Source organism: Pongo abelii, chromosome 1 (assembly GCF_028885655.2).
Source record: "Pongo abelii isolate AG06213 chromosome 1, NHGRI_mPonAbe1-v2.0_pri, whole genome shotgun sequence".
NCBI lineage: Eukaryota > Metazoa > Chordata > Mammalia > Primates > Hominidae > Pongo > Pongo abelii.
Window position 1 is genome coordinate 46,401,202 of NC_071985.2, and position 126,104 is coordinate 46,527,305.

The 126,104-nt window shown below is 47.3% G+C and overlaps 3 protein-coding genes across 18 annotated transcripts; 1 reads left to right on the plus strand and 2 right to left on the minus strand.

The window, feature by feature from the left end:
• Window positions 1-32,250: 32,250 nt before the first annotated feature.
• MYOG (myogenin) lies at window positions 32,251-35,178 on the plus strand. Its single transcript, XM_054522763.1, has 4 exons — window positions 32,251-32,831; window positions 32,902-32,904; window positions 33,580-33,661; window positions 34,275-35,178. Exons 1-4 carry the CDS (start codon window positions 32,286-32,288, stop codon window positions 34,394-34,396), a joined length of 753 nt encoding a protein of 250 aa, XP_054378738.1. The 5' UTR covers window positions 32,251-32,285; the 3' UTR covers window positions 34,397-35,178.
• A 4,433-nt stretch (window positions 35,179-39,611) lies between these two features.
• On the minus strand, window positions 39,612-92,110 carry PPFIA4 (PTPRF interacting protein alpha 4). 13 transcript variants are annotated; one of them, XR_008510584.2, is made up of 31 exons: window positions 91,967-92,110; window positions 79,335-79,967; window positions 75,063-75,164; window positions 74,463-74,627; window positions 74,105-74,179; window positions 73,778-73,867; window positions 73,004-73,195; window positions 72,577-72,723; window positions 72,182-72,316; window positions 70,259-70,342; window positions 69,860-69,991; window positions 69,594-69,656; window positions 68,819-68,910; window positions 66,709-66,817; window positions 64,612-64,820; window positions 62,893-63,133; window positions 62,407-62,442; window positions 62,054-62,187; window positions 61,611-61,777; window positions 59,293-59,386; window positions 58,710-58,791; window positions 58,144-58,344; window positions 57,364-57,426; window positions 56,726-56,752; window positions 54,391-54,566; window positions 50,572-50,669; window positions 49,736-49,911; window positions 46,600-46,668; window positions 42,593-42,773; window positions 42,273-42,382; window positions 41,843-42,008 (listed from the first exon to the last, which is right to left on the minus strand). XR_008510584.2 is itself a non-coding variant. In XM_054522770.2 (30 exons), exons 2-30 carry the CDS (start codon window positions 79,566-79,568, stop codon window positions 41,959-41,961), a joined length of 3,624 nt encoding a protein of 1,207 aa, XP_054378745.1. In that variant the 5' UTR covers window positions 79,569-79,967; window positions 91,967-92,109; the 3' UTR covers window positions 39,612-41,958. The 13 variants fall into 13 exon arrangements, 6 of the variants coding, with proteins under 6 accessions (XP_054378745.1, XP_054378755.1, XP_024104280.1 ...); XM_054522770.2 differs by lacking the exon at window positions 42,273-42,382 and having other exon boundaries at window positions 39,612-42,008; window positions 91,967-92,109; XR_008510586.2 differs by lacking the exon at window positions 72,182-72,316.
• Window positions 92,111-93,759: 1,649 nt separating this feature from the next.
• Window positions 93,760-111,386, minus strand: TMEM183A (transmembrane protein 183A). Of its 4 annotated transcripts, none has more exons than XM_002809583.6 (8): window positions 111,171-111,386; window positions 110,882-110,971; window positions 109,945-110,112; window positions 103,599-103,755; window positions 102,511-102,691; window positions 100,094-100,174; window positions 97,642-97,797; window positions 93,760-95,767 (listed from the first exon to the last, which is right to left on the minus strand). In XM_002809583.6, the coding sequence occupies exons 1-8, from the start codon at window positions 111,277-111,279 to the stop codon at window positions 95,582-95,584; spliced, it is 1,128 nt and encodes a 375-aa protein (XP_002809629.1). In that variant the 5' UTR covers window positions 111,280-111,386; the 3' UTR covers window positions 93,760-95,581. The 4 variants fall into 4 exon arrangements, with proteins under 4 accessions (XP_002809629.1, XP_054378785.1, XP_024104293.1 ...); XM_054522810.2 differs by having other exon boundaries at window positions 103,599-103,752; window positions 111,171-111,384; XM_024248525.3 differs by having other exon boundaries at window positions 97,642-97,789; window positions 111,171-111,384.
• Between the last annotated feature and the right edge of the window lie 14,718 nt (window positions 111,387-126,104).

The following is a 126,104-nucleotide window of genomic DNA, read 5'->3' on the forward strand; positions in this document are numbered from 1 at the left end:
CTTACTGAGCTTTTCTATTTCAATCACTATCCCTGGCCCGAGTTGGAAAGACCATCCAGGGCTTAAAATAGCTCCCGGTGCATAGAGCTCAAGAAACATTGATTGAATGTTCAATGTTCAGAATAATACACTTCAAGAGTACAAGAAGAAAGTCTCACAAGCTTTATGGTTTAGAACTCATTTAACTCTCATAGCATTGCCGGTGAAATAAGTGTAATCATTTTCCCATTTCGCAGAGGAGGAAACTGAGGCTGGGGACGGGAGGCGGGGAGGGTGGATCTGCTGAGCAGCGGGATCTAGAGCCAGAAGCAGCCGCCCAGCTCAGGGCTGTTGTCCGGGGCTCGGGGTCCCCCTGCTGGCCAAACGGAAGCCTCGGCGTGGGTGAGGAGCTGGGCAGGGCCAGACCCCAGTCCCGCAGCCTGAGTTCCCTGCCCCGCAGCGCTGGGTGCTGCGTTCCCGCGGAAGGGAGAAGAAGGAGGAGCCATAGCTGGGCTCAGGATTAGAGCGCCTGGAGGAGCACTGCGCAAGACTTCAGGTGAGATGCTTCACCCGACATCACGGGCCAGAACAGACGAAACAGGCAGCGCCTCAACTCCCCACCTGCCCGAGCCTCTCTTGAGCTCACCTGCAGAAAGGCCAAAGGGGACGGCGCCTATGAAGGCCCAGCAGACCCCCCCCCGCCCCCGCCCCTTGGAGGGAAGAGACAGATTCGCTCTCCTGACGTCCAGTCCAAAGTGCTTTGTTCCCACAGCACTGTCTCCTCCTGTTTCCAGGCAAATCTCCTAACCCAGCCCCAAGAGAACAGATCCCTCCTCTTTGGATCTTGTCGCCCAGGCTGGAGTGCAGTGGCGTGGTCTTGGCTCACTGCAACCTCCGCCTCCCGGGTTCAAGCGATTCTCCTGCCCCAACCTCCCAAGTAGCTGATATTACAGTTGCCTGCCACCACGCCCGGCTAATTTTCTATTTTTGGTAGAGACGGGGTTTCACCACGTTGGCCAGGCTGGTCTTGAACTCCTGACTTAAGGTGATCCGCCCGCCTCGGCCTCCCAAAGTGCCGGGGTTACAGGCGTGAGTCACCGCGCCCGGCCTTCCAGCTCCTTTACTTTCCACCCCACTTCATCTAGCTGCTCTCAATTCCCACAGTGAGGAGAGCTAACTTAGACCCATTCACCACGTCCAGAAGTCACCCCTTGTTGGGGGACAGCTGACCCTCAACTGGGCATAGAACCCTCTGTTATTTCAATACTCCTCAAAGGTTTTAAGTTTGGTCTCTAGTGCCAAAAAATTTAGCATGAAATCTCACTTATGTCTCTTCTTAGTGTGTGACTTTGTGCACATTACTGAACCAAGAAGCCTCCGTTTTCTCATCTGTAAAATAGAAATTATAATACTTTCCGAATGGGCTGTTGGGAGGATTCAGTGATACATTATACAATCAACAGCACTGTGCCTTGCATTACAGTGAGTGTTTGGTAAATGTTAATAATGATCATTACCTTTCCTACCCTAACACCTAACTAAAGAGAGAATGGGGTGAAGGGTACATAGGCAGGTAGTTCTGGAGAGAAAAGTGCAGAGTGCCTCATCACATGCTTGAGTCTTCTCCAACCTGGCTACCTCCTTGCGTTCCCATCCCCTATCTGCAAGGGGGTGGGTGGCAGCTGCGTCCCTCCCCTGCCCATGCCCTGACAGTGCTAAAGGGCTGGCAGAGCTGCTGCAATGGCCCAAATGCCTCAGGTTAGGGCTAGGTAGGGGACAGCTGGGGGTAAAGGAGACGTGTGAGGAGGCAGAGCAGAGGCACCCTTCTCTACCAGCATGTCCACTCACCCTGCAGCTTCCTAAGCCTTTCAGGTCGGCCAGGGACCTCTGACCTCACTCCTGTCCAGCCTGAGGGGGCTTCCCCCTCTTTTCCTCTCTTGTTCTCTGCCCTCTAGTACCTCCTCCTCCATGGCTGGACCCACCCAGTCTCCCAGCCCCCTTGCCCAACTCCCTCTCCTGCCCACATGCTGCCCAGCTGTCGCTGCCCCTGAGCTGGCACTCCGCCCACCTGCACCACTCATGAATCGCCAGCATTCACACTCTGACCCTGGAACCTCCACCTGTTCCCCTCGGTCTGAGCAGCAAGGCTGTGTGGCCCCATCTGTTGTCCTCCATCCAGGACTCAGTGCAAGGGACTACACTTCAACCCTCCCAACTTCCACCTGCCAGGAGGGGGCGGGAAGGACTGGCTGGGATGATGTCTGATTTGGGGGGCTCTTTATCTCCTGGAAGAGCAGGCCTTGTTCTCCCCTGCCCCAGGCCCACCAGCCCTGTCCCAAAAGACCAACATTACAACTGAAAAAGCAGAAAGCCCACTCTTCCCAAAGGACATTTGCATATTTAATAGCATTCTCCTATTACATTTCACTTGTTGATGGCCATCCCCTAAATCGGAAGCTGGTCAGTGCAAGATGGTAAGCAGAAAGACACAACAGTGGCAACATTTTCAATTAATGTTTCATTATACAAACAATATGTGAATGCACTTTCCTTGATAAAAAAGTGAAACCACCGTAATTCAGGCTCAAATTCCATTTGACCAGTTCCCTAAATCAAGACCCTTTCATCTAAACGCAGAGGTGACCATTGTTACCAGTTTGATGTGTATATTTCCAGGAATTTTTCTATGTATTTGCATAAGTGTGTGTGTATATGTACATTTACACACAAGTGTGTTTATATTACATATAAATAAGAGTATATATATACCCCTATACACACATTTATGTATGCAAATATATATATATTCAAAAAAATATGTAGTACTATCATGGGTTTGAGTTTTGTCGTTTTTTACATGAATTGCAAACTACAAATATTCTGCAACTAAATTCACTAAAAAAGTCTTATCAAGTCAGTACATCTAGCTCTGCAATCTCTGAATGATACATAATTCTAGCATAAACACATCGTAGTTTGTTTAGCCATTTCCCTATTGATAGGCATTTGTGTCTCATTTTCTCCCACTACAAATAAACATGTCCCTGTCACAGATTTTAGCCTTCTCCAATTCGGTCTTACCTGGTCCCACCTGGTCCTGTGTTCCTACCTCTTGTGAACAAAAAGATTTATCATTTAACTGTTTTTAAGGGCACAAATGTAACAAAAGTGTCCTTGGGAACATTTTATTACAAATTTTTAGTAATTTTTTTCTAAACCCTATGTCCCACGATGATGATTTCTGTATCCACTCAGAAGCAAACTATTGATGTAGGAAAGAGAGCTGCCGTCAAGGAGGTAGAAGGAGATACAAGAAAAAAAAGTGAAGAGAGAAAAAGGTGAAAAAAAAAGGGGAAGAGAAGGAGCAAGAAAGAGAAAGAAGAAAAAGAACATGCTTATTTATTACAGCACTCTCTGCAACAGGGAAAAACTGGAACTGTCCAACAGAAAAGAAACAGTTAAGTAAAACTTGGCATATCCATTCAATGGAATATTACTCCGCCATTAAAATAATAATTGTGAAGATTATGCAGGAGCACAGAAAATGCTTCTGATATTAAGTTACGAAGTAGACTGCAAAATTAAAACTACATTATGATGACAACTGTGCAAAATGATGTGGGCATACAGAGATGGGAAGGCAATATAGACAAATGAAACCAATCTGATTTGCTGGAGTAGCAGAATTGTGGGGGCACTATTATTTACTTACTTCCATTAATATTGCTATAATATGGTTTGTGCAATATATGATTAATGCCAAAGTGAAACAGCAATGGAAAGAAGGCAGGAAAGGAAAGTGAATAAAAGAGAAAGAGGGAAAAGGGAGGAAGGGAAGAAGAGCATGAAGGAAGGAATGAGAGGAAAGGGTTGAAGAAGGGAGATGAGAAGAAGGAGGTTGGCATCAAGCCCACGTTTGAGAGCTGAGCTGTCTTCAGCAGATCTGTCAGTCACAGTGTCGATGCAGGCTTTTCTTCCAGACCCTTTGGATCGACAACAGTTTTCACTGTTCATAGAAGATGGGATCTCCCTCCTTCTTCCCTCTTGTATTCTTTGAAGCCTGCCAAGGAGCTAGGGATACAAAGCTCAGGACTGTGCTCTTCAGGGACTGAGAATCTAGTCAGGTGGGGAGAGATGGAGGCACAGATATGTGAGCAAACTATGACAGCCAGCCCACAAATGCTCAAATAGAGATCTAATCCTCTAAAGGTGGAGGCTGTAGGGTCCCAGAAGCCTTCACAGATCAAAGGACATTTGAGCTGGGGCTCAAAGGATGGACAGGAGATTTCCAGGCAGAGAAAAGGCAGTGGCATCCTAGGTAAAAGGCACACGTGCAGAGGAACTGGGGCCTAAATACACACCCATACCATGTACACTACCATTCATATGGCTAGACACAGGGCTCAGGAAAGACAGAGACAAGAGATGATGCCTTGACTTTATCCCCAGGGCAATGAGAAGCACTGAAGGGTTTAATCAGAGCAAAGGCACACTCTGATTTGTCCTTTAGAGAGATAACCCTTGAGACAATGAGGAAAGTGAGTGGGAATAGGGCAAAGTGGAGAGAGGGAACATCAGTTAGGAAGTTACTGTAAGAGTTCTGTTGAGAAGAGTAGGACCCTATGTTGGGCAGTCAATGGGGTGAGGGGAGAAGGATAATTCAAGAAATTCTTAGGTAGAAACGACAGAACTTCATTCATTCATTCAGCCAATGTCTTTTGAGGGCCTGCTATGGAATTGGGTATTCAGAGATCAAAGAGAGTCTGTGTCCTAACAGGGAAGACAGAGGGTTACAGATCAATGTGAAAAGAGCTATGATTGAGATAAGCCAGTGGGGCTGCGGCCGTGAGACCAGGAGTTGATGGGCTGTGGGAAGGGAGGAAGGTCTCATATGACTTCTAAGTTTCTGCCTTCCATGGTGAGTGAAGAGTGGAGCCATCCACTGAGACAGGAGGCACAGAGTAAGGCCATGTCTAGCACATGTCTAGAGGCAGGTGATAATTTTTAGTTGAGCCTCTCACTCTTCCTTTGCTCCTGACCCATTCAAAAAAGGCAAATGTAGCTTAAAGAGCTTGTTGCCTTCCCGACAGAATGAATTACATGAAAAGTACCTAGAATAGTGCCTGACACATAGTAAATGCTCAACAAATATTAACAAAGAAAACAAGAAAAATTCAGAAACATAAAGCAAGGTTCATACTTAGGAAGGTGCCTCTCTCCCTTCCTCCATGAGACCAGGGAGGAACATGCGACTCCTGGCCCTGAAAGGCAGGTCACAGGAGACTTGACAAAACGAGAACTCAACCAAAACTAAGAAGAGCTTGTTAAAAAGACAGTGTGGCTATAAACATGCAAAAACTGAGCTCACTGCTAGCAGATAGGACACCTGCAATGAGGGGAGAGATGGGGGAAGAGGGGTCTCAGCAGTTTCTTCCCATGCAAAGAGTTTGCACCATATTGTTCGTTTGAAGAGTATAAACTGTGCACATTGCAAATCACATTCATTGCATTATATCATAAAGGAAGCCACCAAAATTGTGAAGTTTTTTTTGTTGTTGTTCTCATGCTTCAACTATTGTGTTTACTGAAATTTTGGAAGATGAAGCAGAGTGTGGAGACATTGTTTATATTGATGCTGTTGGGTGGTGTAGTCATGGAAGCTTGTTAGAAATATTTACTGAACTGATTCCCCAGATGAAGGACCATGGAGAATTAAAAGGCTTTGAAGGCCCCAACTCATCAGACCTCAGGTCTTACTGATGTGACAAGACTTGTAAACACTCTAATCTTGTTTGAAACAATGTTGATGTCCGGGTTGAACTTAAGCTGCCCACATGGACAAGGCGACTGACCACTGGAACCTGCTTTCATTTCTTACTGTTTGACTATTCTGAGCACAATAAAATCACTAATCATAAAGAAATGCAGACCAGGCACGGTGGCTCATGCCTGTAATTGCAATGCTTTGCAAAGCCAGGACAGGAGGATCACTTGAGGCCAGGAGTTCAAGACCAGCCTGAGCAACATAGGCCTTGTTTCTACAAAAAAATTTAAAAATTAGCTGGGCATGGTTGTGTGTGCTTGTAGTTCCAGCTACTCGGGAGCCTGAGGCAGAAGGATTGCTTGAACTCAGGAATTCAAGGCTGCAATGAGCTACGATTGTGCCACTGCACCCCAGCCTAGGTGGCAGAGTGAGACCCTGTCTTTAAAAAAAAAAGAAAAGAAAGAAAGAAAAGAAAAGAAAGCAATGCAATGAATGCAATGCTATGTGATGGACATAAAGTCATATTTTAGGATAAATTCTCAGGTTTTGTTAAGTCTGAATCTTGCTCTAAGTTTCTGTATGCTTACCTTTTTGGGGTTCACCTCTGTGTTCCAGGTACATTCCAGGTGTTTCACATGTACTCATGCATTCAAGCCTTACAACAAACCTGCGGGATAGTTTCTGGTATTATCCCCATTTCACAAATGAGAAAACTGAGGCACAGAGAAGAGGCAACCACTTTTAAGTGGGGGAGCCTAGACTCCAAGTCTGGTAGTCTGGCTTGAGTGCTCTTAACCACTGTGTGGTTAAATAAATTTGAGAATGTATTTATAATAAATAACCAGGCTTCCTCCCTATCAGTGGGGCCTCATTTCCAGGGAACTTACTAAGCTGAAAGTGAATTATGCTCGCCAAGAAGACTCAGTTTTCCTAGAATTTTACAAAGCACTGGATAAATCCCAGAGCCCAAAGTGTCATATTGGTCAGTGGTCTAACATTGGGAATGTTTGGGTCCATTTTCTCTTTTATCATGAAGCGATTGGGATCAGCACTGAGAACCATCACAGTGATGAAAATCTGGGACGTGTATTGAGATGTACCCTCACTAAGCACACTCCATGGCGCCATTTGTTAAGTACCTGTCCTTGTGGATTTCACTGATGTTCTCAAAATTGACCCACATCTAGCACGGGCTAGTAAGAGTGCATGTTTACATAAATTGTGTTAATTCAACTGCTTTTGTACTGTTGTTAACAAACCATAAATTTGTTCAGCTAGCTTCACTAATATAGAAAACTATATTGTTTTCAAACATTACAGACTTCAGTTATGAAGTATAGTGGAGTAGTTTACTGATTAGTTCTCTAAGTAAAGACAACAACAAATATTCAGACAAAAGGTTTAAAACCTCTTTGTAAATGCATTAATAAACTGCAAAAGAATGAAAGGTAAATTCAGAAGCCTAAAATCACGAGAAGCAGGCGTCCAGAGAGGTTAAGCCTTGTACTGATGTCAGCATTTACATTGAGCTTCAATTTCCACAAACCGAGGGCTTGTCAACGGTGAGAAGTCCAATAGGGGACCACACCCCCAGCATCAACCCATAAACCTGAAACCCAAAGGCTACAATTCAGTCTAATGGTGAATTCAAAATAAATCAGTGCCCCACCTGCCTGCCTTAAACCTGACACTGAATAGAAGGGAGAAAAACAACTCCCTTGAAAATTAATAACTACCAGCTAGCCCTTATGTAGCTTTGCTGTACAAATTCACACTATCTTGCTGGTTCTAGAAACCTAAAGCCAATAATTTACTTTCTTGTGATCCAGGGCTGGCAGTTCCCTCAGCTGACTGGCTGATGCAAATGAAAGACTCTCATGGAGGAAAGGAAAATATCTTTAAGCCAGGCATCAGAGAATTCCCAGAGATATAGTTTTTTTTTTAATTTCAATTTTCAAGGTACATGTGCAGGCTCATTACAAGGGTATATTGTGTGATGCTGAAGTTTGGGCTTCTATTGATCCTATCACCCAGACAGTGAACACAGTACCCAACAGAAAAGTTTTTAGCCCTTTCCCCTCTTCCTCCCGCCCTCCTTTTGGAGTCCCTAGCATCCGTTGTTCCCGTCTTTATATAAATGTGTGCCCAAGATTTAGCTCCCACTTATAAATGAGAACATGCAGTATTTGGTTTTCTGTTCCTGAGTTAATTTGCTTAGGATAATAGCCTCCAGCTGTATCTGTGTTGCTGCAAAGGACATGATTTCATTCTTTTTCCTGACTGTAGTATTCAATGGTGTGTATGTACCATATTTTCTTTATCCAGTCTACTGTTAATGGGCACCTAGGTTGATTCCAGGTTTTTGCTATTGTGAATAGTGCTGTGATGAAATTCAAGTGCGTGTGTCTTTTTGGTACAACTGTTTATTTTCCTTTGGGAATATTCTCAGTAATGGGGTTCCTGAGTTGAACGGTAGTTTTAATTTTAGTTCTTTGAGAAATCTCCAAACTGCTTTCCACAGTGGCTGAACTAATTTACCTTCCCACCAACAGCGTATAAGCTTTCCCTTTTCTCCACAGCCTCACCAACATCATTTTGACATTTTAATAATAATTACTCTGATTGGTGTGAGGTAGTATCTCATTGTGGTTTCGACTTGCATTTATCTAACGATCAGTGATGTTGAGCTTGTTGACATACATGCTTGTTGGCTGCATGTATGTCTTCTTTTGGAAGGTGTTCATGTTTTGCCCACTTTTTAATGGGGTTATTTGGGTTTTTTTCTCGTTGATTTGTTTAAGTTCCTTATAGATTCTGGATATCAGTGCTTTGTCAGATGCATAGTTTGTGAATGTTTTCTCCCATTCTGTAGATTGTCTGTTTTCTCTGTTGATAGCTTCTTTTGCTGTGCACAAGCTTTTTAAAGTCGAATTATGTCCCACCCGTCAGTTTTTTGTTTAGCTGCAATGCTTTTGAGGACTTAGTCATATTCTTTGCCAAGGGTGATGTGCGTAAGGGCAGTTTCTAGGCTTTCTTCTAGGATATTTATAGTTTGAGGTCTTACATTTAAGTATCTAACCCATCTTGAGTTCTGTATATGGTGATACACAGGGGTCCAGTTTCATTCTTCTGCATATCGTTAGCCAGTTTTCACAGCACCTTTTATTGAAAAGGGAGTCCTTTCTCCATTGTTTCTTTTTGTTGACTTTGTCAAAGATCTATTGGTTGTAGGTTGTGCAGATTTATTTCTGGGTTCTGTATTCTGTTCCATTGGTGTATGTGGCTATTTTTGTACCAGTACCATGCTGTTTTGGTTACTTGTAGCCTTGTAGTATAGTTTGAAGTTAGGTAATTGATGCCTTTGGCTTTTTTTTTCTTTTGCTCAGGATTTTTTTTTTTTTTTTTGGCTATTCAGGCTCCTTTTTGGTTCCGTATGAATTTTAGAATAGGTTGTTCTAATTCTGTGAAAAAAAGAATTTGTAATTTGACAGGAATAGCATTGAATCTGTAGATTGCTTTGGGTGGTATGGACATTTAAATGATATTGACTCTTTCAGTCTATGGACAAGGGATGTTTTCTCATTTGTTTGTGTCATCTATGATTTCTTTCAACAGTGCTTTGTAGTTCTCCTTGTAGAAATCTTTCACTTCCTTGTTTAGACATATCCCTAGGTGCACGTGCATGGCTATTGTTGCATTCTTGATTTGGCTCTCAGCTTGAACTTTATTGGTGTATAGAAATGCTACTGATTTTGTATGTTGATTTTGTATCCTAAAAGTTTCCTGAAATTGGTTATCAGGTCTCAGAACCTTCTGGCAGAGTCCTGAGGGTTTTCTAGGTATAGTATCATATCAGCAGTAAAGAGAGAGAGTTCGACTTCCTCTCTTCCTATTTGTATGCCTTTTATTTCTTTCTCTTGCCTGATCCCTCAGGCTAGGATTTCCAGTACTATGTGGAATAGGAGTGGTGAAAGGGGGCATCCTTGACATGTTCCAGTTCGAAAAGGGAATGCTTCCAGCTTTTGCCCATTCAGTATAATGTTAGCTGTGGGTTTGGTATAGATGGCTGTTATTATTTTGAGATATGTTACTTCAATGACTACTTTGTTGAGAGTTTTTATCACGAAGGGATGCTGGATTTTATCAAAAGCTTTTTCTGCATCTATTGAGGTGATCATATGGTTTTTGTTTTTAATTTTGTTTATGTGGTGAATCGCATTTATTGATTTGCATATGTTGAGTCAACCTTGTATCCCAGGAATAAAGCCTACTTGGTTGTAGCAAATTAACTTTTTGATATACTGCTGAATTCAGTTTGCTAGTATTTTGTTGATTTGTTCATCTATATTCATCAGGAATATTGGTCTGTAGTTCTCTTTTTCGCTGTGTCTTGCCAGACTTTGGTATCAGGATGATACCGGTTTCATGGAATGAATTAGGGAGGAATCCCTCTTTCTCGATTTTTTGGAATCGTTTCAGTAGGATCGGTACCAGCTCTTCTTTATATGTCTGGTAGAATGTGGCTGTGAATCCATCAGATCCAGGGCTTTTTTTTGGCTAGTAGGTTTTTATTACTGATTCAACTTTGGAAAAGAATCCATGCTCTTAATCTTGTATTATGTTGCCTCTCATAATTAGTTAAATAAATGGAAAGAGATATCCTATTTATAGTTTGAAATACATAAAATTATAAATATGTCAATTATCTTCAAATTATAAAGATGTCAATTCTCCCCTATATTAATCTGTAGTTGCAATGCAATTTCAATCAAAATCCCAGGACGTGTTCAGGTGCAAAATCTTTCCAGATTTTGAGGTTCACTTGTAGCACAGGGGGCAAATCAGGTCACTCCTGTGCCCCATGTTGAAGTCAAGAACTGGACCACCCCTTTATTAAGCCCCTAATATATTCTGGTCACTGCACTAGAAACTGGTATACAGTGAGGAACGAGGCAGACAACGTCCCTCAAATAACTGAAATCATACAGAGTATGTCCTTTGCCTATAGAGAAACTAAGCAAAATACCAGTAACAAAAGATAACTCGAATATCACCAAATGTTTGGAAATTAAACAACATACTTCTAAATCACCTACAGAGGACAGAAGAATTCACAATGGAAATTAGACAATACTGTGAACTAAATGGTTATAAAGACCCAAGATATCAAAACATGTGAGACACAACTAAAGCAGTTCTTAGAAGGAAATTTATATTCATATTATTAGAAATAAAGCCTTAATACATACAATAGAAATGAAGCATGAAAATCAATAATCAAAGCATCCATTTCAAGAACCTATTAAAGAAGAGCAAGTTAAACCCAAAGAAATGCGAGAGAGTATAATAAAGATAAGAGCATGAATCAATGAAACAGTTGGAAAAAAAAAAAAAAACCACAGAATAAAAAAATCAACAAAGCCAAAAGTTGATTCTTTGTAAAGACTAATCAAAAACTTTTCAGAGACAAAACAGAGAAAACATATATTCCAACACAGGAGTTAAAAAAAGGACCATCACTACAAATCAGATCCTACAAATGTTAAAAATGTAATGGAACGTTACGAACAACTGCCAATACATTTGAAACTTTTCACAAAATGGAAAAATTCTTGAAATATACAAGTTACAAAAATTAACACTAAGATAAATAGAACTTATTATGTGTCCTATTTCTAATGAAGAAATTAAATCTGTAATTTTAAAATTTCCTAACTCTAGGACTACATGGATTCCCAGGTGAACTCTTCTAAGTATTTAATAAAGAACTGGGCATAAATTTTACACAAACTCTTCAAGATAATAGAAAAAGAAAAACACTCCCCAATTTGTTTAATGAGGATAGTATTTATAAATGTGGTACTAAAACCTGACAAAACTTTGTAAGAAAGGAAAATTATATATCAGTCTCCCTCATGAACGTCATTGAAAGTCTAAACATAATATTAGCTAATCAAATGCAATGATATAAAAATTATATATAAAAATGACTTGACATTTAAAAGCCAATCAATGTAATTCACCACATTTACAGAACAAAGGAAAAGAATGAATGATCTCAATAGATGCAGAAAATGTATTCGATGCTTATTTATAGTAAAATACTTTCAAAACTAGAAGTAGAAAGGAACTCCATTAATCTGATATTGTTAAAGTATTTTTAAAATAACACCAAATATTATGCTAAGTAGTAAAATATATAAAGATTTCCCCTTTGAAATCAGGAACAAGATAAGGATGTCTGCTATTATGATTTCAATTCAACATTACACTGGAGATATAGCCAGTACAATAAGGCAATACGAAATTAAAATCAATGAGAAATGTAAAACCAAAAATCTATCGTTATTAGAGAATAACATGACTGTGAATATAAAAAGTCCAAAAGAACTTATATATGTAAACTATTAAAACTTAGAAGTGCATTTACCAAGGTCATTGGATATATGGCTAATATTAAAAAGTAATTGTATCCCTATATGCTAGCAATACACAATTTTAAAATAAAAAACTTACAGAGCCTATATATATCAGCATCAAAAATCATATACCTAGGAATAAATCTGGTGAAAAATATTAAAATTCTGTACAATGAAGACTACAGGGCATTACTGAGAGATATTATAGAAAATCTAAACACATGGAGAGATACACCAAATTCATGGGTTAAAAGACTCAATATGGTGAAGATGTTAGTCCTTCCCCAAATTCTAGGAGTTTTTTTGTTTGTTGTTTGCTTGGTAGGCCTTCTGGTAGAAATTGGCAAGCTGGTTCTAAATGAAGAAGACAGTCTTGAACAAGAACAAAACAACTGGTGCAAGGGTAGATGGGAGACAATATAGTCCAGAAATGCATATATATAGTTACTTGATTTTCAATGAAGATATCATCGCATTGCAGTGGGGAAACAATCATCTTTTCAATAAATCATATGATGTCGGTTGAACATCCATATGATGGGAAAAAATAAATGTTTATTCCTCCACCTCAAACCACATAGAAAATTCAGTTCCAGGCATATGAAGACCTACATGTGAAACATAAAACAATAAAACTTCTGGGAGAAAACAGAAAAACAGTATCTGCGTGACCTTACAATGCGCAAAGATTTAACAGGAATGAAAAGCATTAACCCTAAAGTAAGAGACTGACAAACTAGACTTCATCTAAATAAAAATTTTCTGTTCACCAAAAGACACGCTTAAGAGAGTGAAAAAGCAAACCAGAGGGGAAGAAGACATTTGTAGTTACACACACACACACACACACACACCACATTACAAAAGACTACCATTGAGAATATCTGAAGAACTTCTGCAATCAATGAGAAAATGACAAATGATCCAATAGAAAAATGGGCAAACTACTTGAACAGGAATTTCACAAATGAAGAAATCTGAGTGACCAGTAAACATTTGAAAAAATGTTCAACTTCATTAGTCATCAGGAATATTTAACTTTTAACACAAGAGATACCATTTTATTACCTCCAGATAAACAATTTAAAAAATTAAGTCTGACAACACCACTATTCCTGGAAGTATAAGTTGGTGCAACCACTTTAGAAAAGAATTTTTACATTATTTAGCAACATTGAAAATGCATATACTCTGTGACTTAGCAATTTCACTTCTATATATTATATACACCCTAGAACAACTCTTCTATGTAGGAAATCAAGAGACATGAAGTAGAATACTCATTGCAGCATAGTAATTAGTACTCCCAAACTGGGGAAAAATACTTTCCATTGGTAATAAAATTGAGGAATAGTTGTGGTTTATTTGTACAATGGAATTCTGCACTACAATGAAAAGAAAATGAATTGCAAGACACACAACGCAGATGAAAGAAGTTAGTCACAAAAGAAGACGTATACTTTGACTCCATTAACAAAATATTTAAAAACATATAAAATCAAACCACATATCATTTAAGGATACAAATAAACAATCATAAATCTACAAAGAAAAGCAAGGAAATTAGAAGCATGAAATTAACAATGACTTAGCTCAGCTCAAGGAAGGAATGGGTAAGATTATTCAAAGAAAATGCTGCCAGGTTATCTTTCTTAAACCGGATTGGCAGCGATATGAATGTTGTTGGATTATTTTATACATTATAATTTGTAAATATCTCCTTCTATTTAGTAAAATTTGGTACAACAATTATAACTTTATGGATGTCAGATCATCTGGCTCAAGATGGAAAAAAACATGGCTGCCTCTGTACTAGAATTCATTAACCCAGCAGACCATCAGTCATCAGCATTGTCTGCAGGAAGCCCCTGATGACATGTTCTTCCTAAGAAGAGGGAATGTCCTGGCCATTCTGTTTATATAGTGTTATTAGTCAATTTGGACTGCCATAACAAAATATCATAGGCTAGGTGGCTTTAACAACAGAAATTTATTTTCTCACAGTTCTGGAGGCCAGAACTGAGATCAGTGTGCCAGCATGGTCCAACTGTGGTAAGGGCTTTCTTCCTGAATTGCAGATGGCTGCCTTCTCCCTGTGCACTCATCTGGCATTTTCTTGATGTATGCATGGCCCATGGGTGCAGACAGGCAGTGAGGGAAAGAGAATGCATGTGCACACAAGCTCATTAGGTCACTGATCCCATCATGAGGGCCCCACACTCATGACTTCATGTAATCCTAATTACCTCTCAAAGGCCTTATTTCCAAAGACCATCACACTGGGGGTTAGGGCTTCAGCACATGAATTTTGGGAACACAAGCATTTAGTCCCTAACATATAGCCACCCAGATTGGCTAATTATCACTTTGGCAGGTTGAGAGGGGCCGAGGTGCATAGGACTTATCAAAAGTATCTTTTCTTAGAGGGTGAGAATGACAGTGAGGAAAGAGCCCAAGGATTCTCCCCTCAACCCCCAACGAGGTTGAGGATTTGCTTGGCTTTGAAACTTCAAAGCCCCTCTGTTGTGAGTGGTGCCTGCCTCTAGTCCCCTCATGTTTTCCATGCACATTTCATCTGCCTGGCAGCTGCTGGCCCTGTCCAGCCAATGGCTCAGGAGGGAGCACACCGCTTCTGTGCAATTTCTTGAAATGTGCACTTCCTTCTAAGAGAACTGTTCCCCAGAGAGTTCCTCAACATCTGCAGTGATGGAGAGTCCACGCAAAGGCTTTGGGATGGGGGAGGCAGCACAAAGGGAAGAAGCTTTAAATTCTAAAGCAGAGAAAACAAAACTCCTGCCAGAAGCAGGGGAAGATGGGGAAGGAGGCAGGGATCTAGGAAGCTTCTGCTTTGGTCTCAGTATTGGGGTTTCATAGCACAGATGGCCAGGGTTATTTATAACTTGCAACAGGCAGAGTTGAGATCGGTGAAATGCAAGAAGCTTGGCTGAAAATGGTTGGGGCCAGGGTAGGGATTGAGATCTCCACAAGCCCTCCTAGAATGCAGGACTTTGTTTTAGGGATGGGGGTACCACCATGGAAAGGTTATGGAGCCCAAGCCCTCTCCTACAAGCTAGATGAGAAGTTTTCCAGAGAGCCACTGCTTTTAGGAATAATCATAGTCCCATTAATAATAATAAATAATAGCTAACATTTTATTAGCTGACCGGGTGCCAGGCAATAAGCTAAGTGCGTTATTATCCCCATTTCCAAAATGAGAAAACTGAGGCTTGGTGAGGGTAAGGAACCAAGCTAAGGCCTCATATCCCTAAGTAGTGAAGCTCTCTATCTGCTCTGTATGGGAAGGAGGAGAGGCCAAGGGCCTAATATCACATCTATGTCACAGCTATGTCACATCAGCCCTTTGCCACCCAACAGAGGCAAGATCACTGGAGTAGAAAATTGGGCAAGGAGCTTTGATTGGGGGGCAGTGACAGGAATCTGGAAGGATCTGGGGCTTGGCAGGCCCAGGAGAGGTCCAGAAGGGAGGCTCTGGACAACGTGTGTGTGTGTGTGTGTGTGTGTATGTACCTAAGTGATCACCTAGGTAAAGGTGGTGTGATTATATGTAGAAGATATTAAATGAATATTTCCTGGCTCTTGAAGACAAGGCAGGCAGGCTGCTAAAGTCCAATGTGGCTTACTCCATTCTGCCATCTGTCACCTTAGGCAAGGACTTCCTCCTCCCTACTTCTCAGTTTCTCCTCTTTAAAATGATGCAGTTGGCCTAAGATTCTTCCCAGTTCTGATAATTTGTGCATTTGTGATTTCACTGTGGTTAGCACATGTGGGGGAGGGGGAAGGCTGGATGTCAAAGGTCAAAGCTTGGCTATCAACCACCAAGGCTGAGAGCCGAGCCCTGGCAACGGCAGCCAGCAAGATCAAAGCAAAAGGAAAACCAGTCAGGAGGCACTGTCTGCTCCCCAAGCTCGAGCCCAGGAGCAGCATGTGCAGAGAGGGAGGCACCACAAGCACAACTGATCCTGCCAACACCCACTCCCAGGGCTCCAGGCACTGGTGCCAAGTACCCCCACCAATGGGTGGATGGAATGCTCAGAAATTCACAACTCCAGGAGCAAGGCTGTCTGTCTCAGGATAAACAAAGCCGCAGGAAACTTGATGCAGCTCACCTACTCCTCCGGCTGCAACAACCTTTTTGAAGGTCAAGTCATCCAGCCCCCGGATGCGGTCTACAGTTCTACATCCCTCTGAATTACATCCTTGTTTTTTCCCAAGGTCAAAAGGGCCAGTAATTCACCCCTGGTCATAGAGCATGCGGCTATTCACAGGATTCAGATCTCTGAATTCTCACTCTGTACCACAGAAGGGACTTGCTTCAATGACATGGACTTTATTGCTTAGTTTCACTACTCAGTGAGTGTGTAGCGAATATCCACAATGTGCACTTGCTGAGTGTCTACTGTATATACACTCTAAAGAGGAGTTGTCACCAAGGTTGTCCAAGGTCAACCTCAATGGCTATAGATCTTAACGGAGAAGACTGTCCACTGATTTTGGAGTAAGCCAGGCTGGGTTCTAATCCTGCCTTTATCTTCCAATAGCACCATAGCAAATTTCTTAACCATACGATATGATTTGGCTCTGTGTCCCCACCCAAATCTCATGTCGAATTGTAATCCCCACCTGTTGAAAGCAGAGCCTGATGGGAGGTGATTGGATCATGGGGGCAGTTTCTAAGGGGTTAACACCATCGCCCTAGTGCTCTCTCGTGATAGAGTTCCCGTGAGAGCTGGTTGGGTTTTTTGTTTTTGGTTTGTTTGTTTGTTATTTGAGATGGAGTCTCGCTCTGTTACCCAGGCTGGAGTGCAGTGGCATGATCTCGGCTCACTACAACCTCTGCCTCCCAGGTTCAAGCAATTCTCCTGCCTTAGCCTCCCGAGTAGCTGGGATTACAGGCGCCCACCACCACAGCTGGCTAATTTGTATATTTTTAGTAGAGACGGGGTTTCACCATGTTGGCCAGGCTGATCTCGAACTCCTGACCTTGTGATCCATCCACCTCGGCCTCCCGAAGTGCTGGGATTACAGGCATAAGCCACCGCGCCTGGCTGAGATCTGGTTGTTTAAAAGTGTGTGGCACTTCCCCCCACCCACCTGCCACTATGTGAAGAAGGTGCTTCCTTCTCCTTCACTTTCCGCCATAATTGTAAGTTTCCTCAGGCCTCCCAGTCATGCTTCCTGTACAGCCTGCAGAACCGTGAGTCAATTAAACCTCTTTTCTTCCTAAATTACCCAGTCTCAGGTAGTTCCTTACAGCAGTGTGAAAACAGACTAATACACCATGCCTCCCAGTCTGAAAACTGGTAATAATACCTAGCTCATAGACTCATTGTAGGGACAAAATAGTTCATGTGCCTAATGCATTTATCACAGTACCCAGTAAATAGGAAGGTCCTAAATGATGATGCAACTGTTGATGATGGCATGGTGGTGATGGTAACATTGTCCCCCTGAGGCAATCCTACTCTGGGCCCAGGTACTTCCTTGACCATCCAACCCCTACCAGGTGACATTACATGAAGAATGCAGCTGGCTCTAGGTTCAAGAATTTAAAAAAACAAACCACAAAACCGTTGCTCCTTGCCCTTGGACCAGGAAGTATGAGAGCTCACAAGCCAACAAACAAACAGCTGCTTTCAGAAATCTAGTAACAGCCAAGAAAGATGAGGCCCATGTTGTGGCCGCAGCCCTACTGAAAGAGCAGAGTAGGAGGACCCCGAATCGGGGAAGGACAGGTTCCTAAGCTCCTATCCCAGGCTGGCCCCTGACCCATCTCCCAATGCCTCTACTTCCCCACCTGTAAGCTCAGGAAAGCAAACCACAGATGAGGTGAGCCACAGCTAGAAATCTGAAGTCAGGACTTTGTCTCCACTGTGGGGGAGCCAAGATGGGCTGAGGATGTGGAACAAGTGAATCACTAAATGTCTGGCTGCATGAACTCCTTCAGTGGTGTGAGGACACAACGGTTGGCACTCTAGAAATGGAAACAGCCTGCTGATAAAAATCCTTGTGCCTGGGAAGCAAGTCCACCCAACCCTGCCCCTACCACTAGGAAGCCATCTGCTTTCAGAAACAGAAAAGCAAATGGGTCCTGACTTGGGCTGGCCCAAGCCCCCACAGAAAGGGGAATGCAGACAGGCAGTGTGGCTCAGGGAAAACACTCCAGGCACCAGGGTCTGGAGGGTGGAACACAGTGTTCCCACAGCCCGCTATGCAGGGAACGCAGCAGATGGAACTGCACTGACTCCAGGGAAACATTTGGTTCCTTGTCTCACACCAACTCACTGGAGAGGATGATAAGGAAGGCCTGAGAATAGACAAACAAAAGAGAAGGTCAGGGAAAGGCAAGGAAGCCAAGCCAGGAAGCTGAGCAGAAATTTCCTCAGATCGTTCCAGAGGCCCTGAGCAGGTGGTGACAAAATGCCAACACCGGAAGGAACTTTCTAGAACACTAAATCCAATTCCCTTATTTTATGGATCAGGAAACAGGTCCCTAGGGAAGTCAGCACCGTGCAGTGGAAAAAGACTGTAGAGTCAGGGAGATGTGAACTCCATAGCTGTGTGATTTGGTGCAAGTTTATTAACCTCTCTGATCCTCAGGTTTGTCTTTTGTAAAATGGGGACACTGTCATCTCCACAGTCATGCCGTGAGAAGGGATTGAGGTGCTCAGCACAGAGCAGAGCCTCAATAAATACTGGCTTCCAATTCTCAAAGTCACATAGGGGTTAACGGCAGAACTAGAACTAGAATCCAACGTCCGAACTTTCCACACTCCTTACTCCAGTTACAGAAAAGAGTCAAAGAAAAGACATGCCTGTGATGTGCCACTGGGGGTGGGGTAGGGAGAGGGCAATGCGATGTTAGAAGGGATTTTCTCATGACCAAAGCACGGGAATGCATTACCAAGGGTTCCATTTTGGGAGCTTATTTAAGTGTGTGCCTGAGATGGATTAAAGGCTGGGAATGAACTAAATGTCATCTTGATGACCTGTTCAGCCCACAGATGGTAGAATTCAATTTACCAGAGGCAGGGCTGGCTATGCCACTCCCTAAACTCTTCCAAAGAAAGGAAATGAATATGCATTCTTTCAATCAACTAACATTCATTGAGCACATAATATGACCTGAGAACAAGGTTTTCTTATTATCATTTTTGCCTATGAGGAAACAAAGGTCCCAAGATATTAAAGGAAGTTTCCATGTAGCTAGCAAGTGGTGGAGCCAGAATTCAATGCTATCTTAGTCTGCTCTTTGCCCAATGCCATGTTGCATCTCCTGTCTTCTGATAGACTGAAAGGGGTAAAACTGTGCTAAGGCTGAACTTCCTCTGAACAGTGTGCATGGTGTGCATAGACAGAAGGGTTCTTAGAAGAACTCCCCAGCTTGCCCCATCCTGGGGGTAGAAATAGCTCCTGGAAGCTGCCTTGGAATCTTGTTTCTGGAGCTGCTCTGGGGAGGAATCTGCCTAGGATCTCCTGGCTCCCTCACCAAGGCCAGATCTATCCACCGGACAGAGCTTCCTGGGCCCCTCCCAGAACATGTTCACTGCCCAGAGCTCCACTGCGCTTCCCATATTCACAGTCCTCTTATGAGAACTGAGAAGCAGGCAAACAAAAAAATTCAGAGCCTGACAGGCAGATGCAGTCCCTGTCTGATGGTGGAGACACAATCCCTGACCTCAGGGAGCCCCCATTCTTTAGGGGAGATGCAGCCCTACTCCGCCAGAGAGCTCCCAGGATAACAGAGTGATTGAAGAAACACTACTTATGCTCTCAGGAAGCTCCCAGTGTGTTGGAGGAGACAAGGACAAAAGGATGTAAATTAACAACAGAGCCAGGCATGGTAGCTCATCCTGTAATCCCATCACTTTGGGAGGCTGAGGTGGGAGGACTGCTTGAGCCCAGGAGTTTGAGACCAGTCTGGGCAACATAGTGTGGCTCCATCTTTACAAAAAAAAAAAAAACAAAAAAATTAGCTGGGCATGATGGCGTGCACCTGTAGTCCCAGCTACTCCAGACGCTGAGGAAGGAGGATCACATGAACCCAGGAGGCTTAGGCTGTAGTGAGCCATGACTGTACCACTGCACTCCAGCCTAAGCAACAGAGTGAGGCCCTGTTTCATAATAATAATAATAGAGCTAATGCTTATTGAGTGCCAGGCGCTTTATAAATACGAAATCATTCAATCTGTATAACAACCCTGTGAGACACATCTCATTTTTATCCTTATTAAACAGATGAAGAAATGGAGGTTGCTATGGTCTGAATGTATCCCCCAAAGTTCATGTGTTGGAAACTTAATCCCCAATGCAACAATATTGAGACGTGGGGCCTAATAAGAGGCGATTGGGTTTTGAGAGCTCTGCCTTCATGAATAGATTAATGTCATTATCTTGGGAGTGGGTTAGTTATCATGAGAGTGGGTTGTTATAAAACCAAGTTTGGCCCTCCTCTTCCTCTTGCTTTTGCCCTCTCTTGCCCTTCCACCTTTCACCAGCACAAAGGCCCGTGCAAGATCCTGGTGCTATGCTCCTGGACTTCCCAGCCTCCAGAACCATGAGCCAAATAAATTTCTGTCTGTTGTAAATTACCCAGTCTGTGGTATTCTGTTATAGCAGCATAAAGACGAAGTCAGAGGCACCAAGAGGTAAAATGACTTACATAAAATTACAAAGCTATCAAGTGATAATTCCAGGATTTAAAATCCAGGCAGTCTGGTTCAAAGATCTCTTAAATAAAAGAGAAAGATAAAGTGAGCCACTGGGCAGTTCTGGAGATTCTGGGGATCCTCTGGCTACTGGTGGACCCCAGGTGGGCCAAAAACAGTTGGTTTGGTCTGAGAAGGCTGCCTAAGGATAATAGAAGAATAGTGTTGCAGGTCTTGCAACATCTGGACCTGGATCCACATCTTTCTGGATGAGGGTCCAGAAAGCCCTGGATCACAAAGCAGGCCTCCTGAGATCAGCATGGGGGAGCCAGAAGTAAAAGCAGTGAGGATAAGACCCTTAGAGGAAGAAGGCTTTATGAGGTGTTTTGATCAAGCACCCAGGAAAAGCCAGTGACCATGCCAAGGCAAGAGCTCACTGGGGCCATAGGAAGCTCACAACAGAAGAACGAGAGTGGGGAAGAACATAAGAGAACACCCAGTGGTAGAGTTTCCATTGGGAAGGCTCTTGAGCACCAAGCCTAGGGGTGAGATTGTGGACAGGGAGTTGGCGAGAAGGCAAGCAGCATCAACAGCACATTCCCTTCACCCCTCATACCCAAGAGGGTACTCAGCACAGCTCTCTGCGGGGTGCCCATCTTGAATGCTGTAACTAGTTGCCTGTGGAATAACACACTGATCATGAGCTGGGCTTTGGCATGAGATAGATCTGGGTTTCTGCTCCTAGGTTTACAACCTACCAGCTGCCTCTCTGAGCTCTGGGGGCTCATCTGCAAAACAGTGATCATTGTAATTACCTTATGGCATTATTGTGAGGATTATGTAGCACTTAACTCAGGGCTTTATTTTCACCTAGCTTAGTAAGTAATAACCCATGGGTTATGTAGAATTTTAATTTCCAAATATTTGGGGATTTTCCAGAAGTTTCCATTATTGATTTCTAATTTAATTCCATTGTGATTGGAGCACATACCCTTTATTATCAGTATTTTAAATTTTATTGAGAATTATTTTATAGCCCAGTGTATGATCTTGGCAAATGTTTCATGTGTCCTTGAAAAAAATGAGTATTCAGTTATTGTTGAGTGGAATAGCCTACAAACGTCAAATGGTAAAATTGATAAAGTTTTCTATTTCCATAACGACTTCATCTACTTGTTCTATGAATTACTAAGAGAGGAGCATTGACATCTCTAACTAAAATTTTGGATTTTTCTATTTCTCCTTTCAGTTTTGCTTTGGGGACTTTGAAGGTCTGTTGTGAGGTATGTATAAATGAAGGATTAATATGTCTTATTGATAAACTGACCCCTTGTATCATTATGTAATGTGTCTCTTTATTCCTGGCAATATTCATTCTTCTGAAATATACTTTTTCTGATATTAATATAGGTACTCCAGGTTTCTTATGATTAGTTTTTGCATGGCATACACTTTTCCATCCTTGTACTCTAAGCTGTATCTTTATATGTCAAATTAGTTTCTTGCAGACAGCCAATAGTTGGATCTTGCTTTTAAATCCAGTCTATTTATGTTTAATGCAGCTATAGATATGGCTGAGTTTAAATCTACCATCTTGCTAATAGTTTTCAAATTGTCTCATCTTCTCTTTGTTCCTTTTCTTGCTTCTTTTCCTGTATTCTTCTAGATTAACTGAGTATTTTTAAAACATTCCAATTTATCTCTGATTAGCTATAATGGTTTTGTTTTTTAGTAATTGCTCTAGTGTTAACAATATGCATCTTTAATTTATCACAGTCTACCTTCAAATAATATTATACCACTTCTCATATAATGTGAGAAACTTACAACAGTATACTTCTAGTCCCCACCTCCCATTCTTTATCCTATTGTTGTCATACATTTTATCTCTATTTATGCTGTAAACCCCCCAACACATTAGTATTTTTGCTTTAAGTAGGCAACTATCTTTGAAAGACATTTTAAAATGAGGAGGAACAGTCTTTTTATACTTGCCATATGTTTACCACTTCTGATGCTCTTCATTCCTTTATGTACTTTACATTCCCATCTTGTATCATTTTCCTTCTGTGTAAAAAACTTCCTCTGACATTTCTTATAGTGAAGAATGGCTAGTGATGAATTCTCCCAGCATATTGTTGTCTGAAAAAGTTATTTTGCCTTCATTCTTGAAATATATTTTCTTGGTTGACAGCCTTTTCTTTTGGCACTTTAAAGATGTTGCTCCATTGTCTTCTGGCCTTCATTGTATCTGACGGGAAATCATCAGTTTTCCTATCTGTTCCTATATACATAATGTGTCTCTTTTTCTTTGGCTGCTTTAAAATTTTTTCTCTTTATCACTGGCTTTCAGCAATTTGATGATGTGCCTTGGTGTGGATTTCTTTGTGTTTATTCCTTTGGGGACTTATTGAATTATTCAGATCTGCGAGTTTACAGTTTTTATTAGATGTGGAACCTAGAACATTATTTCTTCTAGGCTTTTCTGCCATTTTCTGGAACTTCAATAACACATATGTTAGCCCACTTGATATGATATCATCCCATAAGTATGAAGCTCTTTTTGTTTTGGTATTTTTCTCTGTATTTCATTTTGGGTAGTTTCCATTGCTTTGTACTCAGATTCAACAAACCTTTTCTGCAATGTCTAATCTGCTAGTGATCTAATATTGACTGAGTGTTTGTGTCCTCCAAAATTCATATGTTGAAGCCCTAACCCCCAATGTAATGGTATTTAGAGATGGAGCCTTTGGGGGATAACTGGATGATGAGGGAGGGGTCCTGGTCTCATGGGATTAGTGTCCTTATAAGAGATACCATAGACCCTAAGATCTCTCTCTCTCTCTCTCTCTCCCTCTCTCTTTCTCTCTCTCTCTCCATCCACACACCAAAGAAAGGCCAGGTAAGTATGAGGGCATGAAGGTAGTCATCTGCAAGCCAGGAAGAGAGCCCTCACCAAAATCTGACCGTGCTGGCACCTTAATCTCAGACTTCCAGCCTCCAGAGCTGTGAGAAAATAAAAGTCTGTTGTTTAAACTACCCAGTGTTAGGTATTTTGTTATGGCAGCCTGAGCAGACTAATACATCATACTATCCAGTGAAAGTCTGATTCCTTTTTATATCTTCTAATTTTCTCTTATGTTCATGTTTTTCTTTAATCCTTGAGCATACTGAACAAATTTATAGTAGCTATTTTAATGGTCCTATCTGCTAAGTCTTTTTTTTTTTTTTTTTTTTTTTTTTTTTGGATAAGGTCTCACACTATCTGGGCTGGAGTACAGTGTCATGATCACAGCTCACCATAGGCTCAACCTCCCAGGCTCAGCCTCAGCCTTCCAAGTAGCTGGGACTACAGGCATGCACCAGCATGCCTGGCTAATTTTTTGGTATTCTTTATAGAGAACAGGTTTCACCATGTTGCCCAGGCTGGTCTCAAACTTCTGTACTCAAGTGATCTGCCCACCTTGGCCTCCCCAAATGCTGGGATTACAGGTGTGAGCCACTGTGCCCAGACCCCTATCTGCTAATTATATCATGTTCCTACCATTTTTGAGTCTATATCAATTAATTGATTTTTCTCCTGATTATGAGTCACATTTTCCCCTGCTTCTTTGCTGTCTGCTAATTTTTTATTGGATGACTCACTGTGAATTTTACACAACTGAGTGGTTAGATTTTGTTATAATCCTTTGAAAAGTATTGGACTTTGTTTTGGAAGACAGTTAAATTAATTTGATGCTTTTGAGGCTTGTTTGAAACTTTTTGAAGGCAGATCTAGAGTAGCTTTTATTACTAAGGTGTGACCCTTTTGTAATCTCAGTTAAATGCCCCGTGTCTTCAATGAGGCCTCTCACTTTGGCTGGTGGAATTGAAAAAATCTCTGGCCCTATGTGAATCTAGGAATTGTTTGGGGCTTTTTTGTTTTGTGTTGTTTTGTTTTGTTTGAGACAGGGTCTCACTCTGCCACCCAGGCTGGGGGTGCACTGGTGTGATCACGACTCACTGCTGCCTCAGACCTCTTGGGCTTGAGCAGTCCTCCTACCTCAGCCTCCAGAGTAGCTAGGACTACAGGCACACTCCGTCATGCTCACCTAATTTTTAAAAATTATTTTTTGTAGAGACAGAATCTCATCATGTTGCCCAGGCTGGTCACTAACTCCTGGACTCAAGTGATCCTCCCACCTTGGCCTCCCAAAGTGTTGAGATTACAAACATGAGCCACCATACCTGGCCTAGGAATTGTTGAGATGAAGAAGAGAGCAGGGATTGTTGGACTTGTTGAACAACTAGATGTGGAAGGATAAGAAATGAAGAGCAATTACTGGGTGGGTGGTGGCATCAGTCACCAATAAGGGGGATATTGGAATGGAGGACAGAGTGAGTGAATTCTATATCAGATAAATTTAATTTTAGGAGTCCGCATGACATGGAAGTGGAGAAGTCTACTAGCACCTTGGATATGTGACCCAGCTCAGGGAAGAGGCAGAGGCTAGAATATAGACTTGGGAGAAATTAATACATAACATAAATACATAATTTAGTACATAAAGTTAAGAGACGTTAACATTTACCAAGCATTTATACACATGGTAGTTAAACTAGGTGAAAGAACAAGATTACAAAGGGAGACTGTAAAAAAGCAGACTAAAAATTAAAAATCCTTCTTAAAGGGTGGGCAGGGGTAAAGTGCATGAAAAGAACAAAGAGAAGAGGAGAGAGGAAGCAAAGAGAGGAGGAGAAATGGTGAGAAAAGTTAGAGAAGAGCCAGGAGATGAAGGGGTCATGGAAGCTAAGAGAGCAGAGAGTTCAAGAGAAGCATGGTCAACATTGTCAAATGACACAGACCAATCACGTAAAATTAAAACTGAGAAATATCCACGCGATGGCGCCCAGTGAGGGTCTCTTTGATTTTGGGAAGACTCATTTTAGTAACTTGGGAAGGTAGAAGCCAATAAGTAGACAAGGGAATGAGAAGTGAGGAAGTGGAAAGAGTTAAGTGTAGACTCCTCTTTCTAGAAATCTGGTGACGAAGGGAAGGTTAGTTTTCGAGCCCTAGCTGAAGAGGCTCCATGGAAAAGAGAAGGATTTTTTTTTTTTTTTTTTTTTTTTTTTTTGACAGAAGAGACTTCAGCATGTTTATAGGCTCTTAGGAAAGCCCAGCAGACAGGAACAACGGAATGAAGTCCTCAGAGGAGATAAGAGTAATGGGATCAATAGCACTGGCAGAGTCTCTACAGTTAATAGGTGGCAAAGTTACTTATGATTGGTAGGGAAGACATGATTCATCACCGCACTTTAAAGATAGAAAAACGAAGCCCACAGTGAAAGGAGAATTGCCTCAAACCATACAGCCTGGGACTTAATAGAAAAGATCCACCCCCCACCCCTGGCCACATGACTTTCTATCCCAGAAGACTCCCTCTGTATCAACGTAGAGCCTTGGCCACCCCTGCAGGCTGCATTTCCTAGGAAATGTTGGATGTCTGAGTCCCAGAGAGGAGAATGTAGGGAGGGTCATAGGGCACATTCTGGGAAGGGGTGGCTCTCCGGAGAGGGACTGGGGAGGAGAGGACAGAGCTGGGAGGAAAGCAAAGGCATCTCCACCCAGGCAGCAGCTGCTTGCAAATATGTTACAACTTGTCAAACAGGCAGAAATAGATGCAGTCCAGGGAATGGAGGGGGTGGTGGCATGCTAGGGCTTCTGAACCCACAGAGAGGGCAGATTTGTGGGGTGGGAGGGAGTAGCAGGGAAGGGGACAGCCAGGGGGGCAAATCCACAAGTGAGTATGACAAATGTATGCCAAGCAGTTCTAAGTAGGTGGAAATGGGTCCAGAGAACCATCTGGTTACCTTTCAGTGAGGTTAAACCTGGGAGCCGAAGTGGAGATGGGAAAAGGACAAAATATCTCTAGAAATCTACCCTCTCTGATCCTGTGAGTCTTCAGGGCTAAACCTGGTTCAGACAAAACAGTCCTCCTACCCTGACTCCATGAGCACTTCCTCCAGATGCATATGCTAAGTCAGAAAAAAAAAAAAAAAAAAAGGCATCCCGACCAGTCAGTCCGGCATCTTGGTTTACAGATGGGGAAATTGAGAACCAGAGAGGAGACAGAACAGTGACATGCCCTGCCTTATCCAGGGCTCCCTCTTCTACTTTCCCTCCATGTCCTGATAGTATTTGTCCTAACCAGGAGCTGAAGGCCCAAAGGCCCTGTTCCCATAGGAACGTAGGATACTTGTAAGAAATCCCTGCCCGTATTTCCAAAGGCCCCACCAGAGCCAGGTCCCCCGTTCACAGTGCTGAGCCCAGTTCTGGTTATTTTTAAAACAAGCTCTCTGCTTTATCTCCACCAATCACCTCCCCTTGACCCTCACCCACTCTCCTCCAACCCAACCCCTTCCACCTCCGGGTCTGCACCTTCCCACACCCTAAAGCCAGAAATTCTTGAAGAATGATCCTGGCTCTGAGCATCAGATTCCAGGCAGGGACAGGATTTCCCAGTGGTCATTCGATGCTCAGTCCTCCATGGAAACAATGTGTGGCTTCAGAGGCCTGGTGGAGGGGGGACCCTCCCCTCCTCACATCTCAATCCTGGCATCTGCCTCCAAATCTCCCCTGTCTCAATCCCTCAGGCCTCTGCCTGGCACCTCCAGCCCACTCTCTCTCTCTCACCTCTCCTGTATCTTCTTTTCATCTCTCCAGCAGTACCTCTCCTGATGTCTCTCTCAACCATCCATTCAAACTCTCCAACCCCTCACTGTCTGCCTACTTGTGGCCCCAGGCCCACCGGGAAATATCTACTCACTTGCTGCTTACTACTTACTCTTCCTCACCTGCCAGCCTCACAGAGGGAAAGGAAGCTCTGGGATTCAGAACAGGCACCCTTCACACTTCTGACACTCATCCTCTGTAGGCTTGGGCAAGTCACTTCCCTTCTCTGGGCCTCCATTTCCCCATGTGTGGAGGAAGAAGGTGGACTAGTGGATTCTAGACTGCCTTGCAGCTCTGACATTCTGTGATTCCGTGATCTGTTCTCATCCTGCTGCCAAGCTACTGCCCCACAAATAATCAATGCTGATTTGCATGTAATTTGTATGCATCTATGTCCTATTGAAATGCACATCCTTTTGCCACCCCCCACCCCCCCACCCCCGACCTCATCCTCATCAATAATACCCAGAGACCCAGCCTAGGAAAATATATGGTGGGACCTGTTTAGAGTAGCCAGAGGCCCCCACCCTTCCAGACCCTTCTCCTTCTTGCTCCTCTATTCCCAAGCACATGAGACTCCAGAATGGAAAATTTGCTTTGATTTTAGCCAAGCACCATGGCAGCCCAGGTCAGCCCACCTGCAACATCAGCAGGGACTAGAAGATGCGGAAGGCCAGAGAGCTGTGACTGGGTGTGCAGCAGAAGGGGTAGTAAGGAGCAGGGAGCCGGTGAAGGGGATTTCTGAGCATTATGAAATCCAGCCGCTACCATGCAAATGACATCAGCCCAGCATGCAAATAGACAGAATCAAGTTGAGACAGTCAGGGTGGGGGAGCCAACAGTGTGGCCCTGGAGCCCCAGTAGGGGATAAGGGCTTCCTCTGGAGGGCGCAGGACTGCTGGAGGAGAAGGCTACAGTCAGGGCAGGGGGCCCTGTGTGCCCAAGCCAGCAGGGATGGGGATTAGGGCCGGACGCCCTGCTGTCAGGTTGGAGCTGATGGATCGCCGCTGGTGGCGGAGCACAAAGGCTGTTCTGTGCTTGGCACCAATGTGTTCCCATCCATCAGAGGGCAGCTTGTGGGGGTGGAGGGGTGTACAGGGGGAGGAGGACCAAGCCTCTATATGAGGCGTCTCCACAGCTCAGCTCTGAGAGAACAAGATGGGTACACGGCCAATCCCCCGCATCAGGGTATGGACAGGTCAAAGACACCTGGGTCACTCTATCAGCTCAGACCAAGAGGGTCTGTGCCCCACAGCGGGCTTTGACATGGTCCCCAAACCACTGTACTCAGACATACACAAACACACACAGAGACAAGGATTCACAGAAACCAGGCACACAAGGTCACCCTAACCTCCCGGCTCTGCCCTCATGTTTGGTCAGAGGCAAACATCATCCAGACCAAATGCATACCCAACGGAGCTTCTGCAGGCAAGCGCCGAGTCTACGCACTGCTCTTGCCCCAGGTCAGGTCCCAGCCAGGGAACTGACACAGAGTGGGTTCTCAGTAAATATGTGTTGAGCAGATGAAGGAGTGAATTAATAAATTCCTTCTCTGGATTATGTCAGCACTTTCTCTAGCCTGCTGTTTCTACCTTGGTTAGATGACTTTGTGTACTCATTCTCCTTACTCATCAGTGAACACACTGAAGGCAGAGAGGGCATGTCTTAGTAACCCCAGCACCTGGCACAAGGTGCTGAATGTACAGTACATGATAGAAAAAAAAAAATGGATGAATGAATAAACACACTCAGGGTGGAGCCAGGTTTTCCCTCCTCCATTCCTGCTGCTGTGGTCCCTTGCAGGGCACTCAGAAGTAGAAGAGAAGACAAAGCAAGAAAAGGGAATAACATTTACCAGGTGTATCCATGTGCCAAGTACCCTATCATTTAATACAGCCATTCCTCTATTGCTTGCATACTCGCCATCCTTTGCTAGCCTGAAACATGCACCCTCTCCCAGTCGAATCCATCCTCCTGCCTCTGAAGGGGTTGTTCAGACCTTCATCATCTCATTCCTGGATGACCATCACGCTGTTCTGTGCGGTCTCCTTGCCTCAGCTCTCAAGTCCTTCCCCGCCCAGCTGGGCCTCCTCCCCTCTGTGCAAGTTTGTCTCAAATCACCCCCTTACCTGAACCCCAAGCTCCACACAAACAGCCTACCCAACGTCCCCTTCCCCTGCTCCCCTCTCCTCATCCGAATCCTACCAGTTCTCCAAGAGCTGGCCCAGCATTCTCCCCAAGCCTTCTGCAGAGCACCAGTCTTCAGCAGTTTTGCCTTCCCAAAAATTCCCGAAACGCTTTTTGAAGAATCTACCGGTTTGCAATTGATCAAAGCCCCCATGTTTGCTGTAGAATCGACATAGCTCTCCCTTGTCTTGTAATCCAGCTTTCACATGTCAACCCATGCTCACCAACTAGATAGTAAGGTCTGGAAACCACCATAGAGCAAGCCAGCTCTGCCTCCATTTTAGAGGAAGAAGACACATTATTTAGAGGTAAGTCACACTGGATCCTGGAATAACAAAAGATGCAAATATGGGGGTTCCTATAGTGGCTTCAACATGACTTCTTTTCTCAGGGCTCATAGGACTGGAGTGTAAACTGAGGCATTTTTTTTCTTTTTTGTTTGGCAGGGGATGTGTTGGAAATAGAGACTCTTCTTCAGCCCAGCTGGTCAGGGGAAAGCAAAGTTTAGAACCCACACAGTACCTATGTTGCTACTTTTTTTTTTTTTGAGGCAGAGTCTCGCTCTGTCACCCAGACTGGAGTGCAGTGGTGTGATCTCGGCTCACTGCAACCTCCTCCTCCCGAGTTCAAGCAATTCCCTGCCTCAGCCTCCCAAGTAGCTGGGATTACAGTGCCCACCACCATGCCCGGCTAATTTTTGTATTTTTAGTAGAGACAGGGTTTCACCATCTTGGCCAGGCTGGTCTTGAACTCCTGACCTCGTGATCCACCCGCCTTGGCCTCCCAAAATGCTAGGATTACAGGCATGAGCCACCACGCCCGGCCTATGCTGCTACTTTCTATCATGCTGGTAAGGCCAAGAACAGAATTAAGACCTCACTGCTCTCCCTCAACATGCTTAGGGTTCTTTTATTGTCCAGCTATGTTCCCTCCTTCCCTCCATTTCCTGTCCCAAAAGGACATCAGAATTCTCCCGGCTCCCTGCTGTGAATAATGAGAGGAAGGAACACTGGTTCTTCACATGCCTCGCAGATCTCACGTTCCCTGTGAAGTCTCCCCTGAGTCCCCAGCAGGGTTCCCCTTCCTCTTATTGTCCTTGCCACTGGCTTGAACTTGTCAGTTTGATCTGTCATAGGATAAGGAGCAGGACATTAGTCTATGGGGGGGATAAAACCGGGAACAAAGGGTAAAAGATAGAGGGAGCAGATTGCAGCTCAAAGCTACACGTCAATGGAACGGGCTGTCTCCTGACGTGAGCAGAAGCTGAACAGTAGCCGCCTGGGAGGAGATTTGGGCATCAGGGGCTAGGTAGAAAGAGGTGATCACCGTTTGCTATCAGATGGTAAGTTCGAGGGCAGGGACACTCTCTGGGGTGTCCCTATAATCCCCAGCCCTAAGACTGAGACTTGTTCACTGCTGGTGTCTAAGGTCTGCCCACTGCATTGGAAGGAATTTGTCCTCTCAGACCCTGAGGCACCTACTGAGAGGTGACCACAGCCTGAGAGGCCTAAAGATTAAATAGTCCCTGCTCTACCTGACATTTGAGACCTGCATGATACATGTAAAACTGATGGCTCAGATAGGAAGAGGCAGAACAACCAAGCCCGGTGGCCAAGGAGAGAGGAGATTTAAACTGAGTTTGAAGGGCTCTGTTTTTTCTACTTTTTCACCCCCATCCACAGTAATGAGCCAGGAAAATTCTGGTGTTGGAAAAAGAGTTGAGGAGGTAACATAGAAGGACAGATCAATGGTCGGGAGTGAGACGGGGAGGAGACAGGGAGCTTAGTACCTCTTGACCTTGCCGCTCTAGGCTGTAAATTCTAATCTCTGCTCTGACCCCTTGGCTGCTGTATTAAAGAGGAAATTTCTCTTTACCCCTGCCAAGACCAAATAATTTCTCTTGCCTCAATTTACCCCCCAGATGAGACCTAAGAGAACAAAGCTGCTTGGGAACCCCAAAAGTGGAATCTGTTAGCTGCTCTGAGTCTTGATCCTTCTTATCCCTGGATACTGAGTGCCCATGAATGCCCAGAATCTGAAGCAGTCCCATTCTTTCTGGAGGGAAGTCTTTAAAAGAGTCTCATCGACTGATGTAGTGTGGTTAAGGTGCTGTCAGGAAGCAAGGAGATGGATAAGTTGGCTCTTAAGGCCCCTTCCAGCCTAAGCCTACCCTTCCTTGTTCCCTCCTCCCCCTATACCCACCAGCTTCTTCGGGACTGCAAAGAGAGAACAGGCAGGCCGCCCAGCTAGGAGTAATTGAAAGGAGCAGATGAGAGGGGAATGTGTCCTCCCCCAACGCCCCTGCCCCACAGGGGCTGCTGAGAGATGAAAACTAATCAAATTACACCCGACGGCCTCCCGACCCGTGCACAGGAGCCCGCCTGGGCCAGGGGCAGGCTGGCTGGGTGGGGTGGGGGCCATGGGGGAGAGAGAAGGGGAATCACATCTAATCCACTGTAAACGTCTTGATGTGCAGCAACAGCTTAGAGGGGGCTCAGGTTTCTGTGGCGTTGGCTATATTTATCTCTGGTTCCATGCCAGCGGGGAGGGTTTAAATGGCACCCAGCAGTTGGCGTGAGGGGCTGCAGGAGCTTGGGGGCTGGTGGCAGGAACAAGCCTTTTCCGACCCCATGGAGCTGTATGAGACATCCCCCTACTTCTACCAGGAACCCCGCTTCTATGATGGGGAAAACTACCTGCCTGTCCACCTCCAGGGCTTCGAACCACCAGGCTATGAGCGGACGGAGCTCACCCTGAGCCCCGAGGCCCCAGGGCCCCTCGAGGACAAGGGGCTGGGGACCCCCGAGCACTGTCCAGGCCAGTGCCTGCCGTGGGCGTGTAAGGTGTGTAAGAGGAAGTCGGTGTCTGTGGACCGGCGGCGGGCAGCCACACTGAGGGAGAAGCGCAGGCTCAAGAAGGTGAATGAGGCCTTCGAGGCCCTGAAGAGGAGCACCCTGCTCAACCCCAACCAGCGGCTGCCCAAGGTGGAGATCCTGCGCAGCGCCATCCAGTACATCGAGCGCCTCCAGGCCCTGCTCAGCTCCCTCAACCAGGAGGAGCGTGACCTCCGCTACCGGGGCGGAGGCGGGCCCCAGCCAGGGGTAAGTGGCCATCCCATCCCCCTGCCCCTGGACAGCCTCAAGACCCCAAGAGGGGCTCAGAGGGTTGGAGCAGGTGCCAGACAGGGTCGAGGGGCTGCAGGAGCCCTTCCCTGGTCAGAGCTGGGCTATCCAGCTGACCTCCTGTGTCCTGTGTTCTTTCCAGACAAGATAAAGGCAGTGGGGAGGAAGTGCAGAAGGGGTGGGGGTGGGGAACACAGGACTGAAGAAAGGATCAGGAGCAAGGCCACAGTCAGCCCGGGTGAGGGTGAGGATTAATCCCAGCGCCTGAGTCAGAGCCTAAAAGGCCAGGCCAAGTTAACCAGAGAAGACTGCTTTGCCCCCTGCCCCACCCCCATCCTGGGTGTGGCTGAGCAGAGAGAAAACCCACTCAGTCTCATTGGAACTCCAGCAGGCCTGCACAGAGCGATCTTCACTGGGCCACAAAATCTGTCTCCATCACCCTTATCGCCAGAGTCAGGAGAACCAGGGACCCCTTTAAGCTGGTGTCCTGTGAGAGCAGAACCACCACCCAGGATGGAAGCCAGGAAGGCCTGGAAGCAGGGCCTCCGGGGTGTGAGAGGAGCTAGTTACAAAGATTCTGGGGTTGGGGATGGCCTGGGCTGGAAGGCCGCAGCCTGTGGCCCACCCTCCAACCCCACCACAGGTACTTCTGCCCACTGGGACTAGGCAGAGAGAGACATCAAAGAATGGCTGTGCCCCGACCTTGGGCCTTCGCCCTGTCTTGCAGGTGCCCAGCGAATGCAGCTCTCACAGCGCCTCCTGCAGTCCAGAGTGGGGCAGTGCACTGGAGTTCAGCGCCAACCCAGGGGGTAAGTGAGGCCTGACCCTGGTAACCTTGGCTCCAATCCCTCAGTCCCTCCCTGGGCCAGGTTCTCCCCTCTTACCTTGTTCCTTGCTCCGGTCCTCTTTCCTTGGGTCTCTCCAGGGACCTGCTGACTCCAGGGCCCAAAGGGTGGGCTGGGAAGTTCTGTGTGCCCCTGCAGTCTTGACCAGCAAAGGAGTGATAGTGGCTCCTGCAGCTGATGCCTGGTGGTTGACCTTCTCCACAGAGAGGACAATGTCCCTGCCCCAGGGGTCCCTGCGAAGTGCTGAGTCAGTGCTGCAAAACTGGGCTGAGCAAAGGGCAGGTCCAGTCTCTGGGGAGCTCCATCCTGCTCCAACTTGAGTGGCTGCTTCCAAACCCTACCTACTAGGGGAGTTCAGAGAAGAGGGGCATACATACATACACACACACACACACACACACACACACACACACTCACAGAGCATGGGGAAAGGCAGGGACTAGGGAGTAGAACTCCGGAGCTTTGTCATTCATCTGTCCTGGAAAACCTCTGTCACCCCAAGGGTCCCATCCTCTATTCTGGGCCTCAAGAACCCCCACTCCTCACCCAGGTACCACCTTCCCACCTCCCCTTACAGATCATCTGCTCACGGCTGACCCTACAGATGCCCACAACCTGCACTCCCTCACCTCCATCGTGGACAGCATCACAGTGGAAGATGTGTCTGTGGCCTTCCCAGATGAAACCATGCCCAACTGAGATTGTCTTCCAAGCCAGGCATCCTTGCGAGCTCCCCAAGCTGGCCACAGATGCCACTACTTCTGTAGCAGGGGCCTCCTAAGCCAGACTGCCCTGATGCTAGGAAGCCAGCTCTGGGGTGCCATAGGCCAGACTATCCCCTTCCTCATCCATGTAAGGTTAACCCACCCCCCAGCAAGGGACTGGATGCCCTCATTCAGCTGCCTCCTTAAAGGAGAGGGCATCCCCTTTCCAGGGAGGTAAAGCAGGGGACCAGAGCGCCCCCTCGTGTATGCCTCAGCTCAGGGGGCAAACTCAGGAGCTTCCTTTTTATCATAACGCGGCCTCTAATTCCACCCCCCAAGTGAAACAGTTTGAGAGACACAGTGTCCCGACCTGGACAAGCTGTGCACATCTCCTGTTCTGGTCTCTTCCCGATGCCAGTGGCTGGGCTGGGCCTGCCCTGAATTGAGAGAGAAGAAGGGGAGAGGAACAGTCCTCTGTTCCCAAGTCCCTGGGGGGCCAAACTTTTGCAGTGAATATTGGGAACCTTCCAGTGGTTTTATGTTTTGTTTTGTTTCGTGTGTTGTTTGTAAAGCTGCCATCCGACCAAGGTCTCCTGTGCTGAAGTTGCCGGGGACAGGCAGGGAAAAGGGGTTGGGGCCTCTTGGGGGTGATTTCTTTTGTTAACTAAGCATCGTGTGGTTTTGCCATTGTTTTGTATTTTTGTTTTTTTTTTTTTTTTTTTGCTAACTTATTTGGATTTCCTTTTTTAAAAAATGAATAAAGACTGGTTGCCAGAAGAGTGTCGGTGATGATGCAGAGGGAGGGAAATGACTGACAGCCCTGCCCCTTCCCACTGAGCAGTCCAGACACACCCTAGTGGGCGGGGCTCCACAGTGCTAAGGGCCTCATCTTGCTGGTGGTCACTAGGCACTGGGGACCGCTGCTCTTTTTACCATGACGAAGGAAGTCGAGCATGTCTGGATCTCAGTCTAGGTGGAGACCAGATTCCACAGACATCCTTGTGGGACACGGAGGACAACTGGCTATGACTATACTTCACAGCCACTGCTCACAGGCTGCTGTGCTCTGTGTCATGTCCCAACAGGTCCTCTGGTTTCAGTTAACTGAGCACCTCGTAAGCCCAGTGCTCATCAGCCCACAGCCAGGGTGCAGAGCTAGAAGTTGTGGTTTCCCTTCCCTAGTCCCCACCTCTGCCCTGGTGTCACAATACCAGGAGCCCTGTAGAGAAGTGGGAGGTGAGGAAGGGGAATCAGACACTGTCATTTCCTTGCAGGCCAAATAGCATGGCCCCTCCCCATTCTCCTCTATTCCCTCCAGGCAGAAGGGGATTGTGGTTCCTGCTTGCAGCTCCCAGCATGAAGGAGATTCAGATTTAGCTTGGGGAGGGTAAAGGGTCCACAAAGAACAATCAAAGAGAAGCTGGGGTTCTCTTCATTTGGGGTGCTAATTTTCAAATATTAGCTTCCTGAGGGTAGAAGGTGGGTGGGAAATTGAGAACAGAGATTTTTGGATAGACATTACATAAGGATTAACTGGGGAGTTAACAGGAGCTAGAATTCAAATGGAACATGGACATCTACTGAAAACTTTATTAATTCCAACTGCTTGGGGCTAAGTTCATCTGATTTATTGCAAATTATAAGTTTCAGAATCATTACCGAAGCAGGGATTCAGAGCATGGTACATTCCAGCCCTACTTCTTTGGGACCCTTCACAATGAACTTAACCCAGTGTTGCCTGAGGCTCTAGCAACCACCCTGCACCCGCTCTGGGCTCAGCTGGGCCATCTCTCCCACACTCACCCTCCTGACCTTACTGCTGGAGAGGAGAGTTATCACTGTGCCCCCCAAGTTTCTTCAGAAACTCTGCCTAAGGAAAAGAATCAGAAGAAGCCTCCGGAGGCTCACAGAACTCAGGCGACGGTGCAAAAGGGAGGGCCTCCCCCACTGCCTGCTTGTCCCAAACCAGTCAAGCAGGGCTTATTGGGAATTGCAAATTGGCCTACTCTGCTCCCATTGGTGGGATTTTCTTCTTTTCAAGTTGGTATCACTGAGTTTAGTCTTTCCCCCTTGGAGGGGCTGGAGAGGAAGACCAAGGTCATTTCCATGACTCTTAGCCCTGATTCACTGCCCTGGGGAATGAGGAGGGCAACCGGGCTGGCTGCAGTGCCTTGGCTCTGGAATCTACATTCACTCCCTTATTACCCTCCGAAAATACTCAGAACACATTCTTGGAAGATCTTCTCCCTTCAAGTTCATTTCCTCTGCCTCTGGCACTTCCCACACTCCTAGGGTGGAAACAACCCTGTCACCTGCAGCTATGACCTGCCCATCCCTTGCTCTCCTTCTTACTGGGATAAGAAGGGCTGGCCAAGGAAGGCACTCAGCTCTGCTGAAGGACAGGTTCTGGGGCTGCTGGATATATTTTTTAAGTCTGCTCCTCTTCAGTTATCCTGACAATTAGACAGTGAGGGTCACGTTCAGACTGTGGAAAGAATGAACAGTCCTCAGCAATGATACTGGGTGCAATCGATCCCTACCATGGTGGAGTGTAGTCACTGTCTACTTACTTTTTCATGTCTTTAAGTGCTTAAGGGAAAAACAGTTTGCTAGAATTCCACAGGTGTGAATGGCAAACTCTGCTAAGCAGGGGGCCAGCCTCACTCGTTATTTTCACAGAATAAACAATTGTTATCGAAGCATGGGCACTTTCTTAAATTAGCAAATGCTTAATCTTCACAACAGAATTACAGAGAAGACTCCAATTAATAAATCATGAGTTGGAGTTCTTTAGGGAGATTAGCTCAAATTTGTTCTTTAGTTGGAAGCACCTATAATAAATCAAATTGGATTAATCAAATGTTGCTTAATAATGGACTTTAGGGAATCCACCACAATGAAAAGATAAATATTACTTAAAATTGGCATACCAATTGTTGGTGTGTAAATAGGAACTTCTTCGAGTACTTAGATAATTGGTGTGAATTGAACACTTACAGTACTACTTGTGGCACTCCAATAGGCACTCCTAGGGATCTAACTTCTCAGAGTAATTTATTTGGTAGACTGGAAAACCTTCTTAAGTGCTACAGGTGTAGACGGGGTGGATCAACTGGAGAGGGAGGCGGCAGAGGGATGGCGGAGGGTGAGAGGAAAAGATACCCCTCAGCTCAGGTATCTGTTTCCTGGGTAAAACGCCACCCCAACATGTTAGGTTCCTTGGGCTTCCCCGGGCTTCTGGGCCCCAGGCTGGGGCAGAAAAGCCTGAGGGTGGGCCTGGAAGACTTCAGGTTGAGCCAGAATTTTGACTAAGGAAGCTCAACCCAGTCCTGAATAGAAACTCCAATCACAGCCCCTCCACGATTCTGGCTGTGCCTCATCCCTGTCCCCCTCTGCCACAGGTCCCCACTCGGATCCGGACTCCCTGCCCCTCACTGCTTGGAGCATTCCTAGAGAGAGCAAAGGAAAGGGTTCTAGGAAAGACACCTAGATTCTTCTTTCCTACAAGTGTGGATGGAACCATGATGTCTAGTTCTCACCTCAAGCCCAGCATGTCCAAAATCAAACTCCCATTTACACATAAGTCGGCTCCGTCTATATCTCCTGTCCCAGTGGAAGGCAGCACAAGAAAGTCATAGTTTTCCTGGATCCCTTCAGTGAAGATCTCATTCCCATAGCCAGCCAGTCACCAAGGTTTGTCAATTTTACCTTTGATCCTGGAGAGGGTAGCAAGGGACCCCCAGAGGCCTGTAGGCACAGGGCCAGTACCTTCCCTCACCTCTGTTTTCTCTCCTTGGGCTGTGTCCAGGGTGCCTGGTCCCACTCCCTCCTGTCACTTGTGCCCACGAACTCTGCTGTCCTTGCTCCATCCGTGTTTGGGGCACCATCAGCCTTAAAGAGGACACAGGATGCATGGTGCACTGTGCTACACGAAGGGGAGTTCACCACTCAGGGGGGCAGGGGAAACACGGCCCCCCAAAGATTCACAGCAGCCAAAGACCACATGAGTTGTACACACAAAGGAGTCAGGGAAAGGGAGCTGGGTAGCTGGGGAAGGCTTGTTGAGGGGCAGGGGCTTGAGTTCACTTAAAAGAGAAGCTAGCAACATTTGATAAGCATTCCTTTTCATCATGCTACTCCTAATGAAAAAAAAAAAAAAAAAAAAAAAAAGATAAATACTCCTGGCACTGGGTCAGGAGTTTGAACATACATATCATAGTTAAGGACAAGGCACCGGAGTCAGGAAGGCCTAGGTTTGAGACCCACATCTGTCTCTTACCAGCTGTATTATCTTAGTCTTAAAATGTCCTGTTCTATAAAATGCTGAGAATATATCAGAGTTGTGAGGATTCATGAGTTAATATATTTAGTATGCTTAGAACAGTGTCTGGCAAACAACAGAACTCAGTAATTTTTAGCTTTTACTAATATTAATCCTTATACAACCCTCTGAGAGAAGGCTGGTGCATTTATTCATTCGAAGATATATACCTAGGGATGGAGAGAGCAACGAGACTGCCCTAAAGGAGGTAACTCGCAGCCCAGCGTGGGAGGCAATCACTGCCCAGCCTGCGCAGTGTACAGAGTGTCCAGAGAGCAGAGGTTGCTGGTTAACTAGTTCTGCTGGGGAGAGGCAGGTGATGCCTCCCCAGTGATGCTTGAAGTGGTCTTGATGGCTTAAAACTACAAAGGTAAGGACAGAAGCAGTCATGCTGCCTTCTGGTGACGGGGTTGGGTGGACACCATGTTTCTGAGTCAGGTGGACTTGAAACTGGTGGGAGGAGGAGAGGTGAAGGAGCCAAGTCATGAATAGCTTCTTAGGCCACACTGAGGAGGAACTGCCACTCTGATCTAGAGGTGCTGGGAGCTGCTGAAAGTGGGAACAGTGGAGTGATGTGACCAAGGGGCATTCAGGAGAAGGAACTCCAGGAGCAGTGGGAAAGGGTGACAGCCTGACCAGGTGAGTGAGATGAAAGAAGATATCAGGCCCCTCTCTCCTTATCTGGTCCTCTACCCACTGGGCACATGCAGCCCAAACATTAATCTATCAATCCTGTGCTTATATAAATAAATAGACAGTTATTGACTACAAGTTCTGAAAATTGTGACATTTCCTTCCAGAGTACAGCAGGCTTTACAACTGTGAAAGAAGCTGGAAATCTCAGGTGAGCTCAGAGTTAAAAAAAAAAAAAAAAAAAGACTGGAGGCCATTTGTACATTGTCTTAAAACCAGGTTGTTTATTGGTACGTACACACCCACACTCACACCCACCCACACACACCCATACACCCATTCCTGATGCACTGAGCAAATACAGTACTGAGAAGGGACCTGATGAGATACAGGAGGCTGGTGTGGAGGGCTCGGGTCACTGGTGACTCGCCAAAGAAAAAAATATATTGACTATGAGGCAAGGGATACACCAAGACAACAGCCTTCCATCACTGCACAGATTTCTCTTCTTAACACCTCCCTGCAATACTTCTCAAGGTGCTCTGAATGGACCCAGCTATCCTGGCACAGCTGCTGCCTTACGACATGGCCAACAGTGGCAGGAGTTGTAGAGGGGAGAGGCTGGGACTGAGTCTCCCTTATAGCCAGCCTATCAAGAGCACCCTGAAGGAGTCAAATGGCTGTGCATTGCCCAACTCCACCAATCTTAGGAATCTCCATCATCTTAATATCCATTACCCAGGGATGGGAGCTCTTTATCTTCATCCAACTCATTTTCTGCTCAATAATCCCTCCATCTCCACTCCCAGCAACCTGATGGCAGGGAGGCCAGGGAACACTAAGGGAGAGCAAGGGCAGGTGGCTGCCTTGCCCAAGCCTAGGGGAGAGCCCACCCCACCACACCAGTGATGGGCCTCTCCTCTACTAAAAAGGAGCAGCAGGCTGTAAGCCCTGGCACTGCCCAGGTGCCATTGCTCCTTCAGGACTGGGTGCCCTGGCCCATTATCTCACCTACAAGCCCAGCCTCTGCTCAGAACTCAAGGTGATCAGGTTGCAAAGCAGCTTCTCCAGCCACCTGTAGGATGGCACTGCACTGGCCCCTAACCAAGAAACACGTGCCAGATGCTTTTCCTTTCCTCTCACTTTGATGAAGCCCCCGGTTCCATCATCCCACCCTGAACATAAGTCTTGAACATTTTCAGGCACCTTGGTAGGATGAGGGAGTAGGTGAGGAGAGGGTATTTCTTGGGAATAATATTCCTACCAAATCAGGACCTGTATCCCTCAGCTCGGGTTCCCATCATGCTGCTGGGGAAAGCAATGAAAATGGTGGAAGCTGGGCGGATCTTAGGAATTCCGGAAGGAGGCAGTCCCTGCCCACCAAAACAGCCCTGGATGAGGGTTAGGTGATTTGGGGACAAGCAGGAGAGTGGCTGCCTTCACCAACATTGGATTTCCTGGACCTGGGACATGAATCACTATAGGAGAAGCTATTTTCTTCCTGGGAGGTCAGAGAAAGGAGGCCTTAGTCTGCCTTTTCCCCAACCTTGACTTTAGGGTCAATGTATATTCAATCCACCCATCAGGTTCATTTTTATACGGTTGGGATTACTAAAGAAGTGAGGCAGAGGAGGAGAGAAGGGGAAGGGATGCTGGAAGCAGAGCTAGCAATGCATGGTTAGATCTGTTCTGCCCCAGAGTCAAGATCCGCACAACCTCCCTTCCCCACAGCCCAGCAGGAGCTCCACCCGATGGTTGGGGCAGGGGACATTCCCACTGCCCTTTGGGCTTAAGGCTACCAGAGGCCATTGGCTCTCCCTCTGGCTAGTCTGCCTATGCCTCTTATTGGGCAGGAGCTTAGAGTTTCCCCATCCTCACCCTTGGCTCAGAGCTCAGGGATCCATTTCTCTCTGGTTCTTCCCAAACCCAAATTTGGGATTCAGCTTATGCCAGGGCCTGGAATCTCTACCTCAGTCTTCCTCCTCCCAGCCTCACCATCCTGTGGGAGCATGGGGCCTTCGGTAGCCCTTCCCAGCCCCTCCCTGACCCCAAGAGAATGGGGGCAGGAACTGCAGTCATGGTGATGGGTTGGGAGAGTAGTGATGCTGAGGATGCCAAAACCAGCGGCCAGACCATTTGGCACAGCCAGACGTGGACAGACACCCTAAGGTTGAATAGCCCAAGCAGGGCTGCGTTTGTAATGACCCTTTCGTGGAAGGATCATCCCAGCCTGTGGCCCAGGATCCTGGTCCTGGTGGAGGTTGCAGTGCAGACCAGGCTGGGTCCAGAAGAGGAAGGGTGGCTTCACATCCACCCTGGGCTGCCCTTCTCTCCTTCCCCCAGAATCCCAAGCATGGACAACCTGGATGCCTCCACAATACCAGGAAATCCCAGCCACATCCACCGGACTTACAACGGACACACGGTGGGACTCGGGGTAATGGGGTGCCGAGGGAGTGGACGAATATATTCTGAGATCCAGGGCAACCGGAAAGTCACGGACGAGACTAGGAGCCGCGGAAGGAAGGGGAACGAGCAGGAGGGGTCAGGGCCAGAGGAGCCTGTGAAACCCAGAAGAAGGAAGCCAGCCCTGGGGGCCGTGGCTAGTCCCGGAAGGCGGAGAGCATGTGTCCGTAGAGATAGTGGGAGTGAGCTGAGGGAGAGAGAGAGACAGGCATCGCACTGTGAGGCAGGTTGCAGGGCATCTGCGAGACAGGTTGTAGGATGTGTGCGACAGCGGCAACGCAGCGTGCTCCAAGCGCAAAGCGCCCCGGGCCAGACGAAGCAGGAAGGGGCAAGCCGGGCAGTGCTGGTAAGCGGGGCTGGAGCGGCAGGGCCAGGCCGGCAGTCAAGGGCAGGTGCATAGGGCCGAGGGCCAGCAGCAAGGTGCCCGCGTCCCCGGGCCTGGCCCACTTACCCCGAGCCACGGGCACACCCCCGTCAGACCCGGGGCGGGAGGATGGGGGGGTCAGCAGGAGTAGGTCCGAACCGTGGAGGTCTCCAGTCTCTGCGACCCCGCCGTCCCGGCTGGGAGAAGTCGGCAGCCGCGGGAGAACACACAGAGCGGCGGGTTAGTGCGCGCACACGCTCCCCGCGGAGCGTTAGTGCAGCTGCAGCCCAGGAGCGCGGGGCACCAGCCTCGGCCTCGCCCCTCTCCACCCGGCCCGGCCCTGGGGTGCCAGGAAGGAGCCCGCGCTCGGCTGGGCCTCGGCCATGCCCAGCCCGCCTGTTACTCACCTTCAGGCATGATCTTCTTTGGCGGGGCCGGTGGAGGCTGCAGGGGCCCCAGGGTGGACACACGGAAGCCCGCCGGGAGGGTCTCCGCCGAAGCGCTGAGCATGCCGCCACCACCGTGGTGCTCCCGCGGCCGGAAGCGCTTCCTCCAGGAGGGCGCGCGGCGGAACACCTTGTCATCCCCCTGCACCGAGGGGGACACCAGAGGCCCAAGGGCCCTGTTGGAATTGCCATCCTCACGCCCTGCCTGGAGGGGGCCAGTCGCCGCTGGTTCAAGGGGCACCACTCCCACCCCTTTGGAAAGAGGGAGTGAGGTCACTTCCCCTTTCTAGCCTTGAGTTTTTCCATCTGTACGGTGAATCGGGAAACCCTGCGACTCTGAAATTCTCTGTCTCTGGGTGGCGGATGGAAGGAGTGTGTGTGGGGGTGGGAATCTTGTTGGGTCTGCCATCCTGCAGTTGAACTGTTTCCCAGCCCACCGCAATCTTTTCAAAGTAGGCTTGGCATAACCATTCACCTTTCAAGGCACTCCTCTGCCTCAGCCCATGGGAGGTCACAGCCAGTCCCTATACACACTGTCCTGTCCTTCTGGGGCCTCCGAATGGCTGTAGTCCAGTATACCGGAAGAGTACTATGTCGGGCGGGAGTCAGACACCTGGCTTCTAATCCTGGCTCTGCCATTTTACTGGCTATGTGACCCTGTACCAGGTGAGTGACCCCTCTGAGCCTCAGTTTCCTCGTCGGTAAAATGAGAATAATAACATCTGCCCTACCTGTTTCTCAGGCTGCCTATCACTGATGGGATCAGATGAGATCACCCTGTAACAGGGATGGGTCAGGCAGACCACCAAGCAGACGCAGGCTCCTCCACAGGACATAGCAGGCAGCCCCCTGCCATCTGCCCCCCTCACCCATGCCAGCCATGTCTCCAAAACAACCATCTCTGCCACAGGGCACCCAGGGCCACAACCCTACAGGATCACCCTCTGCACGGGCCTCCCCACCCCACACTTCAGAGCCTTCATCCACCCTGCTTGGAAGCCATGCCCAATCTCCCTCCACCCCATGTTCTCAGAGCTGATGCAGGCAGAGTGGGACTAGCAGGAACAATGGACATTCACCCACCTGTTCTTGCCTCAACAACCCCTCCCAGCCCTGTCCCCCTAGTGTTTGTTGTGTGTCCCAAGTGGGTCAAATGATCCGACAAACTCTCAGCACCATGTACCTCTCAGTCACAGCACTCATCCTAGTAGCATTTTTACATATTTATGAGATTATTTCATTAATACAGTCACGCACCACATAATGTTTCAGTCAGTGATGGATGGCATATACAGTGGTGGTCTCATAAGATTATAATACTTTTACTGTCCCTTTTCTATGTTTAGATATACAAATACTTACAAATGCCAACAGTATTCAATACAGTAACAAGCTGTATAGGTTTGTAGCCTGGGAGCAACCGGCTATACCATATAGCCTAGGTGTGCGATAGGCTATACCCCCTAGGTTTGTGTAAGTACATTCTGTGATGTTCACACAGTGATCAAATTGCCTAATGATGCGTTTCTCAGAACTTATCCCCGTAGCTAAGCATCATTAAGCCATGCATGACTGTATCTCTTTCCTCCTCCCTTTCCCACCTCCTTCCTTTCTCCCTACCTCCATGCCTTTCACTTTCTCTCTCGCTCTTTCTCTCAAATTCTGTGCTCCATGGGGCAGAAACCATAACCTTTTTTGTTCCAACCAATGTATCCCCAACCTCTGAGCAGTGCCTGGGATCATATTAGGCACTCAATAAATATTCATTAAATGAATAGGTGGCAGCTGGCTCTTTATGCAGGAGTCCCATTCCTGAGTTTGTTAGGAACTTCCCTTGTCACTGCTGTCCTCCCCATGGTCCTGCTCTTACCCTAGCCCAGAGCCTCTTTTCTCTCTCCCGCCTTCCCCTTGTCTCCATTTCCACCTTCAGCCAACCCTAAGGACCTGTTTCTGCATTCCTCCCCTGTCCCCTAACAGTCAGATGTAAATCCTTCCTGCTCCCCTCCTCCTTATTTCCCTTGAGTCCTCATCTCCATGTGCAGGGAGAACTGGATACCGCCCTTAAGAGCCTTGAAGCTTGAGAAGGGACACTAAGAACCAAAGTCAGCAGAGGGTGTGGTTGCAAGAGACAACTCAAGGTTGCTGATGATGTGCTAGACAGTTGGACAGGAAGCAGTCTCCTTGGACCCCAGACCCTCCCCTCACCCCCAAATCTTACCTTATTCTCAGGACCTGGCTTCTACTGTACGCTTCCCACAAAAACCCTCCTCTCTAGCCCACACCTAGTTGAGTCCCAAAAACTCCACTGCACATATCTATGTGCACCCCAATGTCTAAACAATAACACCACCCCAATGTCTGGAGCCTGATAGGCCAGATAGCTCCACAAGCTTCCCGGAGGAAGTGGAACAAGGGGGAAAGGCTCAGAAATCAGACTCGCATCTGCTCCGGTCCTGCTCTGCCACAGCAGGTAAGTTCCCTCTTTGAGCTTCAATTTCCTCATCTGTAAGATGGGCATCATAACCTATCTCATGTGGTGATCATTACCATAAAGTGAGACATCGTCATCACTAACCACCATGCCTGGCACAATGCCTGGCACAGGGCAGGCATTCAAAGAATATTTTTGTAAGGATTGAAGGACTACATAGCTTCTAAATTAGACAGCACCACACTAATAGATATATGGGAGTCACTTCTCCAGACAGCAACAAAGAAAGCAGAGATCCTGAGTGCATGTGGAATTAGTGGGAGGGCCAATATCACAGGAGCATTGGGAAAACAGATCTGTCAGAGCTGGGACAGCTCTGGGTCGGGGGAGGGAGGAGCTGCCAGTTTAGCCTCTTTAAAGTATCTAAATGACCAAAAAAAAAAACATATATAAGTCTATTCTTTTCTCCCAAACTTCAAGGTACCTCTGTGAAGAAAACACTTCCACAAATTCTATGTATTCCTGAGAGTGCCCTGTGTCCCCCTGAGGCAGAGCAATCCTTCTACAATGGTGGATTTTCGCCCTGTTAAACCCTACTAAGAAACAGTGATCTGACTGAAGACGGAGCAGCGAAAAACACACACAATCTGGGCTTTCTTTTAATTTGTTTGGAGCCAGATCAACTAGTGCAGACCTGACAGGCAAGGGCAGTGATAAGAAAGTGAGGAGGGAGGAAGAGGAGGCAGGGGCCAAGGAGGGGCTATGACCTCAGCAAACCAGTGCAAAACAAAACAAAACAAAACAGTAGGATGCTTAGGTTGGCATCTCAAAGGGGACCATATGGCTCAGAATGCCAGGGTCTTCCCTCAACTCAAGGGGAAGGCCTGATGAAATCAAGTGCAAGGGACTGTTCCCTCAGTGACCAGGAGGGCGGAGAGAGGAAAACTTTAACTTGGTGTGAAGGTAGACCCAAGGGTGAAACTAGAGAAAGCTGGGATGGTAAAAGCCCGAGCGTGTGTTTAGCTGTGCAGACTGCACTGGTGAGCGAGAGAGCAAACCTGTCATTTAACAACCTCAGCAGGGCATCTACCTCCACACACCCACACTCCTGGAGGACAGGCTGGAATCTTACTGAGCAGGCTGGAGGTGTGCTGAGCTCAGCACTGAAGATACATGGTCTGAGAGATCAAGAAAAAGGTGTGATCCCAAAGATATGGCCTTTGGGAAAAATCTTTGATCCTATGTGGATAGGAAGGCGGGGCACAGAATTGGAAGATGCTGGAAGTACAACACATGGGCCTTCAGCTTTTGCACAGGAGTTTCACAGAGACTTCTCGACAGCCTATTACTACCCAAGACAAGTTCTTCTAGGGCTGGTCCACCTCCTCAACCCCCTGACATTATCTGCATCCCCTCTGGCTCTCCTCCCTTAGACTAGCCTTCTAACAATTAGCCCAGGGAAGGCAGAACTCATGAACTTCAATCCAACTAAGATGACCAGATCCCCAAGGCTCATAATTCATGGCCAGGTACTCACGTCATCCAGCTTCCGGTCTGTGCCCAAGGCCAACAGGTTATTGAACTCTCTTTCCATCACTTGGCGTGCCTGGAGTCCACAGAGCAGGAGAGGGAAAGGTGGGAAGGGCTATAGTTAACTACCTTTATGCCATCTTTCACCATTTTCCTAGAGTCCAAGGGCAGAGATGCAAGGCTTCAGTGCATTTAGCCCATTAGAGGCCTTTACACACCTTTCTGAAGCTGCTCCTTCAAGCAAACTCATAAGTAAAGCTGTAAGCCTAGGATTCTTTCATATACAGCAAATTAGAACAATGTAATTTCTTTTTAAAGTAGCGGCCAGGCGCAGTGGCTCACGCCTGTAATCTCAGCACTTTGGGAGGCCGAGGCAGGTAGATCACAAGGTCAGGAGGTCAAGACCATCCTGGCTAACATGGTGAAACCCCGTCTCTACTAAAAATACAAAAAAATCAGCCAGACATGGTGGCGGGTGCCTGTAGTCCCAGCTACTTGGAAGGCTGAGGCAGGAGAATTGCTTGAACCCGGGAGGCAGAGCTTGCAGTGAGCCAAAATGGCGCCACTGCGCTCCAGCCTGGGGGACAGAGCGAGACTCCATCTCAAAAAAAAAAAAAAAAAAAAAAAAGTAGCAGCCTTGGTGACATAGTGAGACCCTGTCTCAAAAAAATTTTTTTAATTAACTGGGCATGGTTGTGAATACCTACAGTCCCAGCTACCAGCTGGGCAAGAGGATAGCTTGAGCCCAGGAGTCTGAGGCTGCAGTGAGCTATGATCACACCCGCACTCCAGATCGTGCGATAGAACAAGACCCTGTCTCTAAGGGGAAAAAAAAAAAAAAAAAAAGTAGGATCATAGAATACATAAAGAGACATCACCTACTTGGAAAAAAAAAATTGTCTGAAAGGGGAAAATCGTGCCTGTCTTTCTCTTTCTGGAGGGGTAAGTAAGCATGTAAACCATGGATAACCAGAATGTGATTGATTTGGATTAAATAAATATATCTGATAAGTTTTCACATCAAAAACTTAAAATTAGGAAGCCTGCTCAGCTATGGATATTGGTTGTCCCTGGGCTGTGTGCACACAGACTCTCTCTAGGCCTCCCAGGAGATTAACTTATTCAGAGTTTTCAGAAATGCCAGAAACAGAAAAGTTTTCAAAACTGCTACCAGATATTTTTAACCTTTTTTTTTTTTTGAGTGAGACAGGGTCTCATTCTGTTGCCCAGGCTGGAGTGCAGTGGGCACAATCATGGCTCACTGCAGCCTTAAACTGCTGGGCTCAAGCAAAACTCCCGCCTCAGCCTCCCCAGTAATTGGGACTACAGTCACGCATTACCAAACCCAGTTAATTTTTTAAACTTTTTGTAGAGACTGGGTCTCACTATGTTGCCCAGGCTGGTCTTGAACTCCTGGCCTCAAGCAATCCTCCCAAGTTGACCTCCCAAAATGCTGAGCATACAGGCCTGAGCTACCACACCCAGCCATTTTTACCACTTTACATGAGGGATTCCATATTGGGTCACACACTACTTCTCCCAACAGCTAAGCTCAATGACTGGGTCAGGAAATTAAGAAAGGTAGAAAGCCATAGAGAGGTGTCCCTGCTACTATTTACAGAATTACTGCTATCCTCCAAAACTGAATGCATTAGAGATAGGAAATCAAAGAAAGAGAAAAGTCCATTTCTGGGTAGAAAATATTAGGCATAGAGTTCCATAAGGACAGTCTGTGCCAGTATTGGGAACATAACATTTTTAGAAATGATCTGAAAGGAGAAGCATAGTAAATTTCAAGTATCCAAATGACACTGCTCCTCTGGGCAGTGAAAGGTGAGGAGGATAGGTGTAAATTTCAGAAAAGCGATGTGAGTGGGCAGAAAAGTAGCAGACGAGGCTTGCCCAAAGGGGGCAAGTGGAGAGAACTGCACTTGGGGGAAAAATCCAGGCTTCTCTTGGAGAATGAAGGGATCTGTCCTATCCATTTTGACTGGTTGGGGTGGGGGGGGGGGGGGGTCACTGCAGAATGCCTACAGGACACGATGGCCCTGTGCACTGCCACCACCCCTAAAAGGCCAACACACTGCCCAGAATTACGAGACAACACAGCCCTACCCTCATTCAAGCCAAAACGTGTCTGCTCCCAGAATAGCCTGTGCAGTTCTGGTGGCTGAATTTCAAAAGAGATCTGACAGCTGCAAACAGTCCAGACGAGGGCAGCTAAAACAATCAGGGGACAGAGGCGAGTCTATATGAGGAAAGCCTAAAAGAATTAAGAACGCTCCGTCTGGAGAGACAAAGGCTTGGGCCCAGAGGCAATACAATCAGAGTTTATGAAATCATAAAAGGTGAGAACTAGTTAAATACAAATATCCTTACCAAATCTAAACTATCAGGAGGAGGTAGTTCCTTCTCCAGGGGCCTGACAGGGGCATTTTTAGGACAAATAAAATCAGGAAGTACTCTACACAACAAGCAGTACTTCTAGAATCTATTACCCACAGGAAGTTAGAAAGGCCAAAAATATAAATAGGTTCAAGAGAATTTAGATATATTCTTAGATGACAGCTCCATAAAAATGATGAAATGTAATTTCATGAGATGTTTAATCATTTGAGCTGTTGACAGAGAGCCAAAGCCCTGGTGTGGAGAGGCTCTGGGTTGTGTAATTTGGTATATTTAGCTTTTTTAAGGCTGGGGGCCCAGGAGCAGATCCCTAGGGTGGTAGACAAAGGTGATATGGGCTCTCTGGTCCCTAGTGGCCCTGGGGCTCATTCTCCTCTAAGAAAAGTCAGATCAGAGAAGCAGGATGAAAAGGAAGGCTCAGAGTCTCAGCTATGAAGTGGGGTTAGGAGGAGACAGAGGTACCCAGGGCAGGACAGGGATGTGCATTGTAAGAGCACACTGTGTGCCAGGCCCATACTAAGTGTGCTCTGTATGTGAAGGCCATGTGTTTCCATGAAGGCTTGCTCATGCACAGCGATCACTTGGAGAATTGAGGACATTGCGATCCCCTCTGGCATAGGCCCTAGAAAAGCTCCCCACCCCCCAAGATACCTAAGCCTTTGTGTATGAGGGAAAGAAAGAGAGCAAGTGAGGGAGACAGGGAGAGACTGAAGTTGACTGATTAAAAGGCTGCCCACCTGGGTGTTCTGTGTGGGGATCTGGAGGATCAGGGCCAGTGTGTTGTGGTCGAAGTTCTCGTCCAGGGCCAGCAAGGCTCCATGCACACCACTCTCATGCAGGTTTCCTGCGTAGTCCCGGAGCCCAATAGACTGGACCCAATGAACCACCTGGTCGTTGGTCCAGACTAACACATCTGGAGTGTGGGGGAAGAAAAGGGACGGAAGGAGATACTACATTTCATCAAGGGCCCTCCAAGGACAGAAGCAGAGCTCCCTAAACCCAGAGCCCCAGTCCAGCCTGCTCTTCGACCCCCACTCCATCCCTAACCTTCCATATCTTCTTTCTGTCCTCCCTGGCACCTGGGTGCCTGGGGAACCAACCCCCCACTCACTCCATCCCTGCCAGTTTACAGGACCCGGGGTCAGGCCAACAGGCTCCGAGCTTTCTCCCCAGAACCCTTGCATGGGTCATCCCCCTGCCCCAAGCTGGAATGGCCTTCTTATTCTTTCCACCTTCGAGGTCTTCTCTAAGACTTGTGTCTCCCATTCAACCCCATCCAAATCACCAAGATCCACAAGCACACCAGTCTATAACACCGTCCCGAAGGATTCATTGCATTTGTCCCGTTGGTGGCTGCTGTCTGGTATGTGGGGTCGAGGGAGGGGAATTATAGCCAACTTGACATGGACTATGTCTCCTCCATCAGACTGGGAGCTCCCTAAGGTGAGGCTGCATCTTCCTTTTCAGACTGGAAGATTCCCTGAGACACAGAATGCCTCCCCTCCACTTGGCCTAAGGCAGGGACCAGCCAAGCAGGCTGCTCCTGCATCCTCTCCAAGCCTGACGAGCTTACCCTTGATCTCGTGCTGGCTCTCCTCTCGCCTCTTCTCCAGCTCCTTCCGGTCATAATTCAGCCTCTTCAGACACATGATGCCATACTGAAGACTGGTTCTGCAGGCACACAGCCCCCGAGCCAGAGTCTCAGTGGGGCCACATTCCCACACCACCTGTCTCACGTCCAGCACCAGCCACAGCACGTCCAGACCTACTGCCTCTAGCACAAAGAGCACCCCAGCCTCCTCATGCTCCTCCTTCACCAGGGGCTTGCCTGCGACCCATCCCGAGGTTACTCCCTTTCTCTGTCTAACCCATATCCTCCCTCTCAGTCAGGGAGCAGGCCTGGGGATGGATTGATGGGAAAAAAAGTTCTTTGAATGAAACCAACATGTCCCTCTCTCTCCAGGCACTAGAATGACAAAGACCCCTATCACCTGCAAGTGGAAGGAAAAGCAAAAACAAGATACCCCTTTGTATCCCTACTTCACTCGGGGTCCTTACAATGGCCTATAAGATACTCCATGATCTGCTCCACTACCTAACACCCCCTTCAGCCACTCTCCCTCTTGCTCTCTCTGCTGCAGCCACACTGACACCCCTGCTGCTCCTCAAACACAGCAGGCTCACTGGGCCTGCAGGCCTCAGGGCCTTTGCACTGGTGGCTGCCTCTGCCTGGAACACTCCTCCCCCAGTCGGCTGTGTAGCTTACTCCTTTTGTCTCCATTAAGTCTTTGCCTAAATGTCACCTTCTCAGTCCAACTCACTAGTCACATTGTTCATCAGATTTAAAATTGCAATTATCACCATCACCACCCCTGGCCCATACTCCCAATCCCTCTCACCCTGGTCTAATTCTTTCCTAGCATGTTTTGTCTATTAACATACCATATATTTATTATTCCTTGACTGTCTCTTCCAGTTAGAATTCATAAGCTCCATGAGGGCTGGGATCTTTGTTTTGTTCACTGATCCTAAACCCCTAGCACAGAGCAGGGACTCTACAAATGTTTGATGAATTAAATGAAATAATTAATTCACACAAATTACTAAAAGTACTTAAACAGTATCAGGTGCAGAGCAAGCATTCAGTAACTAAGCCAGGCACAGAACCACAGATTCTGTGGGTCAGAAGGAACCCTGGAGGCCATCAGTCCACGCTCCCACCTAAGGCAGGAGTCACCCCTATAGCTTCCTTCAGAGTAGTCACTGAGCCTGTGCCTGAATGCCTCCAGGGGCAGCAAACTCATTACTTCTCAAGGCAGCTCATTCCATCTTGGAAGAGCTGTAGTGTTCTTCCTTCCTTGAATGCTACTTTGTCATTCAGCTTCTCTGAGTTTTTCCATCTTTAGAGAATTAGAATGGAAGGTCCCTCCCAACTCTATCTGCTTTTGACTCTTATTGAGGGCACTGCTTTGTGAGATTAAATTGTGCAGACTGCTCCCTCCTTTTCTCCCCTCACTTCTCAGCAGGAGGCTCTTCTGCCTAGAACAGAGCTCAGAGACGCCACTTCCAGGAACCCATTTCTGGCCCAAGCCACCCTTATGTTGCTCAAGCCACTGGTTTAAGCCTTGGTCCACTGTGAAGGGGCATGCGCACACACAGCTCATGACTGGAAATGCCTTCTGCCTAATTTCAATCTCACTCACTATAATTTTCAGTCCAGTTCCTTTCAAAGCTGCTGCATACCATGGCAAAAATATAAAGCCCTTAAAGTTAGGTCAACCTGGGTTTGGATGCCAGCTCTGCCCCTTCCTAGCTGAGAGGCACCCGGCAAATGTGAGATGGGGTCACACCTCTCTTGCAGGTGACAATAAATACAAGGGCTTAGCCAGCCCTTGGGAACATTACAGGCACTCAGTAGTGGCAGCACTATTAGGGTGACATTTATGACTATCGTGCATGCTTGTCCTACCAAAACAGGAGCTCTTCTAGAAGACCTGCTCAATAGAGCACCATGTCCCAAGGAAAGGAGCTCTGAGTGGGGTGTCAAGAGACAAGGATTTGAGCCCCATTCTGTAATCACCTGGCTGGGTGACCTGATGGAAATCAACCTCTGTTGAACTTGTTTTCCTTATCTGTAAAATAAGGTTTTAAAATATCCCTTTCTTGTCATAAAAATCATGATTTAAAAGAAATTTTAAAGACGTAAGAACATGCTTGTGAAATGTTACGTGGAATAAAAGCAGGTAGACACATAGTTTGGCGGTGAGATGTGAAAATGCTTTAGAAACTCTGAAGTACTCAAGATTCAGAGCTGAACCTAGAACCCCATGTTCAGGTCACAATTCTCTCCTGGGGATGGGGCAGAGGGGTTGGGGGGAGGATTTCCATAGTCCTGGCTGGGGCCAGGCTGACAGATCCTCTAGCAGCCCAGGCACATCCCGGCTTGGCGGGGGAACAGCTCATCTCTCCCCAGCCCTATCAATCACTGAGTAGGGGACAGGTGCAGCTGGGCCTGGCAGCCTCCAGGCAGAGATAAACGATTGCTTTTCAGCCCTAGCTGATTTGGGCGGGGGTGGGTGCAGAGGGGAGGATGCGGTCTTCCCTCACAAGTCAGCCCTCATGATGGGGTCAGATAGGCCAAGGGTTCCACGCCAGAAGGCTCTGTGCAGAGTAGTGCCAAGAGCACTGGACTTGAGTCAGCATACCTGGGTTCCCCTGTACTCTGCTATCACCCCTGAGTGACCTTGGGCTACTGCTCCTCCCCATGCCTTAATGTTCTCATCCTTAAAATGGGGACGCTAACAAGATCCCTTCCAGATTTAACTTTCTATAAGATTTCTGAGTTGGCGAGACCACAGGACATCCACAGAGCCCTGAGAGAACCTTGAAGAGCCCTACTCCTGGTCTTATTATCTAGTCAAGACAAAAGACTTGGCTCAAAGAGCCACCTACACGACTTGAAGCTGGATGTTAAGAAGGACGTCCTAAAAACTGCCAACTCCTAGAACCATGACCACCTACTGCATTCTCCAACACAAATGCCTGCTGGGAACAGGCAGGTAACACAAGTGAGAGAAGCAGGCTAGGGGGCTGGGAGGCCCTGGAGCAGGCCCACCCATCCTGAGTGGACTCCACTCTTCAGCTCCAGCTGGTTGCTTCCATGCTAGAATGTGTTGACAGAGCTTTCAAGTTTTCAAGAGAAGCCAGAAATCCAGAATTGTATATAAAATCTACTGTTTAAATACTGGCAGCTCAATTTGAGTGGTGAAGATTTATGTGGGCCAAACAAAAACAAGTCTGCAGGCCAAATTCTGCCCACAGGCTGCCAGTTTGGGACCTGTGCCGCAGATACTTTTGAACAGAAGATCTTTTCAGCAAAGAGGAGGAGAGGACTGGACGATATCCTATAAAAAGCGATGTGAGCTCAAAGCGGAGAGGTTCCGATCTGGGATGTCGGCATGGCAATGGCCCAGGAAGACCTTCCCCCTCAACTTGGAAAGAGACACCTAAATTGAACACCAGGTTCAGTTTGAGTCTTGTCAGAGTAAACACAGCAAATTCAGCAAGCCCAAAGACAAGCAATAAAATTCAGACCTGGGGAAAAATCTCAAAGGAGGTGAAGCTAAAGAAAAATGACTTTTTGTGTCTTTAGGACTAGACACAATGACGTAGTCATTATGAGGACAGAAACCTGGTCAATTTGAGGATCGAATCCTCAGATTACAGGATGTGACAAGGATTTGACAAGGGAGACTTTCCCAAGGGGGAGACCTGTTGCCACTCAGAACAGGCCATGGAAAGAGATGGAGGCACCTCTGTTCCTGGAGGCAGACCCTCAGAGCTAGGGGAGGCCCCCACGAGGGAGGTGGCCCTGGGTCCCAGCCGCGCTCACCGATGGAAGCTGTCCACCATCTTCAGGTGGACCCGCAGGTCCTTCTTGGTGAGGTGGTCCAGCATGCGGGCGTCCACCAGGCACTCCATGAAGTAGCTGCGGTACTGCGGGAGCCCCAGGCTGGGTAGCCATTCATTCCCAATCCACTCATGGTTCATGTCCCCATAGGCCAGCGTCTAGGGAAATGAGATGCAGGAGGCTATTACGGGGGAGGAAGGTAGAGCCAGCAGGCTGAGGCTGGTATAGCTGGTTGGGAGACACATGAATCCATCCTCCACCCATGAAGGAGGAAGGGCAGTCCAATACAATTTCAGTTTATCTTCAATAAGGGGGCTGGTAGTAGTGGGAGGTGAGGATTTTTAATGGAACTTTTTAAGATCTTGAAATGATACGGTTCCACTCACATATCAATTATCTACACTAATGAACAGAAGTAGCTATCCCGGCAGCAGCTACAGAAATCCTTCCTGTTGACTCTGGATTGCATTTGCGGTATTGTGCAGCAGACGTGCCTTCCTGACTCTCAGTGAGCCTCAAGCCCGCTGAGCCCAGGGGAGAGGCTGTGTTACAGAGGACCTGCAGCGTGGCAAAGGAAGCCTGTCTGACTCCGGGACAAGGCTGGCTTCATGGAGGAAGCAAGGAAGTTAAATGTTGGCAGAAGATTGAAAAAAATAAAGGGTGGTGGCCTGTGCCTGAACAGCCAGCAGCACTCATTCTCTAAGGCCTGAGCCTCTGCTCCGAGAACACTCCAGGTCCTTTGTTGCTTTCCCACGCACACCCTGCCGTGTGGTCCTGCAGGGCCTGTGCCATGTGGACGTGGCCTCCTGACCTGGGCGGGGTGCTCCCTGACCACCCATCTTGAGAAAGCTTTAGTTTTCACAGCAACCCTACCTCACTCTTTCCTTACCCTTACTTGATGTTTTTAGATGGAAAAAGTCTATTTTGTTCTCTTTTACAATGTAATAGCTGATACATATAAGACTATATGTAACATGCTCATTATGAAGCATATAAATGAAGTTAGCAACAGTGGACACCAACCAAGCTAAGCAGCAGAGCATCACCCACACTGTACTGTTTGCAGACTGATGCTCACTGTCACCACACATCTCCTACTGCCCCTCTAAAAGGGAACCACTATGCTGAGTTTTCTGACTATTCCTTTGGTTGTAAAAAACTGTTTTACACTTTTTACAATCATCCATGTATATTTCCCTAAACAACGTATTATTAATTTTGTTTGGTTTTGAGTTTTGGTATCAAATTCCATGCATCTTTTAGGATCTGCATTCTTCATTTCACACCCTATGGCTCGGATCCCCCCCGACCCATCACCTCTGCCAAGGGTGTTTTATGGCATAAATGATTCAGCCAGTCTCCTGCTGGTGGCGTTTTCCCTGAGCAGATATACACAGTGCTGCTCCCCGCTTCATTCTTCTTCACAGCTCGCATCACTATCCAATATTGTCCCTTTATTTGTTTACTTATTGAGACTATCTTTTTTTTTTTTTTTTTTTTTTTTTTTTTTGAGACGGAGTCTTGCTCTGTCACCCAGGCTGGAGTGCAGTGGCGTGATCTCGGCTCACTGCAAGCTCCGCCTCCCAGGTTCACGCCATTCTCCTGCCTCAGCCTCGTGAGTAGCTGGGACTATAGGTGCCCGCCACCACGCCTGGGTAATTTTTTTTTGTTGTTGTATTTTTAGTAGAGACAGGGTTTCACCATGTTAGCCAGGATGGTCTCGATCTCCTGACCTCGTGATCCGCCCGCCTCGGCCTCCCAAAGTGCTGGGATTACAGGTGTGAGCCACCGCGCCTGGCAGAGACTGTCTTTTTTATCCCTATTGACATGGTTTGTTTACTATTATTCCTTTATTTGTTTACTGCCTCCTTGAGGGCTTGCTTTCTTCACTTCTATATCCAGAGAGCCGGGAAAGGCCTAATCCTTATGTTTGCTCAATAAATGTTTGCTCATGAAATGGATGAAAGACCTTTGCTCAGTTCACCAGGGTGCCCCTGAGAGGGACAGGGAGAGGAAGAAGACTCATACTAATCTAGGTCTCATTATTCCCAGGAAAAGGGTGAGACTGAGGAGAACGGCCAGGAATGCAGGGGCTACAGCCCTCCAGGGCTCCCCACCTGCCATCCTGAGAAACCAGAACAAGCAGTTAGAGGGAACTGGGTGGGGGCAGGGGGCGCTCTGATGGGAGCAGAGAACATGTGTCCAGGGCTTTTCATATGAAGAAGGACTCAGAGATTCCTGCTGGGGAGAGAACCTACCAGAAGAACACTGTCCTGAAGTTTTGGGAGCTGGTTCTAGACAGGGGAGGGAGTCTTACCTGAGCCCAGCTGCCCTCCTCACTGTCCTAGCAGGAACGAGTGCAGCGTGTTAGGGGAAACAGGCAAAGTCAAGAAACCCATCACCTCTACCCTAGGCCCCATCAAGGAGAGGAAAAAGATGTCCCAGTATCTGGCTGGGAAAGCTCGTCAGGATGGTTAAGAGAGAACACAAGGTTGGTGTGTGCACCCATGTTTGCGTTGAGGCGGGGCAAATGTGTGTGTGGCAAAAACACACACCTCCCAGGCTTGACTGGGAGCCAGGCAAGATGCCCAGCTCTCCCAACACTCCCCATTCCTCCACCAGGGAGGAAGCACAAGGGCAGAGACTCTGTGGCTCAGGTCCACAGCAGGGCAAAGCCCCCCCTCAGCCCAACTCTCCTCCGCTGCAGCACACCAGTGGCCCAGGGCAAGCTTGTGACCTCCTGGGAAGGATCACACACATACAAACTGCTCCGCTCCCAGACTCACCCCTCTCCCGACAACCCTCCAACCTGAGAGCAGATCACACCTCAGGGATACCAACCTCACATGAGATCGATGGCAGCCCACTCTGACTGCCCACAGCCTTCCCCTCATCCTCGTGGGAGTATCAGTCCCAACCCCAGGCCCAGGGACAAAGGCCAAGGGCCAGACTCACTGTTTTAGTAGATGTTTCCAGAGTTTCCATCTCTTCATGGGTGACCCAGACATTCCCAGAAGACTGCAGGCAGAGAAGAAACCTAGCTAGTCCTGGGTGTGGGTCCCCAGGATTCCCATCAGGCTGGGAGCCCAAAGGACAAGGACAAAGCTCCCTCCCCAAGTCCTCCAATGGGCCCAGCCCACAGCTTGCACACTGTCTAGCTCTGAGCAAGTGGATAGCAGAAGCCACATCTCTGTTATCATCATATCCACAATGCTTAGCACAGCACCTGGCACATAGAAAATGCTCGATAAATGTTTCCCAGATGAATAAGAATGCATGGTGCTGATCTGGAATGGGGGCTGACCCCAATCATGGAGATGGCCAATAATGAAAGACTCCACCCCAGAGGCCCACAGAGCAGTCCGCATTCTTGTGTTAGAGGACCAAGACAATATTCACAAACGCCCCTTCACTTTGTTTCCCCCAACCTGGCAACCATATAAAACCCCAGAAAGCCCATCCTGGAAACTGCCCAGAGACCTGGAAATTTTGGCAGAGTAGGGATGGGGAGATGGAGCCCCATGGGTGGTATGTGAGAGGCAGGGAACCAAGGCTGCTGGGATCCTCCTAGAATCAACATCATATCCTCCTGAAGACCAGGGAGAGCCCTTTGTGAGGATGGGAAGGAAGGGGCAGGGCTCAATGCTGCCATCTTCCCAAAGCCCAACAGGAGACCTTGCAAACTCTGTTCCAAGGACCTCTGAAAATGTCCTGGGCAAAGGAGGGGCCACTCACGGTCCTGGAGGTGGGCGGGGCAGAGGGACTGGTCAATGACACCATCTCCTGAATGGCCAGGCGGAGCTTGAGCCGGTGCAGGGCATTGCTGATGCCGATCTCCCGCTGGATCTCTGTGTCCGACAGAGCGGACATGATGGCACCACTCTTGACGTTGGCCCGGCAGGCTGCCACGTACCAGGCAGGCATCCCCACCCAGAGCTGCAGACACCAGGCACAGGGAGGTAATTCAAGGCCTGGGCCCTACCACCAAGAGTTTGGCAACAGCAAGGGGCAAGGGCCAGGCCTCATCCACGGACTCGAATAGCAAATGCAGATCATAGGAATGTGGAGGTCATCAAATCCCTCACTCTCCCATTTTACAGATTAAAAGTAGCATCAACTCTGTCCTGCGACTGGTATGTGTGTGTATTGGGGAGGGGGAGGGGGGCTAAATGCTAGGTATGGCACATGTGCACTTGGCAGGGGAGAAACACACTGTAAAAGTTCTAGGACACCACCCCTCTGCCCACCCCAAGCATCCTTCCCTCCAGACCCCTGAGTGGACTCCCTTTGCTCAGGCTTACCTCCAACCAGGAGACCACAGTAGGACCATCCCACTGGGCAAAGGGCATTCCTTTCCTGCGGGCATCTTCAAGCAGCTGGTGTCTTATAGGAAGAGGAACAACAGACTCACTAGTTCTTCCTTCTCCCTTAACTGTTCTTGCTCCAGGGACCACTGGGCCGTGCAAGAGCTGGACACCCACAACCCTTGCTCCCCACCCTGGACTTCCTCTGCTCTGCTCTTCCTTCTTCCTCTGAAGAAATACGACAACAAGAAATGGGGCAGGAACACCTCTCCACCCCCAGAGGGCAAGGAGCTCTCTGTTTGCATGTGACCTGACATTGACTTAGAGATTTCAATCTGCCCTGCCAGAGACCCACAGGACCCAGGTCACTCTCCCATAACCCCCTTGCCTCCTTCTCCCTAGGCTCATCCTAAGAACCTCCTCCCAGCCCTGCTGTGCCCACATGGACCAGACTAGCTCAGTTCAGGAAGGACCTTGCTGGGGTCTGGGTCCCTGAGCTCAGTTTCACAGCAGCCCAGGGGAAGGGAAGTGGGTAGGGGGCTGGGCCCCACCCTGGCAGACCCTGGCCTGTGGCTCTTACTTCTTCTTTAGCCGCCGGTCCTTCTCTGCCTGGGTCCCCAGCTTGGCAGGCACCATAGGCTCCTGCATACTGAATTCGGAGTCTGTTAGCAGAACTACAAGGAAAGAGATGTGTGTGTCAGCCAACTCCTCTGCCTCTCGTCCCTTGCCTGGATCAGGGGTGGGGAACAGAAGCAGCAGGAGGCTCCTCAGCAGAGGACAACCCATGGCCTGACGGGACCATTATTCCTGGAGCTTCTGCTCAGTGACCCTGCATCCAAGCAGTCTTAGAGAATAGCATCAAGCGGGTCATCCCCAGTTCAGAGAGTCTCCCCGGAAGCCTCAGCCTTGGGGGTGTTTTCCAGCCAGATGGACCCAAGTTATCGACCCTGGAATCCTAGACAGTACCTGTCCTTCCTCCAAGCCAAGGTGAAAAGGAAACCCAGAGCCCCAAACACACGTGGGCTACAAGGCTCAGAGAGAAGGATGACCCTGGCTTGGGTCAGGGGTGGGGAAATCCACACACTGAGAGCTGTGTCTCTGGGCCTCCTTCTCTGGGTGCATTCACTTGCACAAAACCGCAAAGGGGAATATGCAGAGTTCTGTCTTCTACTAAACATCTCCTTGAATTGATGCTAGAACCCTTCAGAATTCGTGGCCAGAGGCAGAATCTTAGAATTCTTTTAAGTCCCGGTCACCCTCACACAGTGCACAGTAGGCAACAAGTGTGGGTAACCCAGAAACCAATCTGAGGTGCTGTCTCAGGTTTAGGTGCCAACGTGGGGTGGACAACATCGGAAATCATAAGGCTTCACCCAAAATGCTTCTTCCCCTGATCAAACCATTCAGCTTCCCCTGGCTGTGGCCAGCTCCACAACTCCCCTCGCCCCTGTGGACTGGGGAAGAAGGAGCTGGACCTCATTCTCTGGGCTGACACTTCCATATTCTGAGCAGAGGTGGCCATGTTCCTTCTCCCTGTTCCCAGACCACGCCTTTCCTTCACACACAGACCTCTCCCTGTCTCAGCGAATTCCTCTTTCTCCTTCCTCTTTCCCCAACCTCCTCCTCTCATGCTCTCCCTCCTCCTCCTCCTCAGCCAGCTAGCTATCTTCTGATTCATATCTCCCTGAGCTGCAGAAAGGTCTAATTATGCATTTGGGTCCAAAGGTTCCTTTATTCTAGTTGATGAGTTCCTCCCCTGCACAAAATTCATCAATGCTCCCACTGCCTCAGGGGAACTTTTAAACTAAAACAGATGCCGCAAGGCCCTTACAGCTGGCCCCAGCCTAGCTGTCCAGTCCCATCTCCCCACTCCTCCCACCCTCCTCCTTCTCAACTCTGAACATGCATAAGTACATACCAACCTCTCACACCCACAAACCTTTGCCTTTCCCAGACCACCCCCTTCCTCCACACACAGACCTCTCCCTGGCTTGGCTAATTCCTATGTGGCCTTCATACTTTAGCTCAGGTGTCGCTACCAAAGGAGGCCACCCCTGTTGTCCCCACCATTCCATAGCCGAGTTCTGAGTCCCACAAGCACCCTGGGCATATCTCTATCAATAGGTTGTTCAGGAATTGTCTCTTCTTCCTTTTCATTAGACACTGAACTCCTTGAAGGAATGAACTGTTGGTCAGCACCTGTCACTAAGACATACAGTAGTTAATAAATGTTTGTGGAACAAATGGCTGAATAGGTGACAGAAAGAAGAGGTGGAGGAACAGGAAGGAAAAGAGAAAAGAAGAAATAGAAGAGAGGGGGCAGATGAAAGCTAACATTTATCGTGTACTCACCACATGCCAAGCATGTACTAGACCTTTATACTATCACAGAGGTGATAACGATGCCACACTTGCTTAAGCTCTTCCTTGAATTTAATGTCTACAAAGCTATAATTAGGTGTTATCACATTTTGAGTCCCAGAGACCAGACGTAGCCAGAAATAAGTTCCAATCAAGAACTCACTCTTCTAAAGAAACAACCAAGAGATTTCTCCTGAAGGTCCCGAGCACAGTACATCAGAAAATCTCCAAATTGAAAGAAACCCCAGACACCCAATCTTTCGCTCAATACAGGAGACCTTTCCACAGCATGCCAAATAAAGCCATCCAGCCACTTCCTGACACTTGTAGAGGCAGAAGCTTACCCCCTCACAAGGCAGTCCACCCCACCATGAATAGCTCTAACCAAAAACTGCTTCTGCAGATCTGAGGTCACCTGCCTGGGGCTTCCCCCAACTGGTCCCTGGGACGCAGGCAGAGAAGGCCAGTCCAAGTACACCTTCCTGCTTCTGATGCCCCAAAGCCCGCCCAGACCTCCGTTAGGAAGGGGACAGAGACCATGGCCTGTGGCTCCATCCCGACTCAGCTGGATCAGCCTGCCCTTCTCCTTCTTCCCAAACAGGCGGCCAATGGACGACTTGATGCCCTTGCGCTTGGCGCCCTTGTGCAGGGAGTCCTGGCTGCTGTTGCTGCTGCTGGGGTTGCTGCCCTGATCCTCCAAGGCACTACAGGGTGACAGCCAGAAGGGGGCGGAATAAGAAGAAACATACTTAAGTGACAGAAGGAAAGATGGAAGTTAGGCCTCAGGAAGAACTTCTATTAAGTCAGAACTGGGATGGGGGGAAAGGGAGACACAGGAACTCCCTTCCCCGATGGTGTTTCAAAGAGAAGTAAGACATTCAGAAACTGGGACAGGGGAGATGCGGTCCCTGCAGAGGCAGAGGAAGGGAGGAGAGGACCCTGCGGATGGAGAGACTGGAGGTAGGGCCTGCTCCACTTACCCCTTGCCTTCCTCCTGGCTCAGGGCTGGGTGGCCAAGCTTCTCTAGCCGCAGCGTCCTGGGTGAGGAAGGAGGAGAAGTCTCACAGTTTATGGTGGCTTTATCCTCTCGGTTCTCTTCCCGAGACACTGGCGACTGAACAGACAGTGGAGCCGTCAGCGGATAGAGGGAGAGATCTCGGGCCTGCCTACCCAGCCCAGAAGAGGTGGAGGAGCGTGGAGAAATGCAGTGGGGAGGCCCTGGGTGCCTCTCTGAGTTCAGACTCAGACTCAAGGGCCCTGGGGGAGGAAGCTGAAAGGAAAGGGTGTGGGAGCAGTGAACCCGTTAGTACCTGGGCCATCAGGCAGCACTCACCAGCAACTTCCTCCTATGCTTTCTTAAGTCACTGGGCTGCAAGAGAGAAGGATGGGTAAGCTCGGACTCACCCTCTGGGTGCCCTAGAGCCAACCCCAGGGGAGCCCAGTGGTCTTAGGATGAGAAGATAGGATTCGGTGCCTCACGCAGGCCCGGAGAGAATATCACACCAGAAAAAAAAAAAAAAAAAGCTGGCCTAGAAAAACAAGCCAGGGCTTATTTCTCTGGAAGAAAGGAAGAGGTGAGGGCAGTGGGTGAGTTTCTTAAGCAGTCTGGGCTCATCCAAGGGAGAGGGCAAAGAAGATATGACCTCGGCCCTTCCCAAACCCAGAAGGACAGGTTGGTGGCCTGACATGTTGGGGTCTGCACACACCATGGGAAGAAGATGGCAGGCCCAGCTGAGAGCACGTGAGTCCTACCATCCCTTAAAACCTCCCCCGGTGCAGGGTCCAGTGATGCCAGGCCTGCTCCTCAGCTGCCTCTCACCAGGGTCATGACACCCATTCGGTCCAGGTCCTGGGCAGCACTGCGGGAGGTGAGCTTAGGTGTGGAGCGGCCGCTGAGTGGTGGGGATGCGCTGGCCAGGGACAGGGCCGTCAGAGAGGTGGGGATGGAACCACGCTTGCGCAGCTGCTTCAGGTTTAGGGCCTCCATGCTGCCGCTGGTTACACGCGTCTCAATCTCCTCCGCGCGGAGCTCCGTGGACTCCTTCTCTTCCTGAATCATCCTGGAAGGGAGGCAAAACCAGACCTCAGCACTAGCCCCAGCCAGGACCAGCAGGAGGCAGTGCGAGTCGATGCCTGCACTCGCCACCAAGGACCACATGCGGTGTACACAAGGCCTGGCAGGCAGGCTTTGTCTGTCCCACTGGAGCTTAGAAACATCTCTTTCTTGTTAGCTTGCCTACTCCCTTCGTTTAACAAAAGCAGCTGCTGGGGAAGGAGGCACTTTCGTCAGTGGAACATAAACCATCCTGAAAATCAGAATTCTTGACATACCCCTAACTACAGGGGTGGCCTTGAGTCAGGTAGTTTGCTGTCTGTGCCTCAGTTTCCCAACATATGCAATGTCTGAAGTGGGATAAGTCAGCAGTTTCCAAGTGTAGGACTTTTAAATGATGCTGACCCCTGGTGGGGTTTTCCCTGTTCCACAGAAAAATGAGAGAAATAATAAAAATGGTACACGTGTGTGCCTGGGAGGCACTCAGCAAGGAGTGCATGCACACGCGCACACACACACTCTCTCACACACACATGCTCCAGTAAAGATGCCCACTCCCTTTCACAAAGACATATTCTGAGTATGTCTTTCTTACTTCAGGAATGTTAAAATGTCCTTTCTTTTGCAAAATGATTGTGATAATAGATAGTCGTTATCATTAATGTTTTACTTTGCAAAATAAAAAGCTGGTGGTCCTATGTTTGTACCTTTCTCTGTGTGTGTGTGTGTGTGTGTGTGTGTGTGTGTGTGTGTGTGTGGGTGTGGGTGTGTGTCTTCTTTGTAACTGGTCTGTGCAATACATTGAACCACTGAACTGGATATCCTGTACAGCTTATAAAGCTCTGATACAGTCCAGCTCAGATATTGCCCTGCTGTTTGTCATTAACATTGATAAACTCATTAAAAAGGCAGGATAAAGTGAAGGTTTTCACAACGTTCCCTGTCACTGTTTCCGTTTGATGCCTCATTAGGGACAGGAGGCACGGTGCAGTGGACCAAGTTCAGACTTGAGTTTGAATCCTGGCTCTGTCACTTCTGTGTGGCTTTGGGCAAGTCACTTAACCTCCCCGAGTTTCTGTTCCCTTGTCTGTAAAACAGGGATCATGCTGCCTACCTCAGGGACTGTGGTAAGATGGACAGTGACATTTACAAAGCTCTCACCCTGAGCTGGCCTCAGTAAGCAGGATCTACACTCTTAGTGGTTATGATCAGCTGCAGGGCTGCGGGAACACAGCATGCATCCTCCTGAGCCCAGCCACATCACAAGCCCTGAGAGGGGAGGTGAAGCCTGAGAAGTCCACTGAGGCCCTGCTCCTCTCACTCCGGCACTGGGCCAGCGGGCCTGATGACCCACAGAGGGTCCCCGAACTGTGATACTCTAAGTTGCAGCTCTAAGAGTTGAGCAAACCCATATAGGATTTTTCCAACACAAAGGGCCCCCCTGCCCTTCAAGGCACTTGCCAAGCCCTCCAGCCCTGCCCTAACCTGATTTCCTCATTGATGGCATCCAGCTGCTCCTGTAGCATCATGGCTAGGGTCTGGGCATCTGAGTGGCCGCTGGGGGAGACAACGTCCGCAGAGCCCACCAGACCCCCTGGCTCATCTTCATCCACGTCGGAGATCTCAGGGTCACTGTCAAAGGCAGGGGCAGCTGCCGGGGCCAGCATCCCAGGCAGTGGAGAAGTCTCCCAGTCCTTAGCAAAGGAGGAGGGTAAAGGAGTCGTAATAAGACACCCAGATAACTGCAGAGCAGGACCCTCCCTACCTCTACCCACCAGCACTGGCATCTCCTGGGAGCTTGCTGGAAATGCAGAATCTCAGGCCACACCACCAGACCTACTGATTCAACATCTGCATTTTAACAAGACCCCTGGGTGGTTTTTTGGTTTTTGGTTTTTGGTTTGTTTGTTTTTTGAGATGGAGTCTCACTCTGTCGCCCAGGCTGGAGTGCAGTGGCGTGATCTCGGCTCACTGCAACCTCCGCCTCCCAGGTTCAAGCAATTCTCTTGCCTCAGACTCCCGAGTAGCTAGGATTACAGGCACACGCCACCACTCCCGGCTAATTTTTTGTATTTTAGTAGAGACGGGGTTTCACCATGTTGCCCAAGCTGGTAGTGAACTTCTGAGCTCAAGCAATCCACCTACCTCGGCCTCCCAAAGTGCTGGGATTATAAGCGTGAGCCACCGTGCCCGGCTGACCCCTGGGTGATTTGTTTGCACATTACAGTCTAAGAAATACTGCTCTAACTGTTAAGAAGAGAATCCAGAGAGAGACTGCTTTGGTTTGAATCTCATCTCCACCAAACACTAGTTGTGCAACCATAGGAAAATTGTTTAACCTCTCTGTGCCTCAGTTCCTTCATCTGTAAAATAGGGATGGTAAAGTACTTACCTCATAGATAGCTGTGAGGATCAAATGAGGAAAATATATGTAAAGCCCTTAGCACAGTGCCTGGCACAAAGCAAGCACTACATAAATGCTATCAGTTTCCATCCATACAAACTCAAAGGCTGACTACACCCAGAGAACAGAAAGGCCAAGCAGGCCTGACTAGACAGTCTGCAGAGTTTCAGATCATCACAGGACAGTCTGGTCAACCCTGAGAGGCGGCAGCTTCTCTGAAATCATCCTACAAACCTATCCAGCGGACAAAGGCCCAGAAGAGGGGAGGGTGGAGAACAGAAGAGTAGAGAAGGAAGGAAGGGAGCCAGGGACAGAAAGGTACTCTAACACCCATCCTCTATGACCCAAGCCCCCCAGCTCCCCCTCAGGCTCCTGCAGCCTCTCAGCTCCTGGATAGCTGCTATATTCTTATAAACAGAAAGAGTAAAGAAGTCGGGGGAGAAAGAAAAAGAGGCACCTTCAGACTGTGACTCCCCCATCAGACTGAGGGTTTCTTAAGGTCAGAATGAATCTTCCCCTGAGACTAGGAGTTCCCTCTTTCTCCATCTATATCTTCTAATACCCCAGTGCTCTAAATGATATTTAGAGGACCTGGACTCAGGACAGAGCATGACGAATAATCGCACTTTCCCAAAAGATCAAACTCGGCATTTTTCTGCCCTATATCTTTCCTCATTCTCCCCTAATCTCCCTAGGCAGACTCAGACAGCATGAACTCACAGCTGCTTCTCGGAAAACTCCAGGTGCCATCCCAAGGGCCAGTTAACCTGTCATCCCTCCCTCATCTCCCCCATGAACCACAGCTTTTGTTCCAGAAAGTTTGCCAATTCCATCTTACCCGTGAAGCCCCCCCGCTCCCCGCGCCTGACCACCAGATACACACGCCTGCACGCCCAGGCACACGCACACGCACTTCAGTGGGGCCTCAGGGACTGTTGGCTGCCTGCCAGCCCCCACCTCTTGCCCACCAGGAGGCCAAGGCAAGGCGGGGGGGGGGGGGGGGGGGGGCACAGCTGTTGCAGCTGACGATGGCCTCAACCCCAGGGCTGCAGCTGTCGTTGACACAGGGGAGGGAAGGGGAAGGATTTGCCCCACACACCAGCCGTCTGCGTAACTGGAGCCAGGCACGCGGCCGAATTGACCCCAAACTCCCTGAGGAGATCCCTCCACCCCCTCACCTTGGCAGACTCTTCCCTCAGTGCCGAGTAGCGGCGATGCATGCCTGGGGGTGCGTGTGTGGTTGTGCCCAGGGAGAACCGCACGTCTGCTGCACTGCCCATGTGCGACCTTGAGCGGTGATGGGGGAGAGAAAAGACAGGCCCTGAGGACTGAGAGCCCCAGCTCACACCCAGTGGGCCCAAAGAGTCAAGGGATCTTCAGCTCAGAGAAGAGACATCTTAGCAGGACACACAGCTGTCATAAATGTCTGAAGGGCTGCCGTGTAAGCAAGAGAGCAGACGTATGCCCTGGTGCTCCAGGGGTCAGAATGAGCCAGGGGAGAAAGTTCCAGAGAGCAGCTTTCCATCTGGCATAAGAAGGATCTTCTAATGGCAAGGGTTGGCTCATGATGCAACTGCTGGCTTTTAAAAAGTTGAGCTCCCCATCAAAGAGGTATTCGAGCAGAGGCTCTCCGGCCATCTGACACACATGGCGCAGGAGGGCTCCAGGCACTGGGAGAGATTGGAAGGGATGATGTCTAGAGGCCCTTTTCACTCTGAGGGTCTTTGTTTTTTGGTCTTCTACCCAGCACTTTTCCTCGGGTCTCCCCATAATCTGGACTGAGTCCCTGGTTAAAATTCAAGCCAGGCATACCCCTATGCCTAGGAAGCTTTAGAAGGCCCTGACACTGTCAGAAACACAAGCTAGAGAAAATACTTTGACTGTCCCAAGAGTCTATTCCAACCCTGAGATTTTAGGACCCAAGCAACAATCTCCTGGAATATCTGGAAGCCTCCCCTAGTGATACTTCTTCCCTGTGCCTTCCTACTTGGAACCCTTGAGGGAGTCCAGAGTGAAGGGACACAGTGAGCCTACAACAGACCATACGAGGTCACTGGAGGGAGAGGGAAGTTCCTGCATGTTCCCCCTTTCTCCCTGCAACTCAGCCCCAATTCCACGATGTATCCAATGATTCTATAGTCGAACCCAAGCATTCCCAACCATAAAAAAAAAAAAAGCCATGCAGTGGCAAATGGCTTGGTGTATAGTGGGCTGTATTTTACTAATTGAGGGGTTGTCGCTTCTGGTCAGGATGCGAGAGGTAGGAGAAATGCCAACTACTATTGCCTGTCTCCATCCTCTGCTTCCCTTCATACCCATATACAATAATTCCTGGCAAACGTGGAGATGGCACTTAAGTCTCTACCACCCCAGACACCCGTGGGCTTCTCTTCTTCAAGCTCAACATCCCCTTCCCTATTTCAAGCACTGCCCCTCCACACACATCCATATGCATATTTCCATTAACCTTTCTTCATGGTAGTTCATCCCCATTTCCCTGATAGAGCAAGCACATGACCAAACAGAATGGCAAAGGTTCTGATCTAAGAGACTTTGGTTTGGAGAGAAAACAGCCAAGAGCCATGAACCTTGAGAGGCACCATCCGCTTCAGTCTCCTCTGTCTTCACCCCACCTCTCTGGCCTGGGTACTGAGGACAGGCTCGAGGTTTGAATTCAATACCCATTGCTCCACAAAATGTGGGGGAAATCCAGAGGTTCCCTAAACATGGGCCTAATTCAAGCATTAGGAGATGAGCTCCATCTCTCACAATGGTTTCAAGAAAAGGGATGCCAAGTCCATAGGATTGCCATGGCATCTCAACTTCCAGTAAGGAAGTTTCTGATGCTTCATTCCAATCTCTCCTGCTGCCTTTCTGCCTGCTGCCTGAACTTGGGTGGTCCTTGACTCTCAAGAGAACTGGAGTGAGTGGCTCTCCCTACCAGTGGGCCTTGTGGGACATGGCTAAGCAAGGGATGTGCAGGCCTCTCTCAGGGGTGTGCCCTCTGTCAAGGAAGCAGAAATCATGGCCTATGTCCTACCACAGCGGGGACAGAGCACTGACTGTCTGATGACTCGCCTCTCAGCAGCCCTCGGTGGACAGGTGTTCCCTCCCAAACTGCCCAAGTAAGCTGGGTGACTCTGACCAAGTTATCCGAGCCTCAGTGTCCCACCCTGAACAAGAGGAGGACCCTGAGGTCCTGGGCAGTCTTTTGTTGGAAGGACGTCTCCTTCCTCAGGGTCCATCAGGACCCCGTCCTGGCATGCCCAGCCTCTGGCGCTGCAGTACCTGGAGTGGACGCCATCCACAAACGGCCCCCCTCGGCCCTTCAGCTGGTCCACCTCTTGGCGCAGCTTCTCAATCTCTTCAGACAGGCGGCCCTGTGCCAGCAGACCCAGGGTTGGGGCGGAAGTGGGGGCCAGGGAGGGGCAGAGAGGGAGGGTGGGAGTCAGAGAGGGACAAAGAGGACAGCAGAGTTGGGGAGAAGCTGAAGAATGTACTGCAAAGTCCAAAGCCAGGGGCCCCAGGCCAGGCCCACAGATGACACCAAAAGAGAAGAGGTCCAACCGGAGACTGAGTGCAAGGATGGGCAGGGGCAGGGCCAGGAGGGGAGGGATCTGCTAGCCTAGGCCTGCCGACCCCTCACTACTGCACAAATGCACAGCAGATGAGGCTGGGCAGCAGAAGGCCCCAGCACCCTTGCAGACCTCACAGACATTGCCGAGGCCAGGACGGAGGCAAATCCTCCCAGAATCACCAGGCTCTGGCTGCACTAGGGTTTGAAGCTCCCTCCAAATCCTGGGGTGGAGCCCCTCACTGGGCCCTGCCTCTCTGCTGTCCACCTCTGCCCTATGCTTCTGGCCTCAGTTTCTTCTTTCCCTGTGGGCAGTAATGCACCTACCATGATGGGCTCTAGTGAGAAATCACAGAATAACATATGTAGTGCACTAACATATGCACTAACGCTGCTGGGTATCAGAGCAGCAGCGTTAAAAGCAGGGTATCCTTTCCTCCCTGCAACCCGGCCCTCCCAGGCTGGGCGGGGCTGGCCGCAGCCGGGTACCTTGTGGTGGTGCTGCTCCTCAATCTGCCGCTGGGAGCTCTCCAACTCCTGGATCAACGTGTTCTGGGGGAGAGCAGCTGTGAGCCAGGGCCCTGCCTTCCTCTCCCAATCTGGACCTGAGCCTCTGGGTGTGCAGTCTCAGCCCCACCTCTCCAGGCTGGCCACCCACCCCATTGAGACCCCGCCTGCGCCCATCGGAGTCCCGCCTCCCCCCTCCCCACACCCAGCACTAACCTCTCGCATCCCAACCCCGCCCCTCTGGGCACCTTCTCCTCCAGGGCTGCCATGCGCTCCTTCAGGTGGAGCTGCAGACGCTCGTTGGACTCGCTGAGCAGCCGGTCCACTGTGTCCGACAGGCGCTTGTTGTGGTCCTCATTCATCTTTTCCCGCTGGCGCACCTGCACAGCCGCCTGCCTCTCACCAGGCCGCCCTCCCAGGGAGGACCACCCTCTCCCGCTGGAGTTTGACTCCCTCCCCTGTCCTCTTCTCATCCTCTGGAGCCCCTCTCTCCACTCTCCTGACCACCTCCCCCTCACCTGCCAGCCTGCTCCCACTCTGGGCTGTGTCCCTGGCCAGGCCCTTCCTCCGTGCCCCTTCCACAGACCGCCCTGGGAGCCTGTCCTGGGGGAAGGAGGGGGCCTGAGGGCCCAGCCTGGTGCCCTCACCCGTGCCAGCTCCTGGTTCTTCTCCTCCAGCTGTCCCTCCAGCTGCCGCAGGTGCTCCTCAATGTTGCCATGCCGTTCTTCAGCCTAGGGGCAGGGATGGGTCGGTGCAGCCCGCAGATCTGTTCTTCCTGCTCAGGCCCCGCATCCCCTGCACCCTGGTGCCAGGGTGGCCCTGGGGATCATGGCCCCCAGTACCAGTGAAGCTCAGCCTCCACTTATCATCTTGGAGCAGGACCACCATCCCCATTGCCTTTCTTCCCAGGTACTTCAATACCTGCCAGGTCTCCCCTGCCTCCTCCTCGCTCAGGCCTAGCCTTAAAACATCCTGAAGCTAGCAGTTCAAGAAACTGTAAATAATCCCCATGCTTCCAGAAAAAGCTCCACTTGAAAGCATGAGCTACCATAAACCTCTATGCCTCCAGATGGATAGAACCACACTGAAGAGCATGGACTCGTGCCACACTGCCTGGGTTCAAATCCTGGCTCCCTCTTACCACCTGTGTGACCTTGGGCAAGTTACCAAACCTCTGTGTGCCTTCGTTTCCACAACTGTAAAATGTGGGTAATAACAGCACCTGGGCCCACTGGACCATCACAAAGACTAAATGAAATAATCCAAGGTGAATACTGAGAACACAGTAAGCACTCAACAAATGTTAGCCTCGCATGGTTACAGCTCTGCTGTTAAATCAGCCCAGGTGGAGTAGTCTCCCTTTCCAGTCATGGATGTCCAGAGATGGAGACCCTACTGTCTCTGCTGGCAAGATATTCTAGAGAGCCACATCTCTTCTAGTCAGGAAATCCTTCCTTAAACTCCTCCTGCGATGACTCACTTGACTGTGTTAATCGTTTCAGCCCATGCCTTCATGTCAGCTTTGGGAGATACTAAAGCTGACTGCTCAGCAGCCCACACATAACATCCTCTGCTGTGATTTCAACCCAATCCTTCATTCCTCGAGGCTGGAAAGACCTCCGAGAACATCCCGTCTAACTCCACCATAATGTTAAGGACACTGAGGCCCAGTTAAGGGAGGGGATGACTTTTCCCAGGTCGCAGAGACAGTCAGTGGCAGAAACAGTCTTGGTCCTGGGTCTGCTGGGACACAGCCAGGCTGCAGGTTCCGTCCTCGAAGCAGCTGAGCTGCACACTGGCCAGCCAGCCTCTCCCTTCCGAGCACTGTGCCTGGTGCTTCCTAAACACCAGTTTTCTTCTCGCCACGGATTCGAAGATCCCATATGAGGCTGACCAGCTGAAAACACTCCTAAATTATTTTGATTAACCCCTGCATGTCTAAATCCATGCATTTACCTGGCTCTTCCAGAACCTATTATGTTTTCAGCCAGCACACCTCTCAGGAATTACTACTTCATAAAGTATCCATTAAATAAAATTATATTCTCTTTTCTTCATCCTAAAACTGCAGCCTTCAAACAACCAGGAGCAGTCCCTAGATCTAGAAGCTTCAATTTGGCAATCAAAGATGTACTCAACCTAACTCTCACCCCTTTGCCCTCCAGGGATATGTATACCATTTCTCTTCTAAGGTTTCATCTTTCCAGAGATGAAAGTCCTAATCTTTCTGCTCCAGCCCCAAGTGAAAGAAAGTATTCACCACAATGGTGTAGAGGATTAAAAAAAAAAAAGAAAAAGAAAAACACTTTGCATCAACATAGTTTCTTCTCCTTCAAGTACTTTTACACCCCTTCTTATGAGATTGTCACATCCCTGCAGGGTGATGAGGACAGGGATTACTCTTCCAACTGACAGGCGCAAGGCAGTGTGCTCCCTGGAATCACATGGCGGGAAGCAGTTTTCTGGCTCCTGGCCCAGTGCGCCTCCCACGCGCTCCCTTCCCTGCCTGGCTTCCTGAGAGCTCAGAACATGGAGGACAGAGGCAGATCCCAGGCCCCTGGCCCACTTGCCTTGGTGAGGGCTGCAATTCTCTGGGCCAGCTCAGCCTCCACCTCTGGCAGCGTCTCTGCCTTGCGCATCGTCTGCTGCAGCTTCTGCTCTGCCACCTCCAGCAGCTCCTGCAGGTGTCGGGCCTTCTCCTCACACTAGCAATGTGGGGGCGGTGAAGTGATTCAAAAGGGAACACTGAAGCCCCCACCCCCACCCCAGCCTCAGCAGAGAGCAGATGACAGGTCAGAAGCAGCAAGGGACAATCTTGGTTGTTGGCTGCCCGAGACGCCTGACTTCCCCTTTCAAAGAGTGACCTGCAGGACCCCAGGGGCTCCTCAGCCACCACCAGTAGGTTCACGAGGACACCTCCAGGGCTAAGTACAATGCCCATCCCCACCCCACCCTGAGGAGGTACCTGGCGGTGCAGGGACTCCTTGTTGGCCAGCTCATTCTCCAGCTTGTCATTGAGGTCATGGATGGATGTTGCTTCGCGCTGAGCAGCCAGGTAGCGCTTCTCCAGTGTAGTAATCCGCTCTTCCATGTCCTCCTTCTGGGCCAGAGCCTGGGAGAAGAGGGGACGAGAGGGATGGTAACCAGCCTTTCCTTGCCCCCATCCTGTCTACGCCTCCCCACCCACACCTGGCTGATTGGAACCCATTAAGGGGCATGAGCTACACTCCCCTGTCAGTTTCTGGCTTTGGCCCACCCCTTCCATGACTGCCCCCGACAATGGAGCCAGGCAAGGAGGCAGGTGTTCAGTCTCACGCCCCAGAGCCTTTGCCTGGCTCTCCCTCCACACCCTCCACAATGAGGTCACGGAGCAGGCCTGCACCCTCACGCACCTCCCGGAGGTCCCGCTGATGCTTGCTGCTCAGCTCCTCCGACTTGATGAGGTCCCGGCGGGCCGTGCCCAGGTCCTCCTCGAGTTCAGTCACGGTTGTTGTCAGGGTGACCAGTCGCTCCCGGGCCTGGCTCAACTCAAAGTTCTGCTTCTCCAGGAGCTCCTGCAGCTCCTCTACCCGGCCCACATCCTCCTCCAGGGATAGGGACAATAGCTCTGTGAGTCACAGGAGCATCCCACCCACCCCACTCCCCTATCCCAGGGGTGGAAGGAGGAACAGCACACCCAGAGCAGGTCATGGCTCTGCCCCCAACATCACAGCACTCCTCTGGCTACAACTGCCTCCCTCTGGGCCCCAGGAGGTCACTTCTGACAATGACCAAACACCTTGCTATCCTGTGTCTCTCTTGAAAAACAAGTTTCTAGTTTTATCTGCTAAGCCAGCCTCTTGTAACCCAGAAAGGGGCATGACTTGGGGAACAAACGTTCAGACAGAGAAGGAATCTTGCCTGATGCTGCCACATGAGGCAGATGGTGCCTAACAATTCAAGTAGACAAGCGTACGACGTGCCCAGCATGTGTTGGGTACTAAAATAAAAATCTACAGATTTCATTGCAGATGGGGTAGGGAGAAGAAGAAAAGAGAAGGGGAATATTGGAGAAAGCCCCAAATTTAATTCAAGCAGTTAGTCTATTGAACTAAGGCAGGGCCGGGCCTCCAACCTCCCACCTTGGGGAACACATGACTCCTGCTACACAGCTCCCCATGACCTACCTTCCACAGGCGTTTCGGCCCCAGCTCCACAGTCCCCTCCTCTTCTGCCGCTCCATCCCGCACCCCTGCCCCCTGCTGCAGGGCAGACACCTACAGGGCACAAGCCCCAGGTGAGTCAAAGAGAAGAGAACCTCCCATACATTCCAGACCCTTCCAAAGCCCCTGTCTTAGTTAAAAAATGTCTCCTAGAAAGAGGTGCTCAGCCTAGCCTTGCCTAGCAGCTTCCAGCCATGGCAGGGAGAAATCCAAAGAGAAACAGAGTAGGGCACGGGGTGAACCAGCCTGGACTTCCAGGAGCTGCAGACTGAGGGTAAGCAGGCAGCTTACCTGCTGGTGGGCACCTGCCAGCTGCTCCTCCAAGGTGGTGACTCGCTCCAGCGCTGCCCGAAGCCGCTCTCGCACCTGCTCGAGGTAAGGGGAGATGGAGGAAGAAAGGGGGACCCCGCTTGAGTCAGGGTGGAAGAGCCTGGGCTTGGTCTACCACCACTGAGCATGAGGACAGTGAAGGGCCTGCTAAGCAGCACATTTGAAGGAGGGAGCCTAACAGGAGGACCTTGAAGTTAAGACAATGTTTGGAGGGAGCCAGTGCTCCCTAAATACCAGATGTGGAAATCTCAGAGAAGGGATACATGGGAGGCTCCAGGGCAGCCTGGCTGGATGTGGAGGCTGGCAGGCAGGTGGGCACCTTCTCATCCAGGGCCTTGTGGTGCTCAAACAGTGACTTGAGGGCCTTCAGCACCTCCACCTCACTGGAGACCCCCAAAGGTGACTGGGCCTGGCGCTTCACCACAGTCATCCGCAGTGACCGTTCATGGCGGGACACCAGGCACTCCAGATGTTCCAGAAGCAGCTGGCAGGGAGAGCAGGGGAGGGTGAGAGGGAGAGCTGTAAGCATGTGCCCCAGAGGCTACAAACAGGGTCCACGTGATCCCCGAGCAGACATGAGTACAGCCATCCCACTGTGAAAACACTGAAATACTTCCAAATGGGCACAGAGCTGCTGCCCCAACTGATACTACCCAAGGTGACTGCCCCGGCCTCTCCCCAGGACCCTGAGCTTTCTGTGAACCAGTAACTACAGGTGGAGAGCCCAGCACTGGTGGTTAAACGATGTAACTCTCACCCCAGGATGGGAGACAGGAAGAGGGAAGGATGGGACTTGAGCTAGGACTGTGCCTGGCCCCACTCCTGCCTGCTCTCTTGGTCAAGGTTTTTACAACACACCCCCATACACACATGTACACACACACACGCGCACGTGTGACACAAGGTCATCCCCACTTACCCGTGTGTTATTCCGTTCTGCTTTCAGTTCTGATATCTCTTCCTCCCGCTCTAGAAGCTGCTCCCGACACATGCTCAGCTCCCGGGTTAAGGTGGCAAATTCCTGAAAACCCCCAAGGCCCCTCAGTGCTTGGGGATTCACCGCCAAAGCAGTGTCCCGCACTTGCAAGTCAGTGGTGGGATCCTCTCACCCATCCCTTACTTTCACCACCTCCCCCACAAAATCCCAATCCATCGACACTGCAGGTCAGTAAACCTGTAGCTAGCATGTGCTTCTCCAGAGGGGTCCACATCTCTGGGTCCTCCGTGCATTCCATGTGTTAGAATCCAAGGGAACAGAGTTGTACACAAGAGTGAGAAAGTCACTGAGTCTGCTCTGCAGACCCTTCCCCATCCAGCCACCAATATGACCAGATTACATCCTCCCTCCCACTTGGCATTTCCATTTCTCCAGGAATTCAATGACATTTTCCTTTAGAAACTGATGGAGGGGAGTTCTGCTTCTGGTTTGGTGGAGTAAGGTCCAAACAGAAATGATGGATATGAAAGAGGGAAGAGAAAGCCCAGCACAGTGACTCATGCCCGTAATCCCAACACTTTGGGAGGCTGAGCCGGGCAGATCACCTGAGGTCAGGAGTTTGAGACCAGCCTGGCCAACATGGCGAAACCCTGTCTCGACTAAAAATACAAAAATTAGTCAGGCGTGGTGGCGCACACCTGTAATTCCAGCTACTCCGGAGGCTGAGGCAGGAGAATCACTTGAACCCAGGAGGTGGAGGTTGCAGTGAGCTGAGGTCGTACCACTGCACTCCAGCCTGGGCGACAGGGTGAGCCTCTGTCTCAAAAAATAAAAATAAATAAATAAAAGAAAGAGGGAAGAGAAAGAGCTTTTGAAGATAATGTCTGCATGAGCACCCCAGGGAGCTCTTCCAGTCCCATCCCAGGGCTTTGCAAACTGCAAGTAGCAGGGGAAATAAGCAGATCAAAGGACCTACCTACATAGGAGCAAGAGAGCATGCAGACCTGCCCAGTCAGGCTTTCTAGGAGCCCTGCTCAACCAAGCAAGGGCTACATCCCAGCTCCTGATGCCAACGCACCTGCCCTGGCTTTACCAAATATCCATGTACCAAGTATCACTTCTAGAGGGACCCATTTCCACACTGTCAGGCCCAGATAACTTCAGAGACCTTGCCAGCCCACCCTCCCCCATCAGGACAAGCATACAGGGGTGAGAGACTGCTCCCACATTCCAGGCTCATCATATGCTGTTTAGCTAAACATCACCTCCTTCCAGGGAGGTTTTCAAATGAGTGGCCCAAACTCTGTGGATGTCCAAGGTCTAAGAGTGATGCAACAGGCCTCATCCCTGTCCTAACCTGCAGCCTCCCTCGCACACCAAGGATTCATGACCAAAGGAAGAACTCCCAATCCCCTCTCATCACTCCAGACAGGGCAAAAGGGGCTAGAAGGGTTGTGGGAGGGCACAAGGGACAAGAGATGCCAGAGCATGAGAAACCATGAACCTCTGACATTATTACTCAATTACTGCCTTTCTGTCAGGGCCATGGCCAAAAGTGGTCAAGGTCAAGCATCTCACACTCCAGAAGCCCAGGCCTGATGCTGCCTCACCCCTCAGCTTACGCACAAACACAGTCACACTTTCACAGGCACACGCACTCATGTACACATGCCTGTAACCAGAGACAGGGCTTGACAGCCTGCCACCCAGCCCTACACCATGACACCACCACCAAAAGGCTGGTGCTGCCCCTTCTCCTGGCCTCAAGCTCAGCAGCTGTCTTATCTCCCCCACCACAGGATACCTGTCCCCTCCCTTCCACCTCTAACCTATCTGACACCCTGCTGTCTACAAATCTCCCAAAGCACAATGCTGTCTACAAACACAGGACACAGGGTCTCCTCTGTCACCCAGGCTTGAGTGCAGTGACTCAATTTCAACTCACTGCAGCCTGGACCTCCTGGGCTCAGGCGATCCTTCCACCTCAGCCTCACAAGTAGTTGGGAGCACAGGCATTTGCCACTATGCCCAGCTAATTTTTGAGATTTTTATAGAAATGAGGTTTTGCCACATTGCCCAGGCTGATCTTGAACTCCTGACCTCAAGCAATCCATCCACCTCAGCCTCCCAAAGTGCTGGGATTACAGGAGCGAGGCACTGCACCCAGCCTACAAATACAAACTTCCTATCCTGGTTTTCAAACTTCTCTCTCACGTCATTTCCATATCCCCTAAGACCCAGTCAACCTGGATCACCTGCTGTTTCTAAACACCAGCATGCCTTCCTAATATCACATCTTAGCTCAGTGGACTCCCTCCCCCTGGGAAACCTCTGTCACCACCCGATGAAATCATAATCATCCTCCAAAGCCCATCTCAAAGGATACAGCCTGGCTGGGAGCTGTCCAGACTCCCCATGGGGAGACTCTCTCCCTCTCCTGAAAGCCATTTGGAGGAGTGGTCAAGAACACCAACTTGGGAGTCCATCATTCAACCACAAATATTTGTGAGCACCTATCATGTACCAGGTCCTGTGCAGGTCACTGGGGATATAGTGACAAGAAAGACACAACCCCTGCCCTCATGAAGCTTCATTGTCGGAAGTCAAGTAGGACTGGGATCAAATCTCAGCTCTGCCCCTGTTAGCCGTATGATCTTGAATAAGTTACCTAATCTCTCTGAGCCTCATTCTCTGATCTGTAAGACAGAGGTAACAGTCCTCCCTCCAGGTGCTGGTATGAGAGTCAAATGAGCCAATGTATAGAAAGCACTTAGCCCAAGCCCATCAAAGGCAGCTATTTTTATCACTGATACTGTGCTTAATAACCCTTTTGGGCCTCTCTTATCTTCCTCTGCATTCTCTCCGGTCACATGGGTTGTGTATCTCCTTCCTAGTCAATGAGCTCCTTGGTGGCAGGAACTAGTTCATTCACTCTAGGGCAAGTTCAGAGCCTCATGCACAGTGAAAGAGGAGGTCCCCACCTGCCCACCCAGCTGCTTCACCAGGGCTCCGTATTCTTGTCCACCAAGCATCACTTTTGTGTAGGAAACTCACCCACTCAGGCCCAGCCCTGGTTCTCTTCCCCACACACCGGGAAGGTCCTGGCGCTGAGGCTTGAGCTCTTTGGCTCCTCAGGGCTGCCTTCCCAACCCCAGCAGCGCCCCCACTGGGTCAGGGTAGGCTATGCCGTGTGTCCAGAGCTGGCTTTCAATACCCATCTCTCCACTCATATGAGGGGCAGAAAGGGCAGGATGTTCCCACAGTCACTGTGAGCACTGTCTCACAGACACACAACCCCCAGCCCTCTCTGGGCCTGGTTATCAGGCAGAGTTCACAGCTTCTTTGACAAGCAGCAGCTAAACAGCCCAAGAACCAAATCATCCAGGCTCCTGCTCCCTCCTGCATCCCCAGAGCATGTGCCATGCCTGGAATATCTACCAAGTGGGTGATAAGCAGGCATCAGCAGGGAGCTCTCAGGCCAATGCAGTGAGGGAGAAATAGGTGCAGTGGTGAGAAACTTGACCTCTCCAGGCACTTAGCCCCAGGCTCAGTTCCCGCCTCCACCACACACTACCTGGATGGCCACGAGCAACTTACTCATCTCCCCAGCTTTAGTTCCGTGATTTGTACAATGGGATGATGGTAGTAACAGCACCAACTTCAGGGTTGTAAGAATTTAGTGAGAGAATCCTTACAAAGTGCTTGGTCCACAGAAAGGACACAGTACACGGGACTACAGGACAGCTGGTGGTTGTCTGTTGAGGAGTGCGAGAGAGGATGTTGAGACATCCGGCTGCTAGATTCAGCCCTGCCTATCATCTTCCATGTGATGTCTCTTGCTTTTCTCATCTATGCAATAACGGAGCTGGACGAGACGATCTCTAAGACTTCTCCCGTCTCTACTGTCTGTGATTCCCCACCCACCTCCAAGAATAGGGCACTGGAGAGGAGTAGGCAGGGAGAAGGTTTCTTTCCAGTCTAGGGTGCCACCTACTGGCCGCCTGAGCTCACTGTAGCTGACACCTATGGCTGCGTTTTTCTACCCACATCAAATTCCATCCATTTCACCTTCCAGACTGAGGAGCTTGGGAGTGACAGGGAAAGAATTCAAGTAGAGAGATGAAGGAGAGTAAACGCTCGGTGAATTCCAATTGTTGATATGCAAATAGATGCAGATGGGCTGAGGGCCCAGTGGATCTAGCAGGGCTAGGGAAAGGAAAGGGGTTAAAAGAGACGCAGGCCTTCGGGCCTTACCTGGGGGAGGGCGGAGTTAAGGTGGCGCTGGAGCTGGTCCCGCTCGTGTAGGGCATCCTGGAGCCGGCTCTGTGTGGCCACCAAGGTCTCCTGACTCTCCCGAAGAGACTCCAGCAACTTCTCCCGCTCATCCAGCATGTTCACCATCAGCTGCTCGAAGTTGGCGTCAGCATCGGCGCCATGAGGGGGACCCAGGGGGTCCCCCTCATTGATTGTGGGCATCACCTCACACATGGTGGGGGTGGGCAGGGCCTTCTCAGCGTCAGGGGACAGGGAGGGACTCACAGGGTTGGCACCTCCAGGGGAACCCAGTGCATGGGTCTCAGAGTGGGCAGTGCCAGGCGAGTGGACAGGTGGGCAGGGGCTTCTCCCATAGCATCAGTTGCTTTTGCTCGGAAAGGGGCCTGGGGTCTGGAGTGCCCCTGTGGAACCGAGCCAGAAGGCCTGGCTTAACTTCTCAGGGCTGGGGCTGGGTGCCCTGTGTCCCCAGACATGCAGACAGCAGCCAAATGTGGCCATGACAGGCAGGGACAGCAGGGCTGGAAGATGGCCCTTCTCTTAGACTGAGTGCCGGAGGCTGGCAGAGTCCCAGCTGGATCTAGCGACACCCATCGTTTCTGGAGGGCAGTGTGTCTGTGGGAAAAGAGACTGCTGTGAGTACCAACTGGGTGGAGAAGGGCATCGGGGAGGGGGTGGAGCAGAGGAGACAGGACCTTAACTAGAACGTGGGGGAGGAGAGGGAGGTGCTGGTGCATGCCCCTTCTCCAGGCTTACTCACTCTGATGGCACCTCCTTAGTTCTCCCAAGGAATGCACATACCTACTGCCCAGCCTCTGCCTCCCCCTGCTCCCCACAGCTGTCAGAAGTGCAGCCGCAGTGGCAGTGGTTCCCCTACCATGTGGATCACTGGCCAAATATAGAAATGATTCAGTCAGCGGCAGGGGAGCAGCTGGCAGGATGCCCAGAGTCCTCCTGAGACCTGGGGGTTGGAGGGGAGGAAATAGGGTCTCTGTGCCACCTCCAACCTTTTCCCCATCACTTAAGCCAACCAAGGCAAATGCAGATGGGTAGAAAGGACTCTTAGTGGGAGTGGCTGTGAGTCCTGAAGGCTGGACTCTTGGGGTCATAGGAAACAGGGGCAGAGTAGTTCCTGCCCTGGATACTGGCACAACATGGCTAAGGGTTTGGAGAGGCACAGACTGGGTACTGGGGCAGGCAGAGAGCCCTGACCTGCTACAATGCCCATAATTCAGGGAGGATGCTCTAGCTCAAGTCATTCCCCACTTCCAAAATGTGCCAAGGAGGACAGCACGCAGGCCTAGCAGACAGCAGGCTTGGATTCGGAGTTCACAGCCTCCTACCTTTGCATCGGAGCAGGGACTGAATGATGGAAAGGAACCCAGGGGTGATATAGAGGTGCAGGGTGCCACTCTCCTACGGTGGGGCTACAGTGTGGCCCCTATCATGGCTGAGAATCTGCTCTCTCGGCATCATTACCCATTGCTGACACTGCAGAAGTCACCAGTGATGTCAGTTAGCATGTGCATAGCCTGGCTCTGCTGATACGTTGAGCCTGGCACAGGGGCCCAATGGTCAGAGCAAAGGAAGCCGGCGATGAAGTAACGTGAAAGTAACGAGAAAAAGGCTGCATGCAGCTGGGGATTTCTCTGCCTACAATCAGATTCCAACCTCCCTGTCTACATTAGAAAGCTACCACCTTAGTCGTTTTTCAGAAAGGACTGTCTTCAGAGGCCCCAGTTGCAGGAGAGAAGGGATGTGAAGCCCCCAGCACAGCAATGGGCACACTAGAGGTGGCCCAAAAATGACGTTTTCCCTCCTTCCCCTCTCTCTTATCTTATGGGAGACACAGGGAAAGCCTTCTGTCTACCCTTGGGGTGAGAATAACAGGCAGACTAGGAGGGTCAGGGTGGACAAGAAGCATCAGGACCCAGTGTGAGGTGAGAGGTCAGACACTGCACAGGCCTGTGGCAGGACTGAACCCAGCAGGGGAAACAGAGAAGGGCCAGGCCTCTCCTACCTGGACCCCCTCCCCAGAGTACTGATGCTCTAGGCAGAAACAGGGGAAAGAAAGAGGGAGACTAGGGAGCAACGTGGGGTCTAGATCCAAGGAAAGTTAGTGCACCAGCTTGAAAATTCAGAGCTCACACTCGCAGCCCTTCCCAGAAGGGCGTAGTAGTGCAAGCAGGCATGTGGGCATGCACACACACATGCCCCGAGACAGAAACACAGAGACCTAGAACAGATACACATGTGGCCACATACACACTCCCATGCATAGAAACTGGACACAAACTCTGGTCAAGGGGATCCTTCCCCAAGCCAGACAGCCGCTGTGGAGGGCAGGGTCCCAGAAGGCTACAGAAGTATAAAGTAGAAGCTTGGTCTGCCTCCTCCTTTCCCCAACACTGCTGCTGCCAGGGCAGCCTACTCGCACCTCCCTGCTCCTCAGAGCAGCTGGGAGTGGAGAGGAGATGCTGCTGCCCCAGTCTGTCCAGAGCTGCCATCTCCCTGATGCTGATAACAGCCGTTCCTCCAATTCTCCCACCCACCATGCCCAGGTCCCTCCACCCTGAGGCTGAAAGGCCATATGGCCCCAGCCTACCCTCCCAAGCTCAGCCACATCCAGGCCCACCTCCCCATCTTCCCCCACCCCTCCACACACACCAAGATGCCGTAAGAGGCCAAAAGAGAAGACTAGGCTAGGGAAGGGGCCCCTTGTGGCAGAGGCTAACTTTGGAGAAGACTGCAGTGTGCCAGGAAGGAGCTTAGGTATCCCAGGAATGGCCCCAGCCCAGCAGATCCCCAGGCAGCCCGTAGCATAGCATAAAGGAAGAAGCCCAGAGCAGGGACTCAGGAGACTGGAGTACAGTCCTGCCACAGACCAGCTGGCTGACCTCAGGCTTGTTATCACCTACTGAGGTTTTGGCTACAAGATAAAACCCACAACCCTGGTTCTGCCTACCTTAGAGGGATGAGATCATGGCTGGGCAGCAAATGAAGAGTAGAAAGCACCCTGTGATTGCACGGGAATGTGAATTACCTTAGTGTTGGCCGCCTTTGGGTGGAGTTTTTAAAGCTGCTTATAGGAAAGGTGCTGGAGTTCTCAGGAAGAACAAGACCTCAGTACCACTGTGAGGTACTGGCTATCTGGTCCAACTTGGCCTCCCCAAATCCTCCTGGTCATTTTAGCAACTGAGAAGCTGGCTTTGGTTGCTTCTCTTCTCACTAGCCCTTTCCTGGCCTCTCTCTAAACCAGGTGCCAGCGAGCAACTCCACTTCCCCTGGCCAAATGGCATCATGTAGAGCTGGTCTGAAGATAGCCCAGAGAGGACTGCCAGGCAGATGCCCCTGAGATGACTGTCCAGGACCTCCTGCCCCTGTCCTGTCTGCTGCACAGGCACAGTGAGCAGAAGGGAGCCCCAGGACAGCCACGTGGGGCACCTGGCTCCTTCCAGCTCCTTCTGGCTCCAGGGCCGTCTTTAAATAGCGCAATTATCATCTCAGCCTAACAGAAGCCTCCTCAACTCCCGCACAATTTCTAAGTAACACTCACAGGTCCTGATTCAGAGGCGAAAGCTGCCAGTCCCCGAAGCAAGCATTTGCAAGGGGCTTTGCCGGGGAGGAGTGTGGGCAGGCTGTGAAACAGCGAAGAGGGCTCAAGAGTGAGTGGGTGTGAGTGTGTGTGTGGGGGGGGTGGGGGATTGGACAAAAAGTAGGCCTTAGGCCTTTAGAAACACAGAAGAGGTAACTTGGGGGCCTCTTTGGCATCCCAAAAGTCACCCCCACCTTTTCCTAACACACAGGAGGGATGGGCATTTGGGTCTGTTGCTCTGGATGGCCCCACATACAGGCCTGGCTCCCTCCTGCCTACCAGATGGCAGGCCTGGCCACGGAGAGAGCTGGACAAAGGCAAGGTTGCCAGCCCCTGCGGAGACCACAGCCCGGGGCAGGGCTGCTAGGAGTGTCTGAGGGGCTATTCAGCTGGGCAAAAAGGGAGCCTCCAGGTGGCAGCCACGAGGGAAAAGAGGAGGGTCGGACACCTGCCCAGCTGGAGGTCAGAGGAGGATCTAAAGAAATGGGGAGGGCGGGGGTCTTCCAGAAAAATAGTGGTCGCCAGAGCTGCTATAAGTCACTCACATTTACCGTGTGCCCAGCACTGTGCTTCCAAGTGGTATGGATTAATTTATTTTAATCCTCATAATTATTTGCAAGGAAGATGTAATTCTTCTTCCCATTTCACATAAGTGAGAACTGAGATGCAATGTCATGTAACCAAGTCTATGCAGCTAGTGAAATGAAGAACCAGGATTCAATCTGTCTGTCTCGTGCCAAAGAGGGGTAGAAGAAGGAGGAAGAAGAGAGAGGGTAAAGACAACTCCTTCAGACTTCATGTCTTCTCCAAGAAACCTTCCCACCCCTCATCAGGGTGATGGCAGCCGGAGGACAGCTCTCCTCGGCCTTCCCTGTCCTTCTCCTCCTCCAGCCTGGGGAAGGCCTCTGCAGAGCAGCCAACATGGTCATGAGGCCATGGGTGACTGAAAGGCCCCACTGGAAGGCCCCATCCTCCACGCACCCAAATCTCTGCTCCCAGCCCCTAGCTGGCTCCACACCAAGTTGTAGGCAACTTCCCTGAGTTCCCCCCACTGCCCCCTACTCCCATAGGCACTGCAGAAACAGACACTCTTCGGAGCCCTCATCCTTGGGGCTCTCAGACATTCTCCCCAACATGGGCCTGCAGCCCAGCTGCCCATGCCTCAGGCTGCCCAGAAGCTTCTCCTTCTTCCCTGTCCAGCTTTGCACCCCCAGAAGCCTGGCCCTCACCCATCCTCTCCTCCAGAAATCCAGCCCTACCTCCTCTCCTGCTGCTCCCTAGCCCTTCCCTAGCCCTGCTCACTAAGGCCTGCTCCCAGGACGCACCTATCGCTACTGTTTGTCCAGATCCTCACTGGCCTGCCTCTCATCTCCCTTTCCATGTTGGTCTCATGAGCTTAGATCACCTTGCTAAGCTCATCTCAAACACCACTTCCTCCATGGAGTCTCTTCTGATCCCTCCAGTGTGTGAGACCTGCCCTTCTGCTGACCCAGCATTGCCCTCTAGTTATACCTCTCTTCATGGGATTTCTCTTACTTTACATCATCTCATCTGTAGACCCATCTCTGAGTACTCTAACACAGGGCCCTAACACACATGGAACTGAACAGACCTGTGCTGATGGTCATTCCAGGGCAGTCCATCCCTGACTGACTTCAAAGAAAGGGAACTCCAAAACAGGACTGACATGGCCACCTCCTGGGTTCAAGTGATTCTCCTGCCTCAGCCTCCCGAGTAGCTGGGATTACAGGTGCATGCCACCACATCTGGATAATTTTTTTTTTTTTTGTATTTTTAGTAGAGATGGCATTTCACCATTTTGGCCAGGGTGGTCTTGAACTCCTGACCTCAGCTGTCTGCCCACTTCGGCCTCCCAAAGTGCTAGTATTACAGGTGTAAGCCACCACACCTGGTCTGAAAATTAAACCTTCTTGAGAGCAAGATGGGGGCTGCTCCTGTCTTGAAAGGCAGACTCCAGAGCAGCTGATGATTCTGAAGGCTGTCATGCCCACTGACCATGCAGGTGACCCTGGGAAGATCCTGAATCTCTCTGAGCTTCCATTCCCCAACCTCTGTGAATGGGGATGATAACAGTACCCACCTCAGACAGCTGGGACAGAGGATGTCTAGAGTCAGCCTACACAAAGTGCTGAGATCAGCACCCAGCAACACTCGATAAGTGTTAATGAACTCTCAGCACCCTAGGCTCCCAAAGCGCCTCAAGGCTGGGCCCACCAAACTACAATAAGAAAATTAAAAATCTATTCTGGCTACAGGAAGCCATTCCCAGAGAAAAAACTCTTGGAAAAGCCCTACTTAAGAGTTTCCACTGCTAGCCACAGATCCCTTCAAAAGCATCCAGTTCTCTGCGCCCCCGACACGACTAGCAGTGACACTTTATCCCTCTGTGCTTCAGGTTCCCAATTCTGGAAAATGAACATTATAACACACAATACGCTCCAGTGCTCTCACAGGTTGTCAAGAGGCTCAAAGAGGTAACAGACATGAAACAGTTCTGAGAAGTATAAAATGCCGCCCAAGCACAGGTTAGTACCAGCTGCCGAATACACTCAGCCTCCTAATGCCAGGCTCATTCAGGGGACACGGAAGGAAGCATCTGTTCAGACAGGCTCCCCTGGGCCTGAGTCTGTGAAGCCCAGCTCTCCAGCTGCTCCCCAGGAGTTAGACATGGGCCACCTTTTCCCAAGACATGGCCTATCACTTGAGTGAGCACAGAACTTACTGTCCAAACCATGACCCTCTAAACCAAGAGGATCATGGTTTGGACAATAAACCACTGTTAACAATCACATCAGAACACAGGTTTCACCTGGCCATATGGTCACCTTTGCCATTGCCACCCTAGGAGGACTAATGTCAAAACTAATGGGGAAGGCCAGGCATGGTAGCTCATGCCTTTAATCCCAGCAATTTGGGGGGATGAGGTGAGAAATTGCTTGAGCCCAGGAGTTCAAGACCAGCATAGGCAACATAGTGAGACATCCTCTATACAAAAAAATAAATAAATAAAAAAAATTAGCTGGGCACAGCGGCATGTGTCTGTAGTCCCAATTACTCAGGAGGCTGAAGTGGGAGGATCACTTAAGCCTAGGAGACGGAGGCTGCAGTAAGCCAAGATCACACTGCTTACTCCAGCCTGGGTGACAGAGCAAGCCCCTATTTCAAAAACAACAACAACAACAACAACAAAAAAAAAAAAAAAAAAAAAAAACCCAGCGGGAAAGGGAGAACTACAAGCCTCTGAGCCCCCATCCGCAAATAGTTCCTCTTCTGAAGTACCCAAAATTATAGACGTCACACCTACCTCTTTAACTTAAGACTGGTGTTTGCAAACTAGGCTTTACGACAAAGTACCTTTAGGGGAAGTCCAAGGCCAAAAGGAGGGTGAAGAGGTGTGACAAACTCAAAAGGCTCTAAATTCCCTTTTCTTACTTTAAAACCATCGACTCCAAATCTGTCCGTTTTATGGGACATCTGATTAAGGTTTCAATTGTATAAAAGGATTCCAAGTCCATGAAGAGGTTAGAAAATCCCTAGTTTAAATATTGTCTACAGAAGCCCCCTGCTAAAAAAACAAACACACACACGTTCTCTCAGAAAGGCTGTACATCAGTGCAACAGTGACAACCCTGGGAACGCTACACAAGTAACACCAGGAGCCAACCAACTATTCTCCACACTCCAAATGTCTAATAGTGATCATACAGTTACCAAGTCAAAATATGAGTCTGCACCACCAAATACAGACACAGCTTTTGCTGAACTTACATCATTAAGTACATTCCCAGAGAAAACCCTAGACATCTTCTGCTAATCAGAGCCATTAATCAACACAAATGTCCTCAAATAATGTTTGCAGAAGAAGAAACAAATTAATAAGCATAGCAAATTTGGAGAATAAAAATATTTCAAAACTAGGGATCCATGTGGGACAAATATTAAACAGGGTCCTCTGGTGGTAAAAAAAAAAAAAAAAAAAATGCTCAAAGTCACCGCATTCGTAGATCAACCCATCAGATTAGGGAGCCATCGCAGAGCAGAGAAGGGGATGGGTCCAGAGTGCTAATAGGCACCAGGTGTAAAAAGCCCAGAGTACAGAACTGCAGGGAGGAATGTAGGCATCATAAAAAACATGCATTTGTATGTGGTCACAGAAGTGGGGGGCAGTATGAAAAGGGAATGGGGGGGTGTCATGTGTCTTCATGCAACAGAGTGTGTGTGTGATCATGAGAACGCATGCTATACATGTGTGGCCATGAAAAAGGAAGAGAAGCCAGTGCAGTAGCAGTTCATGCCTCGGGCATAAGCCCTGGGCGCAGTAGCACTTTGGAAGGCCAAGGCAAGGAGATTACTTAAGCTCAGGACTTAGAAACCAGCCTGGGCAACATGGCAAAACCGCATCTCTACTAAAAATATGAAAACTAGCTGGGCATGGTGGCATGCACCTGTATTCCCAGTTACTCGGAAGACTGAGGTGGGAGGATCACTTGAACCCAGGAGGTTGAGGCTGCAGTGAGCCATGATCATGCCACTGCACTCCAGCCTGGGCAATAGGGAGAGAGAGGGGAAAAGGGGACCGAGAGAGAGAGAGTATATGTTGTATGTATGTCTATGTATAAAGGTATGGTCATAAGAATGGCGTCCCGAGAGCATAGGCATGAGAGCAAGTAGGTATATAGACTCATGACAGTGTGTAGATGTGTGTATCCGTAAGCACATCAGAGATCTTGACTGCATCTAATTGTGGTCATGAGAACACATGTGTGGGTACACAGCCATGACAGTAAATGTGTGTGGTCATACATGCACAAGCATCTGGGATTCATAACATCATACGTGCTCCCAGGAGCACATGGGGGCTGTGAGAGCTTGTGCAAGTATGCGTGTGTGATCATGAAAGTGTACTGCTGGTCATGAGAGAGCGTAAGTCCACGTGTGGCCTCGAACCTGTGTGAGAAGGTATAAGCAAGAGAGGAGGGAGGGATGGGGTGATACTGAAAGAATGAAAGCTCCACTTGCTCCAGGTGCTCTGCCCCAAAGTAGGACCAAAAATTTGGAGCACTCCACAACTAGCCTAGTTTGAGCTGAAGTCATGGAACTGGGGCCACCCCATCTTTCTACCTACCCCCACCCATCGGGGATGCACTACACCATCTCCCAAGCCCAGGCCTCCATGTCCATGAGATTGCTGGGGTCACCCCCCTGAGTGTCCCAAAATGCCCACTCTTCACGGAACAGCTCATGCAAAGCTCCAGGCCCGGCCCCACTCCCCAGGCCTCCACTCCCAAAGGAGAGCCATCTTCTGAAGCAGCTGCCGAGGCCCTCTCCCATCCAGCCTCACCTCACACCTGGACTCAGAAGGGCTCTCGGAGGTCACACAGGCCACTTCCCACCCTGTGTGGGAGTTCCTTTCACAACATCCCTGGCAGCCCAGTCTTGACTTGATTATCCTTCAGGAACAAGCAGCTCACTATCAAATGAGGAAGGCTTCATCGTTCTAAGGAAGCTTTTTCTTAAATTGAATGGAAAACCCATCTCTCTTTGAAATGACAGTTATCTATCTGAAGTCAGTGGCCATGAAGGCACATCAAGTATATATCTAACTTATGAGAATTCAACTCTTAACAGCTGGGCGAAATAAGCAATAAAGGCCTCTAAAATCAAATCAGCTATTTCATCTGACACTTCACTACAAAATCATATTGTGCGTATGCACTCTTTGTAAAATCACTCTACAGTAGTACATACAGTATCTATTTATATAATATAGAATACATATATACCATATCTATACATTCATATTACTGTTCATGGTTATAAACCCATATGCCATGCTTTATGAGAGACTGGGGAGTTTTCACTTCATCTACTGCCCACAGAATCTAATGCCCCCAAAGGGATGTAACACCAGTGTCCTCGGTCCCCAGAGGCTTCGCTGCTCCAGGTTAAATATCTCCAGTGGCAAGGAGGCCCTGCTTCATGGAACTCAGGGGATCAGAAGACAGACCTCTTCAATTCAATCCAACGATCACTTACTGAGTGATTTCCATGCATCCGATACTGTTACGAAAGCAAAAGACATGTAAGACAGAAAGTTCACAGGCTACTTGAGAGAACACAGATACACATGTAATCACTGGAGAGCAGTACAGAGACGCATGTGACCAAACTCTCAGTCTCTGGCACAGCCAGGGGGTCAGTGCTGAGCACCACTTGGAGTTTGACCAACGGAATTAACTGGTGGCAGCTTCTCCTCCAGCTCTCTCAGAACGAAGCATCCCCAGCCAAGGCCTCTCAACCACCAAGTGAAAGGCAGGTGGCTACTCCATGCTAGAGCTGACTTCACCTGGGGGGGATGGAGACACCTCAAGGAGGCCCCGAGGTTGCAGCACCCGAGCCTCTCTGAAAGCAGAGCAATGAGCTGGGCAGCAATCGTGCTTCTTGTGCAGTGGGCCAGCAGCCAGGCAACAAGCGGGGAGGCCTCAGGCTCAGCCCAGCCCTGGAGTCTCCTGCCATCCTCGCTTAGAGCTCCTTCCCCCACTGCTGTTTTCCCCACCAGCCCTGTCCCCATGACATTCTCAGTTGCCTCAGGCCCCTCCCAGTACAGCAAATGCAGAGGGTCCCCTAGAAGCAGCCCCTTCCACAGTGCATCAAGGACCACGGTCCCTCTGAATCCTCCACTCTGCTGGCCACCCGAAGTGCCACGCTCCTGTGAGCCAGCACCGTATGCCCTCCAGAGCTAATTATAGGTCCGTGAGCTAGCAGGCCAGAGGGGGACAGATGGTGACTTCATGTGGCTGCAATACACACTTGTCCCTCCCTCTGACCCCACTCCCTCCCCTCCATTTCTCTCAATTCCCTACGTAGGACCCAGACTTTGAGGCAGCTTTCACTCCCTCAATCCTCCCTGCTCCTCACCACTCCTCCTCTCCAACACATGCACAAGCACACACACTCACACATGCGCGTGCACACACACACACCCCCCTCCATACCACTCAATTGCCACACCTTGTTTCTACAGCAACTCACCTATGGAGCCAACACAGTAGGGCCTAAAGCCCAGGGGAGAATGTCCTTGGCATTTGAAGGCCTCGGCTAGCTGCCCATATCTTAAAACCCCCTTAGCACCCAGCTCCCCCGCCCTGCTGAGCTTTCATCCCCACCTCATCACCACCACAGCCTGACTACTCATTCTCTTGCCTAGCTCTAGCTCTGCCATCCTCAGAGGCTCTGTGAGGACCTACAAGCCATCCCTGACAACTCTTTCCAACTCTAAGATTTCAGCAATCAACTCAGAGATGAGACCCAGCAGCCTGGCTGCCTGCCATGCCCTGCCCCTCCAGCCCTCCTTTACAGCCCAGCAGCCAGACCTCCTGCACCGCATGGTTCTGACATCACGACATGCTCAGCAGCACAAACCCCAACCCCACTGGATGCAAATTCCCTTCCACACCCTCCTCCCGCACACTATTCCATCTTCCAGAGATGGCGTCTCCCACTACACAGAGTGTCTAGGACATTCTTGGCCCCCAATAACCATTTTGTCATTCATTATCTCCTTACTTTGAGATACCATTTACCCCAAGAAGCCTCCTCAAGCCTCAGGACAAAAACTGAGAAAATAACCAAGGGAAATCATTCAAGCTGCCCTTTTGCTTAGGCAGCTTCCCTGGGACTACCTGGCCAGTTAATAGTGGTAGGGGGTGTGTAGGTTGGAGTCTAATTCAGACAGCTGTTTGAAAGCACTTGGACACAGTTCTTTCTTTTTCTAATCCAACAGCAATGTAACAGAATGGGGGTGGGGGGTGAGGGAGGTGTTAACAGAATACCTGCTACGTGTGCCTACTATGTGTACCTTTCAGCTGCTCCGTGGCTGTAAATTGCCTTCAGAAGACCTAGCACCGAGCTAGGTATCTGGCAGATAGTAGGTGTCCAATAAATGTTTGCTGGATGTTGAGCAAAGTACTAGGTACCAGATCCAAGAACTCTGGAAAGGACTACGGGAAATCCCTGAAACCTGGCTCCTGGAGGGGACCCTTAAGCTCACACCAGGAGGGGATCTCCCTGCTAAGCAGAGCCTCCTTAACCACTTGCTCTCCACACAGAACGGCCCCAACTCTCCTGCTCCTCTGATGGAAACTACCAGCACACCTCTCCTCAAAGGTGACATCAGCTCCTAGTGGCACCTTGTCCTGGATCCCTCCTCCTCCTCAAAGAAAACCACCTACACCATGTCTCCAAGTCCTCCAGCCCGACCTCTCTCTTCCCACCTACCATCAAAACCTCAAAATCTGCGCTGGAAAACATCCCTACTGCGTGGACGTAAGTCAGCGCCCCACTCCCACCCTCCCAGTTCAGGCATCTCTATTCCAGCCCTCTTTTCCTGTTGCGCCCACCCCGTCCCCACCCCCACCAGGCCTCGGGTTGGCCGCTCCTTCCACCCCACCGCCCTGGCACTGCGGAGATGGGGGCATCTCTGGCACAGACTGAGGCTGGCAGTTCGAGGAATGGAGAGCTAGCGACAGGAACAGGGGTGCTATGAGGAACGCGGAAAGGATTAAGACCCCCGCGAAGAGCGAAGACCACAGCCCCTCAGAATCGCGTCCCCAAAGGAGTGGGGTTGGCCCCGGAGCCGAGAGGCGCTTTTTCTGACTCTCCTGGAGGGGAAATGGGGGCGCAGTCTGCTCCGTTCCCACCGGGAGACTCGCCAACTCGGCCCCCTCCCCCGAAGCCGATGGAGCAGAGGGCGCACTCCACGCCCTCCCCGCAGATCGGGCATCGCCCCCATCCTCACCCCCAAGGGCACAGGGCACCGCAAAGGCCGGCGAGGGGCGGCGCGGGGAGCAGTACCGACGCCTGCCGGAGACAGCACATACGGAGTCAAAAAGGGCTGTTTCCCGAGGTGCGATAGACGAGACCCCTCCCCAAACTGTCGAGGGGAGCTGGAGATGGGGAAAAGACGCATCCTACCCCAGTCCAGGCTCTGGGCGCTCACCTGCCTGCAAATGCCGAAGGCCAGGCGGCTAGGCTCGGAGGCAGCAGGGAGCCGCCCCCGACCGGGGCAGCCCGACACGTCCTAGAGCCGAGCCGGCGCCGAGGTAGCTGCAGCCTCCGCCGCCCAAGCGCCCGGCCGCGAGGCCCCGCCCCCTTCCTCCGCAGACAACCCCCCCCGGCTCCGCCCCCTAGGCGGGGCCGGGCTGCCGCGACTGAGGCCACGCCTCCCGCCCCCAAGCCTCTCCGGTCCGGGCACGTGACGAGAGCGCCGCTTTGAGGCCGCGCGCCATCTTGGTTCAGCCTCGGAGGTGGCGAGGTGCCAGGGTTTTACTCCGCAGGAGGGTCTCAGGGCCCAGGAGGAGGGTCTCAGGGCCCAGGAGTGCTGCCCACATTCTGCCCCTCCCTCTGAACCCGCCCCTGTTCCTAGTCTAACAGCCCGTTCCCTAAATTGGCCTTAGTCTCGGCCTTGTAATTGTTGTCAATAGTTTGTCACCTTTCACGCTTGCTCTCATCCTGCTTTTCTTTGATCGCACCCATTTTTTAAGTGGGGAAACTTGATATCCAGATACTACATCTGTAGTATGCTCTTCAGTGAATTGTGTCGCTTGCCTTCAGGCACCTGGCTGTTCTAACACTGTTACTACAAAATGAAGGGGTTGTCTATTACATACATAGTATGAAAACAAGTCTCAAATGCCAAAATTCCTGACTGACAAATTTTAGCTAAGCCTCTCCATTTTCCTGAATTGCTCCCTTACCCTGCCCCCTGTGGCTATTAATGCATCTTTTCCATCTGCTTTGTGAAGTTTCATCACAGTGCCTACTCAATCCTTTACCAATACCCAGTAACCACCACTAAAAGTGTGAACAATTTTTATATACATGCAATGTGTTCGTGTGTGTATTTATAGATATATACACAGCATGTTCTATATCAGCAGCAAATGCTATAGTTGAGATCAGTGACACATACAACCTTCTCTCATTTCTCTTCCACCCAATATATTCACCACTTGGCATAATTTCCTTACGTCTCTTTGAAGACAGGGAAATCTGAGTAATTCTGATCTGAGGGGTGGGTAAGTGAAGCTGAATTTGTGACCCGTGAACAACACGGCCTTCAACTGCACAGGGCCACTTACATGCAGATTTTCTTCCTTCCCCGCCACCCCTGAGACAGCAAGACTACCCCTCCTCTTCTTACTCGTCAGCCTGCTCAACATGATGACCCACTTAATGAACAGTAAATGTATTTTCTCTTCTTTATGATTTTCTTAATAACATTTTCTTTTCTCGAGCTTATTTTATTATAATAAGGTATATACTACATATACAAAACACACATTAATCAACTGTTTGTTATCAACAAGGCTTCCAGTCAACAGCAGGCTATTAAGTTTTGGGGCAGTCAAAAGTTATAGCAGATTTTCAACTGTGTGAGGGTCTGTGTCCATAACTCTCACAGTGTTCAAGGATCAATTTATGTTGCTTGACAGCAAAATCACGGTGTATAACCTGCAGTCCAGAAAGTTCTAATTCTTTGGGTGGTCTGGGGTCCTCACCAAAAGGAAATCCCTGAGACACTTCACATCCTGTCACTAATAAAGCATGCATCATACTAGAAACGGCAACTCAGCCAATGCAGAGGAAGGCTGAAGCCAAGATAACCACTGATAACACATTTTACCAAATGTTTGTCAATATTATGCTGAGAGAGAGCTGAGGCAGTATCTAGTACTGTATCTGTCACCATACCATGGAATTTGACAGAAAAAACTCAGAGCTGAGTCAGAATACAATTATTAAGCCAAATTTATTTCACCCCCTTTTTAAAGGTACTCCTAAGCGGGGAACAATGCACCAAGACACTCCTGCTCCATGGCATCTTTAGTTCAGGCAACCAGGCAGGGACTGTGCTTCTCTCCTCCTGCCTCAAAGAGGCAACTTTTCATTGTAGAGATCTGCAAAGTGCTCATTGTCCTTAGGTTTTTTGTCTGTTACCACTTAAATGCCCAAATTCTGTTTTTGACTGACCCAGGCTCACTCTGTGTGTACAGTTTTAATACCACCCTCAACGTGGGATAAGGTTAGCTGTTAGCAGCAAAATTAAGCAGATGCTTTCTAAGAATATTCCTAGGGAAGATGGTTAAAAAAAAAAACCGCAAATTTAGCAGTTTGCCTCACAATATTTTCCTCCACAAGATTTTCATTTTTAAAGAATACTGTCTTAATGCCCACCTCCTGGCAATATCCAGGTAATATCCAGCTCACTGGTTAATTCTGGATGGTGGAGGGTGGGAGGAGAGACAAGCAGCAAGGTTTTCTTCTTAGCAAAACAGAAAAACGTTTGTGATTCTCTTCTGAGAGTACACCTGAACAACAGGAGTCATCTAAACAACAGGAGGACATAAGCATTTCTGTATGGACGGAAGACCAGGCTTCTGTAGGCACACAGGATGACAGCAGAAGCAGCACAGTACAGGGCAGAGCAAAGTCGCTAAGTGCTTATGGTTCAAGAGGCTGGTTTCAACATGCAATGCATTTTGTTAATGACGTTTTAGCCTAATAAATGCCTTTCCAACAGTTCAATCAAAGTGTCACTATCCTTCCTGAAATAACTTTCTTGGTTTTACATTTTACTCAGAAATACATATTTAAAAGGTCATTTCATCAATCTTCTATACTTTTTCGGCTGATTAGAATAAGGTATACCACAATCAATTTTTTACTTACCCTTTTACTTTTTTTAATCTATGTACACTCTGCCTACTCCCTTTTACCACCATCTACCACAAGAAAAATGAGACTCATCTTTTAAAATTATGGTACAACAAAAAGACCTGGGTCAGAATCTTGGCTCTGCATTTACTGGTGTTATAGGTACAGTCACTAATTCCGTTTTCTCAACCATAAAACGGGAATAATATCACCTTTGCAAGACTGTGAGAAGTAGAGATACTATGTAAAGTTCCTAGTATAGTACCAAGGGTAGAAAGTCGTCATCACCACTATCAGCCTCATGCAAAAAAAAACCTAAAATCCAAAACTGGCAAAAGAAAATGTATGCAATAAATATCACAAATTATTTTTTTAAAAAGATACACAAGTCAATCTGGTAAGATTCTGAAAACCCTGTCACCTGCTTTATTTCTGGAGACGGGTAAAGGGAGAAGGGAAAATATTCACTTGAATTTGAGGGGCAGCTAAACTGGAAGCAACAATTTCAGGCCTCTAAGTTTCCTCTGATCCATAAGGGAATGCTGAAACTTCCTTGTTTGGAGATTCAAAGAGTTTAATTTTTCCCTACAGCAAGATCAACAACTTTCACTGGGATAAAAGAATAAAGAACAAACTCAATAGCACCAAATGGGGTTTTAACACAGAAAACAGGGCCACTCCTTTTAAATGCAAATTTTTACATTAAAATATGTTTATAAATCATAGTAGTTGTTTTCCCTCTTGATTCAACATTTCTCCCTCCCCTAACAGGAGCCCTAGAACCTGAAGAGCATGTACATTACTAACCAGATATACAATGCAGCCACCCTGTCCAAACTGGAATCTGATTACTAATGGACTAGACTCGAGGCTGCCCCCAAGGGATGGGAAGCAGTAACTATGCTCTCAGGGAGAATGGGTACTGAGGATGCCACCAGTCAAAGAGCCGAACACTGTGCACTGGGTCCAAGATGACTTGCACACCCTGTTCACTGCGCAGTTTCCGACCACCATGGACAGGGGAATCTTGGAACACCAGTCTCACTCGATGATGCCGCATGTCCGTGCTCACATTGATAGTAAACTGAAATGGAAAAGCAAATTCAGTATCCAACTGACACAACCTTGGTTTCCAAGCACTCACTCTGAAATGAAACAGTCCAGACTAATTTATACTGGCTAGGCCACAAGATTAATCTCTAAATTATAACACAAACACCCTTTTTTTTGAGAAAGGACCTCGTTCTGTTGCCCAGGCTGTAGTGCAGTGATGTGATCTCGGCTCACTGCAACCTCCGCCTCCCGGGATCAAACGATTCTTGTGCCTCAGCCTCCCGAGTAGCTAGGAATATAGGCGTGCACCACCATGACCGGCTAATTTTTGTATTTTTAGTAGAGACAGGGTTTTGCCATGTTGGCCAGGCTGGCCTCAAACTCCTGACCTCAAGTGATCTGCCCACCTCGGCCTCCCAAAGTGCTGGGGTTACAGGCATGAGCCACCACACTCAGCCAATCTTTAAAGATATAAAAAATTAAGGAGAATTTTATAAGGCCTTCTCAGCTTCACATGTTTAAACTATGCTAAAGAAAACCTCCCTAATGAGCACTTTGGGAGGCCAAGGCAGGCAGATCGTCTGAGGTCAGGAGTTTGAGACCAGCCTGACCAAACCCCATTTCTACCAAAAATACAAAAATTAGCTGGGTGTGGTGGCGGGCACCTGTAATCCCAGCTACTTGGGAGGCAGAGGCAGGAGAATCACTTGAAACCAGGAGACAGAGGTTACAGTGAGCCGAGACTGCACACCACAGCACTCCAGCCCGGACTACAGAGCGAGACTCCGTCTCAAAACAAAACAAAACAAAACAAAACTGCATATATGACACGATCTCAATTATACAAAATTATTTGAGAGAGAGAGAGAGTACATACATATTAACAGACACATTAAGAGAACAGTTCCCAAAAGATTAATTTCAGTTACAGGATAGTGGAAGTCTAAGTCACCTTTACTTTGTCAGTATATTTATGTATTATTTAAAATCATTTACCATTTAAAAAAAAGCTACTTTCAGTGTGGAAGGGGAACCTCATGTATTTCTGAATGTAAGAAATTGCCAAGCCAATGAAAAATTTTTAAAACCTGGAAAAATATGCCAGAGGCACATACGTTGTTTACTCATTACTGGCCAAGCCTTGAACAGTGATAATATCACACAAAGGACAGAGCTGAGCTGGTCACCCTGTATTTTAATATCCCATTTGTAACCCCATATGCATGCTTCAAGGTCCTGACATCCAGTGCCCATGTATGTATCTCATCATTCTTCCTAATAGGATAATGTTTCTCAATCATTAATGATCACTACACATGAAAATGCAAAAACATTCCCTTTCCTACAAAGAAGGAAAGAAGGTAAAATATTCTCAGATACAATTAATGTCTCCACAAATCTGTCTGTTGCTAATATACAGGACTGAGTTCAAACTTTTTTTTTTGAAAAAAGATACCTTCCTTCATGGTTAAATTTACAAATATCCTTCAAACCTCAGATATAGCAAAAGTCTATAAAAAAGCTGAATGCAGTGGCTCACACCTATAATCTCAGCACTTGAGAGGCCGACGTGGAAGAACTGCTTGAGGCTAGGAGTCTCAGACAAGCCTTAGCAATGCTGTGAGACACCCACTGCAACAAAAAATAAAAATTAGCCAGGGGTGGTGGCGCACATCTGTAGTCCTAACTACTTGGGAAGCTGAAACAAGAGGATAGCTTAAGCCCAGGAGTTTTAAGGTTGCAGTGAGCGATGATTCCATCACTGCACTTCAGCCTGAGTGACAGAGTGAGACCATGTCTCTTTAAAAAGAAAAAAAAAAAAAAAAAAAAAGCTGCGGTTCACCTCCTTTCAGAATGAAAAAAAAAAAAGAGGAGCTGAGAATGACATCCTGAGTCCCCACTTACCAGAGTAAATATCATTCCCATGACAATCGGAATAAAGATGAAATTGAGGGTGGTGACCTGCAGTAGGCAGCAGTCCTGGTCTGGATTGGTATGAACATCTTCGTACTGAACAGGAGGCTGCAATCCTCCTGTACACTTGCTCTTTAACCTAGGGGACTGAAGAGAACTGAGAATTAATCCAATGGCTTAGAAGAAACATTATATGGCTCTAAGAGTCCATCAAAGAAAATCCTATGGCTCAACTAAAGCTAGTGAGATACACTTTTATCTTCTCTCTTTATACATGTTTCTATACAGAGATCAAAGAAAACCTACCCTTTGAAAGAAGGGGAAATACATTTGGATGAGCCAATGTGGCAATGGGTTTATGCTTCGTTTAGATGGTATTCCTTGCCATCTGACAAGAAATGGAAACTTACGGCCTCTACCAGAGGTTCTACAATGTTTGAAAGACTGCAAATTCCTTGTAACTTGTCAGACTCCAAAGAACATCTGCTGCACAAAAGGGATGGAAGCAGAAGTGGCCACCTCATTCCACACACCATAAAACAAAAGAATCACAAGTCTCGGAACTAAAGGAAAATCTTGGCATTCACTTTCCTACAGTAATCCTAGTGTCTGCTTCTAGTCACATTTCACCACTGCTAAGACTGCCTCTCAATCCTTTCTCAGAAAGGTCTATGGTGGACTTTCTACCAATGTCTAATGGGTATCACAGACTGTGCAGATCTTATTAAATGCAAGATATCAGAACTAAAATTCTTCTCCAGAACCATGTTTTTGAAATAAATCAATAGGAAAATAAGGTTTACTTTAATGACAAACTTATCTGTAACCCACCTGCCATCACATGAGGAATAACTAGCAGTATTTGTGTCTCATCAGTGAGATACTAAATAGAGGAGACAAGTGAAAACGTCTCCCTCCCCACCCCATCCCCGCACCCCCAACCCCATCCCCACAACCCCCACCCCACCCCATTCCATGTGTTTTCACCTGTCTCCTCTACTTAGTAATGGGTTTATGGGTTTTATATGCAGAGTGAGAGAGAAACCCATAAACCTATTGCCATATCTGCTCATAATTCCACATAAGAATATAGGGTGATCATAATTACACGTAATAATACAGGTGTCTTTTGAGTAATACTGTCACTGTCACTGTTCAAGGCTTGGCCAGTAATCAGATTAGTAAACAATATATGTGCCTCTGGCATAATTTTTCCAGGTTTTAAAAAATTTTCATTGGCTTGGCAACTGCAGAGTTCTTGTAACTTGTCTTCTCTGTCTCTTAGGCTTACATTCAGAAATACATGAGGCTCCTCCTTCCACAATGAAAGCTTTTTTTTTCATGGTAAATAAGTTTAAATAATATATAAATATATTGACAAAGTAATGGTGACTTAAGACTTCCACTATCCTGTAACTGCAATTAATCTTTTGGCAACTATTCTCTTAATATGTTCTCTTAACATTTATACTTCACTCTTAAATAATTCAGTATATACTTACATATAACCACATTATCATTATCACCCATAAGAAAATTAACAATTATTTCATATTATCCATAGCACATTCTGATTTCCTAAATTGCCCCAAAATGTCTTTTATAGCTTTGTTCCCTTATCCAGGATCCACTCAAGATTTACTCTTTGCAGTAGGTTGTTATCCTTGTCTTTCAATACAGCATAGTTCCTCTTACCTTTTGTTTTCATGGCATTTCGGGTTGAGTATCCCTTATCCGAAACGCTTGGGGCCAGAAGTGTTCCCAATTTTTTCAGATTTTGGAATAGTTGCATTATACCAGTTGAGCATCTGAAATTCACAAACCCAAAATCCAAAATGCTCCAGTAGGCATTTCCTTTGAGCATCATGTTGGCACTCAGAAAGTTTCAGATTATGAAGCGTTTCAGATTATGAAGTATTTCAGATTTTGGATTTTTAGGCTGTACACTGTTTGATTTTAGTTAAGGCAATTTCATGCCTAGTGTTATGATCTGAATGTTTGTGTCTCCTCCAAAATTCATGTGGACACTTCATCTCCAATACAGTAGTATTAAGAGGTGGGGCCTTTAGAAGGTGACCTACTGGGGAGGCCCTCCCTCATGAATGGGATTAAGGCCTTTATAAGGAGTCTTCACACCAGGTTCAGCCCCTTTTGGCATTCCACCTTCCACCATGTGAGGACAAAGCGTTCCTCCCCTCTGAAGGATGCAATCAGACACCATCTTGGAAGCAAAGGGACCAGGCCCTCACCAAACACCAAACCTGCAAGCACCTTGATCTTGGACTTCCCAGCCTCCAGAACTGTTAAGAAATAAAGTTCTGTTCTTTTTAAGTTACCCAGAATCTGTGGTACTGTTATAGCAGCACAAACAGACTAAGAAAGATACCTAGGGAAATCTCTTAGAACAAAGTATTATCTGAAAAACAAAGAGAAGACCACATACCTGTTTTTTGAACTTGAAGTTGAATTCCCACATTGGTTCCTGTCTGTTCCCAACAATCTTTCTGCACCAGAAAAGTAAGCACTATAAGAAAGTAAAAATAAAATAAACCAAGAAAAAAATCAAAATACACTATAACCAAAATAATCACCAAAAACCTTTCTGTTTGACAGCTCTAAAGCCAGCCACGGTCCCAATGCTGAGATTTTACTTTGGCACAGATAGACCCCCAAGTTGACACTGGTGCAACATAAAAACGGACAATCCCAGAGCTGTTCAATAAGGACAGGAGGGACCAATATAAGTCAACCTCAGAGGCTACTGACATCAGCTCCTATTGTTCTTATCTTCAAAGACAGAAACATGGTATCTAGAGACTGGGGCATCCTCTCTGATTCAGCAGGCTAATCCTCTACATTAAAATGTAAGGAGAGCCAGCAGCCACCAGGCAAGATGATACAAGGCCATAAGGTAGGCAGAGAGGGCTGGCCCTATAATAGAAGCAAACTGCTCAGGACCTTCTGGGAGCAGACAGCCAGTAAGGAAACTACAGAGCTAGGCTGAATTCTGTCTAGAATAAGCCCCTCAGTGAAAGTCAGGCTACAGCTAGGGTTAAGCACAAGAAGTGAAGTACCTCCCAGGGGATAAGGGGTGGGTCGTCCGCCGTGCCAGCTGTCCTGCCCTTCAGACATGCCCTGTACGTCCTGCTGTTCCATCAAAATTAATGGGCTTGGCTTTAAGGGGAAAACACTTCTGCTGCCATCACAACGGCTCCAGTGTCCCACACAAGCTATGCTACTGAAAAGAGAGAGAGGGGGAATCAAATACGAAAAGCTGGAGTCCAGGAACATGGGACAACTTCCTTTAGGCATGCTGGCAACTCCCTGAATGCCACGCAATCATGGGTATACAAGTGGCAAGGCCATGCATGGGATACCTGCCACTGCAGGCCCCACACCCTCTTCAGAAGATCTCTAACAAGGCACAAAAGCAGCAGCCAGATGGCCTGGGCTTACTATTTGGATTAAGACCTTAGTTTTCATTCTACTTTGGCTTTTTACAGTCCACTTTAAAAAAATTAATAGACAATGATAAGAATATGAAGATAGGGGTATTTTAGAATTTAGGCAGTAGCACTTGCATTGTGCACTGGAGCCGCTAAGATGTGTCAAGCATGAGGAGTTTGCCCAATGCTGCTCTGCTCCTAGCAATTGATTCACTCCTGGCATGGCTAACTTTGGGATGATCCCCATGCTCACCACAGTTAATCTGATACTATCAAATGTTTTGGGGGAAAGGGACACTGTAAATGTGAGAAGATACACTGTCCACTCATATTACAAGCAGAAGCAGCTGCTGGGTGAAATCCTACTCTCCTGGCATTCTACTCCTTCTCTAAATCCACCAGTTAGCATGATATTAAATTGAGCTCAGCCAATGGCCCTGACCACCTCAGTTTACAAGGCTGGGGGGAACCTCGATAATCTTGAAATCAATAGTACCCTTTTAATTAATATGTATTAGGTAGGATATGATCACCCTAGAGCTAAACTAGGGGAGAAGAATCATTATATAATGTGCAATACCATAAAAACAAACTACAAGAGAATGGGAAATGCTATGGAACATCAGATTTGGGGTAGGAACAGAGTAACCTTGTTTGGCAAAGGTGATTTAGTAATTTCATCAGGTAGGAGAAAAAGAGAGAATGGACCAAAGGCTAGTAGACATATTTACAAATCAGAAGAATGACAGAAACTTGAATATAAATATATGAATATAAAATATCAGGGAAATCCTGAGATAAAAAGAGCCTAGAACACAGAAAGAACTTGAGAGAACTAAGGTTTATGAATCAGGGTACCTTATAGTCTATGAGATGACCTACCAGAGCCTGGCAATAGCCTGGCACAGGGCACTTCCAAATGCTACAGAAGTCAAGTCTACACCAGAATCCTTAAGGAGGTCAACAATAAAGGGGAATCCCTGATGTCAAGGTTGCATTAGAAAGAGAAAAATAGTGAGATGTTCATGTTATACCTCTGTACCGTGATTTAAAGCCCCTCTTAAAAATTACAGCATACATCTACCATTTGAGTTATGTTCTTCCTAACCCAAACCATCAAAACCATTATATCTAGAGTGGTCCAATGTACAACGTATGAAAATAAATTAAAATAAAAAGAACAAGGAATACACTAAAAGCACCAGAAAGCTTTAAGGTAAGTATAAGATAAGCCAGCCAGCACAGCAGAAAGGTCTTGGAGAAGTGAAATCTCTGAGCCCTGAAAGTTTACATTAGTCCCCTAGCAGCCTGGGACCTACACCCCTCCCCATCAAGGAAGCTGGAGACAAGCCATGATAACAGGCCTACCATACAAGAGTCCATTAGTCAAACCCCAACACAAATTCTCACTTACTTTGGAATTCTTTAATGTGCTGGGGGTGCTTTCTGGAATGGCTGGATTCTTGGAGATTCGAGCAGCAAATGGCTCATACATATGGTACAGAGATCGGATCACACAAGCCCGGAGACAGCGCAGCTTCTCCATTGACTCTGGTCGCAGACGCAAAGGCAGGGAAGCATCCAGCGTGTAGTGCCTGAAACATAACATATTACTCCTACCAATATGTGACCTGTCTCTCCTGCTCTAGGTCAGTTTTCTAAGACTCCTGGTCTCTGTATGAACTTTACTGCACTAATCCACTGGCTGGTAGGTAGCCTGTCCCCAGTGCTACTTGATCTCTTGGCAACTTTTACGTCTTTGCCTTGTAATCCTGCAGTTCTCCATCCATTTTTAAAGTTGAAGTCCTCACTTTTTCACTGAACAAAAGAGCAAACTCTGAATTGGTATCAGTATATTATGCTTTAGCTGCTCAAAAAGAACCTGTCCTGGAGGAACCTATACTGGAGAAGAGCCACCAGGTTCTCCAGTCAGATCTCACAATGAGTTCTCTACTCCTTTCTACTTCAACATTCCTTCCCACCACAGCCTGACAGTTTACAATTGTCACCACACTTCCACATCTAGCATCAAAAACTAGCCCTTTTACTAATCACATAATTTACCTACTCCTTACCACTACAACTATACATAAGACTGCATAAATACAAAAACTGTAATACTTAAAGACAACTAGCAAATCTAAGCAACACCTAATCCAGCTGGAAAGATGAGCAGATAGGCATCTGTAGCTTTAAACATTCTAGCTAAAGTAAGCCTCTGAAGAAAAGTCAAAGACTCTTCTCTCTGGGACTTGAAGCAAGACGTTTTGCTGAAAGTGGATACTGGAGTGGGGAAGGAGGCAACCACATGGAAGACAATTACCTGGATAATTAATAATATCAAATTTAAATTAGAGAAGGGCTCAAGGAGTCCAAAGCTGGGTCATGCCCAGACATGGAGTAGAGAAAGTGAAAAGAGATCACCATCCAGTGAGTAGCTCCAAATCACAAACAGTAATGAAATCAGCTACACAGATAAAAGTGAGCTCTCTGTGGTCGCACCTTCGGTACAACCTGGTCCAAAAGGCAGCAGTGCAAGTGACAGTCCAGGCATTCTTACAAATCAGGGAAAAATTCACAATGTCCTCAGGACGGATATAGGAGGCCAGCAATAGCCAAATATCCATGGGATACTCTTCTCCAGCACCGTCCAGTTCTTCTGAAACAGAAAAAAGAATAATCTCTGATCTTCTACACACATATCTAAAGATACTCGATCATTTCATTTCTCCCAAGGATTGCACAGTTAAGAAAATGGTTTTAAATAGGTCCAAGGAAACCCCTCAAACTTATCATTTCCTGCTCATCCTAGCTGCTGGAAACTTTTACCTCCTGTTGCCCAAGTAAATAGGTTTTGTTCTTAAGGCCTTTAACAACTATTGGCAACACCATTTTGAAGTTTAACTTTTTTTTTGAGACAGAGTCTCACTCTGTTGCCCAGGCTGGAATGCAGTGGTGCCCAAGCTAGAATGCAGGGGTGCAATCTCAGCTCAGTACAACCTCCACCTCCTGGGTTCAAGCGATTCTCATGCCTCAGCCACCAGAGTAGATAGGACTACAGGCACGCTCCACCACACCCAGCTAATTTTTGTATTTTTAGTAGGGATGGGGTTTCACCATGTTGACCAGGCTGGTCTCGAACTCCTGGCCTCAAGTGATCCACCCGCCTCGGCCTCCCAAAGTGCTGGGATTAGTGGCATGAGCCACTGCACCTGACCATCATTTTGAAGTTTCAAAAGTGCCTTTGCACACATTGTATCATTCAACTCTAATAATTCTTCAATGGAATAAGAAAAATATTATTGCGCCCATTTTACTAATAAGAAAACAAAACCTCGCCACTCAGTCAAGGGAAATAGAACCAAGATTTTCTGACTCCGAATTCCAGCTTTATGCTATTAAGCCCTGCTCATGGTTTCTCTTTAAGTCTCCACCCACTAAACATTTTCAGTCAGGAAAGAAACAAATTTGACTTTAAGATGGTACAGGGAGGCCGGGCGCAGTGGCTCACGCCTGTAACCCCAGCACTTTGGGAGGCCAGGGCAGGTGGATCACGAGGTCAAGAGATCGAGACCATCCTGGCCAACATGGTGAAACTCCATCTCTACTAAAAATACAAAAATTAACAGGCACGTGCCTGTAATCCAGCTACTTGGGAGGCTGAGGCAGGAGAATCGCTTGAACCAGGAGGTGGAGGTTACAGTGAGCTGAGATGGCACTTAGGCCGGGCGTGGTGGCCCACACCTGTAATCCCAGCACTTTGGGAGGCCGAGGTGGGCGAATCACGAGATCAAGAGATCGAGACCATCCTGGCTAACACAGTGAAACCCCGCCTCTACTAAAAAATACAAAAAAATTAGCCGGGCATAGTGGCGGCTGCCTGTAGTCCCGCCTACTTGGGAGGCTGAGGCAGGAGAATGGCGTGAACCCGGGAGGCGGAGCTTGCAGTGAGCGGAGATCGCGCCACTGCACTCCAGCCTGGGCGACAGAGCGAGACTCCGTCTCAAAAAAAAAAAAGAGAAAAAATTAGTTGGGCGTGGTGGTGGGCACCTGTAATCCCAGCTACTCAGGAGGCTGAGGCAGAGAACTGCTTAAACCCAGGAGAGGGAGGATGCAGTAAGCCAAGATCGTGCCACTGCACTCCAGCCTGGGCAACAGAGTGAAACTCCATCTCAAAAAAAAAAAAAAAGTGTCCCTATCTCTTCCTTCTTCAGAACTCATTAGCATTAATTCTCTTGACCTTGATGTTCACTATACTTCTCAGGTTCAGGTAATACACATGCTTTGTAAAGATACCTGAATCTGAGCTAATCCTAACCCTAACCCTTACTTCAAACCTAGTCATAGAACTATCCTAAAATAACCAGCTTTCTTCCTTCCTGGGGAAAAAGCCCCTACACCATCTCCCCAAAGTTGCCCCCGCTTTTCTAGCTAACTGCTTCCTACAGCTCTATGATTAGATCAGGTTATTTGGTTAGGTTCTTCACAACAGAGACCCAATATGTCTAAAACATCATCATCTTTTCTAATTCTTATCCTTCTTATAATCTCCAGTAATCATGCAAGATACAGTCTACCATGTCTAGCCCCACTTTCTCCCACATTACCTCTTCTCTCTGTGAAAGAGAAGGCAAACGACTATTAAAATTTCCTCTATTGTGGCTGAGTGCCGTGGCTCATGCCTGTAATCTCAACACTTTGGGAGGCCAAGGTGGGAGGATGGCTTGAGCCCAGGAGTTCAAGATGGGCTTGGGCAACACAGTCTCTACAAAAAACTTAAAAATTAGCCAGCCATGGTGGTGCATGCCCGTAGTCTCAGCTACGCAGGAGGCTGAGGTGCGAGGATCAATCAAGCCCAGGATGTCGAGGCTGCAGTGAGCCATGACTGCACCACTGCAATCCAGCCTGGGCAACAGAGTGAGTCCTTGTCTCAAAAAACCAAAACAAAAACCAAAAAAAACAAACAAAAACTTCCTCTACTGAGACCCATAAGGACTTTTACAAAGCAGAGTGCTATTACAAATTTTCTGTCTTTAGAGACAAAATTTAGTAAATAATGAAGAATTGTCAGTGTTTTATACATAATTGTTAAGAGCTTTCAAAACGAAGGAAATAGAATCAGTAAATGGAAGCTTCATGGAGATAAGTCATGAAGGACATGAAGAATTTTGACAGGCATAGGTTAAGAGGAAAAGCATGTTAAGTGGGTAAGTGCTAACATGAAACCAAGGGACTCAGAAAAGCAAAACATGTGAGAATAGTAAACAGAAAAGTCTAACAAGATTTTAATAACATTGAGAAATTATTGTTATGTCTTTTAGATGTGACAATGGTATTTTAAAAAAGATAACTACTAAAATATTTACAGAGATGATGATGGTATATCTGAAAATTGTTTCAAAATAACCGTGTGTGTGTGTGTGTGTGTGTGTGTGTGATGCAGTGGGGGAGTAATGGTTGAAGTAAAAATGGCCGTGTGTGTGTGCGTGTGTGTGTGTGTGTGTGTGTGTGTGTGAGATGCAGTGGGGGAGTAATGGTTGAAGTAAAAATGGCCGTGAGTTGACAGCACATAAAAACAAAATGGTAATTAAAAAAAGAAAGAGAAAAAAAACTTTTTAATAGCCATGAGTTGATCATTGTTGAAGTAGGGTAATAGTTATATGGAGTTATAATCAGACTATTCTCTCTTCTTCTACATGTTTCATTAAAAAAAAATGCTTTTAAAAAAAAGAAGAAAAATACATTATACCTACTAAAACAATACAATAAAAAGAAATTTAAAAAGAAAAAAAAAAAAAGACCAGTCTGATGGAATGGAGAAACCTAATGGAGATAAAGTAGAAGGAAGTAAAATATGAATTATGGTTAAGAGCCTGTAAGCCATAAATCATGTATCTGATAAGTGACTAGTAATCTGAATAGATAAAGAAGTCCTACAATTCAATAATAAAAAGATAGCCGGGTGTGGTGGCTCACACCTGTAAACCCAACACTTTGGGAGGCCGAGGCAGGTGCATCACCGGAGGTCGGGAGTTGGAGACCAGCCTGACTAATATGGAGAAATCCCATCTCTACTAAAAATTACAAAAAATTAGCTGTGCGTGGTGGCACATGCCTGTAATCCCAGCTACTCGGGAGGCTGAGGTAGGAGAATCGCTTGAACCCGGGAGGCAGAGGTTGCAATGAGCTGAAATCACGCCATTGCACTCCAGCCTGGTCAACAAGAGCAAAACTCTGTCTCAAAAAATAAAAAAATAATAAGAAGAAGATAACCCAATTTAAAAATGGGCAAATACCATTAGCCATCAGGGAAATGCAAATCAAAACCACAAGGAGATAGATACCAATCCACATCCACTATAATTTAAAAAGTCAGACAATAACAAGTGTTGATAAGGATGCAGAGAAACTGGAACTCTTATACACTGCTGGTGGAAATATAAAACGATGCACGCACTTTGGAAAACAGTTTGGCAATTCCTCAAAAAGTTAAACATAGAGTTTCTGTATAATCCAGCAATTTCACTCCTATCTAACCAAAACTGAAAAAACCTATGTCCACAGAAAAACTTGTCCATGAATGTTCACAGCAGCATTATTCATAGCAGCCAAATAAAAAGGAATAAAAAAGAATGAGATACTGATACATGCATAGTATGGATGAACCTTGAAAACATTATGTTAAATGAAAGAAGCTACATGCAAAAGACTATACATTGTATGATTCCATTTACATGAAATGTCAGAATAGGTAAATCTGTAGAGAAAGAAAGTAGATTAGTGGTTTCCAAGGGCTGGAGGAGGGTTTGGAATGAGAAGGGATGCTAATAAGTATGGGGTTTCTTTTTAGAGTAATGGAAATGTTCTAAACTTAGACCATGTTGATGGTTGCACAACTCTGTGAATATGCTAAAACCACTGAATTGTACACTTTAAAGGAATAAATTTTATCTCAATTTTTTGTCTTAAGTCTAAGCCATTCTGTGGAGCGAGTCCAAAACAACAACAAGATAAATCCCTAATAGAATGGTGATAAGTAGCGATTTCAAGTGAAAAATTAAGGACAAAGAAGTATGAAGAATGTCAATACTGGTTGAGTATTCCTTATCAGAAATGCTCAGGACCAGTAGTGTTTCAGATTTTGGCTTTTCCCGCATTTTGGAATATCTTGACTGTACTTATTGGTCGAGCAGCCCTAATCGAAAATCAGAAATCCAAAGTGCTCCAATAAGCATTTCCTTTCAGCATCATGTCAGTGCTCCAAAAATTTCAAATTTTGGAGCTTTTCAGATTTGGAATGCTCAACCTGTATTAATTTTCGGATCCTGAAAAAGAGGGATATGACTAACAATAACTAGAATAATTCCAAAGCAATATACCATTAATTTCATTAATTATTACTTCAATATACTTTAACAAATAAAAATATCTATTATCTGATTCTCAGGCACAGGTGAAAGTGCTGGTAAATCTGAGACCAAAAATACATACATCATTTACTATTATTATTTTTATTTTTATTTTTATTGTTTTTTGAGACGGAGTCTTGCTCTGTCACCAGGCTGGAGATGTAGTGGCGCAATGCAATCTCGGCTCACTGCAACCTTCACTTCCCAGGTTCAAGCGATTATCCTGCCTCAGCCTCCCAGGTAGCTGGGACTACAGGTGCACACCACCACACCCAGCTAATTTTTGTATTTTTAGTAGAGACAGGGTTTCACCATACTGGCCAGGCTGGTCTCGAACTCCTGACCTTGTGATCTGCCCATCTCGGTCTCCCAAAGTGTTGGGATTACAAGCGTGAGCCACCACGCCCGGCCTCACCATTATTTATCAGCTTTCACCTAAACGTAGCTCATCATCAGAGCCACTTTAGCTTTAAAAATTCTGGGCTAAGCATGGTAGCTTATGCCTATAATCCCAGCACTTCGGGAGGCCAAGGTGGGTGGACTGCTTGAGCCCAGGAGCTCAAAACCAGCCTAGGCAACATAGTGAGACCCCTGTCTCTACAAAAAAATAGAAAAAATTAGCAGGCATGATGACATAGCACCTGTAGTCCCAGCTACTCAAAAGGCTAAGATGGGAAGTCAAGGCTGCAGTGTGCCATGATCTTGCCACTACACTCCAGCCTAGGCAAGAGACCAAAACCCTGTCTTAAAAAAAAAAAAAAAATTCTGAGTTCCACCCCAAGAGATTCTGACTCATTAAATCTGGAGGAAAACCCAGAATCTGAATGATGGTTTGGCACGTTATATATCATCAGTTTATTATTATTTGTTTCATTTGTGTACATTTCATTGCCATTAGGATATTAAAAAATCATCTACTTTTATACTTCCCACAGTACTTATTAGACATAAAGCAGGCATTACTAATTGTAGAGCACTTAAAAGCCCAAGATAATGTCTATGTTTGTGTGTAACAAAACTAGTAACATAAAATCCACATATTTCGGAAAACATTTTTTGGTTACATCTCTGCTTCCTTACACATTCAGAAATCCAGAAATGCAAAGGCCTTCTATTTTCACATTGCCATATGTGTTTTTACACCTGATAATAACATGTTCTCAATGAAGGGCTACTACAGTCCAGTTCACAGCTCCAGAACTCTACTAACACGTTACTAATCTCTTTCCCTCTCGAATTCGGACAAAAGCAAAAAGAAAAAAGAAAGCCCAGGTGTATTAAATCATGTCCCACTACCAAGGTTCTTATGGAGAGCCAAGTTTTCTTTAAACTCTCCTCGTATCACCTCTTATATCTCCTCCTGTGCTACTGGGAAAGTAACATCTTCAATTTGTCACCACAGGCAGGTCTAATAAACCAAAAGAGAGCAAGCTCCATACCTTTGTGTCTCTTACTTTTCTTTTTTCTGGAGACAGTTCTCTCATGGATGCTTTCCTCCTGGGCCTCCATCTCATCACTGCTGTCGATGATGTCACAGGGCTCACCAGCCCCAGAAAGAGCTTCCTCTGCAGGAACCTGAGAGGCTTCCAAGCCACAAAGAGATTTTACTAGAAGAAAATAAGAGGAGAATGAGATGGCACACAGCTCCACCCAGAAATACAAACAATTTAGCCAAGGTATCAGCATCCATTCAGGAAAGGGAGGAAAAAAACATCGTTGAGAGAGAAAAGTGAGAATCTGTCACCAAAAAAAAATAAAGATTTTAGTATTTTAAATACAAAAAAAAAAGGAAAGCAATGGGCAAACTGACTCCAAAGTTGCAGAAACTCTTTTCAGCCCTGAAGAAAAAAGGTGTGTACAATTTTTCCACTATAAACCCTGCAGGATAAAAGCTGATTTGTAGTCTCATAAGGTCTACAAAGAAATGTTTGAGACAAATTGAATCCAATTTAACCCTGGTGCTGAGCTGGAGGCAGTAGGTGTCATAAAACACAAGTCTCAGACCCATGAGCAAACAGACTGAAAGCAAGAGAAACACCGGAAAAGGAAAAGAACACTCCAAGGTTATTAAACAAGGAAGCAAACTGCAGAGTAAAACATGTGAAGTACAGCAAAGAGATTAATAACCAAGAAGAATACAGTGGAAACTAAAGAGTATGCAAACATGTTTTTAAATGCAAAGAAAGAAAGAAAATATTTCTGCTACAGAAATTGCTACTCTTGACTAATCCTCCTCCCCCCCAATATGTAAGTTAACACTGACAAAAGCAAACACGGTTACAGGAAGACGACTAAATGAATGCAAGAAAAACAGAAAATAAAATGCCTAGTTCTGTCTTCGCGGGATGAGTCTTTAAAGATTCGCGCAAAGCTTACCTTCCTGCTGAACAGCGTTGGCTACGGCTTTCTTGACTCGTCCAGACCTCACGACCGCCGGATCCGAGTTGGCGTAATCCGCCACGGTCACTGCAATACAGCACCAACCCTCAAGGAAGAGGCCTTCTCTGGTCAGCGTCTTCCCCGCCAAGACCTCCTCCTCGCTGCAGGCCCCCGGACCGAGCCGCCCTCCAGCCGCGGGCAGGCGAGCGCTCACCTCGGCACGGTCCAGCCCCCTCCCAGCCGCCAGCCCCAAAATGTTTCAGCGCCCCTGCCCCCCCTCGCCCACCTCGGCCGGAGCAGGCGTCGTGGGCCCGGAACTTGAGTCGCTTTCCTCTCTTGGGCATGGCGACCGTATCGGGGCGAGGCCTGCCTAGCGGGCCGGGCCCCCGGGCCATGTCTCCGGCCGGAGAGCCGGCCCCGGGAGCCGCAGGCCAGCTCCGCCCGGCTCCGCGGCCATCCCACACCGGAGGCCGCTAACTCTCGCGAGAACATAGGTCCGGGTTCCGCGTCTCGTTGGCGGACGACGCCCCTCTACGCCAACCAATCATCGCCAGGTGCAAGGATATGTCATCATCCAGGACCCGCGAATCAAGCTGGGTCCGGGTTCCAGGTGGAGAGAGAGCTGTTGTACTGGGTGGTGTCGGGTATCGCCGTACCTCGTGTGAGATGAATGGTGTCTCAGACCCGGAGCCCGCACCTCTGTTGATTAGAATTGAGAGTTTACATCCTGGTCTCCGGGATTCTTCTTAGTAACTCCTCTGTCCACACTCCAGGTCCACGTCAGCACCAAAATGCGTATACGCTGTCATCTTCGTGCTCTATCTCGGACCACAGAGACTGAGCGCCTGCTAGTCTAACATAGGTCTGTAAGAGTCTTCACTCTATTTTACGAAAGCTATACATAAATTTCTGAATTCTCAAAATAGGAGAAGGAGTTCTTAAAAGTTTCCAATCGGCCGGGCGCGGTGGCTCACGCCTGTAATCTCAGTACTTTGGAAGGCCGAGGCGGGCGGATCACGAGGTCAGGAGATCGAGACCATCCTAGCTAACACGGTGAAACCCCGTCTCTACTAAAAATACAAAATATTAGCCGGGCGTGGTGGCGGGCGCCTGTAGTCCCAGCTACTCGGGAGGCTGAGGCGGAAGAATGGCATGAACCCGGGAGGAGCAGCTTGCAGTGAGCTGAGATCGGGTCACTGCACTCCAGCCTGGGCGACCGAGCAAGACTCCGTCTCAAAAAAAAAAAAAGTTTCCAATCTATCACCATATAAGATTAGCCGAGAGAAAGGACGAGAGACCCAAGGTCAGCCGAGGAAGTTTATTAACCTGACGGGTGCTCCACCACAGACAGAGGAGGCACCCCTGAGCTTACAAAATGAGGGGTTTATATGGGGGAGAGAGACCCTGGGGTTGTTTGCTGGTTAATTTTGCCACATATTACCTTGTGACGTTTATTACAGGAGGATGTAGGTAAAGTTTGTTTATGCTTCCCATCACCTCTCCCTGTGCGGTCCGGATGATTTGTAATTGGGGTTTGTTTATTGCAGCAAGGTCTAATAAGTGAAGTCGGCTGGCTTCATAAGGACTTAGAAGTGTATAGAGGCTTGGGGGAAGGAGAAGAGTTACAGAGCATTAGGGGTGGGGTGGGCAGCACGGAGAGGTTTGGGGGGAAGTGTCGGCAGTACCAAGAAGCTTTCTGGGGCAGTTTGTTCCTAACACACCATATCTCCAAAAAACTGCTAGAAGCATCCATGAAAAACTATCGCAGAGGCAGGAAGGTCACTTGAGTCCGGGAGGTCAATGCTGCAGTGAGCCATGATTGCGCCACTGCACTCCAGCCTGAGCGACAGAGCGAGACCGTGCCTCAAAATAAAAAAGGAGAAAAAGAAAAAATAACACCTTTCCTTTGTATTGAGACAGAAGCGAGTCACTGAGTGAAGGTTACAGAACTGGAACGGAGCAGGACCCTGGGCTAGTATTGTCAGGCCTCTGAGCCCAAGCCAAGCCATCTTGTCCCCGGTGACTTGCACTTATACACCCAGATGGCCTGAAGTAACTAAAGAATCACAAAAGAAGTGAAAATGCCCTGCCCCGCCTTAACTGATGACATTCCACCACAAAACAAGTGAAAATGGCCGGTCCTTGCCTTAAGCGATGCCATTACCTTAAGTGATGACATTACCTTGTGAAAGTCCTATCCTGGCTCAAAAAGCTCCCCCACTGAGCACCTTGCGACCCCGACTCCTGCCCGCCAGAGAACAAATCCCCTTTGACTGTAATTTTCCTTTATCTACCCAAATCCTGTAAAACGGCCCCACCCTTATCTCCCTTCACTGACTCTCTTTTCGGACTCAGCCCGCCTGCACCCAGGTGATTAAAAGCTTTATTGCTCACACCAAGCCTGTTTGGTGGTCTCTTCACACGGACACGCATGAAAAGTATCACCACAACGAACAGGAAGTTATTTGGTTTCCTAAGTTATTCTCCTTTATCCTTCTAACTTCCTTGCAGCTCCTAAAACGTGATAATGCCTGGCTTGGGAAACTTAGGACCCAGGCATCCAATCCACTGAATCTACCAGAGAGTATCTTATTTTCAGTCTAATGAGCTAGCACAAAGTTTGTTAGGAGAAAAACCTCAGGCCTTTTACTAACATTATGTAACAGACTACCACCAGGGGTCTTGCTAATAGGCTTGAATCAATTAGGAATTAAAATTGAAGCTGAAGAGAATTGATTACAATTATGAAATATTCAAATTTAATTTATCTAAAGTCACAACATGAAACAAATGTCTAATAAACTGTTAACAAAAGAAAATTCTTTCAAATAAGTTTTCTATTTATATGTAATTCACATTTGTAGTCCAGTTCAAAATGCAGATGGTAAGTGCTGAGGCTTCTTATTTCACAACGTTATCAATAAAAAATTCATGGCCAGGTATGGTGGCTCACGCTTGTAATCCCAGCACCTAGGGAGGTGGAGGCGGGAGGATACTTGAGCTCAGGAGTTTGACACCTGCCTGGGCAACAAGACCCCATTCTCCACAAAAAGGAAAAAAAAAAAAAAAAAGACCAAAAAAAGTGTAATAAAAAATTCACAAGGTTCACATAGATGTAGATTTCTATTCATGTGGCACCCTGTTGAAAACACTCAGGCATTCAGATTCTGGAGGGAATCAAAGTTACAAGAAACATAAACCCTATTACAATGTCACTATAAAAAACCTGGGTTTTAACAAGAATGTTCTCTCATTTTTCAGCAGTGTAATTACTATTGTAATGCATTGGATGAAAGAAATGCTAGTTCCCAAAACTATTTCATCTTTCAAAATTTCTAGACTGAGAAGATTTTAAGCAAATGCTCTGAGACTCTTAAGTCCTTGGGCCAATATAGTGGAACAAATGATCCTACTCTTTCATTCCACCTTTTATTAAAAAGCAACAACTTTTAATTAATAGCACTGTTAATCTCCAGACCAGAAGATACAAGTTCTTGCTAGGAAGACAAGTAAAAGTTACTAAAATTGTTATTATGTTTAAATGCAAGTGGCTTAACCTAGCTATTAGGAAGAAAGTGGAAGAAAAATGTTGTCTTCAAATATTTTCCTCAGAAAAGTGGGAAATTTAAGGACAACATATAAATATATACAGCATTCGAATGCTATATTTCTAGATTATGTCCACCCTACTTTTTGGGTATTAAACTGTCCTTTAGACCCGGCACGGTGGCACACACCTGTACTCCCAGCACTTTGGGAGGCCGAGGTGGGTGCATCACCAGGGCAGGAGTTCGAGATCAGCCTGGCCAACATGGTGAAACCCCGTCTCTACTAAAAAACAAACAAACAAAAACAAAAATTAGCAGGGCATGGTGGCGGGCGACTGTAGTCCCAACTACTTGGGAGGTTGAGGCAAGAGAATAGCTTGAACCCAGGAGGCAAAGGATGCAGTGAGCCGAGATCGCACCACTGCACTCCAGCCTGGGTGACAGAGCAAGACTCCATCTCAAAAAAAAAAAAAAAAAGTTATTTATTTTGCACTAATAGTAAATGATCACAGGAGGTGTTTGCTTTTTAAGGTTCCTTTATCTTGAAAACTTAAAGATGGCAAATCTATGTTAGTTGTCATAATTTTCTTTTAAATTTTAATAGCCTGTGAAACCCTAAAGCCTGGGAATATTGCTTTGGAGGTATTGGAAAAGTATCCCTTCGGTTTGAATAAATACCTCACAGTGGGATTTCCTACTGAAGGCAGTTTAGTATAAAAAAGCAATATTTTGAAAGTAGTCAAGAGTGCAGCTTGTGAAGTCAGACTTGCTTGCATTCAAAACTTCCCTCTGCCATTTATTATCTATGTGACCTTGGAAAAGTTACTTAACCTCTCTGAACCGCAGTTTCCTTGCCTGCAAATTTCAGATAATAAAAACATCTGCTTCACTGGGTTGTTGAAATAATTAATTGAATTAACCCATAAAAAGCATTAAAAATAGCACATAGCAAGCCTCTCAGCTGTTATTATAGTGGTGAAAAAGTTGTGGTAGTTGTTATTTGAAAACACCTTAGGTGACTGATTCCTTTTTGCTTCTACTGCATGAGGACAGAATACATAGAGTCAGAAGGAAGGCAACCCATTCCAGTTTATTAAAACACTAAGACTAATTAGTACCTAACATACAAGTGGCAGGGTTAGAATTCAGACTATCTCCAAAGTTCATATATTAAAAAACACTATTCACTTTGGGAGGCCGAGGCAGGTGGATGACTTGAGGTCAGTAGTTCAAGACCACCCTGGCCAACATGGTAAAACCCCATCTCTACTAAAAATACGAAAAAAAAAAATTAGTCAGGCATGCTGGGACATGTCTGTAGTCCCAGCCACTCGGGAGGCTGAGGCAGGATAAAACACTGTCTTGGCCAGGTGCAGTGGCTCCCAGCACTTTGGGTGGTAGAGATGGGAGGATCACTTGATGCCAGGAGTTCGATACCAGCCTGGTCACCATAGTGAGACACCATCTCTGTTAAATAAATAAATAAGAATAAGAAATAAAAATAAAAACCACTGTCTTATACTGCCTCTAAGATTAAAAGAGTCATACTGAACTTTTGCCTTTGATTAATATTAGTAGTCTAAGTGTAAGTTCCTCTGAGCTGGCCGCACCATGGTCAAGCCATTGTGACATTCCCCCACCCTTGTGATAATGTACTTTGTGCTATTCCCTATCCTTGTGAATGTGCTTTGTAACATTCCTCCCCACCCTTGTGACAATACAGTCTCCCCCTCCACCTTGTGAATGTACTTTGTAACTTCCTCCCTGCCCTTGTGACAATGCGTCCTCTCTGCCCTTGTGAATGTACTTTGTAACATCTTCCCCGCCCTTGAGAATGTACTTTGTAACATCCATCCTCTGCCCACAAAAATTGCTCCTAACTCCACGGCCTATCCCAAACCTATAAGAACCAATGATAATCCCACCACTCTTCGCTGACTCCTTTCTTGGACTCAGCCCACTTGCACCCGAGTGAATACACGGCCTTGTTGCTCACACTAAGCCTGCTCAGGTGGTCTCTTATACAGATGCGTGTAACAGTAAGTACCTGTGGAGTCAAACTAAGTTAGAGAAAACCTGTAACAGAAAACAAACTGAAAGTGTACTTAAACAATGAATTTCTATGATGTGCTAAAGCTGTGGAAAAGGTCTGAGAAGAATCTGATTCATAAGAAGAATGCAGTGAGCCAAGATCGTGCCACTGCACTCCAGCCTGGTGACAGAGTGAGACTCCATCTCAAAAAAAAAAAAAAAAAAAAAAAGCTGTGGCTAGAAAAACTGCATTTATTGCATTTATTAAATCTAGGGAAAATTGCTTGTGACTAACTTTACCTGCCTTATTTAAAATATAGTATATTGATCCCGGGCGCGGTGGCTCACGCCTGTAATCCCAGCACTCTGGGAGGCTGAGGCTGGCAGATCACCTGAGGTCAGGAGTTCAAGACCGGCCTGGCCAACATGGTGAAACCCCGCCTCTACTAAAAATACAAAAATCAGCCGGGCATTGTAGCGGGTGTCTGTAGTCCCAGCCACTTGGGAGGCTGAGGCATGAGAATCACTTGAGCCCAGGAGATCGCACCACTGCACCCCAGCCTGGGTGACAGACTGAGACTGTCTCAAAAGCAAAAAATAAAATACAATATAGTATATGGCCAGGTGTGGTGGCTTACACCTGTAATCCCAATACTTTGGGAGGCCGAGGCAGGAGGATTGCTTGAGGCCAGGAGTTTGAGACCAGCCTGGTCAACATAGTGAGACCCCCATCTCTATTTTATAAAATAAATTTTAAAAATAAAATATAGTATATGATACAAATAGTTCAATTCACATAGTTCTCAGTGGTTTTCAGTTAAAAATAATAGTAACAAATAGAGTAGCCTAGCGATGGGAAGCTCAGGCTCTAGGGGCAGATGTTCTCAGTTTGAATCACTGTTCTTCTCTTAATAGCTACATGACCTTGAGCAGATTACTTAATCTCACAAAAATTCAGTTTCCTTATCTATAAGATGAGCTTAATAATGGTTGCCAATTCATAGAGTTGCTTTAAGGATTAAATGAGATAATACAATATACGGAAAGCTCTTAGCTCAGCACCTGGCACATAATAAGCACTCAATAAAAGTGGGCTGCACTTAAAACTAGAAGCATATTCATTTGAATCAGTAGCTCTCAGCCATGACTGCACAATGGACTCCCTCCCTGGTGGTGGCATTTTATAAAGTACTAGTGACCTGGCCCTACACCCAAAGTTTCATATTCAATCAGTCTGAGGTGTAGCCTGGGCACTCACATTATTTTAAAACAATCCCTAGAGGGCCAGGCTGGTGGGCCACACCTGTAGTTCCAGCTACTCTGGAGGCTGAGGAGGGAGGATCCTTTAAGACCAGGAGTTATTCTCTTAAAAACAAAGCAAACAAAAATAATTCCCAGATAACTTTAATGTTCCGTCCAAATATTGAGAACACAGGTTTAGATCAAGCACCAGCAAACCAGAGGCTGCAGGCCAAATCTGACCCCTACGTATTTTTTGTAAATAAAGTTTTATTGAAATACTCCTACCTATTTATGTATTATCTGTGGCTACTTTTTTTCTTTTTTAACCAACTGATAATCACTTAAAGAAAATTGATTAATCCTGTGCAGCGGTGACTTCAACACCTGGCTCAATACTGATGGAAGTAATCAATTTAGCAATTCAGAAGTTCTGTGTCAGTCAGTGAGTCGCTTGTGGATTCTTATGGGGATTTATCTTGGATTCTTACAAGTCTTAAACAACCTTCACCACAGGAGTTTTTCTCTTAGTGATTCTTAGAATCTTGGTAGGGATCCAAATTGGCCCTTTCACTTTGAGATTATTTTCCTTTGCACTTTTGATCAAGTCAGCACACATCTTCGCCAGGGATGTTAGGTTGCGGCTAGTTAGGGCAATTTTATTTTTAAAGACAGGGTCTCACTCTGTCGCCTAGGCTGGAGTTCAGTGGTGCGATATCAGCTCACTGCAGCTTCGACCTCCTGGGCTCAATAGATCCTCCCACCTCAGCCCCCCAAGTAGGTGGGACCACAGGTGCGCACCATCATGCCCGAATAAATGTTGTATTTTTTGTAGAGAAGGAGTCTCCCTATATTGCCCAGGCTAGTCTTGAACATGGGCTCAAGTGATCCACCACCTGCCTTGGCCTTCCGAAGTGCTGGGACTACAAACGTGAGCCACTGCTCCTGGCCGGTTAGGGTAATTCTAATTCAGTGAATTAACTTGTGGTTCCAGGGATGTCTTTCTTATGTTGTTAAAAGCTGCGTCTGTGGCACGATTTCCTCTGGAGAGTGAACAGCGGGGAGTCAGTTGCGGGAGTGGGTGGACCAGAGTTCCGGTACAGCTGGGACCAGGTCTTCCTCAAAGAGCTATCTGTGGCTCCTTTCACTCTACAAGGCGTAGTTATGACAAAGACCGAATGATCCTCAAAGTCTGAAATATTTGCTATCTGGCCCTTTACAGCAAGTTTGCATACTTCTAATTTAGAATAAAGTACCTGGGCAGTCTGCACCACATGAGGGCAGTATAGCCTCAGTACGTGATAATTGAGTCTACAAAAATTTGCACATCAGGAATCACAGAAATGAATATATTTTTCACACCTATAGGCTCCTTTCTCTAATTTACAAACATGCACAAGTCTACTCTGTCCTGAAAACCTCCATGACAAACACTGCTCCCTCCTCTATCTACCATGACTAATAAGAACAGCTTTTGCCCATCGTCTTTGTTTCTTCAGCACCTAGACAATTCTTATGTCACCAAATTTGGGCTTCAAAATTCACCTGTCCATTGAAACTACTCTTAAGGTAGCCAGTGACCTCTTCATTGCATTTTCTACATTCTCTTTCTTATATTTCTATGAGATCTCATCCTTCTTGAAATCATCTTCATGATGATACTCCATTTTTTTAGCTCTCTTCATTATCTCTCTGGCCACTCTCAGAGTGACAATGCTCTTTTTTCTCCTTCTATAACCTGTGTTCCCTATTCCACTCTGTTTAAGATGGGCATCAGTCCAGATAAATGCTGTTTTTGCTTTTGCAAATTATTAGCCTTACAAAGGTTTGGGCCGGGCGTGGTGGCTCACGCCTGTAATCCCAGCACTTTGGGAGGCCGAGGCGGGTGGATCACGAGGTCAGGGGTTCGAGACCAGCCTGACCAACATGGTGAAACCCCGTCTCTACTAAAAATACAAAAATTAGCTGGGTATGGTGGCGGGTGCCTGTAATCCCAGCTACTCAGGAGGCTGAGGCAGGAGAATTGCTTGAAACCGGGAGGCGGAGGTTGCAGTGAGCCGAGATCACGCCACTGCACTCCAGCCTGGGCGACAGAGCGAGACTCGGCTCAAAAAACAAAAACAAAACAAAACAAAACAAAACAAAGTTTGGGAATCAGATTGCTAACTTATAAGGGGTATGGCCAGGATTTAGTATGCAATGGGGCCAGGTAAGAAGGAATTGCTATTAACTGAAGAGGTTTGATCAAGTACCACGTCCCAAGGGCAGACCAGAATGAGTTGGGGGGTGAACACAATCTTCCTCAGCTTCATAATCCCACACTTCATGATCCAGTCGATTTTGGGGGCCAGACCCAAGTCTAACCCTTAGGATCTTTATACTGTTTCCTCTATCAGGGAATATCTGTTCCATTCCTTTCTCCTGGGTAACATAGGAGCTCTGTAGGATTAAAAAAAAAAAATGGAGTTCCATGCTAGCTATAAACACTCTACTTGCAGTTACTATAATTAGCTGAGAGCTCTGGGAATTTTCAAGTTTCATTCACGCTGTAGTATGAATCAGAACTTCATCTCTTGCTAAATAGTGTTCCATTTTATGTACGCATCACATTGTGTTTTTCCGTTCATCTGTTGAGGGACATTTGAGTTGCTAATGTGAATAATGCTGCTATAAATATGGGTCCACAAATATTATTTCAAGACCCTGCTTTCAATTCTTTTGGTATATATCCAGCAGTGGAATTACTGGATCATGTGGCAATTCTATTTCTAATTTTTTGAGGAACCACCATACAGTTTTCCACAGCAGCTGCACCATTTTACATTTCCACAAACAGTGCACAAGGATTTCAACTTTTGTTCATCCTAGCCAACACTTGTTATTTCCTGTTTCTTTTTAATAGTAGTCATCCTAATATGTGTGGGATGGAATCTCATTGTGGTTTTGATTTGCACTCTCCTGATGATCAGTGATATTGAGCATCTTTTCATGTGCTTATTGGCCATTTATATATCTTCTTTGGAGAAATGTCTATTCAACTCCTTTTGCCCATTTTTGAATCAGGTTTTTTTGTTGTTGTTGCTGCTGTTGAGTGTTTGGAGTTCTCTATATAAACTGGATACTAATCCCTTATAAGATACACGATTTGGGCTGGATGTGGGGGCTCATGCCAGTAATCCCAGCACTTTGGGAGACTGAGGCAAGAGAATTGCCTGAGCCCGGGAGTTTGAGATCAGCCTGGACAACATAGGAAGACCCTGTCTTTACAAAAAATTTAAAAATTAACCAGATGTGGTGGTGCAGACCTGTGGTCTCAGCTACTCAGGAGGCTGAGGTGAGGATTACTTGAGCCTGGTAGGTTGAGGCTGCAGTGAGCTGTGATTGTGCCACTGCACTTCAGCCTGGGTGGCACGGAAAGATTGTGTCTCAAAAAAAAAAAAAAAAGATGTAGGATTTTCAAATATTTTTTCCAATTTTGTAGGTTGCCGTTTTACTCTGTCGATAGTGTTTTTGATGCACAAAAGCTTTTAATTTTTGTAAAGTCTAAATTGTCTTTCTTTTGTTGCCAGTCCCTTTGGTGTCATATCCAAAAATTCATTGCCAAATCCAATACTGTGAAGCTTTTGCCTATGTTTTCTTCTAAGAGTTTTATAGTTTTAGCTCTCAAGTTTGTCTTTCATCCATATCAATTTAATTTTTGTATGTGATGTAAGGTAAGGATCCAACTTCATTCTTATGTGTGTGCATATCCAGCTTTCTCAGCACCATTTGTTGAAAAGACTGTCCTTTTCCCATTGAATGGTCTTGGCTCCCTTATCAAAAATCATTTGACTGTATGTTAGAGTTTATTTCTGGGCTTTCTTTTCTATTCCGTTAGTCTATATGTCTTCCTTTATGCCAATACCACATGTTTTGATTACTGTAGCTTTGTAGTGAGTTTTGAAATAAGGAAGTGTGAGTCCTCCAACTTTGCTCTTCTTTTTCAAACTGTTTTGCCTACTCAAGGCAAATTCCATATGAATTTTAGGAAGGATTTTTCTATTTCTGCAAAAGACATCATTGGGATTTTAATAGGTGTTGCCTTGAATCTGTAGATCACTTTGAAAGTATTAACATCTTAACAATATTAAGTGTTCCAATCAATGAACATAGGATGGCTTTCCATTTATTTATGCTTTCTTTAATTTCTTTCGCAATATTTTGTAGTTTTCATTGTACAAGTCACATCCTTGGCTAAGTGAATTCCTAAGGACTTTGTTCTCTTTGATGGTATTAGAAATAGATTTCTTTTTCCTTAATTTCATTTTCAGAGTGTTTATTCTGTTTATTACTGCATAGAAATTCAACTGATGTTTTTGTGTTGATTTTGTATCCTGCTAATTTGCTGAATTAGTTTAATAGTTCTAACAGGTTTTTTTGGTAGAATCTTTAGGACTTTGTACATATAAGATCATATCATCTTCAAACAGATAAAATTTTGCTCTTCTTTTCAAATTTGGATTTTTTTTCTATCTTTCTTTGTACCTAATTGCTCTGGCTAGAATTTCCAGTACTATGTTGAGTAGAAGTGGCAAAAGCGGGCATCCTTGCCTTGTACCTGATCTTACAGGAAAAGTTTTTAGTCTTTTACTATTCAGTATGATGTTCACTGTGAATTCTTTATATATGATTTTATTATGTTGTGGTAATTTTCTTCTATTCCCAGGTTGTGGAATGTTTTTATAATGAAAGTGTGTTGAATTTTGTCAAATGCTTTTTCTGCATCGATTGAGATAATTATGTGGTTTTCTTCCCCTTCGTTATGTTAATGTGGTGTATTACATTGGTTTTCATATGTTAATCCATTATTACATCCAGGAATAAATCCCCCTTGATCATGGTATATAATCCTTAAGATGCGGCTTAATTCTTTTGGCTAGTATTTTGTTGAGGATTTTTATATGAATGTTCAAACGGGATATTGATCTGTAGTTTCCTTGTTGTATCTTTGCTAGCTTCGGTATCAGGGCAAAACCAGCCTCACAGAATGAACTAGGGAGTGTTTCCTCCTCTTAAATTTTTTGGAACATCTTGAGGATTCATGTTAGCTCTTTAAATGTTTGGTAGAATTCACCACAGAAGCCATCAGATCCAGGGCTTTCTTTGTCAGGAGATTTTTTTATTACTGATTAGATCTTACTAATTATGAGTCAACTCATAGTTTCTATTTTTTAACGATTCAGTCTTGGTAGGTTCTGTGTTTCTAGGAATTTGTCTGTTTAATCTGGGATATCCAATTTGTTGGCATACAGTTGTTCATAATACTCTCTTATAATCCTTTTTCTTTCTGTGAATCAATAGTAATGTCCCACTTTCTGATTTTAGTATTTAAGTCTTCTCTCCTTTTATTCTTACTCAGTCTAGCTAAAGATTTATCAATTTTGTTCATCTCTTCAAAGAACAACTTTTGGATTAGTTTCTTTTCTTTTTCTTTGAGACAGAGTCTCGCTCTGTCACCCACGCTGGAATGCAGTGGTGCAATCTCAGCTCACTGCAAACTCTGCCTCCCGGGTTCAAGTGATCCCCTCACCTCAGCGTCCCAAGTAGCTGGGATTACAGATGTGCACCACCACACCTAGCTAATTTTTGCATTTTTGGCAGAGACAGAGTTTCACCACATTGGCCAGGCTGGTCTTGACCTCCTGGCCTCAAGTGATCCACCAACCTCGGCCTCCCAAAGTGCTGGGATTACAGGTGTGAGTCATCATATTTTCTTTGTTATTTTTCTGTTCTCTATTTTATTTATCTCTGCTTTTATCTTTATTAGTTCCTTCCTTCTGCTAGCTTTGAACTTTGTTATCTTTTTCTAGTTCTTGAAACTGTAAGTTAGGTTGTTGATTTGAGATCTTTCTTCTTTCTAAATATGAGAATTTATAGCTATAAATTAACCCCTCCACATGGCTTTTGTTGCATCCTCTAAGTTTTGGTATGTTGTATTTTAATTTTCATTTATCTCTAAGTATTTTCCAATTTCCCTCTGTGATTTCTTCTTCCTCTTCTAAAGGGAGGTCCTGGAATATAGTTCCTTGATAAGCTATGGCAAAATTTCAGTATGTCGAGTGGGGTATCTCAGTAGTCACTCTCATAGAAGTAGACTAGAATAGGCTGGGCACGGTGGCTCACGCCTGTAATCCCAGCACTTTGGGAGGCCGAGGCGAGCGGATCACGAGGTCAGGAGATCGAGACCATCCTGGCTAACACGGTGAAACCCCATCTCTACTAAAAATACAAAAAAATTAGCCGGGCGTGGTGGCGGGCGCCTATAGTCCCAGCTACTTAGGAGGCTGAGGCAGGAGAATGGCGTGAACCCGGGAGGTGGAGGTTGCAGTGAGCCGAGATCGCACCACTGCACTCCAGCCTGGGCGACAGAGTGAGACTCCGTCTCAAAAAAAAAAAAAAAAAAAAAAAGAAGTAGACTAGAATAGTGGTTACCACAGGATGGGGAGGGTAGTTGGGGAGCAAGGATAATGTGAGATTGTTCAGTGAGTACAAAGCTGTAGTTAGCGGGAATAAGTTCTGGTGGTCTATTGTATACTAGGATGACTAGAGTTAACAATAATGTCTGTTTCAAAAGAGCTAGAGGAGAGGTTTGTTAATGTTATCCTCACAAAGAAATAAATGTTCAAGGTGATGGGTATGCTAATTGGGTATGCTAATTACTCTAATTTGGTCATTGCACAATTTATACAGTTATTGAAACATCACATTACACTCCATAAATATGCACAATTATTATGTGCCAGTCACAAATTTTTTTTAATGTACATAGGATAATGGTCCAATGATCAAGAATGTCAGGATAGCTAACAAATACTTTGAATAAAATATAATACAGTAGGATGATTAAAAAAAAAAAAAAAAACTCGGGATGAGGAAGAATATTTTGCCGGGCACAATGGCTCACACCTGTAATCTCAGCACTTTGGGAGGCCGAGGTGGGCAAATCGCTTGGACTCAGGAGTTCGAGACCAGCCTGAGCAACATGGCAAAAACCTGTCTCCACTAAAAATACAGAAAATTAGCTGGTGTGGTTGTGCACTCCTGTAGTCTCAGCTACTTGGGAGGCTGAGGCAGGAGGATTGCCTGAGCCAGGGAAGTTGAGGCTGCAGTGAACCATGATTACACCACTGCACACCAGCCTGGGCAAGAGGAGTAAAACACTGCCTCAAAACAAAGAAGAAAGAATATTTGTAGAATACATAAAAGTTCTCTAATAGCATCAACAGTGGGTAATAGGAAAGAATCACTATTGTAATACTCAGAATTGTCAAGTTATAAAATGTAAAGGAAGGAGAGCTGAATAAGAGAAAACTATATTTTGAAAAATAACAATGTGGGCCAATTTTTAAATAAACCATATAAATACCAGGGCTATGCAGGAAAATCTCACACAGGTTTTGCTATTGTTCTTCTATATGCCTTATAGCTCTTTGGTTCCTTGTTCCTGCATTACTGTCTTCTTTTGTATTTAGCTGGGGTTTTTTGTAGTGTAATGTTTTACTTTTCTTCTAATTCCCTTTTGTGTATATTCTATAACCATTTTATTTAAGGTTGCCATGGGGATTACACTTCACATCCTGAAGTTATGACACTCTAATTTGAATTTATACCAACTTAACTTCAATAGATACAAAAACTCTGCTCCTATACTGCTGGCTCCCCACCCCTTTCAGCTATTGATATCATAAAATATCTTTATACATTGTGTGTCCAAAAACATAGACTAATAGTTGTTTTCTAAAATGTATTAGTCTCTAAAATGATGTAGAAAACAAAATATGGAGTCTCAAACCAAAGTTACAAAAATACTAGCTCTTAGACTAATAATTGTATTTTATACTGGAAATTTTATGCTCATTTTTACTTCTATATAAATTTTTTTTAAAAGAAGCATTTTGGTTGAGAGAGAAGAAAGAAGATGAGGAAACTTTTTTTAAAGACTAAGAAGAAAAAGTAGGAAGGGGTAGGAGAAGGAAAAGGAGAAGAGGAAGAGGAAAAAGATGCTTATTTATCTCAGTCTCAAGTGAATCATGACCTGTAGCATAATCCTATAGTTTTATACATGTGCCTTTAGCAAAATAATACTATCACTAAGTAAAGCTCATCTATAATTGTAGATGTTTTTAGATTTAAAAGTTGAATTTAGGATCTTTATGGGATAATTAGAACTGGTATTAACTTCCTATTATAAACAACTAGAAAACTGGATAAAATATAAGAAAAAAATGCCTTTGGACATTGAACAACAAGTATCCCAGGAGAGAAAGGACAGACACAAAGTAAACCTTACAGTTCCCCTGGCTTTCTGCATTGAGGTAATTTCTGAATCACAGACATTACAGAGCAGAATTCCAGGAAGGAGA

What these genes read in the sequence shown, in the direction of transcription:
- TMEM183A (XM_002809583.6), bottom strand. Translation starts at nt 111,279, where the DNA reads ATGGCCCGGGGGCCCGGCCCGCTAGGCAGGCCTCGCCCCGATACGGTC. An exon ending in CAACGCTGTTCAGCAGGAAG is followed by an intron (nt 110,113 to 110,881) that starts GTAAGCTTTGCG and finishes ATTTTCTTCTAG; the next exon opens with TAAAATCTCTTTGTGGCTTG. An exon ending in ACTTCAAGTTCAAAAAACAG is followed by an intron (nt 97,798 to 100,093) that starts GTATGTGGTCTT and finishes AGTTCTCTTCAG; the next exon opens with TCCCCTAGGTTAAAGAGCAA.
- MYOG (XM_054522763.1), top strand. Translation starts at nt 32,286, where the DNA reads ATGGCACCCAGCAGTTGGCGTGAGGGGCTGCAGGAGCTTGGGGGCTGG. An exon ending in GTTCAGCGCCAACCCAGGGG is followed by an intron (nt 33,662 to 34,274) that starts GTAAGTGAGGCC and finishes CTCCCCTTACAG; the next exon opens with ATCATCTGCTCACGGCTGAC.
- PPFIA4 (XM_054522770.2), bottom strand. Translation starts at nt 79,568, where the DNA reads ATGTGTGAGGTGATGCCCACAATCAATGAGGGGGACCCCCTGGGTCCC. An exon ending in TTAACTCCGCCCTCCCCCAG is followed by an intron (nt 75,165 to 79,334) that starts GTAAGGCCCGAA and finishes GGGGGTTTTCAG; the next exon opens with GAATTTGCCACCTTAACCCG. An exon ending in TGGAAACATCTACTAAAACA is followed by an intron (nt 56,753 to 57,363) that starts GTGAGTCTGGCC and finishes CGTTCCTGCTAG; the next exon opens with GACAGTGAGGAGGGCAGCTG.